The following is a 144,179-nucleotide window of genomic DNA, read 5'->3' as shown; positions in this document are numbered from 1 at the left end:
CTAGAGAATGACTAGAGCTGAGGCATTAGCCCAAGACATAACCCCTTATCAATTCTCAGAGGAGAACAGAAGCTCTAAAATTTGCAAGACACAGGACTGAGGGAACTGGAAGTGACTTCCATTGCTAGGGAGGGGCTGTGGTCCCAGATAAGTCTGAGACCAGGTTCCTGAACGAAGAGAGCAGCAATGGAGAGACCCCACATCCAAAGCCAGGGCCCCAGGCCTCGGTCCCTCCGAGGCTGAGGTCACATGAGGCTGCATACGAGGCAGTCTGGACACAGGGTGGGACTGAGCATTTTAGAGGGGGAATGAGTGACTCATCCACGGAAAACAGGATGACAGAAACAGGGGAGAGGAAACAGGAAGAGCAGCAGCATCACATGAGCATCTCTGCAGCCTCATTCTAGTGAGGGTTCTTCCATTTCTGTTTTTTGAATTTAAAAACAGTGTGTGTGTGTGTGTGTGTGTGTGCATACACATGTGTGTAACAACATAGTATTTGGGGGGGCAAGTATTGCTTCACAATCTGGAGTTTTCTATTGCACTGTGTTCCTGTGTTTTCAGAATTTTCCCCCACTTTGGCATTTTTGCTTGAGTCCCTGGTTGTTTCCCAGGTACGTTGGGTTTGCTAAATAGACTGAGGTCTCCCACCACCAATACATAACCCAATACACAATGCGATTCTCTGCGTTCCAAGTATTAGTGGTTGTAAATTCAGTTCTGCAATTGTGTTAGCTCCTATACTTAATTTGAAATTCAGATACCTCGCTTATGGTACAATGGTTTATATTCAGTCGTCCTTTCTTTGCACATTTCTATTTTGTTCATTAAGATACAGTGAACTGGAAGCCTTTTTACCAGATTTGTGTCTACACCTTGCGTAGTCAACCCTTTCCTTTTGTTTCCATGTGGCGTGTCTCTACTCGGGCAGAGGGGTGTGATTCAGGGAGGGTGGATCTTACTTTTCTCCTGATGGATCATAGTGAGTAAATACCTTGTGTGGCTCAGAAGTCTGCCTCCGGAAGCTTTCTTTTAAGCTATTACTCTATCAAAGATAATAACTCTTACCCCACTCCAAACTTCTCTGGAATCACAAACCACTCCCTAGAAATAGAATTAACTTCTAGCATCCTTAGTCCTGCCTGTGCCTTGAAAAATTTTTAGCCTCTGTCCACCACTAAAAATTGATGGCCTTTCTTCTCCACTAAGGGATTGCCTCTCATGAAATCTGATTTCACTGTCCGTTGCTGTTCCCGGGGAGGTGGGAAGAGTGAGCCAACTTTTCATGGATGGGGTGGACAGAGAATAATGAAGGGTTCTAAATTTATGCTACAGCTGTTTTCCTCTTAGGTTCTATGAGTATCTGAAATCAAATCCATTCCACTAATTTAAAGATTAATTTTCTTTCAAAAACTCTCATCTACTTGAGAAATTAATATTGTACTCATAAACAAAATATTGGTCATATTCTTATAAAATACATCACCCTAGCCTTATGCTAACAGAGCATTTGCTCTCCCCTTGTTCTGAGACTGTTATAAATCTTCTTACATTGATTAACAGTGAATGGCACAAATAGAAGTCACATTTCTCTAATCAGTACTTTTTTCCCCAACTGACCAGAGGGGAAGATGTTCAGTTAACTTTACCCAAAAAGTAATAACATGTCAAATAACACTTATTACATCATTTTCATCTAGTTTCAACATATTCACCATTATTTAGAATAGTCCCTAGTCTGTGGGAGCCAAATCTCCCCCACTGCTCTTCTCTAATATTCAAAGATATTATTCTGTTCTTCCCAGTGTTTCCTTTCCAGACTCAACATCTGACTCAGCTGCTTCCAGACTCTATCAGCCTGGCCATCTCCCTCCTTCTCGATTCCAGTAAGTCAATGACCCTTCTAAAACGTGGCAACAGGACACTACATGTGTGTCTAATTTGTGGGACTAAAGGCTTCCTTTGTTATAAACAGACTCCTTCCATTGGTGCAACCTGAAGCAGCTTTTCTGGGCAATTATGTCATTCTTTACTCACTGATTTTGCACCTGTTAGAAATTGTAGGTCATTTCCATATGAACTTGTATTAGTAAGACAGAGCTCACCAATTCTAAGCACCTGTAAGTTTGAAGTGGATTTATCAAGCCCAATTTTATTTTATTTATTTTTATTTATTTATTTATTTTGAGACAGAGTCTGGCTTTGTTGCCCAGGCTAGAATGAATGCCATGGCATCAGCCTAGCTCACAGCAACCTCAAACTCCTGGGCTCAAGCAATCCTCCTGCCTCAGCCTCCTGAGTAGCTGGGACTACAGGCATGCGCCACCGTGCCCAGCTAACTTTTTATATATATATTAGTTGGCCAGTTAATTTCTTTCTATTTATAGTAGAGACAGGGTCTCACTCTTGCTCAGGCTGGTTTCGAACTCCTGACCTTGAGCAATCTGCCCGCCTTGGCCTTCCGGAGTGCTAAGATTACAGGCGTGAGCCACCACGCCCGGCCAAGCCCAATTTTAGAACCTTACATTTGTGCATATTAACCCTCTTTATTTTAACCTGTCAAATACTTCATGAATCCTGATATGAAGTATATTAGCAAAAACTCTTTGTTTTGTTTCATGCAAACAAAAATTGGAATACTATTTTTTTATATCTTCATTCTAAACATTAAAATACTTAAAATAGCACAGGACTAAGTAGAGATCGCTGGGTATGACACTAGGAATTTCCTTTTAGGTTGAAAATGATGCATTTTGAAGTTCTCTTTAGTTATGCATCAACCAGTTGCTCAACCAAGTTTGAGCACGTATAATTCCCCTACCACCTTAATGAGGGAATTCAACTTATTAGTTGAATTCAAAAGACATTTTTGGTTTAGCATGCATAATACTTTAAAAAATATTTGTATGTCCTCAAGTAGGTCAGACATTCTTCATTTACCCATAACTCATATACCTTTTATTCTTAGATTAGTTCAGTAATGTATGTTCCTTATGTGGACTCTTTCGGCATTTGAACTTGCCAGCTCTATCTGAATCATTCCACTTAGCATGTAGAAACCTTAAGAGCATGTCACATCTATCCTAAAAATGAGGAAAAAGACATTTAATTTAGAAAATCATACATTGTCTTGAATCCATGAATAAGCCAAGTGCACAAAACAACCAGGGGAACTGAATTTCAAAAGCTGACAGGCCCTCTGAGGAGAGACGGGCCCCATGCATTGCTTCATTTATTTTGAAGTAGAGGGGGAAGAGGCAGCTGCCATAAAAGTGGGTAGAAAGTAAAGAGCTTTAACAAATTCATAGAGGTCAAGTGTAGACTCATGAGACAGTTTAAAATCTTCTGGGGACCCAGACTCAAGGAAAATAGATAATCCTTCTCTGGGGACCCAGACTCAAGAAGAATAGACTCTTCTTCTCAAACCCTGTTCCATGAGCCTCCACTGGGTATTCACCAGAAAGATTGGAGACAGGACAGGAGACCTGAGAGATTCCCTCTTGGAGATGAAAGCATATCTAAACTCCACCCTGTTGTCCCTGACTTTACTCTTGTGTGTGTGTGTGTGTGGTTCTATATGATTTTTTTTTATTTCAGCATATTATGGGGGTACAAGTGTTAAGGTCAAGTATATTGCCCATGCGTCCCTTCGCGAGTCAGAGCTTCAAGCGTGACCATCCCCCAAACGTTGCACATCTCACTCATTGTGTTTGTATGTACCCTGACTTTACTCTCGTGCCCTGGAGGAGAGGCAGGGACATCCTAGAGCCTTTGATGATGTTACAAAGCAGAGATTTGCCACCACTGGGGAAGAGGTAGAAAACTCTCTTTGCATGACCCCTCTTAGGTACAAGGCAGAGTTTGGTAAGGGGGAAGAGAAAGGAGGAAGGAGGAAGAAGGAGGGAGGACGAGTGCTGAGAAAGCCCTATTCCAAAACCCAGCCACAACTAAGTCCTTCTTTGGTTTCAAGCTATACTAGGAGAACCAATAACCCCTTTCCCTGCCTCACAACAAGCCTCGCAGCAAGTATCAAGCAAGCAACACCTGACTGTGGGTGTAGACGGAGGCGCATGCTTGTGGAGAGACATCCTGCCTCCCACCCCCAACTCCTGCAGTGCAGGCACGCAGGGCCTGCTGAGAGCTGAGAGTAGAACAGAAACATCAAGAAAAGCCCTCAGGGACCCCAGGCCCCACAGCAGACTCAAGGTAACAGCAGCCCACAGCTGGAGGAGTTCGAATTTGTGGTGCACAGAAGGCAACTAGAGCAAACCAAAACCCAAATGCAGCTCAGCTACTGACTGGATTGACTCAATTCTCAACACTAATTGCCTGACAGAAGAAAATGTATATCTATTTCAGTCCATAGATATCACTTAGTCTTTACTGTTTCTCTATACATCTAGCATTCAATCAAAAACTATGATACACGCAAGAACAAGAAAAACATTCCATTGTCAAGAGATAAAACAATCCACAGGACTATACTCAGAGATGATCCAGACCCTGGAGCTATTAGTCAGCGTTGCTTTTACTTACACATTTTGGAGCTATCACTATGGATTCCATCAATGTAGCATTTATAGTTTCATCATTTTAACATATTTAATTTGTCCTGGAATTTGACATCATTTTATTGTTAAAATTGAGCTTCCATGAGGTTGACCAGAGAGAAGAACTTTTGTTTTAGATGAGCTGTTTGAACTTCCCAAGTGAGCTCAAGAGATCCCTAAGTCCCTTGTGTATTCAGTAGCTAATTGTGTTGGGAGTTAACTGTAAGTACATATGCTCTGGAGGAAATGAGTAATCTTTTAAGGGCTTGCTGTCTTGGTCCTGTTAGTTGAATGTATTTCTATTCAGCTTGTTACTGTTGTGCCAGAAGTTTTTCTTTTCTCCCCTTGCAAATATAATTACACCAACCCACCACCTTTGGATAAGCTATATGTATTTAGCATTTCCGGAGAGGATGACTGCTGTGTTGTTTTCTGTCCTGAACAGTGATACAGTGATGAACAATCTTGTCACCTCCTCCCCCCTTTACTTCCATTTTTAGTCAGATCTACCCACTTGTTTTTACTAATGAGTGAAGGCTTGTGGGTTATGATCCTGAGAAAATTACATCATGAGCACAATTGAATACGCACTTCAGATGAAACAAAAACTTAAGCAGCATTTTTACAGTATAAAGTCTGTGAAGGCAGAAACCATAGCTTGCATCTACTGATCTATCACCTATGTTTGTTACAGTGCCTGTCACATGGTAAGGACCTCGATATATTTTTGTTGAATACAGTTTTTTTTTTCATGTGTGTGAATGCATCTATGCCTGCCAGATGATATGCTAATCATTTTCTAGTATATTCTTAATTGATCCCCCCAGTGACTTTTTGAATAGGTATTGTAGTCCCATTTTTATGATGAATCATTGAGACTCAGATAGTTAAGGTATCTTGCCCAGCCATTGCTCAGGTGACATAAAGCAAATAAAAGACTCAGACTGAATTTTCTGACTCCAGTCTGTGATTATTTGCACTAAACTATACTATATTAGAAAGCTAGAGGCAATTCTCCAAAACAACAATTCAGCTAACATTTACTGAATACTTTTGAGATGTCAGCTATTGTGCTGAATACTATACATGTTTTATCTCACTGAATTCCCCCAATAACTCCTTTTGAAAATAGTATAATCATTACTCCAAGTTACCGGTGAACTGAGGATTACAGTAACTGTAATAACTTTCAGCCTTCTTACCTAGTTTCTGTCTTGTTCTCCAAATCCTTTGTGGGGGTGGGGTGAGTAGCGGCGAGGTGTTTGGCCCTTTTGTCCTCACTCCCCTGACTTGCATTGACAACTGCTTGTGCTCTGAATTTTATTTTCCTCAAGTGGTGCTACAGACCTGTTTCTTTTTTATCTGGCAGATTTTTCTCTGTTTGATCCTTGTCCGTATAAAACTGCAGGACCTAGAGGCTCCTTTCTGACTCAGCTTACTTCTTGGAATTTGGTAGGATTTATCAAGTTCACAGACCCTCATGCACAGAATTTACGATTCTCTGCTCCAGTCTAGATGGATTCTAGTTGCAGTCTTAGCATCTCTTGGCCAGCCCTATAGTCTTGATGCTTAATGCTCAGTAGCATTATATTTTTCAAGTCTCTATATGGCTAAAGGACACAGTTGTTTAAGAGACAGGCAGATCTGGGCTTCCATCCTAATTCTACTTTTTCTAGTCTGGTGACTTTGAGCATATTGCCTAACCTTTCTGAGTCTCAGCTTACGCTTTGGCAAACGGAGCTAACATTACCTGTCTCAAATGGCCATGACTAGGACTGAATGAACAAAATTGGTAAAGTCTTTAGGATAGTGTCTATTATGTAGTGAGTGCTCCATAAATGGTAATTATTACTATTGTTTTTATTGCTATGATTATGATTGTTTAGAAGGAGTTTGGCTATACCAAAATTGATAATCTTTAGTATTCTTAGCCCTACAGGCTAATTATTCAATCAGACCAGTCACAACCATCTAGCTCAGGGGTCCTCAAACTTTTTAAACAGGGGGTCAGTTCACTGTCCCTCAGACCGTTGGAGGGCCGTGGGAGAGTGCGGCGCACATTCCACACATGCGCACTGTGGGCCCGGGATGAGTCGGCTGCTAAGCAGGACAGGCAGCGGCAGCAAAAACACCTAGCGGGCTGGATAAATGTCCTCGGCGGGCCACATGTGGCCCACAGGCCATAGTTTGAGGACACCTGATAGCTGCACAATAATTTCCTGACAAATGTACTTCACTTTTCGTATTTCCATGTTTTCAGCTCTATTCAATCGGTTGAGTGGTTGCTTAGCAAAGATGTTGGGAAGTGGGATATAGGGAAAGGAGATTTAAATATCAGATGAGAGGCTGTTAGGGTTTATTTTGCAATTATAAATTATATAATTCCTTTACATTGCAACTGCTTAATATTTTTTATTGCTCATTTTTCCTTTTGTGTTTAAGCAATCATGGATGTTGTAAAGGACTATTCCTGTTTTATAGAAGAAAATATCTGTAAGATAGTTTGTACATTTTGCAAATAGATGCTTTGTGAATTCAATGTATGTTTAATATATTTAGTTGTAACAATGTTAGTTGAAAGAAAGCATGTTATTTTCCAAATGTTGAGAACAGAAAGAGTGATATTTTAGCTGAAATGTGGCATAGGTTTTCTGGACCTGGTATAGGGTTTCATTGCTTCATTAGTAATTTTTTTCCTTAATTTTAAAAATATGACTTTAAATGTTGTTTCAGGCTGGAAGACCTTTGGGTAAAGCTTTAATTGCTGTCAAGGAAAACACGATTTCCAGCCAACTTAGTATAACCACACAGTTCTGCATTCATGTAAATTGTGTACAAAAGCAGAGATGTACTGTAATATTGAAAAGGAAAGTTTTGGTCAAGCTGGTGCCTCTGGATCTTGACTATAGTTATATAAACATTGAAATTTTGTGACTAATGGCCAGGAAAACAGCTACTCACCCTGAAAGTTCACCGTTAGCATTGTTTGCATGTTGGCCTAGCAGAACAGTTTGCTATAATTCTCTCGATAATCTGCATTGTGAGTTTCCGGGGCCAGCAGGGATAGAAGAGGTGGGCAGCTAAGCAGATGATCTTTACTTGCTCATGAGCCCAGCCTTCCCTAAGCTCATCAGGGGCAGGGCTTTCAGCCCACAGCTAGGGATGAATCTTAAAAGTAAATTACCTGTAAAAAAGATCATGCATTGACTTCCATGGATCAGGGGTTCACACAACTCACAGCAGATTCTTTTCCAAGGGGGAGATTTTTGATTGGAGCACAAGTTAAAGGGGCCGACACAAGTTTCCCTTTTACCTAGAAGGAAAGGGTCGTGGTGAAAGGTGGGGCAAAGGAAGGGAAATGAGAGCCACTGAAGAAAAACACACCAATTTTAGAATTTTACCCTGAATTAGTTCTTTGGATGATCAAGAGTCTCCAAGTCTCAGATTTACTTTAAAAGTACTGGATTTTTGGAAAACACAGAGATACATAAGTTAGTATATTTTCACATTTCTGTGCATAACATATAGGAAACTTCTATTTTAAAGATTGGTGATTGAAGTTAAACAAACAGAAAAGGAAATGACTTATGATCTAACAAGTGGTTGATGCATATTTCTTACAAGTTCTATATCACGAAGGTATAGATAAAAATATCTAACCTAACTCAAGAATTCTTTTTATACATGTTTTCCTCCCTCATATACCAAATATGCACTTATAGTTTAAAAATTCTCATTATCCAATTTAATCCTCATAATAACCTAAAGAGTAGTTAGAACAGACATTATTAGCCCTATTTTCCAGGTAAAGAAATTGAGGCCAGTAGGCTAAGGGACTTTGTTAAGTAACACATAACTAGTATGAGTTAGAACTAGACATGACACACACATCTACTCTGTCTAGTGTCTTTAAGCCCAGTTTTGTTTCTAGTGCATCACATAGACCATAGCAAAATAAAATGTGTAATACATGCTTATGTTAGTGCACACCCAAGCTTATGAGACAGAGATAATTCATTCTTTCTTTTCTTATCAAACTTAGTTATCTATCTGCTTTTGACCACATTTAATTCACAACCCGGAGCTATGGTTACAATAAGATCTAAAGAATTAAATCAATTATCCAAAAAATAAATTCTAAGCCCTAAATATTACCTCAAATATATGTTATCTGTGCATATTAAGGAAGAGTCAATATGTAGGCCCAAAGTGCTAGATACATAGTGCTCCTACAATTTTATTTCTGTGACTACTCACCCATTTAACAACACAGTTATAATCATCTCCTGATTTGCCTACTCTCACGTGCTCATTTTCTCTTCCCTGGAATACCTAACTTCCTTCAGCCTGTTTTTATGTCTTAACATACTGTATAACCTTCCCCCTCTTCTGAGTGGAAGGGGCTGACAGCCAGAAGCGTTGGCTCCATGTATATCTTCTCTTTAAGTATGGATAAGAATCATAGGAGTTAAGGTTTGAAGGTTCCCCTGGTCTGACAGCCCTCGCCAGGAATTCCCTTTTCTTTCTCCCTGCCCAGTGGTGCTGTCCCTGTGCTTAAATGTGTCCCATGATGAGACGCTTACTCTAGCAGATCTTTTCAAATTGAACTTCTCTCTTGGATTTTGTATTCATTGAACCAAAAATATTTCACCCTTTTTACCCTTTGGTTGCAGTTCTACCCTTAGCATAATATAAAAATCTTTTTTCTTTCCACATGTCAGATCTTTGCAGGTTTGTACCTAGAAGTCATACGTGCCTTCTCTGCTCCAAATCAGAGTACCCATTTCTTCCACCATTGGTCATGGAGCTCAGTGTATATATATATATATTTTTTTTTAATTTTTATTTCAGCATATTATAGGGGTACAAATGTTGTTAAGGTTACATATATTGCCCTTGCCTCCCCTTCCCCCTTGTATGGAGCTTAGTTTTAAGTCCCTTTCCTTTCTGTGTTTCTTCTCCTCTGGATACAGTGCTCCTGGTGTCCAGAGCCCATCTCAGGGTTATAAAATGAAGCCATAAAGTGAGCTAGATACAAATGACCATTCTGATTTAAGAGACACGAGCACCTGAGCTTTCTAAGTGGAATACGTGAGATTCTGACTTGAGGAGAGGTCAAACAAATGAAGGGTCTACCCTTTGAATTTTGGCCCTCTTTGGTTCTAGTTACTGGAGCGCAAGGAGAAGACGTGAAAGGGATACTGAGAATAAGGTGGAGGCGAAGGAGTAAGTGTCCCAACCCATCTTCCCAAGAGTGCATGTCCAGTGAAGCATCAGCCAATGATGGGTTGTGGAAACAAAGTAAAGAGTGTCACCACCACATGGGGGACATTCAGAAGCCTTCATTTTAGAGCATCAACCCATATCCCAGCTTATTTTGTAGTTCATTTTGCAGTTGAGGCCACAAAAAAGGCATTTTGTCAATTATCTTAGAAAGCCCAGATTTATGCGTAGCAATGTTAGCAGGGCCAGGGAAGCTTCTTCGGTAGATAAACTAACTAGGCTGTGGGGTGGCCTCTCATGAAAGATCTTGGAAACCTAGAGTCTTATGAATATGGACATTGGAAAAACTTTATAGAATGTGTGGGGCCAATTCTACAGCACAAATATTTAACGTGTTATTTATCTTGTCAAGATCTTATTTAGCTTCTACAAGTAATATCTGTTTTCAACATGAAGGAAATAAATCATGTCATTGTTTAAAATTGTAAGGTATATGTGCACCAGGAGGGCACAGACATGAATTATGACTTTGAAGCTTTCTAACTGCAACATTTACAAACCCAGTTCAGCTTGTGGAAAACCATGGGCATATTTTCATTTGGCTTAGGGCCTTCTTTTCATCTCAGGTCACTGAGTGCAAAGGGAAAAAAAATAACCCTGTAAATATTTTTGAAGCACAGGTTTATTTTTCCCTTATGCAAAATTAAATTTGGACCATTTGATTTTATCCTAGGGATCTAGTTCGTGCTAGATGAGAAACTGACTCTTTTTCACTCAAAGATGCTTTTTAGCTTGATTTCAAGCGTGTGGCTTTGTGATTCCCGAGGAAGTCTTACCAGAAAGTGAAAAATGACTGCAAAGGAGGTTGACATTCTCAACACTTTCTCTAGCATTAGGGTTGGTTCTTTTCTTTTCTATATTAAAGGCTGGTCAGTTTGCACATATCCCTGTCCATCCCTAGTCATCCCTTTGCAAAAAGATTCTTCAAGCTTCCTACCAGCTGTGGCCAATGAGCTATCCAGGAATTGAAGATTGAGTTCCGGTGCTGGTGTTACTGTTAGTGAGTATACTCTACCTGACTTTCGGTTTCCTCACCTCTTGACTGTGGACAATAATATCTGCTTTGCCTACTCCTTGTAGATGTTGTTGGAACCAGTGGGAATAAGGTATGTATGTGATAGCACTTACAATAAATATAATACATTTATAAAAATGGAAAATTAATACCATACATCCAGGTATGCTAGGGCAGAAGAAAGCGGAAGGCTTGTGTGGGGAATTGAGCTTGGACTGAGCTGGGTCAGAAAAGGGTTATACTGAGATTGTGTCTCTCTTTTTCTCATTGCACCTGCACATACCACATGTGTGTATGCACACATGCACTATCTTTATTCTAGTTTCACATCCACAGCTGACTCTAGAGGTCAGGCCTAGCATGCTTCTCCTTCAATCCAGTTCTTTCTTCTTATAGATACTCAGAAAATGCAGATGCTTCAGAAACTAGTTATTTTTGAGGGGGTCCATATAAATCTGAGATTTCTCTTCATCTAGAGAATCCTTCAGAAACCAGGTTGGTGCTGGCCTGTTTTCCCCTGATACTTGGTTTGCGACTTGAGAAATCTGGCTAGCTGTTCAGCAGGCAAAGAAGATCCTCTTTCCAAGGAGATATCCAAGGCTGCTACTTTATAGTAGGTTGGAGAGGTACCGGGGGAACCATGCCTCAAAATTTCTTGTTCAGGAGCTTGTCTTGCTGCCTTTCATGTCACTATTTGAAACTAATTTATTTGTGTTAACAAGGTCTTCTCCAGATTCCACTTTAAAAAAGTAGGCTTTTTTTTTTTTTTAACATGAGGGCAATGTGTTTTTGGCCAGTAGGTGGGGAGTGAGCAGATAGAAAAAGAGAAACTACTGTTACATTAGATTAAATTTGGCCCAAAGCTGCTGCCATATGTAGCAAACTATAACCTAACTTAATATGTAAACGAATTGCAACCTAACTTGAAAGTATGTTCTTGTAACAAGTAACCAAATCTTGGCCAATCATAGCAGCTGAGCTTCCAGCCCGTCACAGGCTGCAAACTGCACAGACGAGTCCAAATAAGGCAAAGGCAGAGCTCTAACCCATGCGGCTGTTTCTGTATGCCACTTCCTTTTTCTGTGTATAATTACTGCCTGCTTTTGTTGCTGGTTAGAGCTCTCTGAACCTTTACTGGTTCGGGGTGCTGCCTAATTCATGAGTTGCCTCTTTGCTCAGATAAGCTCAGCTAAATTTAATTTGTCTAACGTTTTGTTTCTTTTTTTTAACACTAGAAAGGAAAAATGTGGATGCTTAAGACAAGCTTTTCTTTAGTTGTCATAGTTCTATATCAGACTGAATCGGATTGTCTCTGTATGCCAAAGCATATGTTAGTACCTGCCTAAAGTGGACTCAGAGCTCTTGGATGGGCAGGAGTGAATAAGGCCTGGGTCGGGAAATCATCTAAATAGCATTGCGTATAGGAGATGGCATCTGATTCATTGTAATCTCTTAATGAACTTTCTTCTGCCTTCTGTCCTCTTGGTCCAGGTTGCTGGCTTTATTCTGGATTATATATTAGCTAAGCATTGTGTAGCACCTGGCAGCTTAATTAGGCATTTTGAATGCTAAGGGAACAAAGTTAGCAGGGCCAAGTGACTGATCATAGATATCATATGATGAATTGATTGGCTTCCTGAATCTGCATTGGAGTATCAGATATAGCAGACTAGATTGATGAGAATGCATGTGCAACAGCAGCAAATGCAATTAACTCTGAAATAAATTTTAATGCCAAGCACCTCTCCCTTGCACTGCCTGCCCAGGCCTTCCCTCACTCTGCCCACTTTAGCCCTTCCCTCTGGATGTATCTGTTGCTAATCCCTATCGGTCAACATATTTTAATCTCAACATATTTTATTCAGAGGCATGGATGAAGTCATTCTCACCAAATTTTCAGGTGATTCATATCTCCCAGCAACAGCTAATAAAATTAATATCAAAATTGTCTCAACTGTTAAATTCAACAAGATGACTTTTGGAAAGGGATAAAATATACTTTATAGTTAGATAATAAAATATGCCTGCAAGTACAGCATGGGGAAAGATGTTACTTGCTAGCAGTTGATGTTAAAAATACCTGAAGGTTTTAACAAAGCCACTAGTGAAAAGCAACCATAGAGAAGCAAATGTAGTCTTAGATTCCCCATGGATACAACAAGGTTTGGGGGCATGAACAGTCACAATTAGTTGCACTTTGAGATCATCAGAAAATGTGTTGTTCTTCACATTGGGTCCTGCAGGCTGGACACTGATAAACTAGAACGTATTCAGAAAAAGATGCATGGTACTGTGAAGGTGTCCGAGTAGCCTATGAAATGTAGAAGATTGAAAAGAAGAAAAGAAAAATGAGTCAGTAGAATAGACTCATTCTACACTGTTTCAGAGAGAGAGAATTGGACTAAAATGTTTAAATTAATTCAATATAAGAAGAGTAGGGCATCACCTGACCTAGAGAACACTGGAATTTGTGTTACAAACTGAATGACCATCTGCTACACTGGCCCTGCTGTGTGGCATAGAGTAGGCATATGATAAATATTTATTAAATGTTACAAACATGCTAGGAGTGCTACAGAAAGAAAGAGAGGTTGAGCTTGATTAGGGGTCTTAAATGTTCTGACAGATGTTGATCAATGCTCTTTGAAAAGAACATTCTATTGTCAGATTATCTTGCAAACTCCTACACATTGCATTCAACATATTAAAACGTGTGTGTGTGTGTGTGTGTGTGTGTGTGTGTAATCTCTAAGAGGAGATGTATAAATACAATAGAACTTGTCAGCACACCAACTGGAACATTATTCTGTAGAATACTCATTTGGGAAACATTGATCTAAATTTGCTCTATATTTCTTCCATTTCCTAATTATCTTTATGTCTTCAAAGCAACAGGTACAGATTGCTCATATGCTCCTACTAAACTTTACAGTTTTAGTCCCATTTCCCTGAATGTGGATGTTCTATCAAAGTATATTTAATGGTATAGTGAAAAAATTATCTCCTTTTCCAGGTCTATAATTTCTTCTTTGGTATACTATCATCTTTGAGGTCTATTCCTAGGTTTAAGTCACAGCATTTATGATTTTCTTTATAGTCTAAAATCATTATCCTTTAGAAACTTTTCCAAGACTCCCTTTAAGGAGGAAAATTCTACCTCAGAATGTTTAAAAGTATCTATCTAAATGTATCCAGATTATTTTCCTACTTCATTTATTATAGGTTTATCGTCAAAAAGAGGTCATTACTCTTAGGTGAAATGGAGACGGATAAACTTTGTCCTGCTCTACCCAAACTAAAGGACTCAGAGGGTTTCTAGGCAAACACCATAAAAATTTCCTGTATTAACTAAATGAGCAAAGAGCACATTTCTTGAACAGTATTTTTCAAAGCTTAACCTCATGTTTTAACAACCTCAGATGACTTATGTTCCTGGCTTTCTTATTTATTGGTTAGATTTCAATGCCTGAATTCAGAAAAAATTGGAGATGGAAAAAAACCCCAACAGGTCACTCAGTTCATTTTCTAAAGGAATTAACTGATGCATCTCATAATTTGGTGTCAACATACTTGAGGATGGGCAGGGGGTTCCATTTTCAATTCAGAAACACTGGGGTCAATTTCAATCCTAGGATGAATTTAGAGACCACTAAGAGAGATTCCTATATCCTACTTTTGTTTTTCCATTATTCAGAATATATAAAGTTATAAACTGAGCAATTAAGCCATGATAGGCTCTAGATTTTAACATGGGGCTGGCAGGGGAAGGGAAGATAAGGAAGAGGCAATCACAAGACTGAAAAATGCCAGTGTCAGGGCAAGGGAGTTAGGTCTTTATACCTCCCTTCTGGAAAGGGATGTAAGTTGGGACAAGGTGACTCTCTTCAGCTAAGGGAAATTTTAGGAAAGGGACTAAGGAGACAGAGAGCCATCAGCTGCCAGCACCTGAGGGAATGAGTGTCTCAGTCTTGAAGGAAGGGTCTGGGCAACACACCACATCATCCATCCAGTCCATACTTGCACTTGCTCCATGCAAAAGGTGCCAGGAACAGCTTATCCAGATTGCTCTCTTTTCCAGGAAAACATTATAATAGAGAAGTTCTGGTCATGCTTTCCCGGATGCTATGGTTTGTTTTATGGAAATGTATCTCCCAGTGTTATTGTAACAACTATGTCCTCTTTCATAGTTCTATAATCTCTCTTTTGGTATAATATAGTCTCCTGTTTGAGAATATCTAGTTCACTCCCAGGGATAAGCCAGAACACTTATGAAGGTTGGTGGGATGAACGACAGTGCCACTACTAATACTCATTGTCTCTGTCTTAAAAACTACTCATTCTAGATTTTACCTCATTCACAGTTAGCACCCCACGTGGTCTGAGTGTCTAACTTGGCAAGGGAGAGAGTTGTGAGCTCTTGCATCGTGCATTTCTCAGAAGATGACTGATACACTTGTCCATTTACTATCATGATTGGGCAGAGCAATATCAAGGCATGCTACAGTGGATTACCTGGGTATCAAAAGCGTTTTCCCTGCTGACATTGTGTCGTGGAAGCCCTGCCTTCTCCTGATGAACATAAATTACCCCTTTTGTAAAGATGGCTCCATTGTTTTTGCTAGCTGGTCTCCTAGCACGAAGAGCCTGAAGTTACTGGGAAGCTTCTAGAAAGTACTCCCTCTGTATGTACCAGGAACTCCAAGCCCTGAAATTAGAATTATAGGCATTTAAAATATAAATGCCTTATGTGGGCTACAAATGATGACAAGTAGAGCCACTTTTGATTCCATACCTTATTTATCAGACCCATGTAGTCTAACAATTGGAAACATATCACTATACAATGCTTGGTAATTTAGGGCGTATAACACATCCTGGACAAAGGAACCGTATTCTTGCAGAGAAAGCAGAGTGGATTAATCTGTGTGTTCTAAACTGACATCAATGGCCAAGGGTTTTTACTGATGGAGGAGACATGGAAGGAGGTATATCTAGGAATAATCAGATAGGTAGCAATGTCTGGGGTCCAGAGAAGAACCATATAGGATGAAATAGAACTCTAGTTCATGAATAGATAAACAGAGGCATAAGCAAAGTTTTAGGGTTCCAACTCAAAATGAGTTCAGAATAGAATTTACTCTCATTAGAGTTCTGTACTGTGTAAAGGAACTGGGCCAGACACCATATATATATATATTTTTTCCTTCCCTGCAATATTTATTTAAGGAATTTACACATACACAGGAAAAAGGCAACCAGGAATTGTGGTTCCCACACATGAAATCTTTTAAGCAAAGTTTTCTTGTTTGAATTTTCAAGTGGGGTGAACAATGACTGAGAGGAAAGCTGTCCAGGCCCTGTGCCTTACACACTGGGCCAGAAGTACTAAGATTGAGGAATTGAATGAAAGGCTACTAATGATGGATAATTAAGGTACTGAAGAACTCAGACATAGAGTAACAGAATATTTACAGATTCCTTCCATTGAAAGGGTAAGGGTAAGAATGAAAACGGTGTTTGAATATGCTACTACTCCTATCTAAGAATATAGATTTAGCTCCATTCTAGTATGAATTACTTGAACTGCATAAATTCCAAACTCAGTTGAACACCAAAACTAAGATTCTAAACTTTCTGGTCTTTGGATGTGGCCTGGTGCAGGAGAGAACAGGAAACTGGGTACAAGCTGGCGAGACCTACCATTAGTGTTTGGCTGCAAGTCCTGGTGGCTGCTTTTCATAGGCAATGCCAGATGCTCAGGGTGTAAGTGGAAATCCCCAAAGAGGCAACGTGTTGCCCTTTTTAATATCCAGAGTATGGTAATAGTAACAATACATCACAGTAGAGAAAAGAACAATAGAAATAGCTAGTGTTTATTGAGCACTTACTATGTGCCAGGTAATATTTTGTACACTTTGCATACAACAACTCTGAGGAATGTACTAGAATACAGATAAGTAAGCTGAGGCCCAATGAATGTAAATGTAGCTCCTGAACTTGCCCAAGATTGACACAGCCCTAAATGCTAGAGATGGGATTAAAAACTAGGAGACCTAGCTCCAAAGTCCTTATTCCCAAACACTCTTCTAAGATACTAAGTTGCTTTTATGGGTTGGTGGCAGAGCACTCTGCCTATGTTTAAATTCTCTTTGGTTCTCAGGATGAACCACTCCACGAACAGCCTTACCAAGATGAGGAAAAGTGAAGAAAGTAAGACCTGTGATATATTGCTTCATGTGCCTTGGTTCCTGAAAATAAGGAAATATTTAGAAAAGCAAGGTGTAGATAGATAAAATTCTGATTGAGGTAGAAGCTACATTAAAAATAGCTTCCTTAGATTGGAAAGTGTGACTCTATACAATAGGAGGTTCATAAAAATATATGTGGGGTTTGTATACATCCCTTTAAAGAATTGGCTTCAGAAATTAGATTTTATGAGGCCAATACAAGTAAATTTCCCAAGAGAATAGAGTTATCCCACCTCAGGACAGTCACTAGGCAGGGTGAGCATTTGAACTGTGATTTAATCGCAATAAATGTCTCAGTCAATTTTATGGGGCAACTCTGAGGCTGGGATAACCATTTAAAGTAGTCCTGCCTGATTTAATGGGATTTAAGCCAAGATAAAATTTCAGGAATAGGACTTATCCTTCCTTCAGAAACAACTAAAGAAACAAATAGTACATACAAAAAAATTGTTCAAGACACTGGACATAAAGCAATTAAAGATGGTGACCCTTATGATGTGGGAAACAAGCAAAGTGAGTCCCATGATTGCCCCAGACTATTGTCATAACAGAGTTTACAGGCCATGGCTCAGGGAGAGGAAACCAGGTGGAGTTCAGTGGATATTTTGAATTGAGATGGAAAAGAGAGTCCTAGAAAAACATAGTGACTGTATTTCACATAGCAAAATACTCAGAGTACAGAGCTAAATATCAGTGGAGGGGACTCTCATGGACACATGGAGGACTGATTGGCACATGCATGTGGGGAAATAATCATCCAAGAGGAACAGAGGTAATGGTGGCTGGCCGGGATTATTGCCTATTCTTACCACCCAGTCATGGGACATTGGGTGCAGTACTCAGGAAAGCCTTGCTTCAGTGTGGAGAAATAATTAGCCCTATGTTAAATACTGCTCTAGTCCCATTTTAAAAGCAAGACTTAAAAGAATCAGGTTTATGCAAGTGATTTAACTGCATCCCAGCGCAAACCTCAGTAATACATACAGAAATACAAGAATATCCAGCACACAAAAGGGTAAAATTTATAATGTCTAGCAATAAATAAAAGATAATCAAATATGCAGGAAAGTGGAAAATGATGACCCATACAAGCTGTTGCTCAACCAATCAAAACCAACTCATAACTGACACAGATATTAGAATTAGCAGATAAGCACATTAAGATAGTTATTATGACTATCAAAGGCATTTAAAAAGATAAGTACAGACATGAAAGATATGAAAACACCCAAGTCAAACTTCTAGTGATTAAAGCCATAATGTCTGAGATGAAAAATACACTAGATGAGATTAATAGTAGATTAAATATTGCTGAAGAAAAAGCTAGTGAACCTGATTAATAGAAAGTGTCAAAAATGAAACACACAGAGAAAAACATTTATAAAAATGAAAACAACATCAGGGAGTTGTGGGATTACTTTAAGTGGCCAAATGTAAATGCCATTGGAGGCTCCAAAGGAGAAACAATATTTGAAAACATAATGGCTGACAATTTTCTAAGTTTAATGCAATCCAAGAAGGGCAATAAATCTCAAGAACAAGAAAAATGAGAAAACCCAAACCAACTTACAGTATAATCAATTTCATCAAAACCAATGATAGAAAGAAAAATTATAGAAGCAGCCAGAGATAAAACACACAGTAGATACAGAGGAATAAAGATAAGAATTACAACAGATTTTATATAAAAAATAATGCAAATTAGTAGACAATGAAACATCTTAAAAGAACTGAAAGAAAAATCTGGCAACTTAAAATTCAATATACAGTGACAATATCTCTCAGAAAAGAATACAAATATACAAAACTTAAAGAATCCAGCAGATTTGCACTATACGAAATGCTAAAGGAAGTCCTCAGGCAGAAGGGGAATGACATCAGATGGAAAGAATGAAGAATGAAAAATATTGAACTGAAAACTACATGGGTAAATATATGAGATATTTTCTCCTTATCCAAACTTTAAAAAAAATTGACTGTTTAAAACAAGAGTATTAAAAATGTGCTGTGGAATCTATAACACATATAGAAGTAAATAATTGGATTGTGTAGACTATTTACATATACTATGATTATTGATTGATATGGTTAAGGCTATAAAGCTATTATTGATAGTTTAATGTCTTGTTATTTGTTTTCCATTTGTCCCATGTTTTTTCTTCCCTCTTTTCTCCTTTTTTGCCTTTTTCTGGATTACCTTGATTCAGAAATGTTTTTACCTTGATGCATGAGATGAGAAACAAATGAGGTGAACCCTGTATTTGCCACAACTTACAACTGGAAAATCCTGGAAAACACATAATAGCAAGCAATCATTCACTGATACCAAGGTAGAGTGAGTCTAGACAAATTATGACTAGATGAGTGGCTTCTCAGTTTCATTCTTTCTGTGTAGTTATGCTTGTAATCAACACTAGACACGGGATGAAGAGAATCTCCTATTCTGGGTTTGGTGGGCCATGATTTAAATATCTCAGCATTTTCTCATAAGAAATCAGATTCACAAAATGAAAGTATCAAACCAGAAATTTATTATGTAGTGATCACACATGTGAACTCCCCTTTGACCTTCACTATACTGCACTTTCATTACTTATCAATCTGGAGCAGAAAAGAAGGGGTGCAGCCAGGCAAGAAAATATATAGGAAACAAGCATTGTATATGAGTCTATATATTTCAGTAATGCTACTGCAGAGGGGAACAAAACCAGGCACCAGCCTCCAGAAGAAAAAGAGATTTTTTTTTCTGGTCTCATTCTGCCCCTCGGCGCTTCCTGAAGTAGCGATTGTAGGCAGCGTTGTATCCGTAAACCATGGCATAGCGTTCGCAAAGTTTGTAGTCATCGCAGGCTTCTCGATTGATCTCATAGACAGGCTTGGTGCGTTCCCGGACCCTAGAAAGAAGCCAAGATTGAGAAGCATAAAGAAAGTGGAGAGGCCGGGCGCGGTGGCTCACGCCTGTAATCCTAGCTCTCTGGGAGGCCAAGGCGGGCGGATTGCTTGAGGTCAGGAGTTCAAAACCAGCCTGAGCAAGAGCGAGACCCCATCTCTACTATAAATAGAAAGAAATTAATTGGCCAACTAATATATATACAAAAAATTAGCCGGGCATGGTGGCGAATGCCTGTAGTCCCAGCTACTTGGGAGGCTGAGGCAGGAGGATTGCTTGAGCCCAGGAGTTTGAGGTTGCTGTGAGTTAGGCTGACGCCACGGCACTCACTCTAGCCTGGGCAACAAAGCGAGACTCTGTCTCAAAAAAAAAAAAAAAAAAAAAAAGAAAGTGGAGAAATAAGAAATAAGGACAAAAAAAAAAAAAGCACAAGAAAATACTGGAGAGAGGTTCCACCCACTCCTCCCAATATTAAGAGATATTTGAAGAACCGGGAGAAAAACCAAAACAGGGAAGTTTTGTTTTTTGGGTTTTTTTTTAAATGAAAATAGACTTTTTTTTGGTCCTCTTTCCCTCTGCTATCTGGGTCTTTCACAAAATAGTCTAAAAATTCAGTTTACTGTAATTGTTCAATTTTTTGGGTTTAAGATACAATGAGGAATAATGTATATGATGAAAAAGCTGTTTCTGACTCCATGCACATCTGTGATCTACCCAGGGGAAAATGAAGGCGTGTCACCCACCTCTCTTGGGCTTTAGCTCTCCATCTCTGCTGCGGGGACATAAAGGTATTAGCATTTCTCCTGTTAAGGAAGGGACCTTAAAACAGAAAATAAATACATGCAGTTTTAGGGAAACAGTAGCTGAAAATATTTCCATGTGTATTCATTCCCAAATATGTGTGAAAGCTCCTTAATTCATGCATTCCACATAACCAGAGATTGGCAACAATCAAAGGGGAATATAAAGTCGATTTCACAACCTGCCTCATCCCAGGAAGCCAATAATCCAACTATGTGTCTTAGAGACTTGTCCCATGGGCCACAGCGAGTTTTGGAGTTTTGTTTGTTTTGCCTCAGAGCAATCGCTTTGCCTTTGTTAATCTTGGTATCTCTATTTGGTGTGTTTTTAATTCTTTTTGAGAAGAGGACACTCTCTGTCCCGAGTGAGGGCTTGCAGAGCATAATTTTAGATTTCCAGTAAATGAGCAGTTTAAACACTATAAAAATAATGAATAAATTAAAAACAAGAGTGATATACCATTTCCTCCTAGACTCAGTCTTTCTAAGTCCACACACTCTGCAACGTTCAACTCAGGGCTGACGTCTGCGGTCTCCCAGCCGTCCCTGCCTCCAATTCCGCGCTTTGCCATGTGTCATTACTGCTTGTTTTCCATCTGTGTGGTGGATGTGGTGCCAACTCAAAATTCCCAAACGAGGTTTTATAGCTTCTAAGTATGTTGAATGTAGTTTAAATGTCGTATCACACTACTTCAAGCTTTAAAAATCGCCCATTTAGTCATTTTTTATAGGCATTGGCTTTTTAAATTTACTTTAGTTTTTCCAAAAGAGGCCCTCTTTTTCCCTCTCTGTGATATGCCTTACCATTTTGTTTATTTAAAAATAGGGAGAGATTCTTTAATGTAAGAGATGTAAATAAAGGAAGTCAAATATTCACTTACTAATTTCATAGGATTCCATGCTTTCATGAGATTCTGGAATTAAACAGAAAAGATTCATTGTATCATTGTTTATTACACACTGCAGTAGTCTAAGTACAGGGACAGAAGGACAAGGAAGAGTCAAAAAGATGTGCAGAATATATTTAGCAATGTGGCCATATACAAATCTCAGGAACTTAGGATGCACGAGGCGTTTCGCTAGCTCTGTCTTTGCTGTGACGATCTCTCTACATTTTTGTCTCCCTGTTGTTGAAGGAGGTAGTGATCAGGCTTGACTAAAATTTCCCAAATGTTATGAGGTCTTCAGACAAGCAAAATAAGACATTTAAAGTAGTGCACAGAAGTTTCCAGGGAGCCTTCCTGTCTGACTTACTCAGGGCCTGTTTGAGGACAGGGTCAAAGAAGGTGCAGGAAGGTCCAGAAACAGCCAGGTTGCTCAGCGGGGCTTTAGCAGGCCAGGTTTCTGGGAGGGTTCCGAAAGCCTCTTAAGAGCCCCTGTCAAATTGGCAACAACAGAAACCACTGGCTCCGGCTGACAACTCATGCTGGGCACAACGCCAGTTCAGAGGGAGAACCGAAAGGATGTCAAGGCAAAAGCTTCCCTCTTTCTACCACTCTCCTGAGCACAACAGGTAAATTGGGGAATAAGAGGCTTATATTTGTAAGCAACTGAATTTGCTTGAAAAGTTAAAACGGAAGAGAAGAAATCAAATCCTCTGATACTGACAATTTGTGAATCATTTCAAGAGTAAGAAGCATAATCTTTAGGGTTGTAAATGTAATTTATGCTTCAAACCAGCTAAAATATCCAGGTAATTGAAGCATAAAGCTGAATTAAGTAAATAATTTTGCTTCAAATTCCCTTTCAGAAAGCTTTGAGCACACACATATTTAACAACATATAGAAAAGCAGGCAAAATTTATTTTCTGACAATAGAAGTTATGAAATTGATTTTTTTCCTGAAATTTTAAGATATAAAACTATTTTAAAATTAGTTCACTGGACAAATATAGTCAGTTCATGATATTGTCCAGTACCTAGAAAGAGCTACACTTTATTCTTCACAAGAAAACTGATTTTCTTAAAGTGATTCAACCCTTCACCCATTGATGCCAAAGTCTAAATAAACATCCTTGAAAATTGAGAATGCAGGAGCCGGGAATTTGATTATCTTTTTTCTGAAATATCTAAGTTTCTAGGTATACAGAGACTTACCACTGAAAACATTTGCCTGTTAAGTTGCTGCAAAAATCTATATATTTAGGGTCCAAAAAATACTTGATGGGACAGATCAGGGTCCGTGGAGACCAGGAAATGTGAAATTAATGGTATTTTAAGATTATAGCAGAGAAAGGGGGAAGAAGAGGAGGAGGGAGAGGAAAAATTAAAGTAAACTGAAGTTAGGGACAGAAAAGAAAACTCGGGGAAATGGCAGGGAAAAGTTTCTCACCATAACACAAAGCCGCCACCGCTAAGGCAGCCAGGGTGGTGAGGAGGAGCAGGGTCTTCATGGTCTCTCGCTTGTCCTGCGGGTCAGTCTCAGGGTCCCGAGTAGCAGCAGTCGGGAGAGAGGCTCCTATACACGGTTGGTGGAAGGCTGTGTGGTTTTTATAAGCACCAGAGCAGCTGAGAGGGGAGGAACCAGTGGCAGAGGGCCAGAGAAGGTGGGGAAGGGTTGGCACTGAGCTAGCACTGGGACTTTTCCCAAATAGTCATTCCTTCCAGATATTATCGACTCCGGGTGGGCACTTTTCCCTCACTCCTGGACCGGACTGTGCTCCAGCAGGATGCTGCCCTGGTACAGGCGTTGTGGCCACCCTGTGTTTGGGGCCAGACCTGGGCAAAGGTCCACAGAGAAGGGAGTTGCCACAAACACGTGTTTGCCTTTCGAATGCCCTCTCTGATCTACCCTCCTGGCCTTGACTGCGGGTCTCTTGGTCCACAGACAGAGCTGCAGTGTTCTGCTCGCTGCCCTGATGAATTGACAAGAGGTGTGGGGGAGAAAGGAGTTCACTTTCTGTGCTGGCTATAATTTAGACATCTGCCCAGTAGAGCTGAACTATCAGTCCTAGACCAATCAGGCAGTTGCCTGGTGCACCTTTGGCATTTTCCCAAGGGTTCAGTGAGGTAGAGATGTCCAGTGGCGACATGAGTTCTGAACCCTTAATTGGCTCCATTGTAACTCGCTCATCCAGTTAGTCCCAACCTGTGACCTAATGCTCTCGTAGGCAGGATATCATTGATCAAAAGTACAGCAAGGATAAGAGGATACTCCTCTCTCATTTTCTGAAGGCTTTGTCTCAATTATTAACCAATTCAACAAGCTTTCAGTGAGTGGCAGATGAGACAGATGCAAGGCACTGTGGCAGGTGCTGTGAGGATCTTCAGACAAACAAGACATGTCCCTAAGGAGGTGAGTAATAGCTACTTACTATTCACTTTGCTCTTTAGCTGTAAGGTATCCTCAAACAGGTTTTCACAAGCGTGCATCTTTGTACCTTCAGGCACACAAGTGCTTGTTCTTTTCTTACAGGAGAAAACGTTTCCTATTAGATGTGTCTTATTTGCTTTGGCATCTAAGAGTCTTCTTTGCAGGCAATAGACTTGAGTCTCAGAGCAGCAGATTGTAGAAGAGCTGCAGCTTCAGGACTGCTGACCCTTGGGCTGGGAACACCGAAACAGGGCTGGGATGGGCGTAGGTGGGTGTACTTTTCAATGCAGATGTATTTCAAGGAACGATAATGAACAACTGCGTTGAGCCTCGTGCTTCATTCTTTGTGTCTTATTGGGATAAAGTTTCCCTCTCACTCCCACCTGTGAATAACATTTATAAATATTAAAGGATGCTCTGTTAAAGGAAATAGCTCTGTTGTAATCTGAAAGATTAGGGAGTTCTGAGGCATCAGTAAACTTCAGGTTTACCCTCCAAATTTTTTCATGCTAAGTGATAGATTCTTTGTGGTCAAATCTTAGCAAGGACCTCAAAAAGAAGACAATGTATCTTCATCTCTGATAAATTCAACCATCACAATTTCCACTAATGAGATTGGTGGTTGCTCCCCTCTTCAAATTGCAAAATTGTTCCCAGTGTTGCCCACAGTGTCCTTTTCTCAAGATGAGTCACCCAAATCATTATATTATCAATAAATAATTTAAAGAGAAAAAGCTAGTTTACTACATTGCATGGTTTTAGGGGAACAAGCTAGCCATGGGTAAACATTTTATGTGTACTCAGCTCAGTCATTAACCCCCAATTAACATAACATCAAACAAGTTTAGTTTCAATGTTTCATCCTTAAAATGAGTAGGCTACTCATATCCCCACCCATCTCCAGAATTAAAGAGAATTCCCTGCCTTTTCCTGCTACAAATATGTGCTCTGTAATGCACATTAGTGCTGTCTTTTCCAGCCAGGTTCCAGAAGTCTCCTCTACCCCCAAATTTAAATAGCAACTGTGATCTTTCAGCCTTAGGACATCATGATTGCTCGTTTATTTTTATATTCTCTGCAGCCAGACTTGGAAATCTTACTCTTCTTCCAGCTTAAGCTTCACCTTTTATCACAAGTAGTTTTTATTACTGCTTTCACTGGATGCCTTAAATTTTTAAGTGTTTCTCTTTATCATGGTGTTTGCAAGTCTAACACTTTATTATGGGAGCTGTCTTTCACCAGCTGCTCATCTGTCTTTCCTGTCCACTGCTCTCCATCTATTCTTGGGTTCTTCCATGCAAAATACCATTTATATATGACACATAAAAATTATTAACATGTATGAAAATCCAGAACCTTTCTTTTTCTCTTCCTTCACATCATTCACAATCTCAAAGACAATTTTGTGGATGCCAACTGCTGTCATATGTTTTGATGATGATGACTTGTACTAACTCATAAAGCAGGGATAGGAGCTTTGCATTGGAAAGGCCAAGACTGGCTCATCTGAGAGAAGAGAGAAGGAAAGAATGGAGGTAGAAAAAAAATGGATGGGGAGAAATGAGGAGAGCCTTGCAGATTTGGTTTGCTAAGTGAGGTTTGCTAGGTGATTTTTAGGTAGAGATTGAGTTACAGAGAGAAAAACTTTGAGGTAGCTGTCGGAGGTGAGACATATTAAAAGTATGACATGGTAAAAGGCAAGTTAAGAGTTGCTTTGGTTAGGAATAGGATTGAGATTGTAAAATACTGTTTGAGAATTGCAAGGAAATATTGAAATTTTAAAAGTTAATTCTGGCTTCTAGTATGCATTTTCTTAATTGGGATATCTTGCCAAGACTAGACCACATGAAGCTTGCAACTCCAACTAATATGTGGATTTTAAATAATCATGAAAGACACTTATATAGATACCTCTCTTAAAAAAGAGACAAGTTATTTAGTGGAGAGAATATTTGAGAGCACTCCCAAAAGTGACAACAAAAATATGAGACAGTGATATGATTGCCAGTTTTTAAAATTGTATAGGAATCTCCTCATAATATGGTAACCCAAGAAACAGAAACCACAGAGAAAAACAAGATCTCCTATTTCACTTGCTCTCAGGGGAAGAAGAAAAGAATGACTATGCCTGCCAGGGCCAGAAGGAGGCTCTTGGCTTCATCTTTCTTTTATCCATCCATCCATCCATCCATCCATCCATCCATCCATCCATCCATCCATCCCACAAACGTATTGAGTATCTACTAAGTGCCAACTCTAGGATGAAGCTACAGTGGAGAAAAATACAGACATGAGCCCCACCTTCATGCATGAAGTGTGTTCTTAGAACACAAATTTAATTAGTGGCTCCTCCTATTTAAAAATCTGTTTAGGGGCCAGGCGTGGTGGCTCACGCCTGTAATCCTAGCACTCTGGGAGGCCGAGGCGGGCGGATTGCTCGAGGTCAGGAGTTCGAAAGCAGCCTGAGCAAGAGCGAGACCCCCGTCTCTACTATAAATAGCAAGAAGTTAATTGGCCAACTAATATATATAGAAAAAATTAGCCGAGCATGGTGGCGCATGCCTATAGTCTCAGCTACTCAGGAAGCTGAGGCAGAAGGATTGCTTGAGCTCAGGAGTTTGAGGTTGCTGTGAGTTAGGCTGACACCATGGCACTCACTCTAGCCTGGGCAACAAAGTGAGACTCTGTCTCAAAAAAAAAAAAAAAAAATCTGTTTAGGCAGCCAGCTGGCCTTAGAGAAGACCAAGTGATAAGCTCTCTCACTGGGATGAGCTTTTCTTATGGGTGTTCAGGAGCATCTCTGCTTCCAGGACATGGAGAAGAACACTGATGACAAGCTCAGATAATTCTGAATTCACAGAAAGAATGGAGGAGAGGTACATTGGCAGAGCAGCCGGGAATCGTTGGGGGGAGAAGCTTATCAGAAAACTATATTTGCTGGAAGACATACCAAAAGTGGCATCCCCTTTCTATGGCACTTCTATGACTAAAACAATGGCACAGGAATAATAAGGTTAACCTATTTCCCTACCAATTCCACCCCTTCTTTTTCCATCCTTGCTTATCCTTTCTCTACCTCACTCTTTTGCAGATGGCCAGGCATTTTGTCTCTTTGAGGAATTTTCCTGGCTCCAGTCAGATTTTTTCTCCTCTTTCTTTTTCTTGCTGTTCCATGAGATTCAGCTTTATTTACAGAATGTTGGTTTTATGATTTCATTTTTTTTTTTTTTTTTTTTTACTGGCAGCACTAAAACCCTTACCATTGCCAGTAAAGGAAGAAGGCAAACAAGAAAGGAGTTAGGAAGCAGCAGTCCTGAAGATAAAAACAGAAATCTCTTTCTAGGACATGAAGGGACAACGAAAGCCAGCCAACTTCACAGGACAGGGCCCACCTCTGAGTTCTGCTCTTTAAAGGGGAGCCCCTGAATGGATGCTGTGTCTCAGATTTGTTAATTGACAGAGCTTCCCAGGCATGAAATCCTTCATTCATTTTCTTAATTTGTCTAAGCAGAGCAAAGCGAAAATCAATGTTTGTCAGACTCAACCGCGGGAGGGGCCTCTGGGGAGTCATGGGCAGAAACTTCCAAGGAAAGATGGAGAAGCCTGAATGTTAATAAAATAAAGGTGGAGAAGCCTGAGCGGTGGGGCGCTCCTGGCTGGGAACACCTGGGGTTTTTCTTTTTTTTTCCTTTATTGATTATTTCCTCCGCCCTTTTCCTTCTTATTACATGCTTCAATTTTTAAATGAGATAGCAAAATTTTTATTTGAAAAATCAAATAAAAATTATGCAACTTTCCAAGTACTACTATTGTACATTAAATCCTTGCTGTTTACTAGATTCTCTGATAATTACTTTTATTCATTGTGTTAGTTACTTCTCATAATAATCTTATGAACTGAATATAATTACCCATATCTTATTTATAAGAAAATAGAGGCTCAGAGAGGTTAAAGAGTTTATCCAAGGTCACATGGCAACCAAGTGGCAAAATAAAGACTTCAAACACAGGGAGGTTTGATGTGAAATAACATGGTTTTAATCATGATATAACCATGCAATATTCCCCCGAGTTCTGACACCTGCTAAAATAATTTTGTGATCGTGTCTGCAGAGTTCCTGGAGTCCCCACTTTCAGAGCTAAAGATAAAATTATACAAAGATATACATACATCAAATGTTAATTTCTTCAATTAAATGCTCACATATTGCTACTTAAGCCCAGAAAATTAAATGACTTATAAAAACAGAGAAAGGGATGGATTTAGTATCAGAACCTAAGTCTTGCATTTCTCTAACCAGTACTCTGTACACTAAATTGTGTGCTCCAACAAACCCAACTTAAATATGTTACTTTCCAAAACCTTTCAGCGTAGTTCAGGAATCCTCAGGTCTTTTCTGGTCTGTGAATGCTCATGTTTGCTGACTGTTGTCTGACATTAGCTCTGGTTTGGTCTACTGAGAATGCTATATCTCCCAGTGTCTACACAGCCAATTTCTACAGTTAATTAGACTCCAAGTAAAAATGAAAATCTAGGCCCAGTTTACAAAATACTCCTTCAACTCAAAGCCAAGCAAAGAGTAGAGTCTACGTCTCTTGTCTTGGCTCGAGATAAAGTTTGGAAAGTCTGGCTATTCACTCATCAGACTCTGGCTACTTTTTCTGGATGGGGTGTGATGAAGATTAAGCTTGGGGAATTTCTCCCATGGAACAATGGGCTCGGCTGGAGAGGAAGACACACTTTTATACCTACTGTCATCTCACACTCAACTACATCCCTGCCGTCTCCTTTCATTCTTCCAAATCACAAAAAATGAAAATATTCCTTCCCATATCCAGAAAATTTATGCTCCCAAGAATGGGGCCAAGTAACCTGTAGGAATTAAAGGAGATATTAGTGACTGGCATAAACAGGGGTCTTGAAGGTAGGATTGGTGAGGAGAAGGGATATGAGAAGGATGACTTGATGTCTTTGTGCATGAGATAAAAGCAGACAGGGGGTCTGTTTACTACTTGTGAAGACGTGCAGGGAATGGAGACGATGACAACTTAGTTCGCCAATCACGGTACATGAGAACTTGAGAGCACTCTTAGGATTTATACAAAGCAGTTTTAGAAAAGCTAGAAATAACGCTCTATTCTAAGTAACACTGTATTTCAAAGCAAAAACAGAGAGTAATTCAAGAAAAATTTAAGTAAACATAAAAACGATAACAATCATTATTAAAAGAAGTTGAAAATAGCTGGCAACTTTTAAAGTTGACATAAGAAATGAAAATATGCTCTTTGGAATCCTCAGCCAGATATGTGTATCTGACTGGACTTTTTGTCTATTCCAAGGGTCCTTCCTTGAAATGGAAATTTAAATCTGTTTTAAGGTGATTTTAAGTTTAGGTTAAGAGATTAACTGCAAGAAAATCTGGTAACTGCATGAGTCCAATCTACTAAGTTCCTTCTGTACTCCAGCCTGTATCTATTTCATCTGCTCTGCTCTTACTCTCTCAAAGCAAAACTGACAAAAAAAACCACACACACAAAAAAGGTAAGAGAGCAAGTGAGCCTGCCCCTAGCTTCAATCCGTCTTGATACTGCCATGCTTTTGGCAACTCCTCAGGCAAACAGTCATCACATAAACTAGATCGGACTCTAAAGACAGGCTCTTTAAAAGGTAAATAGTACTCTGGCTGAGGGATGTGGTTTTGAGGATAAGAAAACCTGAGTTTGAATTCTAGCTGGGCCACCTATTACATGTGTGACATTCGACATGTTAATTAAACTCCTGAGCCTCACATTTCTCAGTGATATAAGTAGACGTTATAAGTGCCTGTGGCATAGTAGGTGCTCATTCAGTGTTAGAGGACTGTAACCCGGAGGACTGTTTGAATAGATTAAATAAGGCAGTACATGTAGAGCTCCTGGCTTAATGGCTGGCATGTATTATAATATCAATACCGTGAAATACACACACACACACATAGGCGCACATATATGTTATTTCAAAAAAGATGCATTCGTCCCCATTGGCTTAGTGTGTTTTCTTCTTTTTCCCAGTAGCTGGGGAATAGATTGCTGGCGATCACCAAAGCAGAGGAGAGAATGCAAAACGTTTGCATTTTGAGGGTTTGAATCTGCAAATCTTTGTCCAGTGGGAAGTGGCTAACGCTCAGTTTTGTTCTGACACTGCCACCCAATGGCTGTGTGACCGTTGAGCAAATCGTTTTTCTTTTTAAACAGAAGAGTCATAATAGACCTGCATAATTTTGTGCTTCTAAGTTATTTTATCCTTGAAATGGGTAAACATGACAGAGAAATTATATAATCCAGTGTGAAGGAACACTTTGTTCTTAACACCATTTTGCAAGTGGTGCTTCCAGGACCGATTGGTGCCTGGGTGTCCACTCCTCGGCCTGCAAACTGCTTGCAAGATGCTTTGCAAAAGCTCCATTCAGATCACTGCCTGCCACTGGGCCCTGTCTGCTGATATTTCCCAGTTGGAGTCAAATAACTTCATTCATTTGAGTTGGCCATTGATATGCTTTGAAATCCTTGGGACAAGAAAGGCAATCTTTTCAGCCAGGGTTCTGTCAGTGAGAGAGAGAAAAAAAAATCTCTTCCTTTTGGAAAAGATCAGAAACTGCAATTCCTCTCCCTTATTTCATCATCTAGTCATTGCAAACCATGGATATGGAATGAAATTCATAAAAGGAAGTTTAGAGAGGATACCAAGGAAAGATGTCCTGGGTTATATTTGGGAGAGTATAGTGCAGAGCCTGCCTTTGTTGGACAAGCTAAGAAGTGAACAAGCTGTGAAATAAGAGATTGTTTCCACATCTGACTTCTCCCTGATAAGACTGTGATGGAAAGAAGTACAGCCAGATGTGGGTTGGGCTGATGCGGAAATCTGTTTCAGCCCTGCCTGCTGGCGTTCATTTAAGCAGTCCTGTAATCAGTGTTTGTCTGAATCCTGGTGGCCTCGCCTCTGATTCTCATTCTTCTAATTCATCATTCTCTGTGTTTCCTGTTTTCTCATAAAGCTACTTTGGTTTTTTTCCTGCCATTATGGAATTTTGAAAGAGACCTTTATTTTGTTGAGAGAATGAAAGGAGTTCCCACTGGGGTTCTTTCTCCGTCTTTTGGTAATTGATGAATGAGTGGGATCAAAAGGAAGAGAAGATAAACTGAAGGAAACACGATGTAAAGTTGTTTTGGGTCTTGCTCTGTTTGGGGACAGCAATGCAAGGGCAGGTGGAATGAACACGGGCAGGGGGAACAGGATGAGTGCGGATGAGAGGCCAACATGAATTGCCTAGTTGTCCCGTTCCTCTACCCCACGGTGTGTTCTTCTGGTTCTTATTCAACATGAAAACACACAGCAGCTTCTCATTGCTTGCTGAATTAAGCCACTATCCCTCCCACATGAGTCCCAGATTGTATGGTGTTATAATGAGAGAGTGGAAAAGAGCATGGGCTTTGAAGTCAGCAGGACCCAATGTGCATTCTGCTCTATCTGCCACTTACTTGTCTCTGTCATCTCTCCAGTCCTCATCTTCTTCATCTGATAAAATGTGGGTGATAATGGAAAGTAGCTTATAGAGTTGTAGTGAGGATTAAATGAGATAAGCCTGGTGAGAACCTAGCTAACACAGTTCCATGAAAGTAGCTGCTATTATTATTACTATTTCCAACTAACCATGTGACCCTGCATAAGTCATTTCCTCACAGTAACATACAAGTGATGACAATTCTTTCATAAATTGTATAAAGATTTAATCAGAAAATCCTTGTAAAATACCCAGCAAGTATCTACTGTGTTTCCCTGAAAATAAGACAGGGTCTTATATTAATTTTTCTTCAAGAAGACACCCTAGGGTTTATTTTCCAGGGATGTGTTATTTTTTTTTTAAGTATGGCACAACAATCTACATTTATTCAAATATAGTTAAGTCGTCTTCTTCTGGAACATCATCATAACTGTCCAAACCCCGAATTCCATCCTGAATTTCTTGCGACTCTATTTCCTTTGGAATCATTGGCCCCAATCTCTCATGTCGAGCAATAGGGCTCTCATGGGGCAGATGAGAAGGGCTGCTTGTCTTCTTTACTGCTCGGCAACGAAATGCATGGGTTGTGCAGATGCACTGCGTAGCCACGCCCATCACTAGGTCTTACTTTCGGGGTAGGGCTTCTATTGCACAAATGCTTAGAAATCCTGCTGGGGCTTATTTTATGGGTAGGCCTTATTTTTGGGAAACACGGTACGTGTAGTAGGTGCTCCTTAAATGTTAGCTCTCCTCACTCTAGTCCCAGTTTCTTTCCTATTCTTTCCTTTCCCTCTTTCCTCTCATGTAACCAATCTTCTAGCCAAACTGAGCAACTTGTTCCTAAGATGTCCCTTGGTGTTTGTTGTCACCTTTGCTCATTTTATGACATCCTCTCTTTTTCTGCTTGTCTCTGTCTGTAACAACCTTAGGCATCTTTTAATGCTTAGCTCAAATACCACCTGCTACATGATGTCTAACTTAAGGTTTCCAACTGAGCTTGCCATCTTGCATACATGCTTTTCCCAGCTATTGATGGTACCATCACCTGTCTCCTCTTCTTTCCTTCACCCCATACACATTCATCCATCAGACTCTGACTCATTATCTAGGAACTGTCATCTCTAGAAAGACTTCTTTCCTGTTGAAAGAGGAAAGAATTCTCTGGCTGATTTGCAAATTAAGTTGAATGCCTCTTGCGTGTTCTGGTACTCACCCTTTTACACTTTTTCATGGTGTCAGTACAGAATAGTGAAATGGTCTGTTTGCTTGAGTAAACACAGTGTCCTGCACTGGCTTTTAAGCTCCACATGGGACGTCAGGGATGGTGTCTTATTCATCATTAAGTGCTCATTTATGTTTCTTGAACTGAGCTGATCTATTGAGCCAGCTCAGTGTTTGAACACTACAAATGCTCAATGAAGTTGCCCTTAAAAATCCAATACAACAGTCTCATAATGTTAACTGAAGGTATCCCTGCCCTGTCATTGAAATATAAATTCAATTCCTTGTAAAGATAGGAAATTGCTGTAATTTGAAATACTATTATAGACAACTATGTAGTATGTCACGTAAAAGAAAAATGCTATTGTACCTTTATTTTTACATTTGGCTTATGTATCAGTCCAACTAGTTAAAGGATTATCCTTTTTTATGAAATAGCAATATTCCTGAAAAGTTTCCAGATAATATTATAAAATTAATTATAAATACATGAAAAAGTACACTCTGTTTAAGTAAAATCTTAGTGAACCACTAGAATAACAAGAATTCTTCTGGAAGGGTAAAATACTGTGTTTGGGGTGTAAATTCTCCCCTTACACATATTTTTCTTTATAGCTGGACTTTCACATACTGACTTACTTTCAGTGGGCTTGTGCATGCCTTGTGAGGTTGTGTAAAGAAGCTGACTCCAGGTACAGCACCAAACTTTCGCAGTTTATGGACATAAGAAGGTCAATGGAAAGAAAACAAAAATATATGAAAGATTGCCAAATGATATAACTAATTAATTTAATTACTTTTTCATTACATTAGTATGAATAATTAATATTTATTAGTGTTTCATTTTTTTCTTTTCTTCACTTTTTTCCTGGCCCAGCAAAACAAGCCTCTCGTCTATGCCAAATTGCTTAAACCCAAGCACAACTTTTAGTTTGAAAAAGAAAAATATGAATGTATTATCTATAAGCAATATATAAAATTTAATTCATAAAAAAGAGTGTGGCTATCTCAAAGCTTCTCCTCTCTAATTGTGAATTTTATGTGTTCACAGAACATTTACTGAATAGCTAAAAGGAGAGAAAATTTTGTATCATTTTCCCTTTTCCAAGAACTGTGCTGTATTTGTTGGAATGAATATCTCTACTTTCTTCTCATCCTCTGATGACAATGACATATGAACTTTCAAACAAGGTCAGCAGCCAGCGAGGGAGGATTTCTGGGGATACATGTTTTGAAGCCAGAGATTCTCGGGAAGATGCAGAAACTCAGATACAGACATTGGCTATTCTCTATACCATGGATTGTGGAGAAAAGCAGTGTTCAAATGCTTAATATTTTGTTGCCAGAAATAAATCAAATAGACAAATGGCTCACAAATAAAAATGTTCCTGGAACAATTGGAGGTCAATTTTGACCTTAGCTAATCCGGCAATTTTATTAATACTTGGATTTTTCAGCGCCCACATTTGATCTTTAAACTGTGCTTTGTTCCTCGACTAACCCCTTCTACGGTCAGGCACAGTTCATCTGCCTGGGATTTTTCCTGTGTAGGCTCAAAGATAAGGAAAAAAAAAAAAAAAAAAAACTGAGTCACTGCTCATTTTGCCAGCGTGTCTTTCTGTTGCATAAAAAGATAGCAACAACATAGGCTGCCATGAATAGGTTTGGCAAGGCCGACTTGTAGGAATGGTTTCCATATGGCGTAAAATTAGAATTAATTGCTCAAACACATGGCAGTTAAAGAACCCTAATGCAGCAGTTAAAGAACCCTAACGCATTTTAAGTGTCCTGAAAGAAAAGATCAAGAAAGGAAAAGATATTAAAACATTTTAGTGATTCTCTAAATAAACTTATACAGGCCATGACAAATGGCCTATTACTTAAACTGTCTAGGGCTTCAATGATGCTTTAAAAATTGTTTCATTAACAGCATGCACCAACATTTAAAAAACAAAATAAAATACATGCATAAAAAGGAGGCAATTCTTATTACTCATATCAAATATAGGCACCTTTGAAAAGGACCAGGAATAAAGGGTATGCAAATAACTGAACAAATCTATAATGAAAATTCACATATACATGTGGATATAAAATATAGCTTAAAATATTATCTTTATATAGATAATATAATTTATTTTCATAAAGTTCTTATGGGAAAATGGAGGCTCAGAGCTGTCAACTGACCTTCTCCTAAGGGACACCATGGGCTTTCATGCCTTGGGCTTTACCTGACTTAGAACAGTTCTCTGTGTGCATATTTATATGTGTGTGTGTATATCCATATAATTTGTACTAGATTACATATCATTTATATTAGATTATAGATATCGAAAAAGTGAAGTTTATGCTCAGCTCATATCCATATTCCAGTGTAATTGTCTGGCAAACAGTAAACACTTAATAATTATTTGCTACATAAACTTAAACTTACAGAAACAGGTGAAACCAGTGACAGGACAGTTTCTAGGCATAATAATGATATTTCATTCATTTGCTCATTTATTCTATAAATATTTACAAATGGCCCATTCTATGCTAGATACTGTGTTAGAGTTGATATCTTTCCTCAATAAAATTACACTCTATAAAGGGACAGGAAGACACGTAAGCAAATAATTACAAATATGTGATAAAGTCTTTAATCAATTGTGTAAAAAGCATTTATACTGAGAAAGTATAATTAATAGAGTGGTAATTCTAACTAATATAAATGGGCCAAACTCACTGGACTATTAGAATAGACTTTTTGAAAGTGATCTAATAATATGTGATCTCTAAGAGACACATTTAATACAAAATATGTGGAAAGGTTTAAAATAAAAGCATAGAAAAGTTATATTAATCAAATCTGAACCAAAGGAAAGTTGGAGTATCAATTTTAATGTCTGGAAAAACAGAAGTCAATGAAAAATGTCATAAAGGACAATGGAGTATGTTCTATATTGAAAAAAAAAACACTAATAGAACAAAAAAAATACCATGATAAACATGAATGTACCTAACATTTCAACACATGTGTGCCTAACCTTACAACCTGCAAATAAATCAAGTGGTAAGTTATGCAAGTTCAAGGATAAACAAACTCTAAAACTGGATATTTTAACATACCTTTCTTTGAAACTCAATAATTGCATGCCAAACAAAGAATACTCACTGTTTTTCTAGCACATTTTTGAAAATATTCTGTATCATGCCACGAAGGAAGCTTCAATAATTCCAAAGAACCAATGCAATAAAATTAGAATTTAATGTCAAAACAATAGCTAAAACAATCCCAAGCATTTGGAAGTTAAATAATATACAGGGCCATCGGGGAAAGTATCCAGCCATATAACTACACCCTTATACTAACAAAGGCTGGATACTTTCTGGACAGTCCTCATATTACTGAATAATTCCTAGGATAAAATGAAATAAAAACTAAAAAAGTAAAAGGAAATAAAGGAATCCTTAGACCTGAATAATAACAAGGGTATTACATATCAACATTTGTGAGAGCCAGTTTAAGTTAGTGTTGAGAGGGAAACGTATAGGTTTACATACATTAGTTAGAAAACAAAAAGAGGTTGAAAGCAAGTGAGCTAAGCATGCAACTCAAGAAGTTGGAAAAAGAACAGAACAACTCAATCAAAGAAGGAAAGAAATAACAAGGATACAGCAAGAAATCGGTGAAATACAGCTCTGCTCCCCAACTCCTGAGCTGTGGACCAGACCGTGGCCTGTTAGGAACTGGGCCGCACCCAGGAGGTGAAGGGTGGGCAAGTGAGTGAAGCTTCATTGCTATTTACAGCCACTCCCCATCACTCGCATCCCCGCCTGAGCTCTGCCTCCTGTCAGATCAGCAGCAGTGCTAGATTCTCACAGGAGCGCGAACCCTACTGCAAACTGCACATATGAGGGACCTAGGTTGCACGTTCCTTATGAGAATCTAATGCCTGATGATCTGAGTGTGCCGATGCTAGCCCTGGGGGGCAGCTGCAAATACAGATGATCATTAGCAGAGAGGTTTGACTGCACCGAAACCATAATAAATCGATTGCTTGCAGACTTATATCAAAACCCTATCAGTGAGTGGCAAGTGACCATTAAGCTGCATCTGGTGGCAGGCTTTCAGTCAGAATCGGACCCTTATTTCAGTCTGCACGCGGCCCGCCCATTATTTTATTTACCTTTTCCACCTGCACCTCTTTCCCGTACTGTGCACTTGTGTCAGTCACAGTTTGGGGAAGCCCACAAGCTAACTGTAGCAAAAATGAAGAAAAAACAAACATTGCTGGAGAGCTTCTTTGAAAAGGGGGAGAGACCTGAATGATGAGATAGCAGAAGACCAAGAAAATGAAAGCTGCATTTAAGAGAAAATATCAAGAGTCCTACTTAAATTGTGGGTTCATTGCAACAGGTGATTCACATTCTCCAAATCCGTTTTGTGTAATATATGGGAACTGGCTATCCAATGAATGAAACCTTCAAAACTGCTTCACCACATGGAGATTAAGCACTCTGCATTAAAAGACATGCCTTTGGAGTTTTTCAAAAGGAAAAACATGAACATGAAGAACAGGAGCAATTACTGAAGGGCATCACTTCATCAGATGTGTCTGCACTGAGAGCATCATTCTTCCTGGCTAACCACATTGCTGAAGCTAGGAAGTCCTTTACTACTGGTAAAGAGTTGATCCTGCCTGCTGCTAAGGACATTTGCCATGCACTTTTAGGAGAGGGTGCAGTTCACAAGGTAGCAGCTGTTCCTCTTTCAGCTAACACTATAACTAGAGGAATTGATGAAATAAATAGCAGAGGATACTGAGGCACGATTGTTAGAGAGGATAAATTAGTCACGTGGTACAAAATCCACGTTGACGAGCCTACTGAAGTTGACAACAAGGCGGTGAATTTTTCCTTCAATTGTCATTGTGTCTCCTTGTCTATAACAATGGTTTCCCTCTTAAAGTTTATAGTAACTTATGTTAATTTAATTTAGTTATAATAGGTCTCTTTTAGCTGAGTATTTAGTTGGTGTCATCTTTCTATCTCTTTTCTTTAGACTTTTATAAATCCATATGTATTATTTAGATGTCTTGTTAATGCATATTGACAGAATTTAAAAAACAAGTTAGTTTACGTTTATTGTCATTATGATATATTTAGATTTTTTTCTAAGATGCTATTTTGTGCTTTTTTTGCTAAGATTTTAATGCTTATTTTTTAAAAAAATTCTTTCATATTTCTATTGGCTTATGTGAACCTTCTTTATTTCATTCTATTCCTTTATTAATTTGTAAATTTTACATATTGTATCTCATTTTTAAAAGGGTATCTTTGAGGCCGGGCTTGGTGGTTCACACCTGTAATCCTAGCACTCTGGGAGGCTGAGGCGGGCGGATTGCTCAAGGTCAGGAGTTCGAAATCACCCTGAGCAAGACCCCATCTCTACTAAAAATAGAAAGAAATTAATTGACCAACTAAAAATATATATAGAAAAAATTAGCAGGACATGGTGGCGCATGCCTGTAGTCCCAGCTACTCAGGAGGCTGAGGCAGTAGGATTGCTTGAGCCCAGGAGATTGAGGTTGCTGTGAGCTAGGCTGATGCCATGGCACTCACTCTAGCCTGGGCAACAAAGTGAGACTCTGTCTCAAAAAATAAAATAAAATAAAAGGGTATCTTTGAATTATTAACATCTGTATTTACTACAATCCAAATTAAACAGTACCTCTATATATCTCTTGAACAATACAAGAATGTTTAAACATTTTAAGGACAAAATATTCCCATAGTTGCTCACTATTGTTATTAATGCTTTATACAGTCATAGTTTATTTTGATTAAATGTATGCTTACCCATCTTTGCATCCCATTTCTTCTATCTTTGTACAATTTTCAAAAGTAAGTCTTCGTTCAACAAGGATTTGTGAGTGGTAAGTAATTACAATATTTGTCTAAAAGTATATTTATCCTTTTCTTACTCTGAAATGATAGTTTACCCAAAAATAAAATTTTAGTTTGAGAATTGATTTCTCTTATCCTTTGAAAATATTTTTTTCCATTATTTTCTGGCTTCTTCTCACATTGTTGCAAAAATCTGAGGTCATTCTAGTAGAGCAGGTATACAATGAGCTAATAAAATTAGTAAATAATTTTACAAGAAGTAGTGGCAAATGTCAAAAGGACATAAAGACTGGAGGAATTGCTCTGAGGGTCTGTTCCTATTCCATGTGATCTTTAGTTCACGTCTTTGTATTTGGATGTTTCTTTGCATTAGCTCACCCCTATCTACTTTCAACAGATGTCCATCAGTGTGCTGTGTTATGCTAAATAGCAAGATGGGTAGATTTTTTTTTTTTTTTTTTTGAGACAGAGTCTCACTCTGTTGCCCAGGCTAGAGTGCTGTGGCATCAGCCTAGCTCACAGCAACCTCAAACTCCTGGGTATAAGCTATCCTGCTGCCTCAGCCTCCTGAGTAGCTGGGACTACAGGCATGCACCACCGTGCCTGGCTAATTTTTTCTATATATTCTTAGTTGGCCAATTAATTTCTTTCTATTTTTAGTGGAGACGGGGTCTCCCTCTTGCTCAGGCTGTTTTCGAATTCCTGACCTTGAGCGATCCTCCTGCCTCGGCCTCCCAGAGTGCTACGTTGGGTCGATCTTTACTCTAGAGGAACACGTAGTCTTCTGGAATGAGATGATCATAAAACATGTGTGATTATAAACTTGGATAAAATTAATGAAGGAAAAGTACAGAGAGTTAAGAAAGTACATGACAGAGGATCCGCACTTAATTTAGTAGATTAGAAAAAAATTTCTTAAAGAAGAATGCCTTGATCTTCAATTTGAGGTATAAATAGGAGTTAATTGGGTAAAATGGGCCGTGATAACAGGAAGAGAAAGAGTCTTTCAGGCTGAAGGAACATCAACTATGTAAGTTGTAAGGTGGAATGAGGCTCGAGGCTGAAGAATTAGGCAGGACCATGTGAAAATATAAAAGAACTGATTTTTTAAAAAAAAATCTTAAAGGTAAGTGGAAAAGATTGAAGAACTTTAAGAAGGAGAAGAAAAACACAATCAGATTGTGTTTCTTATAAATGAGTCTGGCAGTACTGTGGGCACTAGATTAGAGAGGGGAGAGTTAATGCAGCAAGATCAGCTACTGCATCACAGCTGCATTATAGTAGCTCAGGTATGAGGTGATGGTGGCTTAAGCTAAGATGATGTGGAAGAGGACAAAAGAGGAAGAGGGATATGAACATTGTTTAGGACATAATGGTGAACCAATGAATAGAGGGAGGAGGTTGGTGCCAAGGATGGCTCCTTTGTTTCTGGCTTGCACAATTGGTGCTAATGTAGAGCAGTTCGTAGTTTGCAGGGAGTGGGGTATAGTGGGTATAGTGAGTGGGGATAGTTTTGCCATATCTAGATAGAAATAGAAAGTCCATGATTGGGGCTCAGTGTTGGATCTGCACTGGAAATATTAATACACATTTGGGAGTCATCAGCCCATGCAAATAAAACACATTCATTTTCCAAAATAGATGGCAATATGCCTTTCCCTAAATGGATTCTCATCTGTCTTCCACCAAAGAACCAACAGTTTCCTACTCAGGAATAGATGAAAAGGGATGAGTCCTTAGGGGTAAATGGCAGTCATTTCCTTTTGCTTACTCTTTTTCGACTCCTTCATGAGCAATAATAAAAACAAACAATACATTGCACAATCTTAACAAAATTAAGTTATATAAAGAGAGTTTAAACCATAAGTCCATTGGGTTGATTTGCACAGAGTAGGCGATCAATACATATTTGTTGTTTGACCAAGTCATACTAAAAGTATTGCTAAATCAATTTTCTAATTATAGCTTATAATTGGGCTTGTTGTAAACAACATGACTGTGACCATAAATACTCCCCCTTAAGAAGACAAGAGAAAGCCCTTCTCACCCTGGAGGCTGACTTTGGCTACACAGGCAGTTCAGTGACCTGGCATAACCTCAAACCCAAAGTCAGTTTGTCACTCTAGCCTTTGGTGGGCTATGGGCCTTCTCAGCTAATATAATTTGGCAAACACAAATCATTTTATGAAAGAGGCGATGCAGAAAGAACTCTGTAATTTTGCAAAAGATTTTGCCAATATTTTTAACCACTCACCTTCCCAAATACTCTGTTTCAGGCAAATTAATTTACAAATATCTTGTATTTTCCATGTGTTTTTTCACTCCCTCTGTAGGGACCAAGGACTCGACATGAGCCCTATTCCTAATAGCCTCATGGGATCAGCCTGAGATATGTGGAGGGACCAGGAAGAGATACAATTCTGAAGGCAAGTTAAAGTATTGTTAAGGAAGAGTCCAAGAGACAGAACCAGAGGAACTTTGTATGTTGGATCTTAGGACAGAGTGTGAGGCTGTGGATGGGAAATGTAGCAGGAAGTCAAGGATCGCAATCAGCGATTGGTTTCTGGGCCTAGTGCAAGGTGTTATGCAAAATGGAAAAAGGTCAGAAGATAGCTCTGAATGAAGAAGGGTGTCAGGGCCACGCATGGTGGCTCACACCTGTAATCCTAGCACTCTGGGAGGCTGAAGTGGGTAGATCCTTTGAGCTCAGGAGTTCAAGACCAGCCTGAGCAAGAGCGAGACCCTATCTGTACTAAAAAATAGAAAGAAATTAATTGGCCAACTTAAAGTATGTAGAAAAACTTAGCTGGGCATGGTGACGGATGCCTGTACTCCCAGCTACTGGGGAGGCTGAGGCAGGAGGATCGCTTGAGCCCAGGAGTTTGAGGTTGCTGTGAGCTAGGCTGATGCCACAGCACGCTAGCCTGAGAACACAGTGAGACTCTGTCTGGAAAAAAAAAAAAAAAAAAGAAGAGTGTCAGGAGTTTCTTCCACTGGGGCTGGGCAGGTGGGATGGGATGGGATGTTGAAAGGCTCAGCATCATTTCAGACACCTGGGTCCCTTTGCTTTACAACACTCTCAATTCTTTAGAATGCCTTCCTTTCCCTTTGCCTACCTAAAGCCACTGTTTTCAGTGGACATGTGGGCACTGATATAGTGTTTAATTGGCCTGAGAACTATTAATGTTTGGGTAAAAATCTATTTTCTAATAAAAATGCCAAGTCACTGTAGTGTGTGTGTTTGAGGAGGCAAATTTTGTAGCCTTTTATGTGTCTTAGGCATTTTGCTCCCTTTCCCCAGAAAGTTTAGAGAATTTTTCTCTTCTTTTGCTTTTGAAAAAAATGACTAACTGATTTTCAGAAAATAAGTATCTATTTTAGTCACATTTTTCAATTTAATGCATCACATGTTTCCTGTTTACGAACCCACTTGAGGTTAGGAATCATGTTTTGTTTACATTGCTTTATATACTTTGCCAGGCTAATAGTAATAATCATAATATCCATTATTTATTAAGTACTTAGATACTTCACCTATATTATTTCTCATTCTCATAGAAATCTTTTCAGATATGGATGTTATCCCATTTGGGGCTTTAAATGGTTAATCTGCTCAGAGATACAACCAGAAAATGCTGGGGGTGCAATCAGAATTCAGATTTCAGCTCACTCCACTGCTCTAGGCCACCTTCAAATATTTGTTGATTTGATTAATCCGAATTGTTGATTACACAGTTTATGTCCTTCATCTCCTAGAGCTTCTGTCACCTTCACCAAAGCCAGACAACACAGAAGCCAATAAGAGGGAGGGAAGTGTGGGGGTGGGGGAGAGAGAGAGAAAGAAAGAGAGAGAGAGAGAGAGAGAGAGAGAGAGAGAGGCCACTTTTTGTGCCTCCTCATTTCACAAGGGGAAAAAAAAGCTCTAGTTTCTTTCCTCTCTTTTGTTTTCATGTGTCTTCTCTTTTGCCTTTATTATTCTTGGTCCTTTCTCTTATTCATAAACAATTATTGATTAAAAATTGTTATTTTCTCATAGCATACTTCAACCCCTCCTCTTACCTCCTGGATGTAATTTTCCATCAGTAAATGCCTGGCCTAAAGTGTGCTTATAATTTCCCGAAGGCTCTTTAGGTAAATATAAATTCCAAAAAGTTGATTTGCCCAGAGAGGTCTTCCTAGGAGAAAACACACACATACAAATATACACACACATAATTTCTTAGAGGAGAGAACTAATAGGTTACAACAAATTTATTCTCGGAGGCAGCTAAGCGAGTTTTCAAAACAGAAAAGACAAACTCTGTAGAGTCTCTTGAACTACTCAGATCTGGTCCTGAGGCTTCAGGCCGACTTGCTCTCCTCCAGCCCCAAGCCCAAAGACCTTCTCGGTGCTCCAGGCCACTTTGTGCTTTCTGACCGGCCACTGTCCAGTGCCCACACGTTTTCAGATCAGCATGGACAAGGTGGTAGAAAGAAACAATTGAGAACCAGTGTTTGCATGTATCCGAGAGATATGTAAACCATGTGTTGCATTCCCAATGTGTGTCGCATACTTTTAAAAAAGATTAGATAAACATATGAATGAATAATGGTGATAAGATATGATCAATTGCTGGATTAGTTGGGTGTGTTACCAGGTGTCAGGGAAGCTCAGAGGCCCGGGGGAGGTTCCAGACAGATCCATTTGAAGGAGGCCTGGATGGCTGATGAGGGGCTGCCAGCTAGGAAGGTGGGGCGTACATTCTTGGTAGAAAGAACAGCTAGTACCTTAGCACAGACCAGAAAAAAAGGGAAAACAAAGAAAGCTTGTGAAGTGTGTGACCTCTGATCACTTTGGGGTATCCCTCAAGAATAATAACCAATGCTTGCTCTGCTTCAAGTGATGTTCCAACTGTTTGACTGGTGCTATTTCATTTGATCTTCACAATAAGCCTATGAGGTTAGTTCTGCTGTTTCCATTTTACATCGAAGACACCGAAGCACAGAGAAATTGGGAGACTTGAAAGGCACACCACGGTCGCAAGGCTCTCTATCCGAAAGCCCGTGTGCCTCACCACCAGGGAGGGTGCCTCCCCTACACACTTCCAAGTGTTTGCTGAGAAACAAGAAATATGTATTAATGCATTTCTTTTTGCAGGTCGCTTGTGTACTTCACTAATCGAAAACCTCTACATTTTAATAGCACTTCACAAAAATCCCCTGAGCAGAAAAGAAAATGGCAGACCCAAAAGGAAAGGAAAGACCTAAAAGGTGAAAGAATAAGGGCTGAAAACAAACTTGACCCTGGATTTAGTCATAGCACTGACTACTACTGGGACAGGAAGCGAAAAAAGCCATCATCTTCAATTAAAATTAGAAGGGCAGGGAGTGCCAAAAAACAGGGAATACGAGATTCGGATAAAAAATGTGTCTCATTCACTGGACTAATGTGGCAACTTTTATAAAAGGAAGATAAAAGCTCCTACTACGATTCAGGTAATTAATCTTTTGTCATGTGTAATTTGTATTTCTGTCAGCTACCTTTAGGAATCTCCTGTGTTCTTGGCTTTATTGTTCACCAAAGGGGCACGTATGGTACATGGATTGGGGGCCATAGTTGCATGTTGGAGCCCTGGATTCCAAGGGCTTTGGGGAGCAGATTTGTGAGAAAATAGTGAAAAGGAAGCAAGGAGGAGGATGTTTATTTTTAATAAAGAGACCCTGCCCTAACTTCCTGAGCTAAAACCAGTCTAGACTTGTTCTTTTTTTTTCCATTTTACACAATGTCCGCAACAACAGAATAAATTTATTAAAACCAAACAAACTGGGGGTTGAATGTTGGCACAGAAAGTCAGACAGAAATAGAGTCAGCTGCTTTTGAGTTGAGTCTAGTGACTGATTTATAAACCGGTGGTAGATGGAGGCTTGTACTGGCCTTAACTGAACCGAAGCTATTTTCATTATGAGGAAACAATAGAGAGGCAGAAGGTCTGGCCCAGGGCCCAGGACGTGAACTAGTCAGTCCATCGGTTCTGCCCTCCTTTTCTTTTTATTTTCAAAACTCGAGATATTACAGTTAAAAAAAAAAAAGAACATCATGGGTCATTTTCTCTGTCACCTTATTTCGTGTGGAGAAAACTGAGTCTCAGAGCAGTTAAATGTCCTCCCCTCCCCATTCATAGCCTTACCCTAGAGTGATATATGGCTAAATTACCAGATGGTACCTACAAATGGGGAGATTTAGTTTTGGCTGTTATGGGTTTGAGGAAATAAATGTGGCAACGCTTCAATGGACACACCGTTGAGCATTGATCCACTGGGTCAACTCCTTTATTAATCGGCAGGGTCTGTATTTGGAGATTATCCAGGTCCTCTCTTCCTTAGCCTGATTGTAGGCTGCCGTCAGTAGCATTTTAGCAACTAGATGCAGGTGGGGCTGTGATCGTGGAGTGCTTGTTTCTAGGAGTTTCTGGGCCCGGGCCAAAATCAATGTGTATTTTTACACTTCAGATGTTATCCGTTCCTCATCTTCTTTTATCCCTACCAGATCCTTGTGAGCAGATAGAAAGTTAATTTGAATTCCGTTTCACATGTGGGGAAAATGAGACACAGTGATGTTTCCAAGATGACACATTGAAGTGTCATGGGGAAGTCAGAATTAGCACCCTAATAACCTCTCTCACTCTGTTTCCCACAGCGGGCCATGCTCTCCCGCCAATCCCCTCCATTAAAATAAGTTAGAGAGGTTGCACAGTAAATGAATACTAAAAGGTATATGTGTGCTCCTATGCCCATTTTTTATAAAAAATAAAAAATGCTTCTAGTTAATTTGCTTCAACATGTTGGGCTAATTTTGGAGATGTACAGCATTTGGAATCGGAACAGTCACTTCTTTTCTGGATCTCATTGTTTTAAAATTTAACTCTCCATGCTTAGACTAGAGAGACTGATCTTTTCACAGGCCTCTTCGTGATGAATGCTACTCCATCCCTGTCTCTTCTGATACACAATCATTTTCTTATGACAGATTATAAAAGATTAGATGCTTTAACACATTGACTACCACACTAGAAAAAAAATTTTCCTTGTTGGGTCCATGGTGTTTTATTATGAAAATAGAATAAAAACGTTGAAAACAAAATGATTCTTTTTAATTTAGTGAAAGATGTGTTATTTTTTTGTTTTTTGTGCCCATAGGCATGGTGAATAAGGTAAAGAGAAATGTGAGTTACATATGCTTCACAAGGCCCCAGGCTCAAAACTGGCGTGAATTAACTACAACTCACATGGAAGTTAATGTATTAAATAAACAAAATTTTATGATAGTCATTTAAGTAACTTAATCCTTAAGAGATTTCTCCATTCCCTTGACATTTCTTACTTTCATAAAACTATGATCACTTTGTTCTGATCTAGAGGCTCAGTCTCTTTAGAAAAAAACCAAAACAACCTTTTATCTTGATGGATTTTCGAGATTCTGTTTATTTAAGGGGTGTATCTTTTACAGAAACAAAGGAATTCATAGAGGGACATGGGAATTTAACATTAGCTCCATGAACAAAATAGCCTTTGCTGTGGTTTGAGTCTATTCTGTTTTTGGTGACTAAGAACTGTGACTAATAGATGGCTTCTTCCAAATCTGTTCCTTTTAAGATCCTGCTTGATGGTTATCACAGCTTTCCTCATTCATTTATTAGTTATCTAGTGACAAAGTACTTTTAAGTTTATTCCTAAAACTTCTCTTCCTGCTTGGAATTTGAAAACACTGTGTTTAAAACCAGACCTTTTGAGAGCTAAGTAGAAATTGTGTTTTGTGATTTGAGCTTTTCAGAAATGGCTATGCTAAGACACTAAGTTGTAATTAGAATCACGCAGACTGGGAAATGGTGAATTCTTCTTGAGGAAACCTTGAGGAACTGGAATATTCTGTAATTTAGCAAATTGGAAAATGAGAGGGTGGAAGAATTATAAGGTCATAAGCTGATGACAGTTCTCAAACTATAGCCTTTAGGAAATTGCCATTTTAACGCTTGGTCTGGCTTACGTAATTATATCCAGGCTTAACGTTACTGGCTACTAGTCTTTTTCCAAACACCAGCTGGTCTCCACAGAGCAATGAATGATTCTCTGACCCTTTTGCACTCACCTTACCAATCAACATCACATTATTGGCACTGCCATTCTTGTGTTTCACAATCATGTGAATACCTTGCCACAAACCACCCTGCCCTCCCATGAACACCTAGCATTTCCACTTGTTGGCTGACTTAGCCACTTTCCTTTTCCAGCCCTGGTATGTCATTAGTGGTGTTATGGGACAAGAGCATGCGGAGTGAATTGAGTGAGTCAATCCAGGAGAGGCTGCAGCAGTTAGATCACAAGTAGTAATTCTTTCCCATTTTCATTCTGTGACATGTTTGCCAAAGTGTGGTGGAGTAAAGGTTATGTGGGTCACAAAGGAGTGCCCTTGGTGACTGGTAAGATTCTGATGGTCATAGTGCAGAAATACAGATTGTAGGACAGGGCCAGCACTTTCAATATACTGCTCAGTATATATCTGCTTCCCTTCCAGAAACTTCCTTCCCTGTCATCCATTCCCCTTTGGGCTCATCCTGACAGGTCCTGTGCCCCATGCAGTCACCTGGAGCAACAAAGTAGCAAGAGGTGGAGATGAAGGAAGAAGTAGACCACGGGTTAGTAGGAAAGTAGTAAAGGGATAAACCACAGGGTGGGTAATTATTAGCAAGAAGGTCGACGTGCCAGAGGGAGTGGGGAGCAGGAAGTGAAGACAGAAAGGTAAGGCACTATCGACTTTGGACATGAAAGGAAGTGATATTTAGTGGGAATAAATAAGCATTAAGGTCAGAATTTAGAGTTAAATCTAGCATTGATTTTTGCTCACTCAAAAGTTACTGTTCAAGTCTTCACCTTCTTTTTATTGAGTATATACATCATCATCATCATGGTTAAAATATTTGACTATCTACTAAGTACAGTAGAAATTCAGACCATTCTGCAAATTCCCAGTCTGTCCTATGCTAGGGAACCAAATAGCTGGAGCGGGAAGGAATGAAGTCAACATTATGCTTTGTGGGGTCTGATCTATCCCCTGATAACATCTTTATCTCCTGGTGGGCACTCAGTAAATGCTGATGAGCGGGTGAATGAGTGAATGACTTTAAGAACCAATACTCTTGTACTGCCCCTGGCAATCTACTCTAATCCTTTTGTGAAGACAACAGCAGACCTGTGTTCTCCCCAAACACAAACTCAATGAGGATACCACGTATTTATTTGTTAAAGTAAATCCATCCTTTCCTCATTTTTTGTATGACATTGGTGCAATGATTGTGGTAGTATAAAAGAAGATATCGTTCCAGGCATGAATGATACTGTGATGAGCCATGCAGATCACCTGCAACCTCTCTAGAACAGAAACACTTTTACCCCCACTGCTGAATACAGGGACAGCTAACAGCTCTTAGCTGAATCCACCCACCAGCCTCCAGCCCAGAGATTTCCTTCTGCTACAATGAGCCATCTTGCCCACGAGCACGCATCTTTCGTATGTGCAGCCTGCATCACATGCTTCCTGTTGTGGCGTAAAGGCCTGGCTCTCATTCTCCAGTTTGGGACACACTACAAGGACATCTAAGCACCAAATATCCCCATGGGATAATCTGAGCCTTTGTTGTGACTGCGTTACAGCCCAACTAATCCTTCCGCACCATTCTACACCCTTCATTTCCCCCACAAGGCCCCAAAAGCACTCCCCAATAAACTTCCTGCAAGGGAATCTACTCTCAGAGTCTTCTTGTTGGGAAACATAACCTATGATACAACATGTTTCTTAATTTTAAAATTCTTTCTTTACCACAACTGGAATTATATCAAATATGTTCTATTTTTTCTTAAGTATAGGCTAACACCAGGTTATCATTTTAAGACCAGTGGGGGTAATGTAGAAATTGAATCCTGCTGTTAAGACTTAGTGCAATTGTTTGGATAATTAAACATTAAAGTGTGGATTTCATATAACTTTCTATAACCTATAGAAGTGGCTTAACCACCTAACCCTTCAGTCACCTGTACTTTTCCACTCGTAGTATGACTCAGATATTTAGTGGCTGAGCCCACAAAAAACAGTGACCTCTGGTTCTAGAATGGAAAAATAATGACATAGTTTAGACATGATTTAAAGAAGGGTGAATTGACTTCTAACTTACAGAGGTATGGTTTTAAAATTCATTTGTTTCTTTGATTTCTAGAGTACCTTTCCTCTAAAAGGGTCAAAATTCAAAAGAGGTTGGTGTTGAACTTCCTCCTTTTTCTATTTCCTGGGTCTCTCTATGTAACGTTCTTGCAATTAGGAGCCACGGGTCAGATCCTTCTCATTTCCTGTTGTATTTTCTCTGTTTAGAAAACCAGATATTTTCAGAAAAGTTAAATAAATAGGGCTGGCTCCAAATTCAATTGTGAAATAAAGTCTGTCCTTGTTGGGGTAGACTGTTTCCTGTGTGGCTCCTCCTCCCCCAACTCTGGGCCTCCTCAGCCCCTGCCAGCCTCCTGCCCAGTGCCTTCCACGGCTGCCTCTCCTCCTTTTCTAGCCTGCCCTGTTCTCCTGCTCCCTCTCCACTGCCCAGAACTATTCTGGTGGCTTTCCGTGTTGCCTGTTGTCACTACAACTGAAACTTCTCTGTTCTACAGCTTGTCACCCCAGGCCAACTTTGGTCTCTTAGGAGGAAATTTTGCCTGACACCCTCACAGTTGGTTAATACATATTTGTATGGGATGGGGCAAGATGGCTGACCAGAGACAACAGCTGCCACAGCATCTCAGTAAGAAGGAGACGCTTTAGATGAAAGAGGAAAAAACGAACAAACATAGATTGGATGTGTGTATGAGGAAGGATTGCCAGAATCTTCAGGAGACTCCATGGGAAGAAGATATGGAGCAAAACAAGAAGGAGCAAGGCATTGGCAAAGGTCAACCCCTGACAGGCTGGAGTCCAATGAGAGGGGTAGGTGGAGCGGTTTGTTTCTCCCTCCCTTGTATCTCTGACAGTTGGCGGGTTCCTGAGCTGCTGGAGAGACATTCTGCCCACACAAGCCAAGAGGCTACTACTGCCAGTGAGCTGGGAGCTTCCTGTGGACAGGGCATCAGGCTCCCAGTCCCCTTGGGGCACTTCCTGTGCCACAGACCTTAGCTGGGATGGCAGGCACCACGTTGCTTCTCTACTCACTGTGCGTCCTGCGTCCTTGTATTCCTCAGGGGGCTTCCACTCCTCAGGTTTCATCCTGCTCATTCCCACACAGACATTTCCCAACCTCAGCCCAGAGGGGTCCAGTGGGTCCCAGGTGATCTGCGTGACTCCAGAGCCTGGACATTCTAGGTGGACTGCCTCCAGGACAGAAGGTCAGAGATGCCCAGAGTGCAAGCATTCCTCCATACAGACTCTTTTCCTCTCCTTCCCCTCCCTGACATGTGGCTGCAGAGAAACATAACTGAGCCACCACACTGAGGCTTCCACAGAGAGTGGGGCCCAGGCCTTTTCTCTTGGGGTCCTGTAGTGGACAGAGGGGTGCTCAGTCTGTGGCTCTGTGCTCATTGGCCCTCTCTAGTGTTGCTTGCCTAGCAACTTCATTGGAATTGGACACACCCCAAGGCGGAGGGACATTAATCCTCCTCAGGCACCCCATGGCTGACTCAGGACCGGGGTGCTTCACCCTGGCATGGTCAGGAATTGCCTTTCTTGGTCTCAGGAGGTGAGGGAGACAGTGTGGGAAGATCTGGGGGGAGAGTGCAGTGTGGGTCCTAGCTGTGGCATACTCACAGGGCATCCACTCCCCCATGGGATGGCCACACTCTCAGCTCAGGCCAGAATCCGGGACAGGGAACCTCCCAGCCCACAGAACAGTTGTGGGAGGGCTCAGCTGGCTTGGGCTTCTGCCTGCTGGAAGATGCAGTGGGAAGACTATGGAGCAGGGGAAGGGGGAGAGGAGTAAAGCCCACTGCATACTGACAGATTTCAGATGACCCTGTATCCACATGCAGACTCTTTGGTTGGGTGGGGCCACTTCAGCCCCTCCCTGGTGGCTTTGCTGGAACCTGGGAGCAGACCTTCGACCCCTATCAAAACAGCTACTTTGCTAGCTTTTGCACAGCCTGAAGGCAAGCTCACCCAACTCAGCCCTACCCAGCTGCACTCCCCCACCTTCCCCTGCTACGGCAGAGAATAAAGACTCACCTGAAGTTCCGGGGCCCCACCCACCATCTGGGGCATTTGAGTGCTTCTCCTAAGGGACTTGAGCTGGCCACAGGACACAAAAACAACAGTGCAGCTTGTTCCTTTTGGCAAGTACCACCTAATGACAGGGAGGTCAATTTGCACACCCTTCATAGCATTTACTGACTCAATCTTACAGAGTGTGAGGGGGTCCAAGGAGTGGCCATTTGGGGGAGCTCCCATGCCTCTCCACAGAAAAACTGGGCTACTGGGTATGGGCAAAAACACCCCATTCTGGGGCCTTAGCATATAAGAATTTAGGCCCCTACCCCATGAACAGCCTTCCCAGGTCGGCGAGCTTGTCCTGACCCTCCTACCATCGGCACCCCATGGGGGCTAGAAAAGCAACTTCTGAGCCCTACAAAGTCTCTGCAAAGCCTTTCAGGCTTGCTCAAGCCTGCCACTATTTATCTTGCTCCTCCCTCCACCTCAGAGGGAGCAGAGATAAAGCAAACCCCTGCTACAGGATCCCTCCTAAAGCTTGGGGCATTTGTATGCCCCACCTGGGGGACCAGAGCTTACCACAGGCACAAAAGGCCATCTCAGCAGCTGGCTCATCCATGTACACATCAACGAATATCAGAGAGCATCATAGCACCTCCCAACTCAAGCAAATGGGGAGCAGCTGATTCATACTCAGAAGTACCACCCACCATCACTGAGATTACTCTGGGGAAACTAACTCACTACACACTGTTGGGAAGAGGTGAAGACAGCAGATCAGAAGTAACTCGAGAGCTATCCCAAACATTCCGGAAGACCTCATAGACAACTCAAGATCAGTACTCTTCTCCCTGGCATGCTCAGGGATTGATCTTCAGGGACTCAGAGACAGGCTCATAAGGCAAGCCTAGCATCCCCAAGTTTCAAATGGAAAGGCCAGATGTGAAGGAATCAGTGAAAGAACTCTGGAAACATGAAAAATCAGGTGAAAGGACAGCCACAAAAGAAAACAACAACTCCTTACCAATGGATACTAACCCAAATGATAAGATTGAAATGACAGATGAAAAATTTCAAATATGGATTGTAAGGAAGCTCAATAAACACAAGAAAGAAGAAAGAAAGAAAGAAAGAAAGAAAGAAAGAAAGAAAGAAAGAAAGAAAGAAAGAAAGAAAAACCCAACATAAAGAAACCACAAAACAATGCAGGAAATGAATGAACAATTTACTAAGGAAATAAAATTATTAAAAAAATCAAACAACTTCTGGAAATAAAAAATTCATTCAAAAAATACAAAACACAATGAAAAGCCTTAATAAGCAGCTAGATCAGGCAGAAGAAAAAATCTCAGAGCTTGAAGACAATACCTATGAGTAAAACAAGTCAGTCAAAAAGAAAAAAACTGAGAAATTAGAGGGACAAACAAACCTACAAGAAATATAGGATTATGTAAAGAGACATAACATAGGTAACCCTGAGGGTGAAAAAAAAATACACAAGGGTTGGAAAATCTATTTGAGGAAAATTTCCCTGATCTTGCCAGAAATCTAGATATCCATTCACAGGAGTCTAAAGGACCCCTGGGAGATTCATCAGAAAGAGGCAATCGCCACAACACATAGTCATCAGACTGGTCAAAGTAAATACGAAAGAGCCAACTCCTACAAGCCATAAGGTGAAAGCAACAAAGTAACTTACAAAGGAAAATTCATAAGATTAACTGCAGACTTCTCAACTGAGACCTTACAAGCCAGAAGGGACTGGGACCCTATTCTCAGTCTCCTCAAACAGAATAATGGCCAGCCCAGAATTTTGTATCCTGCATAACTAAGTTTCTTATATGAGAATAAAGACTTTGCCAGACAAGCAAACACCGAGGAAATTTGTCAAGACAAGACCTGCCCTGCAGGAAGTACTCAGAACTGCATTATACACAGATCATCACAGTAGTCACCCACTGCTGTCAAGTCACCCAAAAGCTAAAGTTCAGAGCCCATATACCCTAATGGCTCAAGTGGTAAAGCAAAGCAATAAAATTCTACTCAACAGGATAAATAGAAATCCACCCACTTGTCAACTCTTTCAATAAATGTGAATGGCTTGAACTCCCCACTCAAGAGACATAGGCTGGCTGAGTGGACAAAAAATACAAGTCAAGTGTCTGCTGTCTCCAGGAAACATAACTAACCCTCAAGGACTCATTCAGACTCAAGGTGAAGGGGTGGAAAACAATATTCCATGTAAATGAAAACCAAAAGAAAGCTGGTATAGCCATTCTCATATTAGATGACATAGACTTCAAATCAGCAAAAGTAAAAAAAGGCAAAGATGGTCATTATATAATGGTGAAGAAAACATTTGAACAAGAGGACATAACAATTCTAAATTATTTATGCACCTAACACAGGTGTGGCCCAGATTCATAAAACAAATCCTACTTGATCTAAACAAAATGATAAACAGCAGCATTGTAATATCTGGGGACTTCAACACATCACTGACAGAATGGAACAGATCCTCTATGCAGAAAATAGGCAAAGAAATGATCGATTTAAACAGAACTCTAGAACAAATGGGCCCAACAGACATTTACAGAGCATTCTCTCCCCAAACCACTGAATATACATTCTTCTCATCAGCTCATGGAACATCCTCTAAGATTGATCATATCTTAGGCTACAAAACATGTCTCAACAAATTGAAAAAAAAATAGAAATTATACCATGTATCCAGACCATGGCGGAATAAAATTAGAAATCAATTTCAACAGAAACACTCAACTTTACACAAAGTCATGGAAATTAAACAACCTACTGCTGAATGATTATTGGGTCAAGGAGAAATTAAGATGGAAATCAAAACATTCTTCAAACTGACAAAAGGACCAAAAGTTATTAAAATCTGTGGGGTTCAGCAAAAGCAGATATAAGAGGAAAATTCATAGCCATAAATGCCTACACCCAAACGACAGAAAGATCACAAATTGACAATCTAATGAGTCATCTCAAGAAATTGGAAAAGGAAGAACAAACCCATCCCAAACCTCACAGAAGAAAAGAAATAACTAAGGTCAGAGCAGAACTAAATGAAATTGATAATAAAAAAATTACACAGAAGATTAATAAAACAAAAAGTTGGTTCTTTGAAAAGATAAACAACTCTAGAGTCTTCTCACTAGATTAACTAGAAACAGAAAAGAAAGGACCCAAATAAGCTCAATCAGAAATGACAAAGGAGATATTACAATTGATACCATGGAAGTACAAAGTATCATTTCTGAATACTATAAAAATCTCTATGCACATAAACTTGAAAACATTGAGGAAGTGGACAAATTCTTGGAAACACGCAACCTCCGTAGGCTCAATCAGGAAGAAATAGAACTCTTGAAAAGATCAATATCAAGTAACAAAATTAATGCAGCAATAAAAAGTCTCCCAACCAAAAAAAGTCCCAGACCATGTGGTTTCACAGCCGAATTTTACTAGACCTGCAAAGACTGTTTCCTATACTGCAGAAATTATTTCATAACATATAATAGGGAAAGCCAATTTGTTCTATGACCCAATATTACCTTGATACCAAAGCCAGGAAAGGACACAACAATGACAACAACAAAAAACTACAGACAAATATCCCTATGAATATAGATGCAAAAATTCTCAGTAAAAATCCTAGCAAACCAAATTTAACTGCACATAAAACAAAAATAATCTACCATGATCAAGTAGGCTTCATACAAGAATGTTTCAACATACTCAAATCTATAAATGTGATTCACCACATAAATAGAAGCGAAAACAAAGACCATATGATCCTCTCAATAGACGCAGAAAAAGCATTTCACAAAATTCAGCTCCCTTTTATGATAAGAACTCTTAACAAAATAGGCATAGATGGAATATATCTCAATGCTGTAAAAGCCAAATGCAACAAACCCACAGCCAACATCATATTGAACAGGAAAAATTTGAAAGCATTCCCGCTTACAACTGGAACCAGATAAGGTTGCCCACTATCTCCACTTCTGTTCAACATAGTGCTGTAAGCCCTAACTTGAGCCATTAGGCAAGAGAAGGAAATCAAGGATATCCAAATGAGGAAAGAAGAAGTCAAACTCTTTGCTGATGATATGATCTTATATCTAGAAAGCCCCAACAATTCTGCCAAGAGACTCCTGGAATTGGTAAATAAATTCAACAAAGTCTCAGGTTACAAAATCAATGTGCACAAATCAACAGCATTCCTCAACGCCAACAACTGTAAAGCTGAGAATATATCAAAGACTCAATACCTTTCACAATAGCAAAAAAAGAAAATAAAATACCTATGAATATATTTAACAAAGGAGGTGAAAGACCTCAAGGCAGAACTGTGAAACACTGAGGGAGGAAACCGTGGAGGTTGTAAACAGAGGGAAAAACATATACTCCTGGGCCAGCAGAATCAACATTGTTAAAATGTTTTTACTAACCAAAGTGATCCACAGATTCAATGCAAACACCATTAAATTACCAATGTCATTTTTTGCAGGTCTAGAGAAAAAGAATTCTACGTAAGCTTTGCATGAAACCAGAAATGACCCTGAATTGCCAAAGCAACCTCAAGTAAAAAGAAAATCGGGAGGCATCACTTTACCAGACTTCAAGCTGTATTACAAGGTTATTGAACAAAATATAGCTCATGGGTCCTTCTATAGTGTGGGTTCCTACTATTAATATTTTAAGTAAGACAGAGACAGTTGGGAAAGTGGGAAGGGAGAAAAACAATGAAGTGAATTGAACGGCTTAGAAATTTTAAAAAGTGATAGAAGAGTTAGATGGAGAGTGTGGAGAAGAGGCTGTATACAGGGGCCGGACCACAGCCAGCAGGGCGTTTGGGGGGGACTTGCGGCTGGTGTCTGGCAGCCGTCAGGAATTTCCGTGGAGGGTAGGTAAGAAGACACAGCTCGCCTGGCCAGACACCCAGCCGGGTATCAGGAAGAATTTCCTGACTGTAAATGTCAGGAGCTCTGGCTTACGGGACCAAAAGGAGGATTCCGGGATGTGCTTATCTTAGGAATATTTTTCAGCCTGGAGCCACAGGCTGTTTGGGGTGGTTTTCTGCAGCCCTGGGATGAACTGGATGACCTCCTCAGAGTCCCCGGTCTCGCTGCCACCGAGAGGCACGCTGCACACTGCCGCCTTCAGTGTCCTTGCCAGCAGCTGACTCCCAGCCCAGGGGCCGCAGAGTTTTCCCCGCAGAAAGGAACAACCAAGCCTTTCACTCCGTGTTGCTCACTTGGACCGGGCCTTAGGTACAGCTGTGGTTTTTCAGCTCTTCGGCACTTAGGGTTTCTCCTTCTGAGCCAAGGGCCTCCTGGGAACAATGTAGCAACTGTGTGATGACAGTAACAGCCTGTGGGCCAGAGACTCTCCGCCAAACTCTCCCCCCCGCCCCACATGAGCTGGATTGCACACCTCACCTGCAGCCATCCCGGCTCAGCTGCCCCGGCCCGCCCCAGCCCTGGGAGCCCCCCTTCTCCCACTCCTTCCCCAACCTTTTACCTAGTTCGCTTCCTGGCTCCTTTGCCACAGTTGTGCCAATCCTCACGCAGGATGATGGTCTCGACCCACCACCCCTCCCACCCACAGGGTGAACAATAACACATTAGTGGCCATGGCCCGGCACTAAATGGTGGGCACCGAAGGGTGAGGAACACGCTGCTTCGCTTGGCAGCTGTGTATTTGCAAAAGGTTTGGCCTGCAAAAAGATGCCAGCCTTTTCCTACAACATTATTGCCTTTTATTTATTGTGCGGTTGTTGATTCACATGGGGAGTTGGAAATGCTAAACAAGCATAGAGTATTTCACATGGTCTGTTTCTGCTGATTCAGAGGCCTGGGGGGCATCGTTTAACTTCTGGCAAAAAGACAATTTCAGAAAGGTGTTTAAAACCATCCTTTTGTTCTTGGCCCTGAGTCAGAGAGGAACTTGTGCTTATGAAGGAAGGTGGAGTTTCACTGTTTAGTAACCATCACGAAAGGAGCAGAAACTAAGTTGCATGTAAGTCATGTGCAGTGTATACGCTCGGTGTTCAATGACCCATCAGGACAATCTCTCTATGGATGCCTCTCCTTCTCAGGGCAGTATTTCTCTTAGAGCCTCCATCTAGTGGTATTATAGGTGGTTCTACATAGTATGCGTGCGCAATAGGAATGTGCGTGGGTAGTGAGAGAGTATTGGAAATTTGATAGAAAGAAGGAGAGTAAATGAGATTTTAAGGAACAAAATGGAGCTAGTGTGTGTGTGTGTGTGTGTGGTTGGCAGACTTGGCGATCCTGTTGCTCAGCGTCTCTGAGGTTTGAGCTGCCCACTAGGATTCAGCATAAAGTAGATACTTGGTGGTATACACAGGTATCAGAGTTCCACCTTTGGAGTCTTTCCTTCTGATTCGTGATTTTCTCTCTGAAAAACATTGTAACATAAACATCAAAACATCATGACCTTGAGATCTGGAGTTCACTCTGTTTTTAAGCTCTGAGATTAGTAAACTGAGCTGTTTGATTATTCCCAGAAGTCCCAAATCCATCTTCACTTTTTATCTCAACTAACTCTTTTATATGGACTTTGATTCATTTCCTATTGATACCTTAAGCAAAATGGTGAAATTCAAAATTCAGCTTCTTTGAACCTGCAAGATCTTTCCAAAAACACTTTCCTCATTCTATTCTCATGACTATATCCTAAAAAACATCCTCACTCTGACCACGATATCCTCATATACCTTTTACTCTTAATCAAATCTAGTACCACCCAAAGAATTCCTTTTTTGAATTTAATTTTTTTGTTTTTATTATTATTTTAAATCAACACCTAATAATTGTACATATTCATGGAGCACAATGTGATGTTTACAATGTGTAATGATCAAATCAGAATAATTAGCATATCCATCACCTCAAACATTTATCATTTCTTTGTGTTGGGAACACTCAAAGTCTGCTCTTCTGTTTGAAAATATACAATAAATTGTTATTAATTATAGTCACCCCGCAGTGCTACAGAGCACTAGAATAAATTCCTCCTAACTACCATGTTCCCCTGAAAATAAGACAGGGTCTTATATTTATTTGTCCTCAAGAAGACACCCTAGGGCTTATTTTCAGGGGATGTGTTTTTTTTTTTTTTTAACTATGGTACAACGATCTACATTTATTCAAACAGAGTTAAGTTGTCTTCTTCTGGAACATCATCATAACTCTCCAAACCCCAAATTCCATCCTGAATTTCTTGTGACTCTATTTCCTTTAGAACCATTGGCCCCAATCTCTCATGTCCAGCAATAGAGCTCTCATGGGGCAGATGAGAAGGGCTGCTCGTCTTCTTTACCCTCTGCGATGAAATGCATGGGCTGTGCAGTTATGCCGAGTAGCCACGCCCATCACTAGGTCTCATTTTCGGGGTAGGGCTTATACTGGGCAAATGCTTAGAAATCCTGCTAGGGCTTATTTTCGGGGAAACATGGTAGCTGTACTTTTGTGTCTGTGAACAAACCTTTGGCCATCCGCATGCCCCTAGATCCCAAAGAACTCTTATTTAAAAGGAAATAAAAGAGACACAGTAAGAAAGAAAACTCAACTTGCTTTGTCGGAAGTCTCACACTTACCAACAGCTTCCCTTGGAGGAATCCGTCACAGAAGTTCTGCACCTGCTCTACTGAGACTTCTGCCATGGGCAGAGCATCCCACTCCTCATCCAGAGTCCGGTAAATTGCCAAAGCTGGCAGTTGAGACTTGCTTAGTTTGAAAAATGATATCACCTTCCCATTGTGCTGCAGACCACTGTCCACCAGAATAAAGAGAACCTGCAGTTGGAGAAGTTCCGAAAGAAAGAGATCTAGCTGAGGCTCTGGGGATAAAGAGACACCTTGTAATGGTTACAGTTCACGCTGATTGAATTTATGGTCTGCGCCACACAATTGAAATCTTGACTGAGTTCAAATGAATTTCCTGTTATTTTGTGTCACTTTGGCATTTTACCCCTTTGGTCAGATTTATTTAATTTTTGGTACTTAGAGGAGACTTTAGTGATTACCTAAGGGAGGAAGAATAGCCTAATGGTTAAAAGCAGAGAACAGCTTTTACATTCTGCCTCTGGTGCTTTCTGGCTGTGTAACTTTGGGCACATTATCCAGCCTCTCTGAGACTCAGTTTTCTCATTGGCAAAAACGGGCTTTTGTTGGGTGAGATTAAATGAAATGATGCCCTTAATATTTTTAGGATAGTTTTTTATCATATAATAAGTGCTTGACAAGTGTTAACTATTTTATATTATTAAGTCAAACCTTTTACCCAAAGTACAAATCTTCTTTTTAATATATTCTGATCGTAGGGTTATTGACATTTAGTAACACTGAATAATTCCAGCATCAGGGAACCAACTATATCAGAATAGCAGCTTATTTTATTACCAGACAATTCTCATCATTAGTTCTCATCTCTAGTTCTACATAGTAGACTTGGAGTAGTTGAGTTTTACTATCTCAGTGATATCAAGCAGAACTTCACAAAACAGGAAAGAGGAAGAAATAGATATTCATTGGACATTTAGTAGGCGCCAGGTACTTGATAGGTGTTTTATATGAGAAATGAGCCTTGAAGCCTAGAACTCTGAAGAGATTATGGCAAGGAGTAAATGAATGGTGATTAATGGGTGATTTTATTTTCAGTATCTTTATGTCTCTATTTGCTCTCCACAAATTCATGCAAAGAAACCCAAAACAAAAACACAAACTTAATCACTATGGGAAGATGTGATAATACAGGCCTTTAACTTACAAAATACGACATTCTTAATTTCAAATAATGCAATTTATTATGTCCCAGTTCTTGCTTTGTTATGTCTTAACCATACTTGTTTTCCTTATTTATCTCTATGTCCTGCCCACATTTTGCTTTTCCTAATGTCCTGATGGTGCATATTCAAAAGGGCATTCTGTTTCCAATTTACCTTTCCCCGGAAGAGCTGAGCTGCCTGCTGGTATCTGCGCATGGTCTCTTCATACTCTGGGGAGGCCTTGCTCATCAGCAGGAGGAGATGAATCTGGATCACGCTGTTAAACAGGCCAATCACAGTCTGGCAAATTGAAATGCGTTAGAGTAGAATGGGGGAGAGAGAGAGAGAGAGAGAGAGAGAGAGAGAGAGAGAGAGAGAGAGAGAGAAAGAAACACATTAATGACCACCCAGAGAACAGACAGACCAAAACATGAATAAGAACTGTCCGGCCGGGTGCGGTGGCTCACGCCTGTAATCCTAGCGCTCTGGGAGGCCTCACTCTAGCCTGGGCAACAAAGCAAGACTCTGTCTCAAAAAAAAAAAAAAAAAAAGAACTGTCCACCAGTAACACAAATGGAACCAGCCCCCAAAATGGCTCTCAGAAAGTGCCACCATCTTGATTTTATGCAGCTGTGTGGGCCCTTCCTTTGGTCACTGAATAGGGCTGCACTGAGTAACCAAGATGATAGTGCAGAAATGATGGAGTGTGACTTCCAAGGTTAAATCATAGGAGACATTGTGAGGGGTGTTTCTATTGAAGGCAGCATGAGGTGACAGAAAAACCACAGGATTCAGTCACACAGCCTAGTCATGAAAAAGCAGGGGTAAATGCATAGGCCATCTCTGAAGCTCAAATTACTAGCCATATGGCCTTGAGGAAGTGATTTAACCTTTCTGAACTCCCATTTCTTCTGCTGTGAAATGGAAATAAACCATGAGTGAATCAATCATGAGTTACTTTTTTTCTGCCTTAAATTATGCCTTTTCTATCTATTCATTATGTGACCTTGAATAATGTCAGTGGATCTTGACTATTCCCCTCTATAAAATGGACATAAAACTTTCCTCTCTAATACCTAAAAAAAAAAAAAGGTTACCCACCTGGGTAACACAAACACAACAACAACAACAACAACAAACAACAAAACAGTATGAGGATTAAATGTGAGAACATGAGTGTGAAAAGGCTTTGTAAATTAAAAAAAATCATAACATGCATATAACGTACTGTTACTCGAAGTACTGCACATATAAGATAATTCTATAAACTGTAGAGTGTTAGAAGGCCAGCAGATGACCAAGGCAGGTGGACCACCACCCTTGTCTGGATCACATACAGTGTTCAACACCAGAGGGTGAAACAGAGAAAGCTGAGGCATGGTGAGGGTGGGGTGTCGGCCTGTGCTAATCAAAGCATGGTTTCCGGGTGGTGCCAGGCAGACAACTGTTCGTTATTGGTCCACAAAGATGCATAGGCATTTAGAAACTTTTATAGAAATTTTTTCATCGCCATGACATCCAAATATGTGATCAGCAGCGGGCTTCCTTTAAAAAAATTTCATTTGTCTAGTAATTTATTTTTGTTGTATTTTACAAAAGTATTGATCACCAATGCTTTGGGGAAAAAATGGACCTTAAATATTGACTGCCATCCAGTCTGAGAAGCGTGATCTACAGAGTTGCCTGGGTTGGAGTTGCCTTGGCCGGGCACTGTCAGGCAGCACAATTCAGAAGTTTTTCAATCAGTCACCATAACTTTGCATTCTGATTCTCTCTCTTGCTAGTAGTGTGATAGGTCGTTTAACTTGTCTGACTCTGTTTTTTTGTTTAATGGGGATAAGTCCATCAATCTTAAAGGCTTGCAGTGAGGATAGTCATATAGACAACATAGTAGGTGCTCAATTAATGGCAGTTGCTATCATTATCGGTCAAAGGATCAGAACTCTGGGAGGCAGGGGTCTCTGCTGTGAAGACAAGTACCCTCCCTGACTCAAGGACTTAAGGGGCTGGCGACGGGGACTATTGTTTACCACAGGGTTGTATTCTGTCACCAAGTAGAGGCTGTTGATCTCAATGAAACGGCTTAATTTGGTCTCATCAATGCTTTCAACGTCTTCACCCTCTAAATCCAGTTGTTCGTTATCCACCTGGGTAACACAAAAAAGGATGAACTTATCACTGTTTTGTCTCTTCTCAATCACTGATCAGTGTTTTTAGACCATCACGTGACTAGCACTGAGTAAAGCTCGGAAGTCAGACAGGTAAATAAAAAGTGTCCCCTGCCCTCGAGGGACACCCTATCCTGTAGGATACAGAGAAGTGAAGGTAAGCATCCCACATAGTGTGGCAGGTGTCACCTAAGGAAGAGCAGAATAGCTTGGAGAAAGGGGCTCCTCCTGCAAAGTGGCCAAGACTTGATTAGACAAATAGGCTGAGGAGGGAGCTCTAAATGGGCAACAGTATTTGCAAAAGGCAGAAGATGTGAGAGATCCCGTTCTGGAAGCTGCAGCTAGTTCATTGTGACTATAGCAGATGTGACATGGTGGAGAGACAAGGCTGGAAGGGTAAGCAAGAGTAGACTTCCGCGGGGCCTTGAATTGAAGGCGAGTGGATGAAACTCTAACCCGAAGGCAAGGGGAGCTAATTTTTTCTATATATCTTTTTTTAGTTGGTCAATTAATTTCTATTTTTAGTAGAGACGGGGTCTCGCTCAGGCTGGTTTCGAACTCCTGACCTCGAGCAATCCACCCGCCTCAGCCTCCCAGAGTGCTAGGATTACAAGCATGAGCCACCACGCCCGGCCTAGATCCTTGGTTTTTAATATTACTCTTCTCTAAAATATACATTAAAGGCTCCTTCTGCTTGATTGCTTGAACTGGGGCATGGGTCTTCTGCTCTCAGTGCTCCTGGTTCTCAGGCCTTCAGACCTAGACTGGAATCCACACCATTGGCCCTTCGGCTCCCAGGCCTTGAACTACAGCACTTGCTCTCCTGGGACCCCAGATTGCAGACAGTAGATTGTGGGACTTCTCAGCCTCCGTGACTGTGTGAGCCAATACATCATAATAAGCCTCTCTATATATTAATACATGAACATAATATTTGCTATATAATATATATAATCTTTATTGTATAACCTATTATATTTAATCTTTATTGTATAACCTATCATATTTAATCTTTATTGCATATCCTATTGTATTTAATCTTTACATTATAATGTTTATATATAATTTTTGTTATATGATACATATATAATATCTATTTATCTATCTATCTCCTATTTGTTCTGTTCCTCTGGAAACCTGAATACATTCTACCTTTTGGTTATTGCAAATAATGTTGCTCTGCTGTTGTTTTTACTACTATTATTGTTATCAACAAATTGATAAATGAAAACTCTTAATGTTTGGGTTTTTTCTGTGTTTTATTTTATGTTACTTTTAATCTACTGTTTAGATTTATCAAATTCTAACATTATGCCTTGTTTCCATTTTTTTAGTTTTATTTTTAATTTGTGTCAGTTTTTAATTTTGCTAGTTGTACATATTTATGGGGTACAGTGTGCTGTTTCCATGTATGCATAAACTCCATAATGATCAAATCAGGATATTTAGTCTATTCATTGCCTCAGGCATTTATCATTTCTTTGTAGTAAGAGCGTTTAAAATCCTCTCTTCTAGGTATTTTGAAATATACAATATAGTATTGTTAACTATAGTCACCCTACTGTGCACTAGAATACCAAAACTCATTCTTCCTATCTAACTGTAACTTTGTATCTACTGACCATCCTCTCTTTTCTCCTAGTCCCCCTCCCCAGCCTCTGGTAACCACTATTGTACTTGAGATCATGCAATATTTGTCTTTCTGTGCCTGGTTTTTTCACTTAACACAATGCCCTCCAAGTCTATCCATGTTGCCACAAATAACAGAATTTCATTCTTTTTTAATGGCTGAATAGTATATTATGAATATGCTATTATGTAGATATACCACATTTTCTTTATCATCCATCGATAAACACTTAAGCTGATCCCATATCTTAGCTATTGTGAATAGTGCTGCAATGAACATGGGAGTGGAGATATCTCTTCCACATACTACTGATTTTATTTTATTTGGATGTGTACTCAGTAACAGGATTGCTGAATCATTGGGTAGTTTTTACAAAGATTTTTTAAGAAACTCCATACTATTTTACATAATGGCTGTACTAATTTATATTTCCACTAATTTATATTTCCAACAGTGCATGAACCATTTCTCCACATCCACATCAGCATTTGTTATTTTCTGTCTTTTTGATAATAGCCATTCTAATTGGGGTGAGGTGACATCTTACTGAGGTTTTCCATTAGTTTTCTACTAAAAAATAGAAATACAAAACAATTTAATAGAAAACAAATGGAGCTAGCACGCCCTGATTCTATCCCATTCCCTTCTCCTCAGAGGTAGCCCCTAGCATGAATTAAGGGCCGTTCCATGTTTTTATGGATCCAAAATACTGTATCCTATTATCTGACTAGTTTTAAATTTTTATGTAAGTGGCCAAACATACATTAAAATGGATGCATTTCTCCCTTAGAAGGCTATAAATGTATCACAAATTTGATACATGGTATTTTTATTATCATTCAGTTCAACATGTTTTCTAATTTCTGTTCTTATTTCTTCTCCAATCTATTGGCTATTTAGAAGTATATTTCTTAATTTTCAAATGGAACATTTTCAGATTATATTTTTATTGATTTCTAGCTTAATTTCTATGTTTTATTTATATGATTTGTGTCCTTAAAATTCTGTACATTCTACAGTTTTTGAATACAGTATTCTGCATATGTCCATAGGGTCACTTGGTTAATTTTATAGTTCACATTTTCTATGTTCTTACTGGTTTTGGTTTTTTACTAGTTTATTTTATTTAAAAATGAGCATTAACACTTACTTGGGAGGCTGAGGCGGGAGGATTGATTGAGGCCAGGAGTTTGAGACCAGTCTGGGCAACATAGCAAGACCCTGTCTCAAAAGAAAGGAAAGGAAGGAAGGAAGGAAGGAAGGTTGGTGAAAGTCTTCCACTTGGATGTGGCTTTAACCATTTTTATTTTTTGAAATTCTGTTCGTTTTTGCTTATGTATTCTTAAGACATGTATTAGATAAATGCAAATTTAGAATTGTTAAATCATTGTGGCAAATTGAAACTTTTATCATTCCAAGGGGTTAGTCTTTATCTCTAAGGGTGCTTGTCACCTAAAAGTCTACTTTGTTTAATATTAATAAACTCATACCAGATTTCTGTTGGAAGTGTAGGCATGGGGTATCTCCATCCTGTATTTTACTGTGTCCCTATGTGTCCTTGTGTTTTAAAATGATATATCTCTTGTAAAAAGCACATAGTTGTGTTTTTAAATCCAGATTGCTGATCTTTGTCTCTTAGTTGGATTATTTTTCATGTAATGAAATTACTAATATATTTAATTCTGCATTTTCCATTGGTTCTGCCTGCTCCAAATTCCATTTTCCTTCATTTCTGGCCCTACTTTTGTATTGGTTGGGCTCTTTTTATTATTTCTTCTTTCATTTTATTGGCTTAGAAGTTACACAGTCTTTAATTATTCCCTTCGGGATTACCAGAATACATTATACAACATGAATTTTTTACTTATTAGAATCTCACATTAATTGGCAATATTATCTTCTTCTTGGACAATGCAGATATTAGAATACAGTTTGTCTCCTAATTCCATTCTCTGGCCTTATAGTCAAGACTTATAGGATTATTATTGTATTTTTAATTCTAGATCTCACAAGACATTATTATTGTTATGTAGTCAGTATGCACTTATATTTATGCACATATTTAGATTTTATCATTACTTAATTCTATCCTGCATTTTTGAGCTTCTAGCTGGGTTTTCTTCCCCCTCTGCCTAGAGCACACCTTTTAGTATGATATTTCCTTTAGTATGAGTTAGATCTGTTGGTGACAAATTCTCTCAGTTTAGTTGTTTAATATATGTTTATTTCACTTGTATTTTTGAAGGCTGTTTTTGCTGGAGGTAGAATTCCAAGGTGGTAGCAGTTATTTTCTTTTAATATTTCAAGATATAACGCTTTGTGTTCTGCATTCCACTGTTTGTATTGAGTAGTGAGCTGTGAATCTCACTGTTGTCCCTTTGTGATGACTTTGAGGACAATCTGTCTCTTTTCTCTGACTTCTTTTAAAATTTTTTCCTTTTTTGAGTTTTAGATATTATACTGTGGCATATCTAAGGGTGGATTATACACATTATACATGTATATATAATTGTATATGTGTAGGTGTGTGTGTGTGTGTATAGATGATCATCTTAATCCAATTTCAGGGAATTGGATGATTTGCATTTCGCACAGCCCTCGTGAGGGCTTCATCCCTGTTTTTAGGTACAGCTCTCTAGGATCTAAAGTGGGCGCAAAAGGTGTGATACTAGATTCACCTCCTACTTCCTCTTGTAAGGCTTAGACCTCAACATATAGTTTTCTGGCTCTTTGAGAATCTCAAAATGCTGATTAACTTCTCAGCCTCTTGGCAGCTTCTTCTAAACTGCCCAAAGCCCCCCAGGTGAAAAGCAGTCCCCAGTGTGGGGTTCATATTTTTAAGTTTTTATCTTCTTCTAGATCTTGATCTAGATATGTTTTCCTCTCTTGCTAGCTCTGTTAAGCCTTCAGGCATTCACACAAAGACACACACACACACACACACACACACACACACACACACACACCAACGCGTGTGTGTTTTAGGCCTGCTTGTAAAAACTAGTCTTTGGTAGAAGGGATTGTCTAGCTACCTGATCCATTATTTCAGATTTGTATTTTAGAGCAATCTTTTCACCATACTCAGATATATGAAAAGATGAGAGGACTTCATTCTTCTAGTCCAGGCGTCCTCAAACTACAGCCTGTGGGCCACATGCAGGTGTTTTTGCCCGTTTGTTTTTTTACTTCAAAATAAAATATGTGTATTGTGCATAGGAATTTGTTCATAGTTTTTTTTAAACTATACTCTGGCCCTCCAATGGGTCTGAGAGACAGTGAACTGGCCCCCTGTTTAAAAAGTTTGAGGACCCTTGTTCTAGTCATTGTTCTCAGTTTCCCGGTCCCTTCCCCCAATCTACTTATTCCCATAAAGACACAAGATAATGCTTCCATCATCCATGGTAGCTATGCCTACAGATAGCTATGCCTACAAATTATCTGTGTCAGTTCCTGAACAATGTTGTTCATGTTCAAATAGTTGGGGTCACTGTTGGGATCATTAGGCCACTAGGACATCTCTTTATTTAAAATAGTTGGGGTCACTGTTGGGATCATTGGGCCACTAGGACATTTCTTTATTTAACCTCTTCCCCTACATCTGCTGTCTAATATTGGTCCTACCCAATCAGGTCTTGGCTTGGATCAGAACCACCCTTTTATCCCCAAGATGCTTCCTCCCAGGCTACCCAGCAAAATCAGAGGTAGATCTCATTTTAGTTTCCGTAGGAGGGGATTCAGGCAAAGGGAAATTAAAATCTCTAAACAGTAAGAATCCAAGATTGCTCATTATTGTCATCCCCATGGTGATGCCTATTAACTAGTGCTCACTTCTTTTACTCAAGAGGGTCTCCCATTGCGTTAATTAAAAGCAATATGAACCTCTGAGAAGCTCACTGCACCCCTTATGGTTACTTTTATTAGTTTTGAATGTATCTAGTCATTCTCTTATAATCCATTTGTTTAGTAAATTATTTGTTGAGTGCCTGCTATATGCGTTGAGGCACAAAAGTGCTGCTATTCCTCAGATGGCAATTAAAGCACTCTTTATTTTAGGACTGCTTTACACCATTTAAATAAATGCTGAGGTACAGAAAACTGTTTGTATTTCTAAAAAGGAATTTTGAGAAAAAAAATCATCAAAACCACAGGATAAAAAATGCGAACTCCTTTTGTATATTTAATTGTCTTACAATTCACAAAGGTTTGAGTAGAAAGCTTGGGAAAGAATATAAAAGCAGGAGAAAAGGTCTTAAGCACAGTCCTTGCCCACCCTCGTACCTGTCCCTCCTGTCTCCCGGTGCAAATCAATAAGCGTAGAGAAATAAAATGAGCACTCAACAAAATTGACTTTCGCTGTTCATCTGATTCCTTACTGCCGCTCAAGGCCTGGCTTGCCAGCTGGCAGGTCTCTGTCATACTTAAGGCTTTGCTGCTGCAACCACCAAAATCATCACTATTATAATCACAATCGGAGCCCTTTTAGCATTTGATATGTCTGACTGCTTCCTGACTATTTTTCTAAGAACGCGGGTAGGCCTGGTGGGTTCCTTCATCTCTGACATGGCTGTGCTGCAGGCCAGGGTCCCCTCCCTGTCTGAGATCTTTTCCAGGCAGTTCCTCTCATTCCCAGAACAGGGGGAACAGGAAACGCCACTTACTCCAGGTGTTTCTGGACTTAAGGAATGCAGCCTGTTGGAGGCAGAGGATGTCAAGTGGCGATAACATTCTCTAAGGAGCAAAAGAGTTTTAATAGAAACCACCCTTCTGCAGTCTCTCCAATTGGTTCTTCTTTTAACAAAAACATGCCCGATTATTTTATTATTTCTTAAACGAATAAACTCTGGAACATTCATGTGTAGGGTTTCTGGAAGCAACATTTGAACAGGAAATCTCCCTTCTGTAAAGAGAAGTATTTGTATAATGCACTGGAAAGAAAACTCAACCTTGGAACCAAGAGTTGGGAAAACTTTATAAAACATCTTTTTCCAGTTTTTGGAAAGAATTTTACTCAAGATATCATATTATTTTTCTCCCCAGGAAAAGAAGCACCAGAAGAAAAACAGTGAACTAGAAGGGCTGCCGCCTCAAAGTATAATTTTGAGGTTCCCTAAGAGTATGTGAAGTAGATTATTTTGTTTTAGGCACTATATCATATGAAGAGATTTAATTACTCGTTTTCTCTTTATTAGTATTTCAGCAATAATATTCCTTTGAATTCCTATGGATTTCTCTAACAACCCAGCTTTCCATAAAATGTATTAAAAATGGTGTTAGCGTACACCACAGTTACAGTATTAAATGTCTTGGATGGCACTGGGAAATGATTTGTTAAACAAAAGCCCTCATGTCCCTGGGTTTGTTTTTGTAAGTTGCTTAGATTATCATATATTTGGCAAATGTATACTTTAGAAGAAAAAAATGTTTAATAATTTGACATATCTTGCTTTTTACACTTTTTATCAGCTTATTTTTATGCACTAACTCCTCTTGATTCTCTTTGTCTGCCAAGGTGCACTTCTTGTAATAGGCACCCGATAAATGACTACAAGGAGCAAAGAATGACTCCACTGTGTTTCTGTTGCTATCCTATTGGGTCAAGGTTAGGTTAATTATATTTCTTAAAATAAAAGTGACTGGGGAAAATCCAAAGCAGGAGAAACATTCAAATAATATCTCAAATTCCATTTTAGGACAGGCACATTCTGTATTTAACAATAAAAGTCCTATTGGAGAATGTGGAGGGTCTCTCTGCTTTTACACTCACAAGAGATAGGCCGTGTCCTCAAACAGCCAGCTTGTCATATGAAACTTATTACTGTTCCATGAATTATATCCAAATTCTTTCTGATCATATGTATACAGTGGTTTGCACTATTTTTGGAGAACGATGTGTTGCATAAATACAGCATTTGCTAGCCTTTTATTGCTTCAACATTGCATGCATCCACTAATATCAACCCATTATTACTTTTTCACTTAGTTGTTATCTCGGCTTGTCTCTAAATATGTTCTTAATGCTGTAAGTCTAAATTCTGAAATTTCTTTACCAAAATATATAGTGCCTAGATTAAATCTTGAGAAGTAATCCTGGGGCTTGATTAAGTGAAGCAAGGGGATAGAGAAACAGTTTAGGAGAAAGTGGTTAGAATGGAGGACATTAGGGTAGATGGAATCTAGTGTAAAAGATTGAAAGAAATCTTTAATCTTTCAAGGTTAAGTGCTTTGGAGAGCCACAAGACTATTGTAGAAACGGTACAATCTAGGATCAGCAATACTGGGTGGGAATCAGACAGACATCTGTCACTTCATAATTGTGAAACTTTGGACATCTGAATTGATCATATAACTTTAATTTCCTTATTGAATATGTAGGGATAATAATAATTATCATTTCATCAAATTGTTTCCAGAATTAAATGATAGAACATTGTAAAAGCGCCTATACTAAAGTAGGCACTAAAAGCAAACAAGCAAACAAACAAACAGAACAAGCTATAAATCTAAGAAAGAAGGTACAAGAAAATTTGCAATAGGTTCTTGTTTCCTAATGTAAAATAGAATGGTCTCAGTTGAGGTTCCCTTTCTTCCAAACTCCTGAATAATAATCTTATTAAAATATGTACTAAACTTTTGAAAGTATAAGCTGAGAAAAAAATGTTTATCTGAAAGGTGGCATGACATAAATTGAGTCCCTCAATTCCAGACTTGCCAGTGAAGTAGGGCAGGGACCAGTGTGTTTGTTTTTTGGTATGTTTTTGGCACATAAATAATCTTGTCCACAGAGGTCCCAAAAGTTCACTTAGAGTAGGTCTGTTACTAGTAATGAACAAAAAACAGATGCTAAAGAAAAGGGAAAAGCCCTAAGAAGTCGTCAGCAGGCTTTATAAAGAATAACTTGTAAGCAAAGCTAATGTTCCCATTAGAGGTTGTTATGCTTGTAGAGATGCTGGGAGCAACAGCTCTTATTTTTCTTCCCCATGTGTATATCTTGGTACTAGGGTTTCTACCAGTGGCTTAACTGCAACGTGAAAGGCCTTGCTTAACTTTCCACACCTTTCTTACCAAAGCTTTTTACAGAAGAGCTTGATTTAACCCTATTTCACAACAGGGGAAATGCAAATCAGCAGCTATTGTGCAGATGGGGAAGGGATTGCTAGGATTCTCATGCACTCTCAGATGCACTTTTTTAATTTAATTTAATTTAATTTTTTGAGACAGAGTCTCATTTTGTTGCCCAGGCTAAAGTGAGTGCCATGGCATCAGCCTAGCTCACAGCAACCTCAAACTCCTGGGCTCAAGCAGTCCTCCTGCCTCAGCCTTCCCAGTAGCTGGGACTACAGGCATGTGCCACCATGCCTGGCTAATTTTTTTGCTATATATATTAGTTGGCTAGTTAATTTCTTTCTATTTATAGTAGAGACGGGGTCTTGCTCTTGCTCAGGCTGGTTTTGTACTCCTGACCTTGAGCAATCCGCCCGCCTCTGCCTCCCAGAGTGCTAGGATTACAGGCGTGAGCCACCACACCTGGCCCACACTTTTGAAGGTGAGCTCAGTGTACAGTTGCCCAAATATTTTCAGACTTACTTCAAGGTGCTGAGACATATTCTAATCCTTTGGAATATAAAGATGAATGGCTCCTGACCTTGACTTGCTCATGGTCTAATAGGGTCGTGGGACAGACATATAAGTATATGATATAAACTGCAAAGCTGTGAATAAAAATAGAGATATGAAAGTACAGATAGAGGAATACTTAGGCCAATTTGGGGATTCCAGGGAGGCTTTCTGGAGGATGAGATTCTGGAACTGATTCACTGGCGTATGAGGCAGAGTTAGCTGGGTGAGGCTAGGAGGAAGGGGAGCTTTGGGAGGGGGGTGGCATTCTAGGAGAGGAAACAGCCTGGGTGAAATCATGGAAGTAGGTGATCATATGTGTATAGCTTGCTAATGAGAAGGTAAAGCCCAGGATTGAAATCTGCTGAAAAAAGAACTAGAGAAGCAGGTAGTGTCCAGGTCGTAAAAGCCTACTTGTAACATTAAATATCTCCTTTTTGATCTTGTAAGGAATGAGAAATATTGAAGAGCTTTACAGAGAGGAGTGTCATGGTGAAATTTCCATATTACGCACATCATTGTGATTCCTGTCTAGAAACTGGATATGAAGTTGTAGACGGAGATCAGTTAAGAAGCTATTGAAATTGCTTATGCTAATGATGCCAACAGCTGACATGGGGTTTGGAGGAGAAAGAGTGGAAGAAAATATAGATTCAAGATAGGAGGTACATGGCAAAAATTAAACACTGAACAAACATAGCCATTTAATGAAATGATGTTTTAGATATTTGGATGGAGAGAAATGATTTAGCAGATGCAGACAAAAAATTCATTTTTGAATATCTTAAGAGTATAGTGCTTATGAGCATATAAAAATCGTTGTATCCAGCAAGCATTTGAATCACAAGAAAAGTCCAGGCTAGAGATAATGTATTCCAAATGATCAGCAAATACATAATAATCAAATAGGTGAAAGAATTATATTGCTTAAGGAGAAAACACCCATTCATTCATTGATTCATTCATATATTCATTCTCAACACATACTTAATGAGCACCTGCTCTGTGGCAGGCACTGTTCTAGGCTCTGTGAATACAGTGGTGAACAGATAGTCTCTGCCTTCACAGAGCATGGATTCTAGAACCTAGATCAGGAGGAGTATTGGCTTGGGCAATAGCATAGATACAGGAAGAGAAGGTCTCAAGGACACTAGGAAAGCAAGAGGTGAATCAGGAGAAGTAGGCTCCTAGAATTCAAGGAAAGACAGAATGTTAAAGAGAACAGAGCGGTCAACAATGTCAAATATGGCAGAAATGTTGAGTACAATAGGACCTAAAATGTGCTCATTAGGTTTGGCAGTATAGCAGCCATGCTGACCTGGATAAACGTAGTTATAATAGAGTCATGGGACATAAACCAGGTAGCAGTGTCTAGCTTAAAGAAAGCCAGAGACCATATAAAATACACTAAAAAGAAGTTTGAATGGTAAAGAGAAAGAAAGGATGGAAATAGAGAAGGCAGGACATTCAGTCTAGAAATCTTGAAAACTTTATCTTTTGCCCCAATTTCTAATTTCCACCGGACTCTTGACATCTTTACCTTGATATTCCACTATCAAGTAAAATTCAACAACCAACAAAATCATCAGAAATTCCTATTTCCGCACATGCCCTCATTATTCCTATATAGCTTTGCTTTAAATGTGGCCTCCTTTCCATAATTCTGTTATTTAATTGTTGTAGTATCTGCCTCTTCTTTGATTTCTGTTGCTACCTATCTGCTATAGACTCTTAAGGTATCTCACATGAGCTATTTTATCAGCCCAGCAAAAGTTCTCTCTTCTTTTTTCTTTTTATCTAACAATCCTTCATACCTCCTGTTGCAAAATAATCTTTCTAAAACACATTCCTGTTCATGTCACTCCCCTGATTTAAAAGCTTTAGTGGCTTTTTAGTGACAACCAAATTAGATGCAAACCCATTAAGCTGGTATTCTAATTTCTCCACAATATGATTTCAATCAAGTTTTCCTGTCTTATATTTATTTCCCCCCAACACGTACCCTGGGATTCAATCAGATTGGCCTGTGCATCGCTTCCCAAGTTCAATTTTCCCCCCTTGGCCATGAATTCTCCTTTACATTGTCCAAATTTTATCTGTTCTTTAAATCCCAGTTCTGTTGACTTCTTCATATTTTTTTTTTCAGAATTCCCACACTTCTTTTAGCCTTGAACCCTTGTAACATTTTAACCACAGAAATGCTCTTTGTATTATAGATACCTGTATACTATGTTTACAATTTCTGCTATACTTTAAGATCTATGAGAATGGAGAATATATTTAACATGTTTTCTTTATTTTCAGTGCCTTGGGCACAAGGAAATGTTTAAACAAATGTTTGGTAAACATTAAGTAAACTCCCAAAGATTTAAGATAAATTTTCAAGCTCAAAATCGTGCAACGATGACACAGTCTATTTTACGGATGACAGAATTGAAGCTAAAAAATGTTAACCGACTTGCCTGAAGTCACGTGGCTGCTGAGGGAAACAGCAGTGCCACAAATGCCCTTTCCTGACTCTCAGTCCAGTTCTCTTTCCATTTCATTACAGCACCTGTTTGGGAAGCTTGAGTTGAGTCATCATCCTTGTCAACAACGTCCCTGAGTCTGGCACTGTTGTTAGAGTCAAAGACGGCGAGTCCTTTCCAGGCTCACAAGTTTATGAGTCCACAGCCTAAGGGAAACGCAGGAGGAGGCGAGAGCTGCCCAACTTACAAGACGGAAGAGGGAGATGCTGTTCCCAGTGACGTTGTAGTGGGCCAGAACCCCAGAGTCGGTGCTGATTCCAAATGGCACGTCTGGATATTTCTGCACCATGCTACGGAATACGGACACTGCTGGTATCTCTAAATCCTAAAAACAAGAAGAAAAAAAATGCCACAGAGGTTGTTTTGGAGGAAGGGAACATAGAATAGGGAAGAGAAATAGGGTTACTCATATCAGAAATTATAGTCTCGATTTAGTGCCTCGTGAAAGATCATTTACCTCTAAGAATGCAGGCTAGATTTGCAGTGGCATTCTTGAATTTTCCAGGCTGTGTGAATTCATAGGTAATTACCACAATTGTGGCTAAGCCTGGGACTTGCATCTGGCCTTATCATAGAGCGTGAAGTTTCCTAGTAGCTGAGAAAGGCCTCAAAATCATAGGTGCCTATGGAATTGGGCTGCACTGTCATTGATACAGCTAAAGAGGCAACTGTTTTGGGAACGAAAAAAATGCAAAACTTAAGAAATAGGTGCTGTCAAAAGGGTCAAAAAGAAAAAAAGAAGAAGAAAAGAAATTAGAGTAGAAGCTTAGAAGTTTTATTAACAAAGGTTTGTGCAGGATGTGGAAGAACGGTTCGTTTCTTGTCACAGTAGATAAACCTGAGCTTTGCACAGGTTTGAGCATCCAACTCTGCAGCCCAACCTGCAGGAGGGAGCAGGGAGGCCACTTCTGAGTGATGATGCCAGTCCTTCCATAGAGACTGGCAACATTTTCCCTGCTGCCACAGGACCTTTGCACACTGCAGTTCTAGTCAACAAACAGGAATGGTATACATATGCCACATTTTATTAATCTGCTCATGTATTGATGGGCACTTGGGCACTTGTATACCACAGAATACTACTCAGCCATAAAAAAAAAAAATGGTGAACTAATACCTCTTGCATTAACCTGGATGGAACTGGAGACAATTCTTCTAAGTAAAGTATCACAAGAAAGGGAAAAAATACCAAATGTACTCACCGTTAAATTGGAACTAATCAATCAACACTTATGTGCATGTATGGAAATAACATTCATTAGAAATCTAGCAGGAGGGAGGAGGGGATTCATACCCAAAAGGTACAAGGCACACTGCCTGGAGCTGGGCACACTGATAACCTTGACTCAAACATTACAAAGCAATTTATGTAACCAAAACGTTTGTACCCCTGTAATATTCTGAAATAAAAACAAATAAATAAGTAAACAAACAGGAATGAACACATTCTTCCCTGCATCTCCCTGGACAGAAGGAGGAGGGGGGGAAATGGTGAGAAAAGAGGGGAGAAAATAAGATGGCTAGCTTTGTATCTGGAGCCAAGAAGGGGGAGTTGGAACCTTGCTCTTCTGAAGGGGTGTGTGGAGTTCACCAGGGGCTACAAACAATTATTAATTGAGGTTTTCTCTTTTATTCTGCTCCTTCTAATGGAATCGCTCAAGGATGAAATGACGCCATCTGGTGGCTGTTCAAGTTACTGCACACTCCTCGAGTCCCACGCTGGTGCCCCTCCCTGTCTTTCTGAGGGTGGCTGTTTTTGTCTACAGCTAAGATTTCTCATCCCTGAAAAATGTACTCCCTGTTTTCTTCTCCCACTTGCATCTCCTTGCAGCTATTTCCAGCTGTGTACACAGAATCCGCAGGGTGACCGTAAGTGGGAATTAATGAATGGAAACAGACAAGAAGGTCTGCCACGAGAGAGTAGGGACTTGATCAGCTGTGAGAGGTGCCAGATGCTACCCACAGAGAAAGATGAAAATGCTGGAATGATGCCCTCCCATTTATGACTGCCTTTGTTGGCCAGGCAGCCAATCCGAAAGATGGATTTTAACACTTTTTCAACATATAAAACATCATCCTTTTCCAACATTTTAGAGAAGGCAAAGAGAAAGAAGAATGATTCTACCCATTTGGGAAAAGGGTTTAGACAGAGGTAACTACTGACTGATGCCCAGAGGGTTTGACGTACAGTTGAAAGTGTTGCTGGTTGGTGAAAGTTGGGGTTCTTCTAGCCCCTGCCTATTCTTAGAGTGCTACGAGAGTACAGGTTAAAGGCATTTAGGACAATGGGAGGGTTTGATGGAGACATTCTTCCTGCAGACTTAAGCTTCAAAGCATCCATAGATGAGGAGATCCAGCCAGCAGACTCAGGACTCTCGGAGCAAGTATGAGAAAGGCACAGAGATTGGGAATGCGTTGAAATTTAGAGGTCTCAACTGACAAACTGAAAGCAGACCCCGTGCCCCACCTCCACTTCTAATGCAGTGTCATCTGGTCTAGCATGTGACCGTCATGGCTCCCTCGAGATAGAACATTTGTGGTTCTTGGGGAAATAGCAAGTGGAACATCTGGACTAACCTGGAAGAAGCCTAGGACAGCCACCTCAGCAGCAGCGATGAATTCCATGGCAGCTGGGACATCTGTGAGCCACGTGGGTTCCTGGGTAGCACCAGGATCATCTAGACAGAGGGAGAATGATGGAGTACAACAGAGAGAGAGAGAGAGGGAGAGAGAGAGAGAGAGAGAGAGAGAGAGAGAGGGTGTCAGGGTACTAAGGGGAGAAGAAGCAGCTCTAAATAATGAAGGCATCCATACCTTTTCTCTCCATACAAAGGCCAAGGAGATCACAATTTCTAGGAGTGCTGTTACCATTCCAAGGCATTATTGTTTTGCTAACATATGGAGGGTGACCCTACTTATGGTCTCTCTCTGAAGGATACTGCCAGACTTCTCTCCTCTCTACTAGACAACGCAGATCTTATCCAGCATTTCCTGGAAAGGTCTCTAGGTTTGGAGAGTAAGTACCTGGAGAGTAAGTACCTGGAGGCATGTTCCCTTCCCTGCTCCTAATGACAGTTTCACCATATGGTCACCCAAGTGCGTTTTTGCTTTACCTGAGGATTTCTCAGCTTCTGCACCAACTTCTGGCAGCAGCTCACACGCGAGAAGAAGTAGGAGAAACAGGCATGTAAACTGGGCAGCTTCCATTGCTCCTCTCCTGCTCCGACCCTGAACTTCGTGTTTTGGGGTGCCGATTCAGGGAGGCCCACTTTCTAGCTAACTGGGCTGTGGGCTTATATCAGCGCTCTGGGAACTTTGCAGCTGGCTCGAGGGGAACCTTCAACGTCTGAGATAAAAGACCAAGTTTGGTGACAGGGCCTCAGAACATAACCAACCAGAAGAAAGTCAGGTCGGTTTATTTAAATAAAAAAAAATTAGATATTCTGTGCCAGGTATTGACCTAAGCGCTAGGGATACAAAGATAACTGTGCTCTGATCTGGCATCTGCCAGCTTAGATTGTTCATGGGAGAGATGAACAGATAAAAAGACCATTTAAATATAAGATGGAAAGTGATAAAAAGTAGAAAAATTCATAGGGGCTACAAGAGTACAGACTGAGGGTATTTAGGGCAATGACAGGGCGCCGTGAAGGTGTTTTTCCTGCTGAGGACTCGCAAGCAGGGTGCTGGGTGAATATGGGCCTGCCAAGGCCACAGAAGGTACAAAGGGACTTCCTTGCAAAGAGCCAAAGCGCAGAGATGCAACTATAATGTGTGTGAAAGAATTATTAGTAATTGAGCATCACCAAAAGTAATGGAAGGGTAGACGTGGGCCGAAAGGCATGCTGGGGCCAGCTCCCGAGGGCCTTATGCACTAAGCCAAGTGCAGGGGCTTCCACTTTATTCTGCAGGTGTTGGAAACCCGCCCAAAGGTCTCAAGCAGGAGAAAGAGTCAATATTTGATTTGGCCAAGTGCCTGAGGGAAACCCAAGGGGAGATTTCCACGGGCACTGGGATCTAGAGGTCTCGAGCTTAGGATAAGCTTCCACGTGAGACTATTATAAGAGAAATCACTAATACACTTGGATTTTCCGTTGCCCGCATCCTGAATGCCCATTGCCCATTGCAGCGTATCAGAGGGACCAATGTGCCCCCAGTGATGATGTAAACACCCCTTCTAGAGTGTCCCCCTCTTCCCCCCGCCCTCGCAGGGCACTCACAAATGGGAATCGTCCACTTGCCACGTTTGTTCAAGGGGAGAACACAGAAAAAAAACGAGGGTCTCGGAACAAACAGTCATTTTATTCATACTCTCTAGCATTGTTTACAGCGTCTCCCACAAAAGAAGGACCCCAACTGGCGGGGGATGGATGTGGCTAGGGAGTTATGGGGCCAGCAGCAACCACCTTGAGGAATCCAGGGATGGGGAAGGGTGGGGAACCGAGGCAGAGGGACTGTTGGCGATGGTTTGCCAGCTTCCTGGCCTCCAGGTGGCGAAATGGGAGTGACGGGCGGGGAAACAGGACCGCGTGGTGGTGAGATGGAGAATGCGGACGCTCGGCCCGGGTGGAGCATCCCGGCGACAGGCCGGGGGGAAGGCCAGGTCTAAGCCCCGCGTGTTGGGGAGCACCGTGAGACACGGGGCGGGATGAGGCGCATCAATAAGGGCCGTGTGTAGGGGGGACCCAGCCGTGGATGGGGAGGGACAGGGTGGTGAACGTGGCTGGGTTGGGGGGGTGTCCTTCCAGGGGGCAAGGTGGGGAGAGGGATGGGGAGACGCACTCATTCTGTCCACTCCTTCTTAATGGACAGGTTCCAATCCCAGGTGAGGTGGTCGTTCTTGTCGTCGTCTGTGAAGAAGGACCTGTTGTGGTACGTGCCCCGGGCCAGCACGCCCTTGGGGGCCTCCTCGATGGGAGTGAGGAACTCGTACTCCTCGGGCCGGGGCCCGTAGCTGCCAACCATGAATGTTGCTTTGTCCACTAGGAAGAGGAAAAAGGTCATTAGGGTAAGAGTCCCGGAGAGGAAAACACACGGCGACCTGGAGAATTTGGAGTTTCCGCATAGTTTCCAAGCCTGGCTAAGCATCAGAGTTACCTGGCAAGTCTGGTTTTATTTTTATTTTTTTCTTTTTCTTTAAAACATTTTTTAAAAATTTTGCAATGCCTTTTGATAATACAGTTTCTTTTGCCCCACTCCCAAAGGCTAGGGTTCAGTGACCTGCCCTGGATCCAAAGAATCGGCGTTTTTATAAATCAACACAGCTGACTCTGAGTTTCAGGAAAGTTGGAGAATCAGTGCCCTAAGTCAATGGGGACACTTTTTTTTTTTTTGGTGGGAGAGAGAGAAAGCAGATTATACCATTAAAAATAAACAAGTTGAGACCTGAGTTCTGATCTCAGCCCTGCAATGATCTAATCACATAAATTTTTGAGGCTCCATTTCTCTTTCTAGAAAATGGACTTCTATGTACAAACTGTCATTGTATGAACATATCAGTTCGGGGAGATTAGGCAACAGAAGTGATCAAAATGAGCAGAATTCATGGCAAGAATACTTGAATGGAAAGGGAAAATCAGTAAGTTGGGTTAAAAAAGTGAAGCACTGAGACAAATGGTAAAGACAGCCAACCAAATTTATTTACAGTTGAATAAATGGGATATAAAGAAGAGTTGAGGATTAAAAGTGTTAATAAAGTTAGGCCAATAGACAAGCAGCGTATAGCTGGCTGGTAACTGTTGTTACTAAGTTGGAAGGAACAGCTGCAGACATGTCATTGTTCTTTTGCCTAAGTGAGGCAATATAGACTTTATGCCTGAAGGAAAATAGGAAATTAAACTATTTTTTCATGAGACTAGGTATTGGAAAGGCCAATCAATATCTTTCAGGTCAATGTTCTTCTCTGGGATTTGAGCAATTGGTTCTCCATGTCATTCAGATTTATCAGACAATTTTCCCCTAATCTTGTGTTTATTAATTTGATGGAACTGACTTATGCTTTGCTGTTTCCCACCTCTGGGAAGAGAAGAGAGCAACTCAGGTGTGAAGGACTGTAAAGGTCTTTCCATCACCTTCTGTCTCTCATTTCTCTCTGCCCATATTAACTAAGGAAACTGAAACCAGGTTCCCAAGGCATGTTGAGAACTGCAGATTAGGTAATGTTGTTATACTATTTGTTTCAATCAGATAGCTTTTCTCAATCCCAGAAAGGCTATTTTTTTTCTATTTCTTTGTTAGCAAATTGAGCACTTCCCCTGCTCAATGCCACTGCCCCAATTCCCACCCCTAACACACATACCACTGGACAGGTTTTCTTGTCTTGGATTTATCTGACACTTGGGTTTTACACCCATGAACTGTGTTTTTCACTTTTGAGAGTATTTTTATGTACTTTGTATCATTCAAACTTATCTTGCTTATTCTCCTCTTTATAAGTAATAAAGTTGAATTCCAGAAGCTGATTGCTGAAGTTTTGTGGCTGTCCCAGTCTCAGCTAGTTCTCCTGAACATTGGCCTTGCTATTAATGTCTAGGTCAGAGGTGTATGTGTCCCTGTCCACAGATTTTATAGATTCTCATGAGTCTATGACTCACAATTGTTAATAACCAGACATTTCAGTATCAGTGAGAAGCAGTCTGGGACAGTATGAAGTGTCACTTACCTTTCACCCCAGTCCGGTAGGTGTGCTGGACATATTTCAGGCCTGACACAATATCCTTGTTCACCTGTAGGCGGGAAGAATCCAAGAAACTCAGATTAAAGAGGGTCTTTCATTTTTCCTCATCTTTCTTGCTCATCCTGCCTACCTGAATCTTCTTTGAGAATGAAAAGACTGAAGACTTAGTTCAGAATAAGTGTTCCTACAATCATTTAGCATGGTCATGATGCAGAAATTGGAGAGAGGAGATCACAGTGTTGTCAGTCTGGTTTTAATTAGTGAATACTGTGACTTTTATTATTTATGGGCAGGGGGTGGTTTATTAAAATCTCCTCTCAATATTCTTCATGGTATTTCTCCTTCCTCAGTGGTCCAAAGAATGGCCTGGACCTCCCCCTCCCCAGTATTTCTAGCTGGGAAACCATCCTTGTCTTAGAAAAGGTTATGAAGATACCAATGGAAAATATTTTGTAAATATCCAAAAACCATAATGCCATAAATGATCCACCTAGCACATGGAAAACAAACAAGAAGGAGAAAAGCTGTAATGGAAAATCCGGTCTAGAAGATGGTGGTGCCTGCAATGTAACTGAGAGTGGAGTCTAGGGGTGAGGTGGGCCACACAAAAACATCCTTCTTCACAAATAATTGGTGAAATCCACTTGCATCTGGCAAGCATTTTGGACATCTGTCATTTTCAGGCGTTGTCTGAGACTTGCTATTTTCCCAATCCTGTCAAAGAAAATTCACTAGAGCAGAATGAAACTATAGACAGCCCAAGCAACTTTGTTTTTCCATGATTCATTTTACCTGGGAGTGACCTGGGTTGTCTGTTAATTTTATACAGTGGTCATGTCTATACAAACAAATTGAAGTGGACATTGCATCATTAGCTGGAGGGCTTGGTTAACTATTCAGCAATATGAAGAATAGAGGCATCTTCAAATAATTTTTCCCCAACAATAATTATGACTCCCTTATTGTGTTGGCCATCAGAGTTAAACCAATCAACCTGTGCTATGATCTCTTGTTTCGTTGGCAGGGAGGTAGCAGAATAGTGAACGCTGCCAGCTTCGATTCTAAATTGTCACTTAGGAAATCTGTAGAATAAACCTACCAAAAGCAGGCAAAATGAAAACAGCTTTATTGAAGGGATGGTGGCAAAATGAAGCCCAAACTTTCTAATGACACTGAATCCCAGATGTAGCTCATAGGAATGGGGCAAATTAATACATTTTTCTAGATGTCCCTAATCTTGTCCCTTGGACCACATGGCAGATGTGACTCAGTGGCAAAAATACTTAGGAAGAAAAATAGCAGTGGCATAGCAGTAAGAACTTCAACACAAAGAGTTTGCTGTTTTATCAGTGCTCCATAGAGTGTCCCTACATTTGGGATGGGTAAAAGAAAAGTATGACTACTCATAGTATCATCTTCTTCTGTCTGCAACCCCTCCCAGTGTGTCTCCCCCACCCCAGGAGGAAGAAGCCTCTGTGATATCAGTAAAAGTGAGACCTGTGGAAGTCAGAGATACTACATTTCCTTTGGAGGCAGAAGGAAAGGCAGAGAGTAACTAAAGGAACCATCCTAGGCCAGGTTTTTAGAAAATGCTGTAAAGTTTGGGAGGAGAAAGAGAAGAACATTGAGAGCAACTAACAGAGATAAGGAAAGAGGGTTTTAGGATGTGGTGTTATGCATGCGAATTTTCTTGGGCATTTTTCAAGAGATGTTAGTAAGAACTTTAATTGCTTTTCAATTATTTTTTGACTTTGCTCTGGTGTTTCTTCTAACTGTAGCCGCATGCTGGGACAGGCCACAGGGTTCAGCTTTACATGGGTAACACAGAGAGGGGTCAAACCTGTGACATGGATGGGGCTTGGCAGCCCCTCCCTGTTCCCCCTTCTGCATCACCCTAATGTGTAACAAGACCCCCCAGGGCCACACCACTGCATTCCTCCCTGGCCTATACCCACAGCAGAAGCCCACACCCCAGAGCTTTCCTTCTCATCTTATTCACATCAAAATTTACCTGTCACATTTCACTTGATAAATCGACACATTGACAAATTAATGTAACAGCATCAATAATTACAAATTGAACTGATATAGAACCCATCCTAGGCATATTTAGATATAATACCTTACCAAACCTCAGGTGTTTCAGTAATAAATGACAGGAAATAAGTAAGTGAACCATAGCTCAGTGCCTATTATAGAGGAGGTGTCAGCAAATATTTCCAGAATGAAATTATTTTGAGGCATATTTGTATGTGGTGAGTGGTTGTCCCTTGACCCTGAATCATATCCTGCACCTAAGGGAAAGAAGGTCCCAGTGTGCAAATAGAGAAAATAGATGGACGGAAGCTTCCTTGGTAGAGCCCAGGCCCTGGAGAATAAGGCTGAGAGGGAATGAGGGGCGGCCAAGACAAACACAAACCATTAGGTGCAAACAGTGCATTTCTGAATTATTTGTTTTCAAAGTCAAGGTTACTTTTCTTGTGATTTTGGCTATTCTTTGGGATATATGGCTATTCATAAGATGTCAATTTGTTCCTTATTTAGTTTTGCTCTTACCTGGTCACCTGCTCCACCACTATAATTATAATTTCCAGTTACTTAGCAAAGACCACACTCCCTGGATTTATACAACCATTGAGCAATGAGAGCTGAGGCCCTATTTGTTCTATTTTCCTATTAGCTGATTCATTCATTTGTTCATTTCTTAATATATACTCAATAAATATCTACCATATACAAAGTTTTGTGTGAAATACTGGAAAGAAGGGATATATAATTTTACTGTACCTCAAGGTGCGCTTATGTTGTATAAAGTAGGATTGACACAGATGGTACAATATGAAACAATGTGTGCCTCATGGCTATATTAGAAATTCATAGAGAGAGTGATCCCATGGGCTTAAGTGGCAATGGACAGTTTAACCAGTACTGGCTGGGGAAAGGCACAAAGCAATAGCAGGTCTCAACAGGTAGAGCTGAGAGTTGAGAATAAGACATTCAGGTAGGGGTGGAGGTCGGGGTGGGGGGAGAAACAACAAGTATGCCAACATGATCATGCAAGAAATTTTGTCACTGATCATAGGAAAGATTTAAACTTTATAAAACACACACAGAGCGAGATACTTACTTTGAAGTTAATTTTGACTCTGTATTCAGCACCTTCCTTTACCACAAAGGTTTGTCTTTTGAGGGCTGCAACATCCCCTGTAGACGAGGATTTAGAAAGAGTTTATCCTCAGAAGTAGACGCACAAATTGATGAATGAAGTTTAAGCTTCAGTGCCATTTGCTGGGGCCATCAGAGGATGATGGTCCATAGGGCACTCAATTCAAAGAGTATTTGAGATAAGTCCCTGGATACACACTTGCAATGCCTGAATGCTTGCAGCTCAGTTTCAAAAGAAATGTGATAGAGTTTTCCTGCCCCCAAGTTTCATGACAATGCTAAAAATATACAAAGCATTACCAGTAATGAGTTACGAAGATAAATCTTTTCTAATTGTCAATACTAAAAACAAGTTTTAATGAACCATTCTAGAGGAAAGTCTAAATTATATTTTTATTCTCTCTATTGAAAATGATATTGCATATAAATGGTCAAATCAAGATTTAATTAAAGAATATGTCCCCACCCTTCAAATAAAGAAATATGAGAAAATCATTATCTAGGAGTGTCATCTATTTGTTTTTATAGATTTGGAATGTTGTGGCATTTTCTAGCTTTTAAAAATTTACTTGTTTTTGTTCCTTTTTATCAGTCTAAATAAATATTCACTTTTGGACTTACTTTTGTATTTATATTTATAATTTCATATCATTTTTCTTAGGGAAGCTCACTGAAAAAACTGGGATCTGTGCCCAATATTACCACTCTAGTCAACATAGTGCTGGAAGTCCTAGCCAGGGAAATCAGGCAAGAGAAGAATATTAAGGGTATTGAAATCAGGAAAGAGGAGGTCAAACTTCGCTGTTTGCTGACAATACTATCTTGTATCTAAAAATCGCTGAAGATTCCACCAAGAGTCTCCTGGAATTGATAAATTAATTCAGCAAAGTCTCAGGATACAAAATCAATGTACATAAACCAGTAACATTTCTATATACCAATAAGAGTCAAGCCAAGAGGCAAATCAAAGACTCAAATACCATTCACAATGGCTGCAAAGAAAATAAAATACCTAGGAATGTATTTAAAAGATCTCTACAAGGAGAACTATGAAACTCTGAGGAAAGAAGTTGCAGAGGATACAAACAAATGGAAAAACATATCATGCTCATGAACATGTAGAATCAACATTGCTATGATGTCCATACAACCCAAAGTGATTTAAAAATTCAATGCAATCCCTATCAACTTACCAAAGTCATACTTCACAGATCTAGAAAAAAATAATTCTATACTTCGTACCACTTAATTCTACACTTTGGAACCAGAAAAGAGCCCACATAGCCAAGGTGATCTTAAGCAAAAAGTATAAATCTGGAGGCATCACATTACCAGACTTCAAACTATACTACAAAGCCATAGTAACCAAAACAGCATGGTTCTATCACAAAAGTAGAGATATAGACTGATGAAACAGAATAGAGAACCCAGATATAAAATCATCTACCTACAACCAACTGATCTTTGACAAAGCAGACAACAACATACACTGGGGAAAAGAAGCCCCAGTGTATGGCACTGGGAAAATTAGATAGCCACATGTAGAAGAATAAAACAGGACCCCTACTTCTCACAAAAATTAATTCAAGATGGATAAACGATGGATATCTAAGGTATGAAACCATAAGAATTCTGGAGGAAAATGTAGGAAAAAGTCTTCTAGATATTGGCATAGGCAAAGAATTTATGAAAAAGACCCCAATAGCAATTGTGGCAACAACAAAAATTAATAAATGGGATTTGATTAAACCAAAAAGCTTCTGCACAGCTAAGGAAACAATCAGCAGAGAAAACAGAAAACCTACAGAATGGGAGTATTTGCAAGCTACACATCCAATAAAGGACTACCAACCAGAATTTACAAAGAACTCAAGCAAACCAGCAAGAAAAAAAAAGAAAAAAAAAACAGATTAAAAAGTAGGCAAAAGACATGAATAGAAGCTTCTCAAAAGAAGAAAAACAAATGTCCAATAAGCCTATGAAAAAATGTTCAACGTCAATAATCACCACGGAAATGCAAATTAAAAACAACAAGATATCACCTTACCCCAGTTAGAATAGCATTGATTTCAAAATCCAAAACAATAGATGCTGATGTGGATGCAGAGAGACAGGAATGCTTATACACTGATGGTAGGACTGCAAATTAGTACAACCTCTATGGGAAACAGTATGGAGATTCCTCAAAGAACTAAAAGTAAACCTACCATTCAATCTTGCAATCCAATTACTGGGTATTTACTCAAAGGAAAAAAAGTCATTTTTATCAAAAAGACACCTGCACTCAAATGTTTATTGCAGCACAATTCACAATTGCAAGGATGTAGAATCAGCCCAAGTGTCCATCAATTCATGGGTGAATTAACAAAATGTGATATAAGTACACCATGGAGTACTACTCAGCCATAAAAATGATGAATTAACACTTTTTGCCACAATCTAGATGGAACTAGAGACTATTCTCCTAAGTGAAGTATCTCAAGAATGGGAAAACAAGCACCAATGTACTCACCATTAAATTGGAACTAACTGATGAGCACACATGTGCACAGAAGGAAGTGAAATTCAGTGGAAAGCATCCAGCAGGGGGGAGGAGAGGAGAGGAACAAACCACCCTAATGTGTCCTATGAATACTATTTGGGTGACAGGCACACCTATAGCCAGGACTCAAGCATTACAAAAATGATCCACGTAATGTAAATTTGTACCCCCTTAATATTTTGAAATTAAAACAAACAAACAAAAAAACCCCTGGGATTTGCCGCTAATTCCTATACCCTGTTGAGGGGCGTAATCATCCTCTGTTCTTTTCTCAGTGATATCCCGTATAATTTGATATGCACGCGTGTGTGTGTGAGTGTGTGTGTGTGTGTGTTGCACATCTCTGTGCATGTACTTTCTGAACACAGCTGGTAGCAGTATTTATACCTGTGGGATTCATTTCAGCAGCTTCTTTGTGACAGAAAACCAAATCTGGGTTTTCTCTGCTGGGAAAGGGGGCAGAGACCAAGTTTTCCTTGTAATACCGTCAGGCCCTTCTGAACAGAACATACCATCTTAGCGCTAATTCAGATCTTATGTTGCGTACCAGCAACTGTACCTGGTAGCATTACACGATTTTGCACAGGAAGAAGTACGAGTTCTGGTGGAGAGATGCTAGGATGTGAGGGCAATTGAATTTGTGTGTGTGTCTGCTCTTATGATTTCAGTTGAACAGGAAGTGTGTCTCTGCAGTCTCTGACTTCCTCCCTCTGACAAAAGAGCCCATATAAGGTAAAGAGTGGATACAGCGTTGAGAGGGGAACTGCCTCGCTGCTAAGCCTGCTGTTCTAGACTCGTGCTTTGCTGTGTCTCACAAAAATCCAATTCTTGAATTTGGTAACTTGTTTCTTTTCACTGAAGACCTGCCTTTGATGCCCTCACTGTCCTGGCTCTGTGTTCCTTTCCTCAGTCCTCCCAGATGCCATTTCCCCGCCGTCTACACCTTCCCAGTCTCTCCCCATCTCCTTGGGACCCAAATCTCAGCAAAGGGCTTGACCCCAGTCCCAATAAGGTGAAAGAAAATGACATCTTACTTTGTACACCTTTAGTTGGGGAAGCTGTTTATTTAATAAGAATGAGAGCTTTAAGCTAAAACAGCGAGGATACAGCAGTGGAATTTCTAACATTGTTCAGAATTGCTTCTTGCTTTCAGGTAAGTCTTATAGCTGATATAAGATCAATATTTTTTTTTAATGTTTAGACTATGTAAAGATTACAACTCCAGAAGCACACAACTTGTTTCTCAATATTTCCGTCAGCAGTCTTTTTTTTTTTTTACGTGAATAGTAATTTCCTTACTATCATGGAGATAAAAATCTAAAGTAAATATGATATAAATAAATATATCAAGTGTGTATGCCTGCACCCTGTTCAATTAAATAGAGATAATTTATCTCTATTTATGAACTTTTCATTAAACATGGTATAAATACTGTGTGTGCACTCTAAGAGCAATGATTTGTAAACTGATCCCAGCATATATATCTTGGAGATTCACCTTACTAGGGTTTCCTTTTGCTGGGACAGGAGACAGAGACCAAGTTTTCTCTGTGACTCCATAGGTCCCTCTGAGCAGTAAGATGTGTCCACTCACCAGTAAGGTCCATGGTGATCGGTCCTGGGGCACTCTCACAAACCAGGGTAAGCCGGGTGACAGTGACATTGGGGGCTGTTGGGTCTGCAGGATTCAAAAGAAAATGTCAGCACAGGGACGAGATATGTGCGTGTAGTGGGCGTGTGCATTCCAAGCGGGAGAGAGGAAATACAAAAAAAGAAAAGTGATCTATCTGGAGTAGAAATGGAAATGGAAGCGGCACCTTCACTATGCTTGGTCTTCATGGCCTTATAAATGACAGTGATGCTATTTCTGCTTCAGGCACTTGTACTGCTGCCGTAATTATCAACAATCAGCAGGTCCTGAGTGGCTAGCAAGGGACTCTGTTAGTTGGGCACCGCCCATTCAAATCATTGGGCCGTGTCTTGTTCTGTCGTTGTGTATGTGGAAGAGTTGAATGGTTAGGTCAAGGACTGAGAAAGGGAAAGAGAACCGGGAAAATGTGAGAGCTCGTGGAGGAGGGGACTATGATTCAAAGTGGTAGCCTGGAATTCTTCCTAAATCCCTCCTACGTGTTATCATTACCTAGCTCATTGCCGGCTTGCGTCTTCTCCCCAAAGCGGGCTTGGTGATAGAGCCCATAACTTTATTCAGCACATACAAGCGTGCCTTGCCCACTTAGCCCTGGAAGCAGTCGCTCCTGTGCCCCTGCTCCTGAGTGGCCGCAGTGCCTGCCTTGTCAGGGGCCCGCCACCTCCTCCATCCCCGCACACACCTGCTACCACGGGGCCGTCTCCCAGCAGCGTTTTCTTGTACTTGGTCAGACTTTCGTCGTCTTTGTCCATCTCCTGCAGCTCTTTCAGGGACTTCTGCGGTGGAGGCTTGTAATTGAGCTTGCCGTCCAGGTCATCCTCGTCCTCCTCCAGGTGTGGCTCGGGAGCCTTTTCAGTCATTTTGATCTATTTCGGAAAGGGGACGGGGGCAGCTGATCAGCCAAAGCCAGTGGGTGTGCGTGCAAAGCTCTCAGCGGGCACAATCCCAGTGATTACGGCTTACAGAGGCAGGAATGGTTGACTTATTCTGATTTTATTGAGTCTTTTCCCTGGACAACTGCAACACCTCAAAAGTGACTCATGAGGAACTGTAGACCTTTATGACACATGCCTGAGGCATCTGAATGGTTCACACCCAAGACTGCTAATAGCACTTCTTGAGGGAGGAAACCAGGTTCAGTGTTTCTATCGAATCCCTCATAACACTTGAACAGTTCAGGCATTTGATAAATTCTCATTGATTGATTTATTAAGTTCTATGTCTAAAGATATTCTGTTCTCTTGAAATGCTACAAAATAGCAAAGGACACTCTAGATTCTTTGGGACAAAATTGTAAGTAAGAATTTGTCCTTAGTATCCTTCCATCCGTCTCCCCCTTCTGGGATCCACTTCCCTTCTAGTTCCTCCCTCCCTGCCCCAGGTTTGCAGTTCTTATGCTCTAACGCCCCCCCCCCCCCCGCCCCCAGGCCACTCTGGAGTCTTCCTTCTTCCGGCGTAGTCTACACTTAATGGTTTTGTGTCAAAACTTTGAGTTTTGTGTCAAAACTTTAAATTACCCACATGTAAGTATTAATGATTGAATAATAGCTGTAAAGTGTGCCTCATAGGGCATGTATAGTCACCGGTTTTCAGAGCCAAAATGAAACTTTAAGGTGATATATTCCAACCCCTCATTCAATTGCTGAGGAAACGGAGATCCGGAGGTTAAGGGAATTGCCTAAATTCACATAGCTGGATGAGAGGCAATGTCCTAACCAAGAGGAACAAATCCCTGTGGGAAGAATTTCAGGCGTGTTGCTGGCAGCCGGGGGAGGTAACTGCCGGGGAGGTATCTGGACCAGGAGATTATTTTCTGATTCCCCTCGGTTCTACCTCAAAGGTAACTCTCTTCCTTGCCTGTGGGTAAAGTCTTCATTGCTTCTCGGTGACACACATGTAAGATCATATCTATCACATCTTATCCTGAGCGCCTCTGCAAACCTTTATAAAGTCCCCTGAGAATGAAGATATCTTGGGTCAAAATCAGGTATGGTTTTGAGTTTCCATGCCACTATCATTGGCAACATGAAGAAAAATAATTTGGAAGTAAAGCCAAACGAAAGCAATTTAACAGAACCAAAATACTAAAAAGAAAAAAGGGGAAAAGAAGGAATTGATATCCTTTGGCTCGTCACTCTGCTTATAGCTAAATAACAAGCCAAACACTATAAGTGAGCCTTGGCCAACTGTGAAAACAGCATTGCAATGCCCAAGCCCACTTGCTGTACAGGCAGGAAACATGCAGGCCTGTTTCTGTGGCCCCTCTTGCCTCACCTGAAGAAACAGCACCACTCAAAGCTGAGATTCGAGAGCACAGCAGAATAAACACAGTGACTAACTCAACTCACATTCCAAACAACACTCAGGGAAAGTGAATGAACAGGTTGGAAAAAAAAATGAAGGATGCAGTATGTGGCTGTTGTAGGTTGTTGGTAGTTTAAGGGACAATTGTTAAGGGGGCAGATGAAAAACAAACCAGATAAGATCAACCTGAGACTTGTCTGGTGACCCCAGGAGCCTAACCAGAGCCCAGGTGACCCCAGGAGGGTAAAGGCCACATAACAAACCAGCTGACAGAGCATCAGGAAGGCTATTTACAGAGGGGGACATCTCAGGCCCCATGGGCAGGCCTTTCTGGAAGATATCACTTGGTTCTAACAAGTCACATGCTTGAAGCCTGGCCATCAGATGGTGACACGGCACCCAGTCGCTAGCTCAAGGCAATTTCAGTACCCTCTACAGAATTGTAATGATGCCAGCCACTTCGAATCTCAATTTTGAGAAAAGAATGAGGGCGAGGGAGAGAGAGAGAGAGACAGAGAGAGAGAGAGAGAGAGAGAGAGATACTGAAAACATACTGTTTTCTAGTCCTATCATCTAAAGAATAACTGACTTTATTACTGACAATAATTGCGGTAGTTGCTGCATATAGTGCTAAGTGCTTGCTAGAGGCTTATCTCATTCAGTTCTCACAACAACTTACTGGGCATCATCATTCTCTTTTACAGATCAGGAAACTAAAGCACATGTTAAGCAACTTGCCCGAGAAGACATATCATGGAAGGGGCAGAATTAGTGTCTGAGTGCAGGTCGCTTGACTTTTAGGCACTGTACTCTGTTGCTTCATTGTCTTTATTAAGAAGTTATCATGAAATTAGAGCTTGTTCATCATCTTGGGAGTCTAGTTAGGGCGCACTAAGTGCTTCTCTGCAAGCTCCGCAGGGACAACTGTGACAAAGCAGGAAAGTGTCATATAACGGTCTCAGAGCAACCCTGTTCCTGTGTTATCTTGTGCAAGTCACTTAACCTCTCTGGGCCCAGTTGCATCCTTTGCGAAATGAAATCCTTACATTAGAAGATCACTGGGGCCCCTCCTTAATTCAGTGACTCTAATGGTCCCTAGTTTAAAGAAGCTTGTGGAATGGGAGAGGAAAAGAGGAAGTGAAGGTGGGGGTGGAGAGAGCCCAGCTCTTCAGCATAGAACCTTCTGGTTGGGCTTTTCTCACTTTCCTCAGTGGCTCATCCACTGTTGGCCAAAGAGCAGAGTTGCTTTTGTTTGTTTGTTTCTTTTTGACTTTGGTTCTTTACACAGAAAAAATTAAATGGAGAATTAACGATTATATATTTAATGAGGTTATTGTGGACTCTACCTGTCAGGCCTCAAAGCATATATATAGCTCTTTCTCATGTACTTACTACTTTAATTTTCCCTATTTTCTGCTTCACAGATGCCTACACAGATTAATTTTCACAGTGGAGCCCTCACACCCCCATCCTTGCTATTCAACAAAGCATTGCCAAGCATTAGATCTGCTGAGATGGGGACTTAATCTTCTTAGGCTCAATTAAAATGCCACATTAAATTAGGATGGTTACTCACAGCACACGTACATGGCATAGCACAAACCCATGTTTTTACCTGCAAATTTAGAAAAGTTTCTAAGACACTGAAAGTGAAAAACAATCGAGAATTTACACCAATCTCAGGACAGAGCACACTGGTCTTGTTCACGAATGCAGTTCTAAATGAGTTGAGGACGAGAAAAGGTGACACTCATGAGTTCAGATGAAACAAATCACCCAATTAATTCAGAGAAAGGAGATCTTTATGTCCAAGAGAACAACGAACTTTGAGTCAGATGGGCTGGGCATTCAAACCCGGGCTTTGCAATTGGCTTATTCCAGGACTTAAGCAAGTTGCTAATCTCACTGAGCCTCAGTTTTGCCAACGCTAAAGTGGAGATAATAATAGTTTTTTTATGGGGTTGAAGGATTGGAGAAAAAATATGAAAATTCTAGGACTATCCTAGATGGTTTAGTAAATATTTATTCTCTTGTTCCTCTCCCACCCCTGCCCTGATGCGGTGTGTTTTGTTGCCCAGCTTCAGAAAAGCCAGGTGACTGCCTCCGCACCCATGCTTTCCCCTAGTTGGGGGCTCATCGTGTCATTCCTTCCTCCTCAAAAGTAGATTTTGTTTCCTTCAGAAGTACGGAAGAGATGAGACGTTCTGGGAATTGTAAGGGTTGTTTATAAACTGAATCAACCTTAAAATGAGACTATAACTATTATATAAAACTTAAAAACTCCCACACAAACAATTTAATTTTAGATTTTATTTACCACTCCCTTTCCTAGTTGAAGCCAGAGGTCACTCCATGAACGATGAGAAATGTCAGTGAACACAGGCACAGCCAATGGAGAGAATTGGAGAGAATTCCTTCTGGCTCTGGAGACAAATTCTGTGGGGACTTAACTCATGTCCCAAAGCTGGCTCTGCTAAATGTTGCTAGATTGTGCATCTAGGCACACAGGCCAGGAGTATTAGGTACAAGAGGTAGGGATGGGAGGGGAAGAGGGGAGAGAGAGAGAGAGAGAGAGAGGAGAGAGGAGAAACAGAGGGCAGAGGAGGAGGGGAAAGAAGAGAGAGACAGACAGAGACAGAGGAAGTGACAGTATCATAAGCAGGGGATTTCCATCAGAGAAGTCCCTATAAAGCATCAACATTCTTTGCCACTCCTGCTAATCTCTGCTCCCTGCTGACCAGGATATGTCTGCCTTTCCTCAAATCTACCACCTCAGCCCGGTGAGGAACATTGAAAACTTCAAAACTGGATCAGAACCAAAGCCATGCCTGAGAGGAGACTATTTTGCTAGATACAATAAACATTATAATTGATTCAGAGGAGGGTACACATTACCAGAAACAGAATTCTTTAATATTTCCTTTTGCAACAGGAACAACATATGATTTCTTACCTGTGCATTCATGGTATGCTGTTCTTAACTCCCACTTTCATGCAAAAGGAGAAAGAACTCAAGGGATCCAACAAGCTTTGCCGAGTGCCCACTGTGTGAAGTCCCTCTGCTGGCTACTTTCACAAGTATTATTTTAAATGATCCTCAAAGAAAACTGTGCATTGAGCAAGCCATCACTTTCAATAACTGAATATATTCACAAAAGTTTTAACTTAGCATGAAGAGATAGAAGTCAAAGGCAATTTTTATGATCAATTGTGCTTAGTCTATCAGACTAAGAAAGCCCAAGAGAATTTTTACCAGCTCACACTGTGGACACCAGAGAGTTAACACAACAACAGAGGGATTCTGTAAGTGCTCACTGAATGGAGAGATGCCGGTGAAGTCTCTGGGTATGCCAGTGTAGACTCTAATATAGGGTCCCAGGCAGGAGTAACACTGACCCAGGAATAAGGATACTCAGAAGGTGGCATAAGAGAAAATTTGTTCCATGAAACATTTCCTAAAATGCTATTCTGAGGCATTGTAGCTACGGATTCTTTTTCGTTCCAGTATGTGACTTTAGTCAAATCATTTAACACTTCCTCAGTCTTTTTGGGATTAAAATTTGAAAGTTTTTAACACCAGGCCTGACTCATAGAAGGCACTCATCTTGGATGTCGGTTCTCTTTTTCTATCTGCATAATTTTTACTCCACAGGGCTTCTCGCTCCCTGCTAGCTGAAGCTTGCAATATACTGCACTCCCATCAATTGGCCCCAACCCACATCTTTCCCTCAGAATGACTTTGCTGTCTGAGCTTCTGCTGAAAAGAGAACCTTGATGTCGCTTGGAGGATACTTCCCTGCACAGAAACTCATGCTCTCTGAAACATGGAAGGACCAAATTCCAGTCTAGGCCTGGAAAATGCAAGTTGGTTTTTATTCAGCCTCAACATGGTTATTCCTGATGTTTTGGATCTGTGCTATCTGGATGGAGAATGAACTGTTCTTCTTTCAGAAGTCTACACACCACACAAAAGAGTAAGATGATCTTGTTAACTAAGCTTGTGCTGTATCTGGTTTGGGGAGGGATATATTCTTATGAATTAAACAAAACAAAGCCAATGGGAAGATTGATGATGCCTGCTGGTGACTGGACCCTTGTTCCTCGTCCTCCCCCAGCCAACAGGCCAGCATGGACCTCTTGATTTTTCTTGCCTGGTCTTCCTGCAGGGAGCACCCAACATGCCAATGCTGACTTCAGTGCCCCAGGTCTCGTGTGAAGGGCAGCTGGCTACTGGCCCTCCATGTTCGAGCAGGCTGCCTTCCCCCTCCTTGAATGAAGACCTGCCGCGGGTGTGCCAGACCCACACCACAAGTGACCCCGGGCCTAAAGTTTTAACTAGAGACTATGTTTATGAAACATGCCTACTGGGATGTCCTCTAAAAGGGAAGAAAATATTTCAGGTCACACCTAAAAGCACTTCTCCTAATGGCAGCCAACATTCAGAGCTTGGCATTTTGAAGGCCCAATAACCAAATGTTCTAACGAAGAACTTGGCCCACTTAGATTTTTCTAGAACTTGTCTCTTTAATAAACTGTTTGGCATCTTCTGTGTTTGCTTTTAGTTCTCTCAAATGTAAAGGGCTTTTTTTTTTTTTTTTTTTTTTTTGGCAACAACAACACTCTTTCTGCCCATTTCACTGCGGGAATTTAATACACAGCTTTTATTAGTGGTAGAAATTCTACCAGTGTATGACTGATGAATAAATAGCCATGTGTTCTATCGTACTTCGCCTTCAGCGCCAAGCCCCCTTGTATTCTAAGGGAGGATTTCACTCTGCATTTCTCTAATATCCCCAGAAAATTCCTCAGTGGAAAACAGTTTAATATTTGACAGCTTTGAACCATTTTTTTTCCCCTCTTTTCAACCAATCTCTCTACACAGTCTGTTTAAAAACAGGAAACCACATATCTCCACCCCAGCACAACCCACCATCCCCCAACGTGGTCCATATCGGTTTGGATCTACAGTCTCCTTGCTTGTGAGCTTGGCGAGGTGCCTGCTCCGACCTTGTAGGAAACCCCTCCAGGCACCCCCAGGCAGTGTCCTCACAGCCCTGCTCCAGAACATTCTGGATTTCACCTTCTGGGCTGCAGTACCCGCCCCCCTGCCCTCCCTTTTGCAGCTGTCTCCCCTGAGTCACTGCTCCCCTTCCCCGCTCTGACTTCCTCTTCTCTGCAGAACGGTTCCAAGCAGCCTCTTTAGCAGTTTCTTATGACAAAGTTTGTTTCAAAGAGCTGCCGCTCTAAAAAAAAAATAATAATAATAACTGCAGAGAGTGGCAGCCTAGCTCAGAGATTTCCTCCTTCGCTCTGTGCCCACCTGAAGCCTCCCCCGCTCGAGGTATTCGAACTTACATTCAGTGCTTCACGTCTCTGTCCGGGGTGCCTCTGTCTCTCAACTCTGACTTCTGTGTACTGGCAGTTAGAACAGGAAGGAAGTTAGGGAGAAAAAAAAAATGTTTTAAACCTACTTGAAGAGGAAACCCTGGGCTGCCTCAAATCCTGTTCCTTTGCACTGCCTATCTCTTGATCAGCCAACTTGAGCAGCAGTCTTGTCAATTAACGGCACAAGTGGGAGCGTGACAGCCCATGTGACGTGGAGATGCAGGAACGTGCATGCAAGAGTGTGGAGCCTATAGCCACGGGTATCGCGAATAATTGTGCAGACATGTCTGAAAATCAGGTCATTTCAGTGCATCAGCCTACTGAGGCGAGTAGCCTAAAACTAGTAGCAATGAATTCACATAGGCTTTACTTCGTACCACTAACTTCTGTTCCTGTTGGGTCCCTGCCAGCTTCCTTATCAGCCAGATATGTTGAAAGTTTGCTGGCAGTGACTGTAGCGTGCTAAGAAATTTTTTGCATGTTAACTGCGTACACTTGGTCCTAAATTTAAAAGTGTGTCCTTAAACAGGTTTTTGAAGTTTTACGGGTTATGATTTCAAGATGTAGCTTCGTATTGCACCACAAACAGTCAAATGTTGTTTGTTATGGTTTTTGCTGATTTTTCTTCAAAGGAAACAAACAAACTAGCTAAAGGACTGCCTTTGATGAAACCGAGAAATGCAATTACAAACTCAAGTAAAACTTCATTAATGCGTAGTCTTCTAACTCAGGATTTGTGACATTTTAACAAGTGCTAAAATTGACTTCGTACCATATTTGAGGAAATGGTTTATGGAGTAATTTAACTGGGAACAAGTTGCAGAGGCCATGTTTAAACCATTGGAGGAGACAGTTTTTAAGTCTCCGAACCACATTTATTGTATACATTCCCATTACTGCTGCCAAATATAACTGCTTATTTATACTATTATTTCAATATTCAGTATTTACACTATAACAGTACGTTTAGGACTGACTAATCAAGTACATATATTTGGAGACAACTGACATTTGCTTTGTTTTCACCTAAACGTACTTCATTTTCTTCTCTCCATTTTGTAAGTTCAAATCACAGGATTTATCTTATTCTTAGAGTCAATGGAAGTGACTGATGAAGAGAGTGGTGGTCATTTGGTGTGAAAAAGAGATTAATCTAGAACAATTTAAAAAGGAAAACAATATATAATAAACATTAATAAGGTACTAAAAATCTAATATAGTTTTATCCCATAAATAATATGGAATAAATATTATTTATTTAATAATAAATTAATAATAATAATATTTTATTCAAAATAATATAGACAGAAGATAGCCCTTAGAACAATGTGTATAACTTTATTATAAATAGAAGCAAATACTAATTGACACAGAAGGCAGTAAATTTTGCAGCTTTGTACCCTCAAGAAGGAACACATTTATTCATTCAATAATATTTGTTAAGCACCTCTTTTCTTCCAGGTCCTCTTCTAGGCTCTGGTGTGTAGCAGTAAATAGCGATGACATCTCTGTCGCCTTGTGGAACTTATGTTCTAATGAGGAGACAGACAGTCAAAATAACTGGAGCAAGGAGGTAAGTTTACAAATCAGAAATGGTAAATTCATGAGCTACATGCCACCACTCATTTCTCATCCTGATAGGGAACATATCATTAGTCAAACCTGATATATTTTTTTTTTCCTACCGACTCCAGTGTATCCTCACAACTTTCCTTAACATAGTGCTTTAGATACAGACAGTGGAGGGTATGGAAGCCCCCAGAAATCTGTAAAATCATTATGTATAGATACAGCACATGGGGGCACATGTGTGTGTGTGTGAGTGTGTTATTTGGGGAAGAGAGAGCATTCATAATTTTATCAAATTCTCAAAGAGATCTCTGATTTCAAAAAGACTAATTATTACTAATTTAGATACTCTTCAGGGTGATTTAGCAATGGACTTTCAGTAAGTTAGAAAACAACTGCTATGATTTCCTAAAATATCTCCTAACATCACAGTCAGTGCAGGGGGCTATCTGAAATGACCATTTCTGGTAGACAAATGACCATTTGTCTGTTGCAGGTTATCATTCATGTATATTTATTAGGTAGGAAAACTAGGAAGAAGAGACTCCTTTAAGGAATTAAAACGGCAGACCCTCCACTTCTAGCCTGTGCTGACAAAGATGTGTTATTCACTGAGACTCGCTTCCCTATAGCTCAACTTCTGCCAATGCAAGAAAATGCCTGTTGTGTTCAGAGGAATGCTCTTACTCTAAGTACCTTAGCATTGTAATGTCGAATGAAATCAACATAACTTGGGAACCTGCATAAGAATTTCCAGAAAAATGATCAAACTTTCAAGTACTCTCCAGCTTTTCCCTTGGGTTGTAAGGATACAACCAAAAGGTAAATTCAGACCAAATCTTCCATGGGGCGGTACCTTTGCTATGGAGCCCGAAAAAGTGACAAATGACGACTGACTGTTGAGACTTCCCCTTTTTGCACAGACATATTTGTGGGAGGCTACACATAGAGACTCTCAGAGAAGGCTTTCTGCCCTGAAAGCTGTCCGTTCTGAGGTGTGTTCAGGTGTGTTTAGCAGTCACAGAAGCCGGATGGAGGGGAGAGGTGTGGTTCAGGCAGACATCCTGGCTCTGTTTCCTACTGTCAGTGGGTCGGTGTGGGCCAGTGGTTTCATTTCTCCGAGCCTTAGTTTTCTGTTCTGTAAAAGAGGCATGGTACTAGTCGTCAGTGTTGCTGCAAGGGTTGAAACGATATGCAATAAAGCATTAAGCAGAATTCCCTCCTCTGAGTAAGTGCTCAATAAAAGGTCCACACTAAAAAAATCATCACTTCCACATTAAATTTTGACCCTTATCACTGTGTAGCAAATATTGGAATTACTGAAGAGAGCCATTTTCATCTAAGTGCCCATGATCAGACTATGTATATCTCAAATATTACCTTCCCCTCTCTTGGAACTTTCCACCACCAATCTAGGACAAATGCGGTAGTTTTCTTCTGAATTCCCAGAGCGTTTACGGTTTATTTATACAAAACAATTTAGCATCATGGTAAACGCTGATTTGTATTGTTAAGTGATTATTTTCTGAATTTTAGACTTACTTCTCCACTCAGATATAAAGTGCTTGAGGAAAGGGTTGTTTATTACATATCTTTTATTCCTTGGAATGCCTAGTATAATACTTGACTGAATCGTGGAAGAATTTGAGTAAAATCCTTCAGCAGAAATCTATGTGTCTAACTTAGGCAGCTATACATGCACCCCACCCCAATCTCTGTACTCTGGTGACAGTGTCGTGTGGCCTCAGGGTTGCCTTGGTGAGAGTGAGTACGATCATGACACATGTCAGCAAGGGGCGCTGAGACCAACTCTTCTTTTTCTTCTTTTCACCCTATAGATGGCATAGTGTGCTACATTATGCAGCATTTCCTAGCCTTGGCATAAAGGCTCATTTTTATTTTATTTTATTTTATTTTTTTTGAGACAGAGTCTCGCTTTGTTGCCCAGGCTAGAGTGAGTGCCGTGGCGTCAGCCTAGCTCACAGCAACCTCAAACTCCTGGGCTCAAGCAATCCTCCTGCCTCAGCCTCCCGAGTAGCTGGGACTACAGGCATGTGCCACCATGCCCGGCTAATTTTTTCTATATATATTAGTTGGCCAATTAATTTATTTCTATTTATAGTAGAGACGGGGTCTCGCTCTTGCTCAGGCTGGTTTTGAACTCCTGACCTTGAGCAATCCGCCCGCCTCAGCCTCCCAGAGTGCTAGGATTACAGGTGTGAAAGGCTCATTTTTAAATTCCTGGTTATAAGCCAGGATGTGTGTAAAGGTACAGAGATAAACAGGACCTTAAGTAGTTAATGATGTAATAGGGGAAGTAGAAATTAAACAGCTTTAAACCTCTTTGTGAGCCTAGGAAAGGAAAATACACGTGGGGTATTTTGGGAGCACAGGTGAGATTGTCGAGGAGGGCTTCCTGGAGGAAGTGGCTGCAGTGCTCAGTCTCAAAGAAGAGCAGGCGTGGGGTAGTTGACGGGGGAAGGGTCGGGAGTGGAAGAGAAGGCGTTGGAGGCAGGGCAGAAGCATGAGCAATGACATGGCATCCCTAAAATGGTGTGGTACGTGCAGGGAGTTACAAGGAAGCAGCTCAAGTTGGCTGGAATGTAAAATGCAAGTTGCGTAAGGATGAGAAGTGTGCCCGGAGCGGGGCAGGCACAGGGTCCAGATCACGATGGACCCCTTATGCCACGGCAATAAAGACCTTGGCCTTGAACCTGTCAGAGACGAAGAGCCATTGAGATTAAAGGAAGGATGTGCTCAGCTTTATGTTTCACATGATTCACTGATAAACTGGTGTGGATGCATCTGATATGAACAAAACCCATTAGGACACTGGTTAGGCTCGAACTAGAACACTCATAATAAAGAGAGAAAGAGGTGTTCAGACTTTAGAAATATTTAGGTGAAATTGACACGACTTGGTGATTGGAGGGATGTGAAAGATGAGGGTGACCTTGGTGCCACCACTAACTGAGAGTACTGAAGAAGGGGCAGATGTATTGGGGGAATAATGACTTGAATTTGGACGTGTCAAGTGTTGAGCTTGAAAAAAATGGTGTCAATTCTAGAAGGTGATTTCTGGCACACAGTGAGATATAAGCCAGGATTTCAACCTTAATGATTTGCGTGTTATCTGGCTGCAGATGGTAGTCTAAGCCAGGCTACCCAAAGGACAGTGTGTTTGCCAGCATCACCCAGGAACTTGTTGGAAATGACAAGTTTCAGGTAAGATCTACTATATCACAATCTCTGGAGTTGGACCCACAAATCCATTTTTTAAAGTTCTGCAAGTGAATTATGAAGGTTGAGAAACACTGGTTTAAACCATGGGATCACCCAGAGAGGGTTTAGAAAGAGAAGTTGGCTGAGTGCAGGGAAACACTGCTAGCCCCACTTTCGGTGTGGGACCTGAGACTACTTCTCACCTCCTCCTCTGCTGGCATCAAGCCCTACCATCATCGTGCCTCTGCTGCTCTTTCTTTCTTTCTTTCTTTTCTTTTCTTTTTTTTTTTTTTTTTTTTAAGACAGAGTTTCATTTTGTCGCCTAGGCTAGAGTATGGTGGTGTCAGCCTAGCTCACAGCAACCTCAAACTCCTGGGCTCAAGGCATCCTCCTGCCTCAGCCTCCTGAGTAGCTGGGACTACAGGTGTGCACCATCATGCCGGGATAATTTTTTTCTATTTTGTAGAAATGGGGTCTCGCTCTTGCTTAGGCTGGTCTCAACCTCCTGAGCTCAAGTGATCCTCCTGCCTCTGCCTCCCAGAGTGCTAGGATGACAGGCATGAGCTACGACATCCAGCCCCTGCTAGACTTTTACAACAGCCTCCTGTGTTTTCTATTTCCATACCAGCCTCTCTACCACTATTCTCCTGACAGCAGCCAGAGTGAAAAAGCACACTCACTATCACATCATTCTGTGGCTTTCAGACCTTGAGGGACCTTTCATCCATTTAGAATAAAACGGAAGTTGTTACAATGCTACAGCCCACAGGTTGGCTTGCTGTGGTAGCCAGCCTCCGAGATAACACACCCCCATCACATCCTTTTTTTTTTTTCTTTTTGAGACAGTCTCACTTTGTTGCCGGGGCTAGAATGCTGTGGTGTTGGGCTAACTCCCAGCAACCTCAAACTCCTGTACTCAAGTGATCCTCCTGCCTCAGCTTCCCGAGTAGCTGGGACTACAGGCACGTGCCACCATGCCCGGCTAATTTTTTGTATATATATTAGTTGGCTAATTAATTTCTTTCTATTTATAGTAGAGACGGGGTCTCGCTCTTGCTCAGGCTGGTCTCGAACTCCTGAGCTCAAATGATCCACCCGCCTCGGCCTTCCAGAGTGCTAGGATTACAGGCATGAGCCATTGCGCCCTGCCCCGCATCACGTCTTATCAAGGCTGCTCTGTGTAACCAGTGGAATATGGCAGAAATGATGGCATGTCATTTCCGGGGCCACATTATAAAAGACATTGTGCCTTTTGTCTTGATCTCGCTTAGATCACTCATTCTGTGGAAAGCCAGGTGCCACATCACAAGGACACTCAAGTCCCCTGAGGCTCTGAGGCTTTCTGCCAATAGCCATATGAGTGAGCCGTCTTGGAAGTGGGTCTTCCTGCTCCAGATAACCACAGCTGACAGCTTGACTGTAACCTCATGGAAAACCCTGAACAAGAATCCCCCAGTGGCCGGGCGCCGTGGCTCAAGCCTGTAATCCTAGCACTCTGGGAGGCCGAGGTGGGTGGATTGCTCCAGGTTAGGAGTTCGAAACCAGCCTGAGCAAGAGCGAGGCCCCGTCTCTACTATAAATAGAAAGAAATTAATTGGCCAACTAACATATATATAGAAAAAATTAGCCAGGCATGGTGGTGCATGCCTGTAGTCCCAGCTACTAGGGAGGCTGAGGCAGGAGGATCACTTGAGCACGGGAGTTTGAGGTTGCTGTGAGCTAGGCCGATGCCATGGCACTCACTGTAGCCTGAGCAACAAAGCGAGATTTTGTCTCAAAAAAAAAAATAAATAAAAAAATAATAAAGACTCCCCCAGTATGCTACTGCTGGATCGACCCTCAGGAACTGTGTGAGGTAGCAAACGTTTATTGTCATAAGCTGCTAAATTTTCATCATGCAGCACTAGAAAACTAGTACACTACTGATACGGCCTCTTGCAATTCTCCAGACTCATCTCCTAACGTTCAGCCATTGTTTAATCCGTTCCAGGAGCCTGGCCCCCTTGCTAATCCTGTCATGAGAAACAGCATTCTCTGCAGGAATGCTCTTTCTCCAGATAGCCATGCCTGTTTCATTGCCCTTCTCTTCAGGTCTCTGCTCAAATGTCAATCCCTCAGAGAGGTCTTCACCAGCATCAGACCTAAAATAATGCCTTTATCCCATCATCCTACTTTGTTTTTATTTATAGCATGTAACACCTCTTGACACATTTTCTATGTATTTGTTTCCCTGTTTATTATTCACTTTCCACAGAATGTGAGCTCTACAAGGTCAGGGATCTTGTTATATTTAATGCTGTATCCCAGAGATTAGAATGCTTCCAAAACGCATAGTAGACTATCAATGAAAACCTGTGGAATGAAAGAAAAAGGCTAAGAAACTGGGAAGCATCAGTATTTAGGAAAGATGAAGTAAGAGATGTCCACAGAGGAAGTCCATAGGATGAACAACTAGGGAAAACTGAACGAGTACAGGGAGAATGGGAACAGTTGCACCCGTGGGCTCGGGTCACTTGTATTTCAGCTTTGAACAAATATTTATTTGATTGCTGCCATGCTTGAGTTACTGCACCTCCTTCTTATGGATTTTAGAATACTAAATTTAACTTTATAGTTTGAAATAATTATAGGCTTACAACTTTAAGACATTGTAAAGAAATGTTCACCCACTGTCCCCCAGTGTCAACATCTTGCTTGGCTTTGTACAGTATCAGCACAGGAAACTGACACTGGTGCAATTCACAGGGCTTGCTCTGATTTCTCCAGTTATAAATGCACTGGAGTGTGTGTGTGTGTGTGTGTGTGTGTGTGTGTGTGTGTAGTTCCATGCAATTTTATTGTATGTGAAGCTTCTTGTAACTACCACCATGACCAAAATACAGAACTCTACCATTACCACAATGCTTACTTGCTCTACCCTTTTATAGCCACTCCCACCTCCCCCCACACCCATGCCTAGCCTCTGACCACTAACCTGCTCTCCATCTCTATAGTATTTTAGTTTCAAGAATATTATATAAATGGAATCAAACGTACTTTTATAATTGGCCTTTTTCACTTAGCATAATTCCCTTGAGAGTCATCCAAGTTGTGTGTTAGCAATAATTTTGTTCCTTTTATGACTAAGCAGTATTTCATGGTACAAATGTACCACAGTTTGTGTAACTATTCATCCACTGTAGGAAAATTTGGATAGTTTCCAGTTAGGGGCTAGTGTGAATAAAGCTACTATAATATAAACATTTGTGTACAAGTTTCTGAGTGAACCTAAGTTTTTACTTTCCTGGACAAATAACCAAGAGTGCAATTGCTAGCTTGCATGGTAAAATCCATGTTTGGTCTTAGAAAATCTTGGCAAACTGATTTCCACAGTGGCTGTACCATTTTACACTCTTTCTCACAGTGCATGAGTGATCCAGTTTCTCCATATCTTCGCAATCATTTAGTGTTATCATTTTTTAAAGCTATTTTCATAGGTGTGTGGTAATGTCTTACGGTTTTAGTTTGCATTTCTCTAACGAATGATTATGGTCAATGTCTTTTTGTGTGTTTGTGATCTATATACCCTCTTCAGTGAAATGTTTATTCATGTTTTTTGTTCATTTTCTAATTGGATTATTTGCTCCTTGAAAATTGAGTTCTTCACATTTTCCAGCCACAAGTTTCTTTTTGGGTATGTGATATTCAAATATTGTCTCCCAAAATGTAATTTGTCTTTTAATTCCCCCATCAAGGTTTTGCACAGAGTAATCATTTTTAATTTTAATTAGGTCAAATGTATCAATTTTTACCTGTTTTGGACTATATTTTCACTTGCAAATGTAAGACCTTTTCACTTAGTCCAAGGCCTTGAAGATTTTCTATATTTTTATTAGAGTTTTATAGCTTTACATTTTATATTTTAGTCTGTGATCCATTTGAATTAATTTTTATACTAGGTCTGAGGTTTTGGTGCCTAAGTGCATATGGTGTGAGGTTTAAGTTAAGATTCTTCCTTTTTCTTCTTTCTGGTCTATGTGTATAGATGAACCACCATTTGTTGGACAAGCTATCCCTCCTGTGTTGAATTGCTTCTGTACCTTTGTCAAAAATTTGTTGGGCATATATATGTGGGTCTATATCTGGGTTCTCTATATATCTGTGTTCATTGATCTGCAGGTCTTCATAGATTCTCTTTATGAGAATCTTATTCTCATGAGGGTTCCTAGTTCTCCTACTCATAGTTTGCTGAGAATTTTTTAAAAAATCATTAATGAGTTTTGGATTTTGTCAAATGTTTTCACTTCATCAATAGATATGATCATATGATTTTTCTTCTTTAGCCCGTTGATATGGTTGATTATGTTGATTGATTTTTGAATATCCAATAAGCCTTGCCAAGCTGGAATAAATCCCACTTGATCATGGTGTATTATTCTTTTTATGCATTGATCTATTTCATTTGCTAATATTTTGTTAAGGAGTTTTGCATCTAAATTCATAAGAGATATAGGTCTCTATTTTTTTTTACTGTCTTTGTCTGGCTTTGGTGTCAGGGTACAATAGGCCTCATGAAATGAGTTGGGAGGTGTTCTCTCTTCTCTATTTTCTGGAAGAGAATATTGCATTTCTAATTAATAAGTTTTTTTAAGATTAATAATGTTGTTATGAAGAATCAAGACATAGGATATTAAGGGAAAGAGGGGCCAGGTTTGTACATTTCTCCTCCACATTTAGTGTGCTCCTCTCTGGAGTCCACTGTGCACTAGTCAGAGTGGGAAGTTCAGTCTAAGAGATTCCAAATGTGTAGGAAATGTGACTTTAATTTGTCTTCCCACTCACTGGTATTTTAAGAAGCACTAAAGAAAGATTAGAGATTAGCACTTGCGTAAGCAGCTTAAAGGACAGCTAAATTTTAATTACTTTCTAATTACTTAGTACCTGCACTTTAAGTACTTTCCCATATATAATTAATAATACTTTCCCATCTGTCAGAAGGGACCAAGAACCAAAGGTGATAGAGCTACGGAATACAGAGCTACAAAGCATTTTACAAAGCATTTTAAATGCTTTTACAAAACATTTTATTATATTTAGTTTTAAATTTTGCATACAGTAGAGTTTACTCCTTGTGATATACATATGAGTTTTGACAAGTGCATAGGGCTGTATATCTACCATGATGATCAAGATACCAAATAGTTTCATCATCACTCAAAAATCCCGTGTGTTTTTTTTTTTTTTTTTGAAGTCAACTTCTCCCCTCAACCACAACCCCTGGTAAAACCAGTGATCTGTTTTCCAATCCTGTATTTTGGCCTTTCCAGAATGTCATAAATGGAATCAGGCAGGATAGAGGCTTTTGACTTTAAGTTTTTTTCACTTAGTGAAATGTTTCTGTGAATTATTTATGCCATTGCATCTGTCAGTAGTGAGGCTCCTTCTAGCTTTATTTCTTCTTTCTGTGCAATCTTAAAAGTATCCAACACACTTAAAAGTTCTTTTGGAGGAATTCCCTGGTGATTGGTCACATTGCTGAGAGCCATATAGCCCCACTACTGGGTGGTTAAGATCAAAGAGAAACTGACTAGAAATAAGACATTCTACTATAAAGACATCTGCACCCAAATGTTTGTGGCAGCACAGTTCACTATTGCAAGATCATGGAAACAACCCAAGTGTCCGTCAATTCATGAGTGGATAATTAAAATTTGGTATATGCTCGCAATGGAATACTACTCAATTCTAAGAAATGACAGTGAGCTAGCACCATTTATGCTATCCTGGATTAAGCTTAAACCCGTTATCCAAAGTGAGGCAACACAAGATCAAGAAAATGGGCTCCACATCTACTCGCCATCAAATTGGTACTGACTGATTAAAACTATGGTGCTCAAATGGTGATAGTGCCCACCAGGGTTTGGGGGAGGGGGAAATACACATTTTAGGGTTGTGGGGAGCATTGTGTGTGTGTGGGGAATACCTCTAACCCTTCTTGGGGAAAGGCAAAGATATACAATGTAACCCAAGGGTCAAAAAAAACCAAAACAACTTTTATCGGGTCTTGGGCAGATGGGAGAGGGGAGGAGGGGAAGGATATATAGTTACAAAATAGGTGCGATGCGTACCACCTGGGGGTAGGACATGCTTGATGTTTTGGTAAGGCAGGGGGCTGGGGGAGGAATGGCAGGGGCAATATATGTAACCCTAACAATATTTGTACCCCCATAATATGATAAAAAAAAAAAAGGAAAAAAAAAAAAGAAAAAAGAAGCCAGCCATTGCTAGACTAGCCAATGACCAGTGACGTTGCCTGGCAAATGAGCTGTATCTAACAGAGGCCGTGGCAGTGGCTGCTGCCTGGGGCAGCCCACTGGGTCCCAGTAGCAGCAGGAGTGGTAGAGACAGAGTGAGAAAGCAGCACTCGAAACAGGGAGCAATGGCTGCACTCCCTGAAGATACAAGGTGATGATCAGACCCTTAGAACTTCATAGCATCTTGAACATCATTTCATTCTCCATGGAGCCTTGCTGAGGGTGGTTGAATACCTTATCTTCCATGCTCCCCCTTATACTTTTGCTTTTTTTTTTAATTATTCTTTGCAGATAATCCAAAATTCCTTCTTTTATCATATCTTTTCTGTTTCAATAATTTTCTTTAGTCATTCTTTTAGGGTAGGTCTTCTGGTTACAGATTCTTTTAGTCTTCTTTTGAGGATGTCTTTATTTCCCCTTCATTTCTGAAGAACAATTTCACTTTGTATAGAATTCGGGGTTGACAGTTCTTTTCTTTCAGGACTTGAAAAATGTTCTGCTATAGCCTTCTAGTCCCTGAGGTTTCTGATGAGAAACCTACTGTCAGTTGAATTGTTTTTCACCTATGGGTTAAGTGTTCTTTCTCTCACTGCTTTCTAATTTTTTTCTTTGTCTTTAGTTTTCTGAAGTTTGGTTATCATGTATTCTGACATAGATTTCCTTGAGTTTATCGCATTGGGGTTTGCTACCTTCTTGATGCTATATATTTATGTCCTGCACTAAATTGGGAAATTTTTGGCCATTATTTCTTCAAGTATTCTTTCAGCTCCACCTTTTTCTTCTCTCCTGGGACACCAATGAAATGATTGTTTAGGTCTTTTAGTCTCATGGGTCTCTGAGGTTCTCCTAATTTTTAAAATCTATTTTCTCTCCTTTGTTCAGATGGAGTAATTTCTATAGCTCTATCTTCATATTCACTGATTCTTCTTTTTTTCTCCATTCTGTGGTTGCACCCATCCATTGAGATTTTTATGTTTGTTATTATATTTTCCAGTTCTAAAATCTTAATTTCATTCTTTTTCAGATGTTTAATTATTGATGAAAGGAGGTAAAAATTCAGAGTTCCAACTTGGGCTTCTCTGACACCACTCTGGTAGGGAGGAGAAGGCCTCATTATCCCTGGCTGGAGATGAAAGCTCAGGATCCCAGTGTGGCTGTCTCTGCTACTACCCAGGTGGGGAAGGAGAGGGTCACCTAATTAGAGCTGGGCCCGGATGAAAGTCCTGGCTCCCCACTAAGCCTTTGCTGAGTTGGGCCAAGTTTATTTTTCCTATGATGTTGGCACAGAATAGAGTGATTTTTGTTTAAATGTTTTCTGTTTTGCTAGGTTGCACCTTTGCTGGTCATTTGTCTAGAGAGAGAAGGCTTTTAAGAAGGATTTTTGTTTTTTGACTCCTCCTGGTAGCTTTGGGTTGCTACCTTTTCCTATATTTACTTCAGAATATATAAAAAAAACAAACAAAAAAATCCAGGGAAGTTATTGCCATGTTATTCCTTGGGTCCTAGAGTCTCTTTTTGGTATGGCTTCTTCTTGCAAATTTTAGAACATTCTATGTTTGTTTCATATATAGTATCCAGGATTTTTAGCTGTACTTCTCAGGAGGCACAGGAAGAAGTATGTCTACCCCACTTTGGTCTAGAATCAGAAGCAATGTAGATTTTTAAGTCTGTAAAGCAATTTGAGAATTTTCTAATTCTAACCCCCTGAGAGCCACGTTAGAATAACTTTAGGAGAATTTTTTCCGTCTGTAAACTTACACTTTCCCCATACTCCTAACCTCTCACTCCCCATGCTCCTAGGTCTCCCTTGGAGGGAGAAGGATTGTGGTCCAACTTCCCCCTCCCCAACATTGAGAATAAATGGATTACAAATCATGTTACTGATGAATATAGATTATTTTTCTCAAGTGTGTTGAGATGAAAAAAAAAACTGAGAACCTTGGCACTCTACGTCATTCATTTTACAGATGAGGAAACTGAGGCTCAGAGAGGTGTCAGAATTCTCAGGTAGTAGAGAGGTGTTAAACCCAAGCCTGCATGTGGGTCTAGAATAGAACTTCTAAAACGTTCATGTGCGAACAAACAACCTGGGACCTTGTTAAAATGCAGATTCTGATTCAGTAAGTCTGGCAGGGTCTGAGATCCCGCATTTTTAACAAGGGCACAGGTGGTGCTGCTGCCTTCCACTGCCCTGATGAATTGCAGTCTTTCACCAAGAAAATGCCAAATGTGGGAGGGCTTGGCAGATAAGCACCTAAATATTCACACGCCTGGCATGTAGGAGTAGAGGAAGATGTGAATGGTAACGGAGAGATAGAGCAGAGAGCAAAGGGACCCCTTGAGAGACCAAACACTTTGCTGGATTTGCAAGTTATTTGCTGCCTTCAGTACTCATCTAACTTTGATAAGGGCCATGGGAAAGCATATACACAACTCTTAAGCTGTTTAGTCGCTCGTGTAATCTGCTTGGGGCTTCAGGTTAAGAATCTTTCCCTGTATTAGAAGGATAAATTGACCTTTTTTCTCTATAATCTTTTGAAGCGCAATCCTCTGACAAATAACAATTTGGGGAAGGCATTCTGCAATTCACTGAGAGGGCATGAAAGTGACCAGAAAATAGGCATCTTGGTCCTCATCTGCTTTGCTGTGGCATATAATAGAAAGACAGTTGAATATGCAAGGTGTTCCAGGACTGGGCCTTGTTCCTGGCTCCATTATTAACCTTATTTGCAGTCTTAAATAAGTCACTTAATTTCTCTGTGATAAATTTGTCAAAAGAGCTTAATGATACTGGCATATGGACTAAGTTCTATTTAAAATAGTATGAAGTGCTGCGACATGCAAGTTAATGCTAGTGGCTCAGTGCGACTGGAGACTGAACCAAGTCTTCCAACCAAGTGTCTCAGTGGATTGGATGGTAACCTGGACCCCACACCCTGAAGCCTTTGGGGATGTAAGTTTCAATTCTCAAATAAATGTCATCAGTTAACAATTCCTAGCTATCGCTTGGGCCTTTTCTCTGTCAAATATCATTTTTGACTCTGAGGTTCCATCTCTCTGTACAGGCGATACCGGTTAGGGAGAGCTGCCCTGTGTTTCCCAGTGTCCCTGCTCACAGGATCAATGTCCCCACTGCAGCAGGGGGCTCTGTGGTTCACTCTCCTTTCCAGTTATCTAGAGCTCATAACTAAATAACATCAGTATGTGTGTGTGTGTGTGTGTGTGTGTGATTGTATGCACGGGTGTGTGTGTGTGTGATTGTATGCACGGGTGTGTGTGTGTGTGATTGTATGCACGGGTGTGTGTGTGTGTGATGGTATGCATGGGTGTGTGTGTGTGTGTGATGGTATGCATGGGTGTGTGTGATGGTATGCATGGGTGTGTGTGTGTGTATGTGATGGTATGCATGGGTGTGTGTGTGTGTGATGGTATGCATGGGTGTGTGTGTGTATGTGATGGTATGCATGGGTGTGTGTGTGTGTATGATGGTATGCATGGGTGTGTGTGTGTATGATGGTATGCGTGTGTGTGTGTGTGTGTGATGGAATGCATGTGGGTGTGTGTGATTATATGCATGGGTGTATGTGTGTGTATGTGTGATTGTATGCATTGGTGTGTGTGTGTAATGATATGCATGGGTGTGTGTGTGTGTGATGGTAAGCATGGGTGTGTGTGTGTGTGATGGTATGCATGGGTGTATGATGGTATGCATTTGTGTGTGTGATTGTATGCATGGGTGTATGTGTGTGTATGTGTGATTGTATGCGTGTGTGTGTGTGTGTGTGTAATGGTATGCATGGGTGTGTGTGTGTGATGGTATCCACGAATGTGTGTGTGTGTGTGTGTGTGATGGTATGCATGGGTGTGTGTATGTGATGGTATGCATGTGTGTGTGTATGTGATTGTATGCATGGGTGTATGTGTGTGTATGTGTGATTGTATGCATGGGTGTGTGTGTGTAATGGTATACGTGTGTGTGTGATGGTATGCATGGGTGTGTCTGTGTGATGGTATGCACGAGTGTGTGTGTGTGTGATGGTATGCACGGGTGTGTGTGTGTGATGGTATCCACGAATGTGTGTGTGTGTGTGTGTGATGGTATGCATGGGTGTGTGTATGTGATGGTATGCATGTGTGTGTGTATGTGATTGTATGCATGGGTGTATGTGTGTGTATGTGTGATTGTATGCATGGGTGTGTGTGTGTAATGGTATACGTGTGTGTGTGTGATGGTATGCATGGGTGTGTCTGTGTGATGGTATGCACGAGTGTGTGTGTGTGTGTGATGGTATGCACAGGTGTGTGTGTGTGATGGTATGCATGGGTGTGTGTGTGTATGTGATGGTATGGATGGGTGTGTGTGTGATGGTATGCATGGGTGTGTGTGTGATGGTATGCACAGGTGTGTGTGTGTGATGGTATGCATGGGTGTGTGTGTGTGTGTGATGGTATGCATGGGTGTGTGTGTGTGTGTGATGGTATGCATGGGTGTGTGTGTGTATGTGATGGTATGCATGGGTGTGTGTGTGTATGTGATGGTATGGATGGGTGTGTGTGTGATGGTATGCACAGGTGTGTGTGTGTGATGGTATGCATGGGTGTGTGTGTGTGTGTGATGGTATGCATGGGTATGTGTGTGTGTGTGATGGTATGCATGGGTGTATGTGTGTGTGTGTGATGGTATGCATGGGTGTGTGTGTGTGATTGTATGCACGGGGCTGTATGTGTGTGTCAGGGAAAGAGAAGAGATGGGGATAGCAAGAACTAAAGGGATGGGGAAGCACAGCTGATATTGAGTCACAAACTGAAATCTGCCTTTAGATAGCAACACTGTGTGTGTTTGTGAATTTACTGCCTGTTTATTGACTGGGTAAATAGTCAATATCTGTTTATCAGAGTATCTATTATCAGAAAACTGTTTGTCAGAATATCTATTATCAGAAAACTCCTAAGCCTGTCCCAGACTCACCCCACCTTCTCCCAGCTTCTCTGCTCCTGGGTTGGTTGTTCTGAGCTTATGACGGTGGGATTAGGTAGCATGAAGGTATTATAGAGAGTTAATTTAAGTCAGGGTGCAAAGATCCTTTCATTTATTGCAACGAGGGTAACTGGACAGCTCACAGGAACAATATTCAGCTCCGTATTCTCAACTTCTGGTGAGTTTAAGCAGCATATAATTAAAGGGTGTTGGAAGGTTGATCTGGCTCTAAAACCAAAAAATGGAAGAAGAGAACATGCTGGACCTATGGGCCTGGGCTGGGGCTGGGCGTGAAAATGGGAAAGAACATGAAGGAGATGCACCCAAACCTTTAATGGTATGTGACAAGCTAATAAGTGAAACTTGATTATGACAAGGTCACTGCAAACCTTGATTACTGAATTCATTTAGAAGGAACCCCAGACTGACCCTCCCTGTGTGTGGCTCCATGGCAAACAGTTTTCTGGGAACGGAGGGATCTGGGGCACGAAACAACCACAGAGCAAACAGTTCTTTACTCTCAGGATGTGCTTGAAGCCCTGGCCCAGGCTCTGGGAGGCTGATGTGAGTGTGAGGGTGAGCGGAAAGCGAGCAGGCAACAAGCATGGGAATGACCACAGAGCAGCGTGGGCGGCTCAGCCTCCTCCCTTTGAGGTTAAAATGTTTGTTTGTTCCATTCTGCAGCAGGGTACTTGCTGGATTTCTGGTTTTTTTTTTTTTTTTTTTTTTTTTTTTTATGGCTTTGGTTTGGGTCTTTCTTGTCTCTCCACGTTATTGATTCTCTCTGCCCCAGCAGGACCCTGGGTGACATTTGGGGGTCCAACTCTATGGTTAGAGAAAACAGTACTCCTCTCCTCTCTCCCTCCACTCTCTTTCTTAGTCCATCAACACTAGCCTTGTCTGTCTATATCTTTGCTGAGAAAAAGGGAACTGGAAGTCTAGAGTGATAGCAGCAGCAAGAGAGACTGTCTCAAGAACCTTCTGAAGTTGCTGTTCCTTAGCTGGAATTTATGGCGGATCATCCTCTGTAGCTTTATATAGTTGAGCTTTGCTGCCTTGGGTCTAAGTTGACATTTCCTCCACTTCCCTACGAAACTATGCCTTGAGATGTTCCTGTCTATGGCCATACCACCCGGAACGCGCCCGATCTCGTCTGATCTCGGAAACTAAGCAGGATCAGGCCTGGTTAGTACTGGATGGGAGATATTCCTTTGTTGCATCCATTTCTCTCTGCAGAAGAACCCTTTGTCATCTTCAAAAGGGGAAGGCTAACATTGCTTTATAAAGCAGGAAGACATTCTGCCTCCAAAGGAAGGAATTACTTGACACTTTTGGAGGCAAAACTGTGAGACCTTCTCTTATAGCTAAAATCAAGTCTGATACTAGATTTAGGATTATTCAGCTCCAAGATGCCCTTGTCATTTCTAAGAAAGCATGGTCAAGGACAAGCTCAGGCTTTGGTGATAGCTGTGAGCAACAGGACTATGCTTCCATGGCAGGAAAGGGTCGTATTTGTGCTGTTCTTCCCAAAGGCTTTGCAGAGAGAACTGGTGGGTAAATCTATGACAGAAACTCTATAGGCATTTGTTGACTGTTCTAGCTACTTACCATAATGCAAATCCTAGGGACCACGAGGATCCAGGGATTAACCCGGTGACTGTTATGTAACTCTTTCTAAGGAGTATCCTTTTATATAATGTATCAAACTTAGAATTAGACATAAACACTACCTAAACCCAGGGGTATAACTTCCAAATTCTATAAACGTGCAGAAGAAGCTGACAAGACAAAAGGGGAAGTGTAATCAGGAAGTCGAGTGTGATTTTTCAATTCTTTGGGGCTGCTGTTAGCTGTGCCAGAGCAATTCAAGAAAGGCTTCTTAAAACAGAATTTTAAGACCAGAAGTAAGTTAGTAGTTGGGGTATTTGAGGGAAGTAGAGGATTTCCTAGCAAGTGCTAATAACTGTTGCCTCTTTGGTGGGTGGTGAGAGCTCTAGGGAGAAGGGGGTGCCCCAGGAGAAGTGGGTACAGAGTCCCAAAGAGCATATGTCATAACTATAGATTTGTTCACATGGCTTTCTTGACTCCCAGAATGTCTATTGTATACTAACTTTTTTTTTTTTTTTTTTTTTAGCACTTTGTACTGGTCACTGTACTTACACTATCTCCTTTAATTTTCCACATTACCCTAAAAGGAAGGTATTATTTGATTCATTTTATAGGTGCAATGAGGCCCACAGAGAGTCATGCAATTTGTCCAAGGTCACACGGGCAGTTTTATGGAGCAGGAATTTGAAACTCGTCTATTTGATTCTAAAGAGCACGCTCTACAATGGGTTAGCCCAAAAGGGTAACATGACTGATTAGGATAACCTTAGGCCCTTATATTATAGAACTCTGGATCCAACATAATAGGATCCTAGTTAGGGTTGCCAGATGAAATAGAAGATGCCCAGTTAAATTTAAATTCCAGAGAAACAACAAATGATATTTTAATAAAACTAAACAAATTTTGTTTAGTAAAACAAATTATTATTTTTAGTATATGTACATATCAAGAAATACATGGGATATATGTTTACTTTTACTAAAAAATCATTTGTTGTTTTCCTGAAATTCAGATTTAACTGGGTGCCTTGCTTTTTTTTTTCCCTAAAGCTGATAATCCCAATCTGAATAGGCTTTCCAGATGAGAGAAAAGAAAGTTCATGATATTTTACTACTTTGAAAAAACTGCAGAGTCAAAAATACTTGTTCCAAGAGAAGCCTCCTCTGTGGCTTTGGCAGAGCTGGGATGTGTCAGTCACCGGTGGTCCATCCTGAACAGAATGCTACTTGGGGCTGCCCACCACCAATACCCATGGTCACAACCACATTTGGGAGAGGCACAAACCTTGCCTGTTGACCAGGACTAGAGAGGGCCCTCAGCACAAGAATTGAATTCAGTGAGCAGAAAAGCCAGCAGGAAGTTTCCTAAAGCCACTGAGGACTTTGGGAGGTAAAGACCAGCTAGTGCCTGCTCTGTGGTCTAACGGAGAAGTCACAGGGTCAGGATCTCATGACCCAGGGTTCAGGGTATTCATTCAGTATCTTCATTAATTTAGTCACTCATTCAACAAATATAATATATATGGCACATCTACTATGTGCCAGGCACTGTTGTAGGTTCTGAGACAACAGAAATAAATAGAAACTGGAAAGGCAGCCTCATGAAGCATATTGCAGCGGGATAAAGGCCGGATTCGCAGCATGAGCGGGGATCCAGGGACCTGGCTTGGTCCACTGTCCCTGGTACCAGCTCACAGATTAGCCAATGCATTTCTATTGACCAAATTGAGGACTGGAAGGAGAGAATGAACATAGTAATTGGGGAAAAGAAAATAAGGAAAAAATATCTTGGAGGAAAGGATAATGACTTAAACTTTATTTTCAAGGAAATAAAAAAAAGTTATAAGACTTGAGGGATGAGCAATATGGCAGGAAAAGAGAGCAATGGCTAGCTTGTGCCAGAGACTGTCATGGGGGATTGCTGCTAAGAACCTTAGCATAAATCAGTGCTAATGGGTGGAAGGAGGATTCCTGTGCAAACAAAGCTCCCAGGCACCAGATTATAGAACGGGTTGGCACAAGATAAGATGTTAAAGCTATTTGGAAGTTCTTTGGGGCTTCTCAGAATCTTCTTTCTGAACATGTTGTCAATTGTTGTACAAGAAAAGGAGAAAAAAAACCACCAATGTCATCCTAAAGCTTAGCACATTTATTTTTAAAATTTATCTTGTCAGTAATATTCTTTGATTTGCATTTGAAGAGTGGCAACATACATTTCTGTAGCCAAAATAAAGTCTGGAAATCCCATACTGGATAGGTCCATGATTCAGATAAAAGAAAATGTTGAAGATTTGTGAGAAACATGTGGCTACACAACCTTATGTGGAGTCGAAGCACAAACTTATCACTTAATCTCCCTGCGTTAACTTCTGTGTGTGTGTGTGTGTGGATATGTTGAATATATTCAGGGGTGTTGGTGCCCCTAGTTCAGTGCTCCTCCTACCCAGACAACTACATTGTCACCTTCTAGAATTAAGACAAAAATCTCTGCATCATGAGAAGATTAAACAAAAGAAGGACTCTACAGGAACAGTGCCAATTTAAAAATGCTCAACAAACATTTAGAGTCAGGTTACTTTGTAGCTGGATGGAAGACTATGTAAAGCTTACAGAATCTATAAATGATCTGAAAAACAGGAAATATCATTGAGTTCGGTTTTCTGCCCTTATGAATGGCAGCACTGGTGATCACAGAGGGGACGTTCACCATCATGATAAAGTCACCTAGAACGCTAGTGCCAGATGTATTGGAACAACAGATCTACCTAGATTTTACAGTTTGCACCCCACTACTTTGAATGCCTCCATCGATTTATACCATATTTTCTTAAAGATCCCTGTCCCTTCAAAAGATGATAATTTCTCCACCTTTGTGTCAACATAAAATACTGAGCTTCTTTATCAAAGTACTTTTCTTCCCCAGTCTACCCTAAAGATCTAATAATAACCAATGCTCCCTGTGACTTGAAGGGTCTTCTTTTTCTCTCTCCTTGTCTAAGGAGCCTGAAAGGGGAACATCAGCCACCCAAGGACTGTCAAGATGAGTGACAGCACTACTTTGGTTCCTCCAGCTTCAAACCAGGGTCCTACCACCCCACGCAAAGGTCCCCCCAAGTTTAAGCAGAGGCAGACTCGCCAGTTCAAGAGTAAACCTCCCAAGAAAGGTGTGAAAGGGTAAGATCAAAATGAAAAAGAAAACTTTCTATTGTTTTTTTCCCGCACAAGGCTGTTTTGGTTTTGAGACATTGATGCTCACAATATTAAACAGACTTACAAAAATTTCAACCTGATCCTCTATTTTCCTTTCTAACTTAACCTTTGCTGGAGTGTGCCTTTAGTCCTGGAATTTTTTCCCTCTCACCTCCCAGGTCTACGGTCAAATTTAATATGGCAAATGGTGGCTTTTATGATAACCATTGACTTGGCCTTCCAGACTTTTCTTGACCAGTCCTCTTTACTGGCATTCCTTATGTTTTAATCTGGGATACTAAATCACTGGCCATTTCCATAAAACAGTTTATTTTTATGGCTTCAAATTTTATGTCCTTAGTTCTTCATTTTTTTCTTCCTCTCCTTGGCAAAATCCTATTCATTTTTTAACACACAACTTAATTTCTTTTTGAAGCCACTACTGATTTTCTTTAACAAGCTTTATTATTACCTTCATACTTGCATTTTGTATATTTAGCTATCATAACTTACTTTATATTATGTCTATCTATTTACATCCATTCCCTGAGACTAAGACCACCCAGAGAGAATTTGTTTCTTTTTTTCTTAACGCTCAGTGCCTAACACAATGCCTGGTATGTAGTAGGTGCTTAGTTAATGCTGTTGACTAAATAAACAAATGGATGAATTAATCATTTTAATGCCTTTCATATCGCTTTCTCATTTCAATTTTTATGTTAAAAAGTGAAGCTTGAATAAATTTTCCCACTGATAATTCCAATTCTGGCTTTCAATTGTCTTAGGCTAAGTTCCTATGGGGGAGAAATATCTCTCCCCTGGGATACACTAAAACCTAATTAAGTGACTTTTTATTTGCTCCAGATCAATGCAAACAAATGGAGTTTCTCAAATATAAACACTTAAACCTTTTATTTTTCCCCTTTAAATCAAGAAACTCTTTATGTAACTCTAGGATCCTTTCGCTCTGATTTCAGCTAATTTCTCTTTTATTATTTATTTTTTTTCCATAGGTTTGGAGATGACATTCCAGGCATGGAGGGGCTAGGAACAGGTGAGCCACTCACAGATTTAAGTGAAACTTTGCACTAGGGGTTCCACCTTTTTATACACTTCATGCCTCAAGGCATACTTGAAAGTTATAAGAAATACCTACGGCAGAAGATCCTTTGAAGCCATAAAAATGTGGGGATTTAATTTAGCCTCCTAAGTACATGTGTTGCCCAGATGCAAAAAACCCTAAAAGATATCAGAATAGGCCCAAAGTTTAACGAATCCTCTTGTTTTGTTAAACAACCTTTAAGGGCATATAATAAGGAATTATAGACTTTTATGGCAAAAAAAATTCCCAGAGTTTGTCTAGCCCAACTTTACTTTTTCAGGAGAGAAATCTGAGATATAGAGTAATTGACAATCTGAAGCCACTGAGTTAGCTACTGGAAATAAAGGTGGGGTCTGGAGATCTCTCCACTCTACCACTCCCTTACTAGCTTCCTCTATTTACACATTCTCCTGCACCCAGAACAGGGTCCTATAGACATGAAATGCTTGCAATATAATTTTTTTAATCGACTGCACTATTTTTATTTATCAGGTAATGAATGCAATTACTGGACATTGTTTTTTTAAAACATAATAGACTTTATTTCTTAGAGCAGTTTAAGATTTACAGGAAAATTAAGCAGAAAGTACAGAGAGTTCCTGTAAATCCTCCTTACTACCTCCTTCCACTAGTACATAGTTTCCTTTACTTATGAACATCTTGCATTAGTGTAGTTCATATGCTGCATCTGATGAGCCAATATTGATATATTATTATTCTTTTAACTAAAATTGATAGCTTACATTAGGGTTAATTTCGTGTTGTACAGTTCTAAGGGTTTTGATAAATGCATGCATATATCTGCCGTTATAGTGTCACACAGAATAGTTTCACTGCCCTAAAAAATGCCCTGTGCTCCACATGGCTGTATTTCCCTCCCCCCAAAACCATGACAGCCACTAATCTTTTTACTGTCTCTATAGTTTTACCTTTTCTTGAATGCCATATAGTTAGAATCATACGGTATAAAGCTTCTTTCACTTAACAATATTTATTTTTCTCCATGTCTTTATGTGGCTTGATAGCTCATTTCTTTTTATTGTTGAATAATACTGTAGGGTTGTACCACAGTTTGTTTATCCCATCGAGGGATATCTGGTTGGTTGCTTCCACATTTTGGCAATAATGAGTAAAGCTGTTATAAATACTTGTGTGCAGGCTTTTGTGTAGACTTAAGTTTTCAACTCATTCAACATACTTTTGATAAATGATGGCATTCATAGCAATCAGTGTCTTTACCAACCAGTCCTCAATGTATCTGCTTTGTGCAGTCAAATGCCACTCCTGGGATCTCAAATAAGTTTTCTAGCCATCTTACAAAGCTCATTTGCCGTTCTCCTAGATCAGCTGCTTCTATATTTTGGGCAGGTGCGTACAAGACTAGCAAATTAGCTTTAGGCTCTGGAAGATACACTTGACTCTGCCAGCGTATTTGGAGTAATGTCAAGAGGTTTAGACTGAGGGGACGTCTGAGGTCTTTGACCTGGTTCTAGTCCCATCTCTACAAACTGTGTGATTATTTTGCTGGCTGTTTCATCTCTCTGGGTGTTATCCAGCTTCTCTGGTACTCTAGGGTAATAACATCTTATTGTTCAAAATTAAGGGGCTAGATCAGATAATGCCTTGAGCTCACTTGCCAATAAGCAATTGGAAAAGGAACCGAAGAGCAAACACAGAATCCCAAGGAATCCATCTGGATTGTCAAGGAATCCCTCTGGAGGAAGGAGACTGTAGATAATCCTACCAGGGGGATTTAAAGCACTGCTATTTCTCATTTTAACCCTTGGCCTTACTGGAATTCCACTTCTGTTCCCTCCTTAGTGATTGTGCTTTGGGCAAACTCAGTGAGCTGTACCCCACAGGGAGCCCCCAGTCAAAAGCTGAGAGTTGCCTCCCCAAAGAGGATGCAGAATGAAACCAAGGGAGATGCCTAGAGGGCAGCAATTAAGCAATGGTCTGATTCTTGCTGGGCCACAGGGCCATTCCAGATAACTGCCCAGTCTGGACAATGAGCAGCAGAGAGGCGTGAGAAGTCTGTCTTTGTGAGCAGAGGAGCCTATCCTTAGGGTGAGGTTGGCTTACATGTTCTTCTGTGTCTTGCAGACATCACGGTGATTTGTCCCTGGGAGGCGTTCAGCCACCTGGAATTGCACGAGCTCGCTCAGTTTGGGATTATCTGAGACACCAGAAATTCTGCCACTCTCAACAGCATCTGCCGTAACTTTGATTACTTTTGTCCTAATGATCTGCCAGAGTTTTGAAATTCTGCTGTTTGGAAGTGGTTTCTTTGGCTTACAAGGTCATTTTCCATCAGTTACTACTGAGAGTTCTCTTAGTGTTAATCTCTCCTACAGCATAGCTCAGCTCAGAATAGCGGATGAAAATGTTTTGTCAGAGCATTTCAAACTTTATACTTTTTCCTATTAGCTGCTTAGAAGTTCAGCAGTATTTCTCTACATTTCATTTATGTGTAAGTCCTTCAAATCTGTTTTTGCTAAGCATTCATTATGATTAGAAGACTTCTAAGATAACATTTATTTCACTCCCCTTCCTTTTTATTTAATAAAGGAGATATTTACCTTGAATCTTATGGTGAGGTTGTGTTAAATGCTATATGCAAAAATCTGATACCCTATTCTGAGAACCAGTTAAACAAAGCAGGCACCGCCATAAGGGAAATAAGCACAGTGCATGCATAAGACCACAGGATTGAGATCCAAGTTCTAATTCTGTTTGCAAATCTGTAACTTGTGCAGTTTCTGGGTCTACGTTTTATTAAACTTCATTTCAGTTTTTCCCAGAGCTCCCATGAAGCTCTAAATTGTACCATTCTAAGTTGGTGGAAAACTGGAGATTTCAACTCAGAATTCTGACAAGGTGGCTGTTAGGGTGGAAAGTCTAGTAGGTGCTCTTGGCACGGGGAGAGTTTCTCATGCAGACATTAGAATACATAAAAGTAAAAAAAGTTTACTTTATCTTTTTAGAAGAAGAGAGAGAAAGAATGGGAAAGAGGAAAGAGAGGGTGGGCAGGGAGTTGGAGTGGCATCCCAAAGAAAGAAAAGGGGGTCCAGCCCTGAGGCCAGTGCTTGCTGATTTTAAGGGGGATGAAGAGGGGAAAAAGTAGTGATGGCTGTCAGTTGAGAACAAAAGCAGCAGCAGGGTGTCGAAGTCCAAGAGTTGGTTTCCCCACCTTTCCTTGGAGCCGGGATTATTGGGATTATCGCAGGAGACGTGACTCTGCCCTGGAGATGTGGTTGAGGCTGTAGCTTGTTCTCCTGCTGTTTACTGGTGAACTCTGTAAAAATAGATTCGTGAAAAACAATTTTAAAGGAAAAGACTTACACCTCTTTTCCATCCGTTCAGCTGTTTTCGGAAGTTGTGCAAAACCGAACTCCCGCCAGCTGCCTGTTAGCGGGAGAGCTCGTAGGATTGATCTTTAACTGTTACTAGGAAATTGCGGGAGTAGGTATTTTCCTGTCACTTTTGCAAGGCCACCCCTTGCAGTGGCCTTTTGCATGCTCTGGTTCAGGAAGGTTTCTCTTCACAGCACCCCCTCAATGAAATTATTCTGTCCAATGGCTTAGATGGGAGTCACAGGTTATTTCTACACACATTGACTGGCTTTGTGGACATCTATAGTAAATCGCCTTTAAACTGTCCATGGAAAAGATTTATGTGTTGTAAAGGTTTAGATTCAGGTATCAAGGATAGGTAGTTGAACCCTCTCAATAAAATGATGGTTTGCCCCACCCCTGAAGTTGTGTCTATTGTAATGTGCTCACCGCTGTCTTTTCCCAATACTTTCGAGGCAATTGCACAATTCAAATGCTGCCTCTATCTGCTTGGATGCTTTGCTACTCACAGCATGACTTTCTTCATTTCAGTTTTGTAATCTGTGGTAAAAGAATGGAGTAAATTAACGGAAAAGAGAAGCAGGATGATAGAGAGGAAAGGCATTCGAGTTCTAGTCCTGTCTCCACTAGTAAATTGTTCTGTAATTTTGGACAAAGATCCCACCATTTGCACCCTCCAGCGTGCCTGAGTTAGATGACCTAAGGTTCCTGGTAGTGATAAACTCTGTGACTTTGAGATCCTCAGAGTCTCAAGTGTGAGAATTGGAGGAGCTCAGCACTTGAGAGAATTTCTGTTGTCACAGGCTCTGTGTTAACTATTGCACAAATAATCAGGTTACCTTCTGGACAGAAAACTAGAAGTACAAAAGAAAAGTAAGGTATACATTGAAAAGTGGAGGCATAACATGCAGGAAGGCACAGTGGGAAGGTGTGCTTCCTCCTCTAGCATGAACTCCTGCCTTCACCCATGCACCTGTTTTCCCTCCTGCCAAAGGAACCCAGACCCTTGAGCCAGCGGTTCCATTCAACAGCAGGTGCCTTCAGCCACCACTGTTCATCCTAGGTGACAGTCAGAGAGGTCTGGCTTCTTCTCCAGTGGAGCAAGACGCTGGTCCACATTCAGCTTGCTTTGCAAATGTTTCTCTAAACACGAAACAGTAATGTCGACGACCCAGAATGCTCTCAAGGGAACATATCTGATGGCCAGGGTGGAGAAGGATCTGGAAACCATCTACATGAAGAATTGTTGAAGGAACTGATAGTATTTATCTGAGAGGGGAAAGTGATCACTGCCAGAAAATATTTGAAAAGTTGTAATGGTGAAACGAGATGAAGTAGACCTCCTCAGGGTCCAGCACTTAGTGGTAAGCTGGAGTAGGTCAAATTTAAAGCCCATTCAAATGCTAGAATCGTATTATTTCTATTCCTAAATTCTAATTCTATCATTTGTATTAAAATGATATTATGAAAGAGGTCTACTTCGTCTCGCTTCATCATTACAACTTTTCAAATATTTTCTTTAATAAGAAATAAGAATCCCCTTAATATAGAAACAAAATATATGAAACAGCTAAAGATAAATTGTCGTCCCAGTCAGAGTCTTAGAAGCAAAGAAATGACAAACTCAAACAAACTCATCGCGGAAAGTTTATCAAAGGAACTATTTACAAAGGCTTGGAGAGAGGGGAAAGCTACAGAGGCTGGTACAGTAACCTGGGGCTGGTGACAACATGGGAGCCATTGCCACACCCGGGCCTGAAGGGACACCAAAAGATCAGCTTTAACTCTAAGAGAGGGCTCCATAACAAGGTGAAGGGACATAGTAGAGGGACACAGCCAACCCACAGTGATACTGTAAGTAACCAGGAAGGACAGGGTTGGGGAGAGAGATGAAGTTAATAAATACACCAACGTTGTTCTCCCATTCTTGCAATAGCTAAACCTAACCGGAAGTCTGAGAGCAAAGGTTCTCGTTGACACAGCCAGCAGATGGAGAGGGGTGGAGAGCAGATGTAAAGCAGGAAAGGAGAAACATCCAGCACAGCTGTCGCATCAAAGAACAGATACTATCTGTCAGTCAGCGATTTTTAGTAGAAGTTGGGAAATAGCACACAAACGTATTAAATCTCCAGAAGTGATTTTGATGCAAAACAGTGGAGTGGAGGAAGGGCTACATTATGTAGGAAAAACACAATAGACCACAGAGAACAATACCAGAAGCAATTTATTATAAAATTTTAGGGTTTGGAGAATTTTTAACAGCCTTCAGACACTTTTCTGATAACAAGAGCCATTGAGAATCTCTTGTTAAAAGCACACAAAATTTGGCTCCCACTCCAGATTTTCTGCATAAGAATCTCCAAAGGAGAGATCTTGGAGTCTATATTTTTAATAAGGTGATTCCTACATTTATGCCAGTTTAAAAACACTGATGTGGTCTGAGCCGACATTTTACACATTAGGAATGAGCTAATTTCTTATTTATTTATTTCATCATATTATGGAGGTATAAATATTGTTAGTGTTACAAATATTGCTCCTGCCCCTTCCCTCCCCCCGAAATGTCCAATCCTCTGGTGGTGTGCATCACACACGTTATGGAAAACATGCATCCCTTTCCTGCTCCCCACTCCTGCCTGCCCACCACCTTCTAAAAAGTTTTTTTTGTTTGTTTGTTTGTTTTTAACATTTTGGTTACATTGTATATCTTTGCCTCTCCTTAAGAAGGGTTAGAGTTATGCCCTCCCCTTCCAGAATGCTCATCCCATCCCTAAGATTGGGTCCCCCCCCACCCACCGAATCTCTGGTGGGTATTGCCACCATTTGAAAATCGAAGTTTAAATCAGTCAGTACCAATTTGATGGCGAGTAGATGTGGGGTCCATTTTCCATGTCTTGTGTCGCCTCACTTTGGATAAGAGGCTTAAATGCGGAGAGACAGGAACACTCCTATACTGCTGGTGGGACTGCAAATTAGTGCAACCTTTGTGGAAAAGAATTTGAAGATACCTCAAACAGCTAGAAATAGAAATACCATTTGACCCTGCAATAGCATTGTTAGGGATCTACCCAAAAGAGCATAAGACATTCTATTATAAAGACATCTGCACACGAATGTTTATAGCAGCACAATTCACTATTGCACGATCATGGAAACAACCCAAGTGCCCATCAATTCATGAGTGGATAATTAAAATGTGGTATATGCTCACAATGGAATATTACTCAATCCTAAGAAATGACAGTGAGCTAGCACCGCTTATGCTATCCTGGATTAAGGAATGAGCTAATTTCTTAACTAGTTACAACCCAGTGACCAATTTAACCTGTTCTGCTTATCTCCAGTAACACATGTGGGATGTGTGAAAGAAAGGTTAACATTCCTGCTGGCTCTCACTGTTTTGTTGGCTGATAAAACAGGCACTCACTGCTCCAGACCTAACCCAGGTAGTGCTTCTCCAATGGCAGAGAATGGCAGAGAGCTCAGGAGGTGCGTGTTGGACTGGAGCAATTGCAAGAACGTAGGGCTGAACAAGCACCTGACTGCCATCGCCTCACACAGCCAACGTCCCTCCATGGCCTGGGTCACTCTCTGACCTCTGCTGCCTTCTGGCTGGAGTAGGGGGTGAGCAGGTGGGGGGAGAGGCAGGTGGAGGCAGCGACTTCCTTATCCTCCACCCATTTCCTGTTTGTTCCAACCTCGGGTAGAAGCTGAGATGGATGGCAGTGGCAATGCACGCACTGATCCCCATTCTCAGTAGACTTCAGTTGCACGACAGCCAGGCAGAAAAGAGTGTGTAGGGAGAAACCACTTCTCCTCCTTGAGTCCCACCCTAGGCGTGATGCTCAGTGGTTCACACAACTGCCACTGTGCAGTCGAACTCTACTGTGAGAAAAGCAAGAATTGCCACAACCTGAGGGAAAGAGGGAGAGTATTTTTTCAACGACAAAGGAAGTGGAGGGAAAACACACAGAGAGGAATAATCAGTCAGACCAATACTTAGGACAAGAGAAGAAAATGATCAGGTAAGATTGAACACCATAAAAACTAATATGATGAGAACTAAGCAAATGTGACATTGAATTGTTTCAAAGGGAGAAACAGGACTTAGGTTTTATAAAAGGCTACAAGGGAAGGCTCATACAGGCCACAAACATTGTGTGCATGGATAAAAAGAAAATAAAAATCTCAGGACCGCATCTCCCAATTCATTATGCAAAAGAGAAGGAAAAGGACTGGCCCCACAGATCATTCACTAAGGATAGTCCTCGCTGGCCTCCCATGAGTAGGGCATGGAAGTTGTAACTTTAAGTCTACAGGCTAAGTCTAGCTCCTAAAACTAAAGTCTGTTCTATTCCACACTAATAATGAATTACAAGTTTATCTTCCCAGGCGCAGAACAGAGACAAGACAGAACCAAGCATTCTTCCACCTAGCTGGGGACATCTACATACTCGATGCTTCCTTCACTCCCTTTTGTCTTTCCTAACATTCACCTTACCTTAAGTAAAATGTAGATTTTCCTGGGTCCCCTAAGAATGTAACCATTTGTCTCACGACACACTCAACCTCTACCTTTTTTTCCTTTCTCTATGTCCTACTCCCTTTTAAATATTGAAAACTCCACATTCTCCTTCAGAAAAACAGTCACCGGTTTGTCTGTGGCATGTGTTTCCATTGACTGAGATTTTTTGCCTCAGGCACTTATTATGGGTTGACACGTGTATGAACTAGCATAGTGCTTTTTACAACATGAGGGCAGAGTTGGATTAATGCAAACTGAAATTTTAAAAAGCAAGAATCATAAGCTGATTGCCAACATCAGTCACACTATCTCCTTTCGGTGAAAACAACTGGGAGGACTCGGTTGTGCCTGGCTCTCCTACAAAATACCTGTCAGATAATCAGATAATTAGATAACTCACTTCTCTTCTGTGACCTCAAATATTTGAGAATAAAACAAAGATCCTGGAGTAAATGATCACCAAGATTCCTTTCTGCATAGAATTCCAAAAAACAAGTAATAAAGCTAAATATATTTCAAACACGAACAAATTGTTCCCTGTATGGCCAGAAGTCATAAGGCACAGAACCTCAGAGTCCCGTTCTTTTCAGATTGTTTAGCCACTTTCCTGGCATCGTTCTGCGGGGCCCAGTAATAAAGTCAAATCGTGTATTTACTGCCACCTGCTGTAAGGAATGAGAACTGCAACACTAGAAAGGCATTAGCTAACTCTTTTAGATAATTAGTTAATTCATTAGCTAATTAGCTAAGCATTAGCTAATTCTGAATTTGCTGTCATTTGTTGACCAATAATTGTTGTACTGCTTGGGTATGGAGAGGTAATCTATACACAGGATAAAGGCTAAAAGGGTATACAAATGAACATAGTACAAGGTAAGTCTTATTTCCTACCACTGCCCTACATCTCACTCCCATTGTCAGTCCATCCTTGTTACCTGCTTTGTGTGAATCCTTCCAGAGACATTCTATGCATAGACACACTTATGTGTATACAGTTTTTTCTTTACACAGTGATAACTATCCTATACCTTGTGTTTTTAACTTATTTCTTAGTGGGAGTTGCTACATGTCTACATATTTTGATCTGCCTAATTTTCCAAATAGCTATCTAAGTTTCAGTTGTATGATTGAAGTCTAATTCATTTATTCAGTCTCATACTGATGGACCTTTTGGATATTTTTGGACTTTTAAATAGCTTCTCAAATGTATGTGTCTCATAGTTGCATATGTATGCCATAGTTGCACAGATTTATCTCTAGGATAAATTCCTAGTAGTAGAATGGAAAGATTTTGAAGGATATTACCATGTTTACCTCTGAAAAATTTGAAATCACTAACATGACATATACATGTTATGTATATTTTTCCTAACACTCAGACTTGCACAAAATATCATTAAATTGCTTTTTTGCCTGAGAATGAGCAGTTTTCATCAGTTAAAGGTCACTCTTATGTGTTTGTCAGTGAATTGTTTGCTCATGAGCTTTGCCTGTTTTTCTAGACAGCTGATTTCGTACTGAACAATAAGATATATTTGTATCTATGTATCGTTATCTAAAAGGAAGTACTGGTTTGTCATATTTGTGGTACAAATATTTTTTCCCATTTGGCTTCCTACTTTTCCACTTTCATTTATATCATTTTTTTTTACCATGTAGAAATTTCAAACATCTTATATAGTCAAATTTAGCAATTTTAAGGACTTCTGCATATTTTATGTTAGTAAGATTTTTCATTCCAATTTTTAAGAAAGCATTCTTTTATATTTCCTCCCAGTAGCTTTTTTTTCATTTTCTACTTTAAATTTTTGATCTATCTGAAAATTATTTTTGCAGAAAGTATTTTTTTCAGGTAGGTAGCCAGATATCCTAATAGAATTTATTTATTAAATAATCTATTTTCCCACTACACTGAATTTCCACATTTATGACATGTGACTCTATTTCTGTACTTTCCATTAAGTTACATTGATCTCTCTACTCATGTTTAAATAGCTACCAACTTCAGAGTACGCTTTAAGATCTAGCAGAACTTTTGCCTTTTCATTACACTTCTTTTTCACATGCTTTCTGGGTATTAGCACATGTTTAGTTTTCCATTTACAATCTGGAATCAGCTTTTCTAGTTCCCTCCACTGCTGTCTGTCTCCGTCCCAACACAAACACCCTATACACAAAATCTCTTGGTAATTTTATTGAAAATATATTAAGTACAGTATTAAGAAAGAATTGATATCTTTATGTTATCAAAGTTTCCTATCCAATAACAGGAAACTATTTAAGTATGATATACTTGAATAAATCTACTTATCCAAGTATTCTTTTAAATACTTTAGTAGTGTTTTAAGATTTTGGTCACATAGTACGTACATACTTCTTGTTAATTAATTTCCATTATAAATAGCACTATATCTTATAATTGATTATGGTTTACATATAAAAAACTATCAACATTTATGGATTAACTGCATACCAGCTAATTTAATGAGTTCTTAGATTATTTTATTTTTCAGTTGATAATTTGGGAGTTTCTAAATATACTATTATAAATTAGTATATTTTTCTTTTGCTATAATGTCACACCATTTGAAGAGAAATTGAATTAAAAATCACAAAAGTATCAATAATTTAAGGCTTAATCTGTTTTTTTAAATATGCTATCACATGGGACAGCTACATTGATTAATTGAAACATACAACGTCTGTTTATATAGATATTGGGCCAGAGAAATGCTGACATTGGGAAGAATAAATTATTTAAAAATAAGCTGGCACTTGGCAAAACAAAAAAATTATGTATCTTGTTATTTTCTAATCCCCTTAAATGGAAATCATTTCCTTGGCCTGAATGATGTCATGTTGAAAGGTGTGAGACACAGTCAAGGTAGGTAATAATCAAAATAGAAAAATGAAGCAAATAATATGCTTTGGTTATATTAGTTTAATAAACATTCCAGTTTAGAAAGGAGAACTAAGCTGGAAGCATTATATTTCCTGATCTCAAGTTATATTGTAAAGCTTCAATAATCAAAACAGTGTGGTACTGACAAAAAAGCAGACACAGACCAAAGGAGCAGAATAGAGAGCCCAGAAATAAACCCATACATATATGTTCAACTAGTCTTTAATAAAGACATGATATTTAGGTGACATTGTTCACTGCTATTCATTTCCATCATCTCATGGGTGCAAAAGCCTCCAAATCATCTCCCTGTTCTCCTGTCCACCAAACCATCCTTCATATCATAACCACGATTATCTGTTTTTCCCCAGCACTAAGCATGTAAGAATCTAAGAAGGAAGGAACTTGGTGACTGTACATGATACTTTCAAACACTGGTGGAAAACCAAGGAACATAATGATGCTGGTTGCTCCTAAAATCACTGGACAAAGTGGTGAAAGAAAGTGATGAACTCAGGGATTTGGATTCTCAAGTCCAGATGCACATAAATAGCTTAAAAGCTTCTAAGAATGCCCCTGACTGAGAATCTGTTAAATGCTAAAAATCAAGCACAAGCCTTCATTGTGTGATTGGTTGATTTATAACAAAAAGCGAACTTTCAGCTTCTTGGGGTGTCTAATGTTAGTAAAGGTGAGAGGGTGAGAGCATTGATTGGAGAAGAATGGGATCCTGTAAGTTGGGATGGAGACATGTGAAAGGACCCTGATGAAGCTGGAGACAGTGAGCTCCTAAATTCTGATGAGACATTTTTGCCAAGGGAACTGGCCTCCCCACCCCCAGTGGCCTTTCCACCACTGTTAAAGAGATTAACCCTTCATTGCTGGGGAAAATGGTAATGGCCTCCCCAGAGGCAGTTGCCAAGCAGACAGTGCTGATTCTCCTCTGGACCCACCCCCATCTCTCTTCTTTGCTTCTAGACCTATAACTTGATCCAAGTCCCAGCAGGCCCCTAAAGATGAGGTACAAAGTGTGAACCATGAGGAGGTGCAATACACTCCAAAAGAATGGAGTTTTCTAATTTATACAGGCAAATACTCAGGGAACATATGTGGGTACAGATATTAAGGGTATTAGTTTGGGACAAGGAAAAAGAAGAACAGATGCTTTGTTTCCATTTAAAAAAATGACATTAACATATGCTTTGCTGATAATTAAAATTGACCAGAAGGGGGGCTTCTAAGAAAGAACAGATGACAGGTCAAGGGGGCTTCCAAGGACTGAACAGGTGTTTGGTCCAAGATAGAGGGTCTCCAAGGACTGACCAATCAAAAAGAGGTAGAAAGGCCACAAAGTAGAGATATGATCAAGGCCACAAATGAGGGTCTTTGGAACATACACACAGTTGAGATAATAGTGCCCTTGAATGAAGTACCCTCATTAACATAATAAAAATCACACCCATCCGGTGCCATGACAGTTTACAAACACCATGACAGCTCCCAGAAATTACCTTACAAGGTTAAAAATGGGGAGGGTTCCCAGTTCCAGGGATTCTTCACCCCTTTCCAAGAAAAACTATGAATATTGCCCCTCCAACTATTTTTAAGTTGGGAATTAGCAACTAGTAGGGAATTAGCATAAAAGGAAAAATCTTGTTAAACTCAGGGTCTCCTCTACTCATGGGGGTTGACCCATTCCTTCTCTAGAATGTACTGTGCTTTACTAAACCTTGATACTTTGCTTGCTTACATATACTCTGTTGACTCCGTACCAGTCAACTCGGTACTGGTAACCATTCTTTGGTACTGGAAACCAAGAACCAGAGAACATGGACTTAATTTCTGGTCCCCACACCTTCAGCATATTTGGTGCTGAAACTGGAAACAAAGCTCTTGTTTAATGGGAAGAAAATCCACATCTCTGGTAAGATAAGATGAATGGAATCCATGCTTTCTTTAAACTTGCTAGGCTTTCTGATTTTCACTCTGTTTTCTCTCACTGTCTTTACTATCAACATGAGGTTTCTCTTTCACCTCCCTCCTTCTCAATTTAGATGCTGACACCAGGGAGGGACAATCCATTCTGGTGATGCACTTCATCTCCCAGTTGGCCCCAATATTTGGCATGAATTCCAGAAGTTGAAAAGGAGGCTCAGACTCCATAAGCAGAACTTTGAATCTGGCCTTCAAGGTCTTTGGTAACTGAGATAGAGAGGGAAGAGGGAGAGAAAGTGAGCCAGCAACAAGAGCAGAAAAAGTTTTTCAAATGGTGGCCACCACAATAGGAGAGGTTTTTCAGAGGGGTAGATACCCTGGAGGCTCAGACAAGAAGACACCAAAAAGACATCTTGAACACCAGGAACACCACGTCTTGCTTCGGGAACTACACTTTCTTCTCTCTGCAACCAGCTGTGTCCCTGGAGAGAAATACCCAAGCAGAACTGGTGGAGACCTCCTGAGCCAGCATCCTCCACACTCATAGACCCTCTAGGACTACTTCTGTCTGATGGACAGACCCTGGCTTCAGAACTAGTTCAACTTCATCACTCTGGGATGCCTGAGCCTCACTCTCTCTGTCACAGGTAAGAAGAGCAGAGCTACTTCCTCTACTCTCCCTTTGTATTTGGGACCTCTGTCTCCCTCTCCTGTCTCCATCATCAAAGTAGAAGGTAAAATACAACCCCACTGTGTATTCTACAACTCGTCTGTTGGCTGGAAGATCAAGTCTTTGGCTTCCCCATTACCATCTTTCACCCCTCTACTGTGCTGTTTGTGAGGTGACCTTCTTTTTTCCCATCAGTTTTTGGAAATACCTGATTGCCCTACCTCTTATTGGGAAAAATACTGTGGTTAAATTAGACACCTAATTCCTTTGACACTGTGGGCTTTCATTCTCAGGTTCTTAGAAAAAGACTTAACTGGGACAGGATCTCCTTTTAAAACAGAGAGTTAGAAAAAAATTAAAACAAAAAGGAACCATTATGTAGGGTAAGGAGAGATGTAAAAAAAGTCATGGATATGAAGATATATTTTTGGTAAGGAAGGTTAGAAGAAAAGAGAATAATTTTGTATAGAAAGGAATCTTGTATGAAAATTTCTGTCCTAAGGATAACTGGTGGTTTAAAAAATAAAATTTGTTTTTTGGGTTCTGTGACCAGCTCTAGCTCCTCAGAAGAAGCACATTAATGCCCCAGGTGGTGGGTAGGGCCCTGGAACTTCCAGGTGACTCCTTATTCTCCACCACACCACGGCAGAGGCGAGTGGGGGAGTGAGGCAGAGCAGGGCTGGGTTGTGTGAGACTGCCCTCACAATCCACAAATGCTGGGAAGGGATCTGCTGGTGTCAAAGGTGCATTCCCCAGTATCTGGGCAAAGCTGCCACGGAGGGGCAGAATTGGCCCCACTTAATCAGAAAGTATGCATATGGAGGTGGGGCTGTCTGAGACCCACAATCCAGCACTCTGGAGCAGGTCTCACTCCTTTCTGTTCTTACCTATTCCACAGTTTACCCTGGGCCTCTGCCAGCAACCAGGACTTCAAGCCAGCTGAGCTCCTCCACAGCTGTGATGCAGGACAAGAGGTTCCCTGCCCAGGATACTGGCCTGAGCCAGGAGTGTGGCTCTCCTATAAGAGGAGGGATGCCCCATGAGCGTACCATAGCTAGGACCCACACTGCACTCTCTCCCCACCCTGATCTCCTCCTGTGGGCACCCACACCTCTGGAGACTTATTCACAAATATCCCCTTTGTGCTCTCAGGTGATGTGATCAAGACCTGGGGATACAGGATCTGGCCTGCGGGACCATCCCTGGGGCCCCACAGATCAATCCCTGACCAAACTCGGGAGAAGCATGCTGGTCCTAAGTCACCCACAGGGTGTCTATGCTGGTTTGATGTCCCTCAGCCTCAGGGCATGTGCTCCCCTGATGGGGCCACTGGGCAAGCAGCATCAGGGAGGGCCCATGAGCAAAGAGGTCACAGTTTGAGCACCCATCAGTCCACTGCAGGACCCCAAAAGGAAAGGTCTTAGCCCTGGTCCCTGTGGAAACCTCTTTATGGCAGCTCAATTGTCTCTCTTGACAGCCATAAGAAGGAGGGGAAAGGGAATAAAAGAGTCTGGGTGGAGGAAAGCCACTCTGGTCTGACCCTTTCTCTGGGAGACAGTACACCAAGAATGACCAGGCTCTGGAGTCATACAGATCACCTGGGACCCACTGGACCCCTGTGGCTCTTGCAGTCTGGGCTGGAGTTAGGAAATGTCCAGCCCAGACTGGGCAAGGTGAAACCTGAATAATTGAAGGCCTCTGAGGAAGACAAAGGTGCTGGAGTTAGGAAATGTCCAGCCCAGATGGGCAAGGTGAAACCTGAATAATTGAAGGCCTCTGAGGAAGACAAAGGTGCATAGTGGGTAGAGAAGCAATATGGCACCTGCCATCCTGGCTCAGGTCTATCGGGTGGGAGGTTCCCCAGGGGACATGAGAGCCTGGTGCTCTGTCTGCAAGAAGCTCCCAGCTCTCTAACAGCAGCAGTCTCTGGGCTCATGTGGGCAGAAGTTCTCTCTGGCAGAAGTAAAAACAAAGACCATATGATTCTCTCAATAGATGCAGAAAAAGGATTTGACAAAATTCAACACCTTTTTTGACAAGAATTCTTAACAAAATAGGCAGAAATGGGACTTACCTCAAAATAATAAAAGCCTTATATGACAAACCCACAGCCAACTGAATAGGGAAAAATTTAAAGCATTCCTGGTCAGTACTGGAACCAGACAAGGTTGACCATTGTCACTACTTCTATTCAACATAATCTAGCCAGATCATTCAAACAAGAGAAGGAAATCAAAGGTATCAAAATGGGGGCAAAAGAGGTCAAACCATCACTCTTTCCTGACAATATGATCTTATATCTAGAAGACCTCAAAGATACTACAAAGAGACTACTGAAATTAATAAATAAATTCAGCAAAATCTCAGGTTAGAAAATCAATGTACACAAATTAGTAGCATTCGTATATGCCAAGGGTCAAGCTGAGAACCAAATCAAAGACTTAATACCTTTTGCAATGGTAGCAAAGAAATAAAATACCTAGGAATATATTTAACTAAGGAAGTGAAAGACCTCTAAAGGGAGAACTATGAAACACTAAGGAAATAAATCACAGAGGATGTAAACAGATTGAAAAACATACCGTAATCATGGATCAGCAAAATCAACATTGTCAAAATGTCTATATTACCCAAAGTGATTTATAGATTCAATGCTATCCCTCTTAAAATAGCAACATCATTTTTCACAGATCCAAAAAATAATAATTCTATGCTTTGTGTGGAACCAGAGAAGACCCCATATAGCCAAAGCAACTTTAAACAAAAAGAACAAATTGTGAGGCATTAATTTACCAGACTTCAAGTTATACTATAAGGTTATAATAACCCAAACAGCATGGTGCTGATACAAGAACAGAGAAATAGACCAATGGATCAGAACAGAGAACCCAGATGTGAAACCATCCTCATATTGCCATCTGATCTTTGACAAAGCAGACAAAAACATACACTGGGAAAAAGAATCCCTATTCAACATCACTAATCATCAGGGAAATGCAAATCAAAATCACAACGAGATGTCAGTTAATGCCAGTGAGAATGGCTTTTAACACAAAGATCTAAAGCAATAAATGCTGGCATGGATATAGAGAGATTGGAACATTCATACATTGGTGGTGGGACTGCAAACTAGTACAACTTCTCAAAAAACTAAAAGTAGAACTACCATTTGATATAGCAATCCCACTACTGGGTATTTACCCAAAGGAAAAAAATACCTATAAAAAAGACATCTGCACTTGAATGTTTATAGCAGCACAATTCACAATTGCAAAGATGTGGAAACAACCCAAGTGCCCATCAACACATGAGTGGATTAATAAAATGTGGTATACATATACCATGGAGTACTACTCAGCCATAAGAATGGTGAACTAATATCTCTTGTACTAACCTGGATGGAACTAGAGCCTATTCTTCTAAATGAAGTATCACAAGAATGGAAAAACAACCGCATGTGCTTACCACTAAATTGGAACTAATTGATCAACACTTATGTGCACATATGGAAATAACATTCATTGGAAATCAAGGAGGGGGATAGAGGGGATGGGTCAATTCACACCAACAGTACAATGCACACTATCTGGGGGATGGGCACGCTTATAACTTTGACTCAAACTGTACAAAAGCAATTTATGTAACCAAAATATTTTGTAATATTCTGTAATAAACCTGTAATATTCTGAAATAAAAAAACAAAAGAAAATTTGGGACGAAAACAGAGGACTTTAACATGTCAAAGATGGTCCATATAAGTCAAGATGACGTTTGTGAAAGAGACTAAAAGTTGACAATGACTAAAAGTTGACATCCAGGAACAGGTAACCAACAATGAATTTTGTTAGTGATCAAGTTGGCTATAATGAAAAGGGAATCTCTGGTTAAAGCAACAACGTTTTCTATTCAAGACTTATGTACGAAGCTGTTCTTGTACACATGTTTAAACTAATGGACAAAGTACATCAAAAGTTGAAAACTCAAAGGGTCAGTCTGCCACCATCTTAGAGCTAACCTAAAGTTTGTTAAACTGTCTATCTTTTGCCTGCTGAAGCTGTGGTTGCTAAGTTACAGGTGTTGAGATAAAGCTCACTAAACTACATTATCATAAATTCAAGGCCAACTGGGAACAGCCAGTTAGTTACTCATTTGAAACTGAAGAAAAAAAAAAAAAGAGGTAAAAAGAGCCCTTATAGTTTCTCTCTAATATGATTTCTGTCCTGCCTCTAGGGTAAATTTTAAAATTGTCTGTTTTCAACCCCTTTCCATTTGTGACTCAAAAGAGACTTTTGCTCCTACTTCCCCAATTTTAATCAAAGAGAGGGAGGAAATGAAAGGTGGCCTTACTAGTAATCTAACTAACAAAAAATAGTATCAAATGCAAAGTAAGAGAAATAAAGTCACAACTACCCTTTGTTTAACTAAAACACCCGTGATTTAACCCATTATCTCTAGGAGTTCTTTCTCAGTCTTAAAGAGCCCTAAGGGACAGCAGAGGTTAGAGCTCCCTGTTCTAGCTCTCACCAAAAACAGATTCCAAGGACTCAGATAAGCTGGTCTCACAGAGAAAGAAAACAATAAAAAAAAAAAACCTCCCTGATTTCTCACAGCTGCTCCTGTTGTCAGTCTGCTAAAACAGGAAAAAAAAAAAAAAAAGTCATCTTTACTCTTTAAAAAATCCAAGCAGCTTTTTCTCGGCTGCCCCATGTTTTCACTCCTTCCTGTATGTGCTGTGGCCATTCCCTCTCCGTCACATCAGCCTCTTTCCAAAAAGGGCAGCCCTTGCCCTGCTGTTACTGGCAAAGGCCAGGACAGACCGGGAAGCCATCTGGACCACTGGAGTTGGAGAGGCAATGGCTAAAAGGTGACATCCAGGAACAGGTAACCAACAAACTGTAGAAACTGACGGTAGAGTGGGGACACCTGCCATCTAAGTAGGGTGGCCTCTGGTCTCTGGCATTTGCTGCATGGCTTCAGGGACAAAGGATCTGACCATGTGGGACAGGACGCAGTGTCTCCAGGGTAAATCTCCGCCACTCATGGGAGGGACGCCACCATGAATGTGCCAAGGGCTGATGCATCAGGGCTGGGGATGCCGGGTCTGGTGGGCTGTTGGAGAGGTTTGCACATGGCCTGACTAAGCAAGCCCAGCCTCAAGTATTATGTGCCCAGTGGAACTAGGAATACCTAGTCTGATAGGCACTCTACTCTCTTTTCTCTCCCTACAAAAAGCCATGGGACAAGAAGCCTCCATCCCTATGAATTTACTCCTGGAATGTCTATTAAAAAATTAAAAGATCCTTAGATTTGACAGCCGTCAGAAAAAATCTAGTATCGTTTTACAACACAGCCTGGCCCCAATACCAGCTGCTGGACAGAGCGTCCTGGCCCGTGAATGGAAGAGAGGGGACAGTGGCTATAGCCTTGGCCACAGATGGGCCCGTGGAGCCTCAGGCTCCACCTTATTATGCCCCTCCACATCCCATATGTCCATACAGGAGGTGTTGGGACCTACAGGACAGGCTGTGAGAGTCCATATCACTTTCCGTGGGAGATCTTCCATGAGAGATCTAAAGACATACAAAGAGAAATTAGGAAATTTTTCTACTGACCCTGGGAGGTTCATAAAAACAATCTAAACATATAACACCAGTCTTTGATTTGACCTAAAAGGGTATATAGGTTCTACTCTCTCACTGTTGTTCAATGAATAAAAAAATATAATATGGACTGTTGGGCAGGTATTCAGAAATCAACTTTTTGCCCCAAATCAAGTTTTGTCCCAGGTAATCAGGCTGTCCCCATAGGGGATTGGGATAAAATTATCAGCAAGATCAAACAGGGAGAAATGCTTCACAACCACATGATGGTGTGTTTAATATGCAGAATAAAATCAATCCAGGTGAAACTTACAAACTTCCCTTAATTGACAGAGGTGATACAGGAAACAAGGCTGAAAAGCCAGCTGTATTTAGGAAAAGACTCACTGAGCTGTTAAAATATATACCAACACAGACCCTCGTTCAACAGAGACAGCACTAGTGATTAACACCCGTTACATTAACCAATCTTTTTCTGACATCCATAGATAACTTCAAAAGTTGGCTATGGGACCCCAAACAGATACCGATCAGCTATTGGCAGTGGCATCCACTGTCTACAACAACTGGGATTTGGAGTAGCACAGAGGAACCGCCAAAAGGCTAAATTGTGGCAAACAGCTACTACTGCACAGATTCACCTGCCTACTCTGAGGACCCCAGGGGATGTTGACAAGATCTGCTACCAGTACGGTTCTTGACAATCATATCACCCTAAGATTATATCTTAACAAAACAAGGAGGTGTATATGCAGTTATTAACAAAACTTGCTGCACTTACATCAATAATCTGGGATTAGTAAAAACAAATGAAGACAACTATATAAACAGGCTAAATGACTCCACAAGTTTAACAAAATCTGAGGGCCTGACAACTTCTTTTCTTCACTATTACCAAACATGACCTGGTTGCTGTCACTCCTGAGACCAATAGCCTCAATCCTGTTACCCCTCCTATTTGGTCTTGTTTATTCAATCTTTTGGCCAAATTTGTATCTTCCAGATTACAAAAATTTCACATAAATCTAACGCTTGCCAGAGGGTTCCAGCTGGTGCCAGCTAACCACATCAGAAAACATCACATGAGCCTTTGAATCAGAATGCCCAGACATTCTGTCTGTGACCTCTTCCTCCTCCTAAAAAAACCATAGACCTGAAAACTGACTCAGCACCCACGATCATCTAGAAACAGTTACGAAAGATGAACCTTCGCCCATGACCCCAAGGAATTTCAGGTCCCATGTCTCTCAGAGGGGAATAGTAGGTTGAGACAAGGGGGAAGGGGAACAGATGCTTTGTCTAGGGTATTTCCATTAAAAAACAAATGACACCAAGGGATGCTTTGTCTACAACAGCAAGAACAAATTGATCAGAAGATGGGTTTCCAAGAAAGAACAGATGTTTGGTCTATCATAAGGGTCTCTAAGAACTGACCAACCAAAAAGAGGTAGAAAGGCCACAAAGTGGAGATAGGATCAAGGCCACAAATGAGGGTCTTTGGAGCATACATATACACAGTCGAGATAATAGTGTCCTTAAATGGACTACCCTCACTAATATAGTAAAAATCACACCCATCCAGTGCCATGACTGTTTACAAATACCACGGCAACCCCTGAAAATTTCCTTACAAGGTTAAAAATGGGGAGGGTTCTCAGTTCCAGAAATTCTCCACCCCTTTCCAAGGAAAACCATAAATATTCTACCCCTGATTAACATAAAATTAGGGAATGAGCATAAAATGAAAAATCTTGTTAAACTCAGGGTCTCCTCCACATGTGGGGTTGACCCATTCCTTCTCAGGAATGTACTGTGCTTTAATAAACTTTGCCACTTTGCTAGCTTACATTTGCTTGTTCTGCTCATTTACTCCACCTACTCCATACCAGTAACCATTCTTTGGTACCGGAAACCAAGAACCAGAGAACACAGACCTGACATCTGGTCCCCACACCTGACAAGGGTGTGGAATAATGGTGGAAGGAATATAAAGTTAGATCAGGCTGAATTTATTGATATGGACCCCCTAACCTGAGATTCTACATTTATTGTTGCAGCTTGGGGAATTAGGAAAGATGCTAACAGTTTGGTTGGTTGAAACATGAATCGAAAGGCGGCCCACTGTGAGCGAGCTAGAGATGTCTGATCTCCCTTGGTTTAATGTACATGAAGGGATTCCAAGGCTTGGGGAGATTGGAATGCTAGAGTGGATTTGTCACTTAAAACCTACTCATCCAAACTGGGAGGGTCCAGGACATGCCTTTCACCAATACTTTGAGAAATAGATTTGTGAGGAGAGCCCCAGCATCTTGAGGAGCTCTGGGATTCCTCTTCTCTATAAGACAGATCTTATAGTGGAAGCCACTGTCACTCAATTGGAAAACTTAAATGTAATGCAAATAATTGTATCTTGGGTTGCAGGGACTAAGTGGTGGTACTCAACTCCCAAAGGTAATGTGGGCAAAATTACCATAATGGACAACAGAGGCAAAGCCACAATCAGAATAGTCTGACTTGTGTAGAGCTATTGCACTGGCCGGTTAATGATAGCCCTAGAAGTGAAATAGATGAGAAGCCTACTACATTCTTACTTGATTCGTATAAACAGAAAACTTGCAGGTCAAAAAGTTTAACAATTTGATCAGTTCCCATTTATTTATTTTTGTTGTTGCTGTGATTACTTTTGGGGTCTTCTTCATAAATTCTTTGCTTAGGAAAATGTCTATAAGAGTTTTTCCAACATTTTATTCTAGAATTCTTACGGTTTTATGCCTTAGGTTTAAGTCTGTTATCCATTGTGTGTTGATTTTTACGAGCAGTGAGGAGTATAGACCCTGTTTTAATCTTCTACATATGGCTATCCAATTTTCCCAGCACCATTTATTGACTAGGGATTCTTTTTCCCAGCGTATGTTTTTATATGCTTTTTTGAAGATTAGATTGTAGCCTGAGACTTTGCTGAATTTATTTATCAATTCCAGGAATCTCTTGGTTGAAACTTTGGGTTTTTAGATATAAGATCATATCATCAGCAAAGAGTGATAGTTTGACCTTTTCTTTCCCCATTTGGATGCCCTTGATTTCCTTTTCTTGTCTGATTGCTCTGGGTAAGACTTTGAGCACTATGTTGAATAGAAGTGGTGCACAGCCAAGGACATAATCAGTAGAGCAAACACAACCTACAGAAGAAGAGAAAATATTTGCATGCCATACATCTGATAAAGGGCTGATAATTACAATCTACAAAGAACTCAAGAAAATCATCAAGAAAAAAATCAAACAACTATATTAAAAAGTGGGCAAAAGACATGAACAGAAACTTTTCAAATGAAGATAAATTAATGGCCAAAAAAAAAAAAAAAAAAAACCACATGAAAAAAATGCTCAATATCTCTAATCATCAGGGAAATGCAAATCAGAACCACAATGAGATACCACCTAACTCCAGCGAGAGTTGCTTTTATCAAAAAGACCAAAAACAACAGCTGCTGGTGAGGATGCCAAGAGAAAGGAACACTTATACACTGTTGGTGGGTCTGCAAACTAGTAAACCTCTATGGAAATTAGTATGGAGATACATTGAAGAACTAATTAGACTACCATTTGATCCAGCAATCCCACTACTAGGTACTTACCCAAAGGAAAAAAAGACATTCTATAATAAAGGCACTTGCACTTTAATGTTTATAGCAGCACAATTAACAATCACAAAGATAGGGAAACAATCCAAGTGTCCATCAATTCATGAGTGGATTAAAGATATATGTATACCATCAAGCATTACTCAGCCATAAAATAATGGTGATCTAGTATTTTTTGTAACGACCTGGATGGAACTGGAGACCATCCTTCTAAGTGAAGTATCACAAGAATAGAAAAACAAACACGACACGTACTCACTATTAAATTGGAACTAATTGATCAACACTCATGTGGACATGTGATAGTAAAATTCAACAGAAAGCAAGCAGGTGGAGGGTGGACGAGGGGATGGGTAAATTTATACCTAATGGGTACAACACACATACTCTGGGGGATGGGCATACTTATAACTTTGACTCAAACTGTACAAAAGCAAATTATGTAACCAAAATGTGTGTACCCTCGTACTAGTCTGAGATTTTAAGAAAAAAATCTTACAATTTGCTAAAGTCTCAGATGATCATTAGCATGTTTTAACAATAAACTATTTTTAAATTTTAAAAAAGCTTAACAAAAGTCTAACTGGAATCATAAAAACAGAAAATTATGGCACTTCAATCAATCCCCAGACTTGAGCTAGTTACAGACCCAGAAATCCCTCAATGAAAGAGAGGCCAGGTCCCCTCTTGGAAGGACACTGATACACTACTGAAAATTTATACTGTTAATCTTTTTTCCATCCTTATCCAAAAGGGATCTGCAGCCTTTCACCAGGGTAACTGCGTACTGGAGAAAGGGAAATAATCAGACCTTTCAGGGACTACTGCACACTGGCTCTAAACTGAGGGTGATTCCAGGAGACCAAAGACACCACTGTGGCCCTCCAGTTAGAGTAGGGGCTTATAGACATCAGGTGATTAATGGAGTTTGGTTCAGATCTGACTTACAGCAGGCCCAATGGGCTTCCAAACCCATCCTGTAGTTATTCCCTCAGTTTCAGAAGGTAGAATTTAAATAGACATACTCAGCAGTTGGTAAAATCCCCACCTTGGTTCCCTGACTTGTGGAGTGACGGTTATTATGGTGGGAAGGACCATATGGAAGCCACTGGAGCAGGCTTGACCTAGGAAAATAGTAAACCAAAGCAATATTGCATCCCTGGAAGGATTGCAGAGATTATTGCCACCACTGAGGACTTGAAGGATGCAGGGGTAGTGATTCCCACCACATCTCCATTCAACTCTCCTATCTGGCCTGCACAGAAGACAGATGGATCTTGCAGAATGATTATCATGAGCTTAACCAAATGTTGACTTCAGTTGCAGCTGCCGTACCAGGTGTGGTTTTATTGCTTGAACAAATGAACACATCTGGAACCTAGCATGCAGTTATTGATCTGGTCAATAGAATAGCTTTTTCTCCATACCTATTGATGAGGCCTACCAGAAGCAGTTTTTGTTCGGCTGTTAAGGCCAGCAGTTCACCTTCACTGTCCTACCTTAGAAATGTATCAACTCTCCAGCGCTAGGGCATAATTTAGTCCTCGGGGAACTTGAACGGTCCACTACACTGATGATATTATGCTGATTGGACTTGGTGAGTGAGAAGTAGTAGCCACTCTGGACTTACTGACATTTGTGTGTCAGAGGGTGGGAAATAAATCCAACTAAAATTCAAGGGCCTTCTACCTCAGCTAAATTTCTAGGGGTCCAGTGGTGTGGGGCATGTTGAGATATCCCTTCTCAGATGAAGGATAAGTTGTTGCATCTGACCTCTCCTAAAACCAAAAAAGAGGCACAATGCCTGGTGGGCCTATTTGGAATTTGGAGACAACACATTCCTCATTTGGGTGTGTTACTGTGGTCCATCTACCAAGTGACCCCCAAACCTGCTAGTTTTGAGTGGGACTCGGAATGGGAGAAGGGTCTGTGACAGGTTCAGGATGCTGTGCAAGCTGCTCTGCCCCTTGTGCTATATGGTTCAGCAGGTCCAATGGTACTTGAGGTGTCAGTGACAGACAAGGATGATGTTTGGAAATTTTGGCAGACTCCTATAGGTAAATCACAGTGGAGGCCTTTAGGATTTTGGAGCAAGGCACTGCTATCACCTACAGATTACTACTGTCCTTTTGAGAGACAGCTTTTGGCTTAATGTGTAGATCCTACTTGTTCTGTTTCTTTGACTCATATATAGAAATTAAAGTGTTGGGAAGGTTGATGAAGCACCCACCATGGATCTCAGAAATAGCTGGAGGGTAAGGGGAGTAGAGAGCAGACAGTGTATAGAGGTCCAAACTGGATAAATAAGGTTTTGTGATTGCTATTTTGAAAGTATACTAATATTCAGCCTGCTATGGGCTGTGGCAATGCAATGCAATGCACACGCTAGAGGAGATGTTGAGCAAATGCTGATAGGTTGGAGGTGGGGAAGTAAGCTTGGTCTCTGGGTGTTGCTTATGAGCTTATTGAAATTTTCCTCAGAGTATTTTTCTTAGTTCTTTATACTGCAATTTCTACCAGCAAGACTAGGGGAATTAAAAAGCCAAAACCAGATCCTTATAGGACTGAGCTTAGACTGCCATCTTGTGGATGCTAAGCTTCATATTCTAGTGCTGACAAAACAGGTAAAAATTCTTTTTTTAAATTGACATGTAAAAATTGTATATATTTATGGTGTGTGATGTGATATTTTATATGCACACATTGTGAAATAGCTTACTCGAACAACATATGCATTACCTCACACACTTTTTGTGTGTGTGTAGGGTGAAAACACTGAAAATCTACTCTTAGCAATTTTCAAATATACAATATATTGTTATCAACTGTAGTTATCATAATTTACAATAAATCTTTTGAACTTATCTCCTATCCAACTGAAATTCTGTATCCTTTGATCAACATCTCCCCATTCCCCTCACCCTCTGGCTTCTGAAAACCACCATTTTACTCTCTGCTTTCATGAGTTCAACTTCTTTACACTTCACATATAAGTGAGATCGTGCAGAACTTGACTTTCTGTGCCTGGCTTACTTGACTTAACCTAATGTCCTTCAGGTTCATCCATGTGGCTACAAATGACAGAATTTCCTTCTCTCTTAAGTATTCCATTGTGTACATACACCACATTTTCCTTATTCATCCATCTGCTGATGTAGGCGTCTGTTGATTCCATATCTTGACTATTGTGGCTAGTACTACACTGAATATAGGAGTGCAGATGTCTCTTTGACATACTGATTTTATTTCCTTTGGATATATACCCAGAAATGGGATTGCTGGGTCATATGGTAGCTCTGTTTTTAATTTTTGAGAAATCCTCATATTGTTTTCCATAATGGCTGTACTAATTTACATTCCTACCAACAGAGACACATATATTCTTAAGAAATGTTAAAACTGGAAGAGCCGTTAGATTATTCACCACATGATCTTTTGTTGTAAAATAAAACACTTGAGGCTGAGATGATAAAATGATGGGTCACCCATGATATTTTCATTTGGTCAATGAAATGACCAAATGGATGGGCCATTTTGGAATATCAGCTATGTTCTCCTTCCACGCTCAGTAATGGAGCAAGACAAGGTAAGACACAGATTTTTTTTTTTTTTTTTGCTATCTTATTTTTAATCTCTTCACTGGACAGACAGTGAAGAGATTTGGAATAAGAATAAAGTTAGCATGAGACTCATAAATGGAGGTGGAGGGATGGTTCTTAGTAATTATTTCACTACAAAATTAGTGTTTTAAAATAGGCATAAAAATACTTGCTTAATAAAACTAAAGAAGATCTTATAAATAGCAAAAATCACCATTATACCTTTTATGTTCTTTTCACTTGCTAGAGGAAACTTTTTAACTGCTCCTATTCTTAATCCTCTTTTAGTTACCACTATATATTTAAATAATGGACTTATGCCTTTACTTATTTAAAAAAGATTTGTAGATTCTCTGCTACAAAAAACCAAAAAACAAAAAACCAAGGTATTAACTTATACCACTGGATCTACTCTCTCTACATATCCTCATTCCCTAAATTTTATACTTATTGTTTTAGTTTTTACTTTTAGATTGCCTATTGATTACTTCTATAATTTCAACTGATATTTTGCCTTCTATTATGTTGAATCTTTGCTTATTTAGGATGAGTGCC

At 40.4% G+C, this 144,179-nt stretch overlaps 4 protein-coding genes across 5 annotated transcripts; 1 reads left to right on the top strand and 3 right to left on the bottom strand.

The window, feature by feature from the left end:
• Nucleotides 1-19,604: 19,604 nt before the first annotated feature.
• MGP (matrix Gla protein) lies at nucleotides 19,605-23,288 on the bottom strand. The gene is made up of 4 exons (XM_012753745.2): nucleotides 23,119-23,288; nucleotides 21,668-21,700; nucleotides 20,730-20,805; nucleotides 19,605-19,990 (listed from the first exon to the last, which is right to left on the bottom strand). Exons 1-4 carry the CDS (start codon nucleotides 23,177-23,179, stop codon nucleotides 19,849-19,851), a joined length of 312 nt encoding a protein of 103 aa, XP_012609199.1. The 5' UTR covers nucleotides 23,180-23,288; the 3' UTR covers nucleotides 19,605-19,848.
• Nucleotides 23,289-56,734: 33,446 nt separating this feature from the next.
• ERP27 (endoplasmic reticulum protein 27) lies at nucleotides 56,735-76,392 on the bottom strand. Of its 2 annotated transcripts, XM_076006837.1 has the most exons (6): nucleotides 76,296-76,392; nucleotides 73,906-74,043; nucleotides 61,809-61,925; nucleotides 59,953-60,078; nucleotides 58,610-58,807; nucleotides 56,735-57,408 (listed from the first exon to the last, which is right to left on the bottom strand). In XM_076006837.1, the coding sequence occupies exons 1-6, from the start codon at nucleotides 76,341-76,343 to the stop codon at nucleotides 57,361-57,363; spliced, it is 675 nt and encodes a 224-aa protein (XP_075862952.1). In that variant the 5' UTR covers nucleotides 76,344-76,392; the 3' UTR covers nucleotides 56,735-57,360. The 2 variants fall into 2 exon arrangements, with proteins under 2 accessions (XP_075862952.1, XP_075862953.1); XM_076006838.1 differs by lacking the exon at nucleotides 76,296-76,392 and having other exon boundaries at nucleotides 73,745-73,993.
• A 1,609-nt stretch (nucleotides 76,393-78,001) lies between these two features.
• Nucleotides 78,002-95,514, bottom strand: ARHGDIB (Rho GDP dissociation inhibitor beta). Its single transcript, XM_012753746.3, has 6 exons — nucleotides 95,409-95,514; nucleotides 88,432-88,615; nucleotides 87,696-87,779; nucleotides 83,522-83,598; nucleotides 80,380-80,443; nucleotides 78,002-78,700 (listed from the first exon to the last, which is right to left on the bottom strand). Exons 2-6 carry the CDS (start codon nucleotides 88,607-88,609, stop codon nucleotides 78,501-78,503), a joined length of 603 nt encoding a protein of 200 aa, XP_012609200.1. The 5' UTR covers nucleotides 88,610-88,615; nucleotides 95,409-95,514; the 3' UTR covers nucleotides 78,002-78,500.
• A 1,389-nt stretch (nucleotides 95,515-96,903) lies between these two features.
• Nucleotides 96,904-119,970, top strand: PDE6H (phosphodiesterase 6H). Its single transcript, XM_012753750.2, has 4 exons — nucleotides 96,904-97,011; nucleotides 116,108-116,282; nucleotides 117,311-117,351; nucleotides 119,503-119,970. The coding sequence occupies exons 2-4, from the start codon at nucleotides 116,149-116,151 to the stop codon at nucleotides 119,577-119,579; spliced, it is 252 nt and encodes an 83-aa protein (XP_012609204.1). The 5' UTR covers nucleotides 96,904-97,011; nucleotides 116,108-116,148; the 3' UTR covers nucleotides 119,580-119,970.
• The last annotated feature ends 24,209 nt before the right edge of the window (nucleotides 119,971-144,179 follow it).

This window comes from Microcebus murinus, chromosome 10 (assembly GCF_040939455.1).
Source record: "Microcebus murinus isolate Inina chromosome 10, M.murinus_Inina_mat1.0, whole genome shotgun sequence".
Taxonomy (NCBI): domain Eukaryota; kingdom Metazoa; phylum Chordata; class Mammalia; order Primates; family Cheirogaleidae; genus Microcebus; species Microcebus murinus.
Note: the sequence above shows the minus strand (reverse complement) of the source record. Positions and strands in the feature narration are given on the sequence as shown.

What these genes read in the sequence shown, in the direction of transcription:
- MGP (XM_012753745.2), bottom strand. Translation starts at nt 23,179, where the DNA reads ATGAAGACCCTGCTCCTCCTCACCACCCTGGCTGCCTTAGCGGTGGCG. An exon ending in GGTGGCGGCTTTGTGTTATG is followed by an intron (nt 21,701 to 23,118) that starts GTGAGAAACTTT and finishes GTTTAATTCCAG; the next exon opens with AATCTCATGAAAGCATGGAA. An exon ending in CATGGAATCCTATGAAATTA is followed by an intron (nt 20,806 to 21,667) that starts GTAAGTGAATAT and finishes TTCTGTTTTAAG; the next exon opens with GTCCCTTCCTTAACAGGAGA.
- ERP27 (XM_076006837.1), bottom strand. Translation starts at nt 76,343, where the DNA reads ATGGAATTCATCGCTGCTGCTGAGGTGGCTGTCCTAGGCTTCTTCCAG. An exon ending in GCATCTCCCTCTTCCGTCTT is followed by an intron (nt 61,926 to 73,905) that starts GTAAGTTGGGCA and finishes TGTGTTACCCAG; the next exon opens with GTGGATAACGAACAACTGGA. An exon ending in TGACAGAATACAACCCTGTG is followed by an intron (nt 60,079 to 61,808) that starts GTAAACAATAGT and finishes TCAATTTGCCAG; the next exon opens with ACTGTGATTGGCCTGTTTAA.
- ARHGDIB (XM_012753746.3), bottom strand. Translation starts at nt 88,609, where the DNA reads ATGACTGAAAAGGCTCCCGAGCCACACCTGGAGGAGGACGAGGATGAC. An exon ending in GATCACCATGGACCTTACTG is followed by an intron (nt 83,599 to 87,695) that starts GTGAGTGGACAC and finishes CCTCGTCTACAG; the next exon opens with GGGATGTTGCAGCCCTCAAA. An exon ending in CTACCGGACTGGGGTGAAAG is followed by an intron (nt 78,701 to 80,379) that starts GTAAGTGACACT and finishes TCCTCTTCCTAG; the next exon opens with TGGACAAAGCAACATTCATG.
- PDE6H (XM_012753750.2), top strand. Translation starts at nt 116,149, where the DNA reads ATGAGTGACAGCACTACTTTGGTTCCTCCAGCTTCAAACCAGGGTCCT. An exon ending in CCCAAGAAAGGTGTGAAAGG is followed by an intron (nt 116,283 to 117,310) that starts GTAAGATCAAAA and finishes TTTTTTCCATAG; the next exon opens with GTTTGGAGATGACATTCCAG. An exon ending in CATGGAGGGGCTAGGAACAG is followed by an intron (nt 117,352 to 119,502) that starts GTGAGCCACTCA and finishes TGTGTCTTGCAG; the next exon opens with ACATCACGGTGATTTGTCCC.